This window comes from Pocillopora damicornis, chromosome 12 (assembly GCF_964200805.1).
Source record: "Pocillopora damicornis chromosome 12, jaPocDami1.2, whole genome shotgun sequence".
Classification (NCBI taxonomy): Eukaryota; Metazoa; Cnidaria; class Anthozoa; order Scleractinia; family Pocilloporidae; genus Pocillopora; species Pocillopora damicornis.
The window spans coordinates 506,564-636,614 of NC_142681.1; the positions used below are offsets into that span (position 1 = coordinate 506,564).

Here is a 130,051-nt window from a genome sequence, read left to right on the forward strand (position 1 = left end):
GCAACATTACAAAGAGGAAAGATGTGGTGTGTTACTTAGGAAAAAATTGATAGGGCAGGTGTAAAAAGGGGGGTTTGTGCAATTTGGGTTCCATATTCTCAAAGCTAAGACTATAAGTAGAGAATAGTTACAGACAAGAGAATTCATATTTAGGTCCTGGAAGTGAAAGGTTTAATGAAATGCAGACAATTGTTGGCCATCATTTTTGAGAGAAAACCATCTGCCCACCTTTTTTTCATTGCAAAGTTCTTTGAGATCAACATTTTAATTTGTAGATGCATGTAAGACAATCCCTTTCCTCATAGATGCATCCTTGTCACTTAATCAAGGTATATTTTAATTATGCATTAGCTGAATATTAATTTTTTTTTCAATTTTCCAGTACACTTTTGTAGACCTACTCTCTTTAGTGCAAGCAAGTGAATCTGAACTTCGTGAAGGATTAAGGAATATTGGTGCTATAGAAATCAATGGTGGGTTTTAACTGCTGAAACCATTCTTGACACCATGCAACAACTGCAAGTAACAAACAAATTTTTTTTTTTTTATGGTGGCTTACTTGCAAGAAATGTATTGCTGAGGTATTGAGGTTTGTTACTGAGACCACTGGTGTGGTTAGAATAGGAAAAATAATATCTAATTCTTAACAGTGAAAGGGTCTAACATTTTAGGATTCCCAAGGTAATTGTCAGCTTTACTGACATTATCAATTTGAATTTGACCAATCTAGAGACCTGATTTAATGGGAAGAAGACTTTATTTCTTTATTGAAATTTATTGTCTTAACCAAGTCAGCAATATTATTCTTTGAAGGGCACTGGCGGCTGCTTGATGCAGATTACAGAGAAAAAGTTGTAGTAAGGATTTTGACTTTACTTGAAGAGATGGACTGGAGTTATGAAGCAGTGCCATTGAAGGAATGCTGTGATATACTGGAGGAACTTGAGCCAAGGTTTGATATAAAACAGCAGCAAGGTTATAGTATAGTTCAGGGTTTTCTTTAAGATTTGAATTATGCAGATTTGGTTGGAAAGTAGATGTCACTGGTTATCAAGCTTCACAGTCCGTTCACTTGTATATTATCTTCTCAGTTTATATCTTGAGTTGGGCACTGAATTAAGGAGTCATCAAAATCCCTGTGCATTAGCTTGCAGAGTCTACTGGTTGCTAGTCCTGAAGTACTATTCATAAGTTTGCAGAGTTTTTAGAAACAAACTTAATATAGGTTTGAATTTTGAGGAGCACTTTCACGTGGAAATAGAGAATCAAGTCATTTACATGTTCTGTTTCACAGAACATTCCTATTTTTTTTAACTGAATTAATTCTTTCATAGAAACATTCTTGAGCACTGTCTCAATTGTTATGGTGAGATAACAGGTATGGACACTGACTCAGGTTAGTTCTTTATCATGCTCTTACTTTTTTATTTCTAATAATGATAATTTGTCATCGTTACAAGTCATGTATGACCTTTCCTGTGGCAGTTACTTCTCTGTGTTCTAGTAAATTTACTCTAGAGAATATTTTATCAAGGATGTAACAGCCTATAGTGCTTTTGGAGCTGCGCTTTAGGTCAAGAGGTTTGGAATTGAGTTCCAGCACCTTTCCAGTAGGATTAGGAATACTTCTGGTCATTTTGTTTGTGGACACCAACTCCATGCAGCAATAAGAGCCCCAAGGTTCACAATTCTTAACCTTACCTTCATACTTTGATATGCTGAGCAGGTCAGGTCCCTATGTTTTTTTTTTCAGAGTAAGTAAAGAAGACTAAGAAAGAAAGATTTAAGAAAAATTTGCTTGCAAACTGCTATTTTACTTTTAGGTGACAATGCCATTCACTACAGACTTTCAGAAGACAAAATTTGTAGATTTTATGCAGAATATCTCCTGAGACAAGCTGGAAAGGTAAAAAGATAATGTAATTCTAGCAAGATGCAAAATGATGACCAGTTTGGTGATCCCCATAAAATTTTTGGTGCATGTTTAATTAATAAGTTATCTCTAGCAGATATGGAGATGCATGTGTTCTGATCAGATGTAGATTGTATCCTATCTAGCAGTAACCATTCTGCTGTAATTTTTTGTGTAACCAGCTGTGAAAGATTGATAACCTTTACAGTTTTAAAGAGGCATTGCTCTATTCCAACATCATGACTCTTCTCTTTTCCTTAGTTTAATTACAATGAATTTATGGATTCCTGGTGTCAAAGTGTTCCAGAGGGAATGACCACAAAGTCTGAACACTTATCTGTAAGTATTCAATGTAGGTCCCTGACAATAGCTTTTATGCACCTCACATACCACAACATATCTATGGCTAGAGCAGAGAAACACCAAAAGGGTCAGAAAAGAAGAAACCAAAAAAAACACGAAGATGGGATGGTGAAGCTTTACACAGATTTTAAGCCAAAAGACATGAAAAATTTCAGCTGGGGACATGTGTTGACTGAGTCAGATATCAATAATATCTCAAAAATATATGTGAACAATCCAGTAGTGGTCATCAGATTTATTTTGTTGTCAGGGTATTGCCTTGATGGACTTGAAAAGTCTCCCACCAGTCATATGGCATTTTCCTGCTTCTGAGCTTTCAAATGACCCTGAATTACGGTAAGGTGACGGCTAAATCCTCTTTTCTACTTGCTATATATTTTTTTGTAACTGGTTAATTAAGAGAATGTAATGTTTTATTGAGATGAAACTCTGCAGCTCATAGGTTTGTTCATTCATTGTGTGTCAACTTTTATCAAGTGAGGCAAGGTCAAGAGGCCCAAAAAATGAAGCTAAAAATTTGTTTGTGAATAAAAGAATGACTTGTATTCTTCTTGTTTCTAATGAACTAAGGTACAAGAAGTCAGTGAAATATATCTATACTATTAAAAGTGTTTCTTCATCATGGGTCAGCAACATGTAAGTTAATAATGTTTACTTATAGGTTTGGTGAACTTTTTAAAGTGAGAGCAAAGTGGACATTTGATGAAATACAGCCTTATTTAAGGTTAGTTTTCAATTGAAGGTGTGGGGGTGTGTTGCACAGACGCATGCTTGTAAAAATCTGGCAAATTCCTTGTCATATCAACTAAATGTTTTTACTTTATATTTCTTATTGTTTAGAGACCTGGTGGCACCTGGACTGTCACTCAATGCTCTCCTTATGAAGTACTCTAGGTCCTCAATGGACGCCTCAGGTGTCAAGATCTATAACTCGAAAAAGCCCCTCTGAGCAAATTCAATTGCAGTTTTGTGGTTAGAACTAGAAGCTTTTCTGACATGCAGAAATGATCACAGTTTTAACATTTCTCTCAAGTACTTCAGAAGATACTTCACACAGTGGAAACTAAGACACTAGCAAAGAGAATATCACAGCTTAGACTCTAGTTCATAACTGTGATGTGTTGAAAGCCTTGGTTGTTGTAAAAGATTGGTCAGTTTTGTCATTTTAATTTGACACAACTTTTATTACCTTGGTTCAAGCTAAAAACTCTTGAATACTGAAGATGTGCTTAAGACAAACATTGCAAATTAACTGAAACATTATAGAACTGAACTGTTGTAAGGACAGTCTACTTAGAATTGATGTTATGCCACTCTTGAACAGAAGGGTTAACTCATGCAGCTGGAGATATTTTTGTGGGTGTGTATGAGAAAAGTAAAGTAAACACACTGAAGTTAATCCTTGATCAAGAACTTTTATTACCACTGACAATTTTAACTGCAAAATTTGCCTTGAATCAATGAAATACCAAATTGTACATCTTACAATATCCTGTAACTTTTTCAAATGAAAAGATCCTGATCATAGGCAGAACTCTATTAAAGAGTTAGGATGTAACAATTACCACTAGCACCAAGAGTATTTAATATATAAAAACTCTCATTTATTTGACTCGCAGCAAATTAAACTAGTTCATGCAAAGAAAATCCATTTCAGATGATCAGTTTAATTGCGAGGTCTTTACGGGACCATGGAAGTGAAATTTAAGGTTGCTCTCCATTTATCAGGTCTAACCACACTGAAAGATGTGGTTTTTGCTAGTGTCTAGAAAACAAAACAAAATTCTAATCCTTTTAATTATTAGCTAAGCTGTTTTGTGCTAGAAATAACTTTGAGATAAATGTGCACTACTATTAGCAAAATTCAACACTAGAAACTACCATGAATTTGACAAGTAGTCTATGCAGAAGACTCACAGGACAGGGTCATGTTCAGAACCAGTTAAGCCAGTTCTCAGAACAGATCCACTCCATCTATAAAGTGAACAGTCAACTAAATGGAGAACAGCTTGAGAATAATGCAATAAATCCAAAAAGAACTAGGCAAGCTAACTTCAGAAAAAAGACAAAATTGCTTTTCTTTATATTGCCTTGTATAATAGCACATCTGTTTCACATTCTTTTCTACTTTTTAACCCTTAAATCCCAGAAATGATTAACATGTAACCTCTCCCTGTGATATCCATACAATATGCAGTAAATAGGTAATGAGAATACTCAAACTTATCAGGTTGAAGCTGATTTAACACCAAACTCTCATAACTTATTACCGTGAAATTGTGTAGTAGCAAGAGGGGAGAATCAATTATCAGATCTTGGGATTTAAAGGGTTGAATGAAGATAACTTATATTTACCCAAAAAACTACTTACACCCAGTTCTATTTCATAAGTTGAGAATTATGTCTACCAGATACATATTTTTTACAGAATTTTGTACAGATATATGTTAAATAAATGAATGATTTGGTATCAAGGAAAAATTTAAAAAGAAATAATTTTCCCTTTAGTAAATGGATAGCTATAAAGATAACCTGTATCTCTTTAGAACTGAAGATTTTCACCTTTCACCATGCTTTGGGAAGAATTTTCAATAAAATAACTGAATTATATCCTGCTGGAAATAGTGCAATGTTTAGCACCCTGTTCTTTACTGTTCATGTATCTTGCAAACAAATAAATGATTCAATAATTTTAAGCTTTTTTCTGCCTTTGAGATGTCACAATTCCCCTAGGTAACACATAGCTGTATGAGGATTTAAAGGAAGTTTTCTAAGAAGGTTTACAAGAAAGCAATAAGAAAAAGTGCAAGAAATATGAAACAAGACTTTGCTTCTTGAAAAAAATTCAACAGAACAGTATGTTGATCTACTCTGCTGCTTCTAGTGGCTCCTTGATCTGCATTTAGCCTCACTTTCTCCCCCCCCCCCCCACTTTCAGTTTGTTTTCTGTGATTGTATAACATCAAATTGAGAAAGTAAGGTATTGTAGCAAACTGCAGTAAATTCTACAGTACTAGTACTCCCTTAAAAGTGGTTGCATGAATGTCATGTGACAATTACTTTTGTAGGGGGTTGTATCTTCTAATGTTAACTTGTCTGTGTTTAGGATCCCTACTTAATGAATATTATATATACTGAGACCACCTCACCTGCACATTGTCAAAAGATTATTTCTACAGTACAACAAAGCAGTATTCAGCTCTAATTGAGCTGAGAATAGAAATCCACAAGGATGTCTCAGGGAAGATGCAGGAAATCTTATAAGGTTGTATTTGTAAGGTTCGTAATTCCAATTTATCTCATCTATTTTGTGAGAGAGAAACAGCTGATGTTGAGGTGATTACACAGTTCACGAACCTAAAGTAAAAAGAAAACACTACTAAGTTAAAAATTGAAAGTGGTTACACATTGAGAGAAAGCAGAAATGGAGCAGAAATAGGAAAAGCATGATGAATTTAGATTTTATTTTCAATTTAGAGGTTGCTGACATTGACTAGTAAGGGTAAAGATAAGAGGACACATGGAAAGTCCACTTTTTTGAAAGTGGATGTTTAATTTCACAGTCTTATTGGTGTTTAATTTCTGGTAATCATTTTGAGTCATCTAGAAAGGATATTTTTCCACTTGCAAGTACATCTTTCAGAGGGCAGTGAAACATTCTCAAGGCTTTACTTCTTCCAGTTTTAATAACCAAGCTGTGACAATTTCTACTCACCAAAACAATTCCATAATGCAGGTGACAAATAGCTACAACCCCAGTGTAGAGACTGAGAATTCCCACCTCCATGTCAACTGATTTGGTAAAAGGTACAATGAATGTCAAGGCAAACAGAGGAAGTAACATGGCATTGATAGCTTGGCATCTCTGGCTGGTCATTGTACTCACAATCAGTCGGCACTAAAACAAATTGACAGTGTAAATTAAATCAATAATGTTACTGAGACTGAAAAAGAAGGGGTAAAAGGCTATGATCACAAAATGTTATTTAACCTGTATTGCTACCTTTGAGCCAAAAAACTTCAATTTATGTGTATATTAATATCTCCACTAAAAGTTTGTCTGGCTGACAAGGGTAACAAATGAAAAGGTCAAGAGTTCAGATACAGTGTGGGACTTTCAGCATCACTGGGCAGGGGAGAAGGACATTGGGTTTTAAAAGGGCATGTAGTGTGTGAATACCACCAACATTGACCTCTCAATTGATTCTCCAGTGTGCCAGACATTAGGCAGAACATCTCTCACTTTCGGAAATGAAGTGTAACAGTTTTCAACCACTACATGTGAAGCACCTTACCGTCACATTAGAGAACACAATTCCAGTAGCTGTAAAAAATAGACGTGGTTGGATTTCAAGGATGTTGGCAGGAGAAAGAATGGCCCATGCGTAGAAGAGGAAAATCATCAGAAAGAATGACAACAAAGGGAGAAGTCCTTCAAATAATGAAAAACCTCGGTCTGTCTTAGAAACACGAGCCCTATGGAAAGAAAAACATGGTTAGCTAAGGGATTCACAATCTAGCCCAACTCAGAAGCACAGGAAAGATCAACAAGTGAGACTTAAAAAGATTGACTCAGATGTCACTTTTTTCTAATGAGCAATTATGATGACTTTGGGATTGGTTTTACATCACATGATCAAGAACTGCTCCAACATTAAAAATGTACTTACTGGTACATATTGTACAATGTCATTGCCAGAGTGAGTACAATTGATGATCCTGGAAGACCAATAAATAACTCATATTTAGTTCCTGTCTGTTGCCCAGACTTTCAAAAAAATTTACAACTGGCATAAAGAGGTTTGTTCTAGGGTGCTTTCAACCCTTTCTTTTCCAGGGAAAAGTGATACTCGAAATTAATTAAAAAACAACAACAACAACAAAACAGGTAAACCCCCAGTAAGAAACCAGTAAGAAACCCCCCACAAAAAAAGAATCTCTTTTACAACCCTGTATAATAAATCACTTCAGACTAGTTGAAAAAAATCTTTCAAAGTACCTCCATGCATGATAACAGGAGTCAGTAACAATAACATCACAAGAAATATACGGTCATGCAACTAAAAGGAATTGACTGTTGTTAGCTTCAATGAGGAAGTGGAAGGGAAAATACAGATTCAGCAGTGAACATGCCATAAAAATTTTGCAAACCACTTATTTTGTATACTCTAAACAAGTATTTTATTCAGTTCATGTATCTCATCAGTGCTAAAGGTCTACTTCAAAGGCTCCTTTTAAAACTTGAGGCATGATTCTACCTGCAATGTGCTACAATCAATTATAATGTTAAGGACAAATACATACCATAAACTGTGAAACGGAATACGAAGCATAGAGGAAAACCTTCTATTATTTGAAATTTCCACATGTCTACTCCAAAATAAAATGTTAGGAGGTACACAAATGAAATTGCCTACAAGAAGTCAAAATAAATTTAGTTATTAGTTTTCAGTTATCTTTGAAGTCCAATGTTGTCTGCTGGTCAATGACCATTTTACATAACAACTGTCAACCTGTTAAAAATAAACTTCATTATGGCTTTCATTGAAAAAAAACTTATGAGTGCATTTCCCCCACCCACTTTCTGTCACCAACAACTTGCTATGTGGGGTGTGGCATAGAAATAATTTCCTCATAGCTGACACCCAGTTGACTCTAACTTAAAGCCCACAGCACGGTAAAAAAAAACTCACTATTTGACTGGCATCATAAGTCCATGGCAAGAACAATGTCCCGGTGTTGTATTTTTCCCAATGAGCCAGGTAAAATCCCAGCAAACAGGCCAACATCAGTTGATAAAGTTCCCACAATGTAACACTATGAGGGCCATGACCAAAGAGTGAAAACAAACTTATAGGAATAAGAAATGCTGCTGAACTGTCCAGACCGTGGTCAAACAATTCACCCAGTGGAGAGCTGAAAATGAATAGAAGAAGATTGATGATACAATTATGGATCTATAGCTGCACAATAATCAAATAACTGCCCTGAAATAGACATACCAGAAGAAAATCAAACATTTCTTATGTACAAAAAATTTTAAAAAAAACTTGTAACAGTTGATTTTGGAAAACTCCACAGTGACATTTAGAACATTGTGAAAGGTCTATCAATATTACCTTGAAATCCTCAAAGATTTAAAAATTATCTCCTCAAGAATCTAAACAAAAGTCAATTTTCTTGTTTGGTGTAGGTTCTCTGTTTGTATTTGTTTTATAAATTTTTTTAAATTCACCTGCTGCTTGTTCTTCGAGCCTGTTTGCCATCACAACCATCAAGGGTGTGAGCTGCAAAGTGCAACACAGCAAAGACAAGCCACCATATTGATGGAATTTGTTTACTCTTGTCCTTTTCACCTGCTGCTGTAAAGTGGGGGTCGTAATAACATGTAACAGCATAGATCATGAACAGGGACAACCAGCCACTGAAGGTGAGCACATTGGGTGCAAGCCATCTGGGAAAAAACTGAGACAAAACAGAAAAAACCACAGTCACCCCATTTATGATAACATAGTAACAAATTCTGATTATGTACTGTCTATAGTTTCTGTAATAATTATGAAGGGGAGTCCAGAAAAATGTTTCCTTTTATAGAGATTATAATTGACAAGATAGCAATCCAGTGAGAAATTTAACTGTTCTGTGGGCACATAGCATTGAAACTACATCATTTGACATCAGTCATTCTCATGCATTGCCACTCTTTAATCTTCAACAAGAGACTAACTGACTTTACCTAAACAATCCTTTCACACTCAGTATATCATGCATGTGTTATCATCGAGAGTTTTGCTCAGATTTCAAAATCAGCTTGTTCAAATGTCAGTCTCGCCCACCTTCCTGTCTACCTTGCCCAAGTCTTCTTTCAATATGGCCACTTAAAGATTTCAGATATGATGATCAATGTTTGACACAAGTCTTGCCATTTTTTATATCTAAACTCTAAGAGGTGGGCAAGTTGTCAAGAAAAGCAAATGAGTTGACCAAGGATGTGGGCACATTTACTTAACCTGTGGGTGAGTTGTCTATAGACAAGTTGACAAATGGCAAGAATGATCGTAATTCATGTAAGGAATATTGACACAGTGTAAAATGCTCAAATATCATATGTGAGAAGTTGTCTAGTTATACTTGAAAATTTCAGCATCAACTCAAGGTCTCTATTGGAAATGCCAGTTTCAAAAATTTACTGCAGTTTTATATTTTTGGGAATATGATCTAAAATATTTTATTATGCCTTCAAAATGTCTGCCAATAATAAGTAAACTACAACTGAGCAAAGGAGATCATTTCCCAGATAACTGAAAAAGAAATTATGAAGTTCAAAAAAGATAACCATTTGTTTAACAAACAATCCCAAGATTTAGAAGCAGCTGACAGGTTAGCAAACATCCCTGACCAGCCCCCCTAAGGATTAACTATGCAAACATGCCACTCCCCCCCATGGCAAAGATTAGCATGAATGCCATCATTTGCTTTCAACAATATTGACTTGTCTTTTTTTTTATTTCCACCATCTGAGGTCACTAATTCCTTATGAAAAACCAATACTAACCTTGAGCTCTAAAAACCAATTGATTTGTCATTGTTTATTACCGGCGTGAAATAAGAGAACTGTATTTTCATGCTTGCTCGAACAAAAACCCCACGGAATAACACATTGTCCACAATCCAATGCCTACCTCAACGACGAAATTCCAAAATGGATGAGTTATGTAGTTTGAAAGAGGTGAAGTATCTTCTGATTTGTACTAAATTAAAGAGAGATCAAAAAGTTATGAGATTGCAACAGATTTACGATAACTGTCGATCAACAAGCCTGCATCAAAAGGGAGTTACCTTATATTTGTCAAAGCCCCTAAGTTCTTCTTCTCCAAGATAAATCCCCTTCATTCTGTCTAGATCTGTAGCATGTAATCTATGAACCGAAGGAGACTTGTCCTTTGAAGAGGGCAGATCTTTCGAATCAGGTGGCATTTTCCCTTGCCCATAGGCTGAGCTACTTCAGGATGTGCTGATTGATTGAGTTGGAAACTGGGACCTAACACCACATCACACCGGTCACACCACAATACACGCGTGAACACGCGTGTTTCCCTAGAGTCCAGAAAATTTCCACTTCAGTGGCTTATTTCGCCCTCTAATTTTATTCCTAAACACTTTTCAACGTGTTTGAGGATTCTATATGCGAAACCTTATCGAAAATACCTCTTTTGTCTCACGTTTAATGAACGCCGTGGATTACGATAAAATTTACAAAGAAATCCTAAACTGAGTCCGCATTACATAGATACAGCAGAAATACCAAAACAAAGAAGCTCCCGCGCATCTTTGCCCGCGAGTTTTGTGCCGCACACTTCGAGATCCAAAATTTTATCCACACTAGAGCACAGCTTATCCTCGTGGTCGCGGACCCATTCTTTATTTACTGAATTTCCAAGATACTATGGGTGCCTATCTGGCTAAACCAAAAACAGAGAAGATTTCCGAAGGCAGTGAAAATGGAAATGTTAGTTATGGAGTGTCCTGTATGCAAGGATGGCGTGTAACTATGGAGGTACAGTACAGCTGAACTAGCTGACCTTCGACGGGAAATCATATGCATGAAATAAATAAGCGTGTTTTAAACAAGGAATGTGAAAAGTTGATCATGTAGCCTACTGGTATATTGTTCTAGTCATTTTAGCTTTCTTCAGCTAGAGCCAATGGTATTTATTAAATAAGATTACACTCGGCCACTATGAAAATCAGCCCACGAAACTTAACTTGAAACCAGTTGAAGCCTACGAGACAGAAAATGCGATGGTTTTGTTATTTGAAGAGCAAACTTAAAATTAACTAAATCTAAAGTAAGTCGCATCTCTGCAGCTTCTTTTTTACTTGACTTCGACCGCTGAACTGGTTTGAAATGAAAATGAACCGCTGTCTTTCCATGTAACATTGATTGAGCGAGATTGGTTTTAATTTCAGAGAGAACCAAACATAACAAAATTTATATTTCGTTCGATTAAATCAATTGTATCCTTGATGCAGAGGTTTTTAGTCAATTAATGTATTATTTAAGTAGCTTGGATGGCGATTCTTTGTGTGAAAAAAGGCACGTAGTGTGTAATTTGAACATTGAAACAATGTTGCAGAAATGCACAAATGAACATATGGTTTCACTGAATGTATGCTATATAAATGACAGGAATTCTGAATTCAGCATCAACTGTAGCCATGGATATTAGTGTTGATCAGAAATTCTTTTTGTTGTACAGGATGCCCACACATGTATGCTTGATTTTGATGAAAACTCCACACTGTTTGCTGTTTATGATGGCCATGGAGGTAAAATACATCCTAAAATCTGTGGTGTAAGCCCTCCTGGCTTATACCTATTCCATGTAATGAAGGACTCCAGAAGGTTATCTTTAGGGTGAGGGAGCTGATAACAAGGAAGGGGGGGGGGGGGAGGGGTTGAGGTGAAAGGAATAAAAGAACCTCATGGAACAAAATAATAATTTTGTTAGTTGTATCACTTCAAGAGAAACCTCAAACCTTCTCTTAAATTGTGACTGGAGTATGACAAAGGAATATTGGACTTTGATCTCAGTTTTGCTTTCAACAGTGATGAGGTTTATTGTTATTTTCTCTGGGTTATAAATGGGTTACTTGTTATTAGAGGAGCACCTTTCTCATGGTTGTGTGAAAAGAAACAGGGATATATTTAAGGGTCATTTGTTATTGGGATTTTGCAAGATGATGACAATTTTTTTGTGAAATTGTTTTCTACAGATGGTTTTATTCATAGGTTATACATACTGCTTAACTTTTATTTTGTTTCTTGGTTAGGGTCTGAGGTAGCACAATACGCAGCAAAGCACTTTCCAGAAGTACTGAAAAGAATGGGAACTTACAAGAAAGGAGAAATTAAACAGTCAATGATTGATTCATTTTTGGAAATGGATCAACAAATCATCAGCGAGGAGGTTGGTTAAAAAAAATCAGTTAAGCAGTTAGAACTTCACCTCTTTGATAATATTGAAGAACATGTTAGAATTTTATTGTAATTACTGGAATATTTTACGGTAATATAAGTATTTCATTGAACGTATTGTATGTATTGGAAGTAACTGTATGCTCAGCAAGTAATGGAAGTAGGGTATTGCATTGTTAATAGTTTGAGTAGCCCATAATGCAAGTAATTGTATTTTCTGCAAATGATTTATTCAGTTACTATATTTTATTGCCAGCATAAATAACCGTATCGTAAGTAATGTAAATATTGTTCTGTAAGTAGAATATTGTAATGAGACTTGCATTGTAAGTAGGGTAATTGTGTTTTGTAAATTGAAATCGTTTAAAAAAAAACAACAAAATAAATAAATAAATAAACATAATCTGTTGTTCTCATAAGATCAGTGCTTTTCAAGTTACTTTTCTTTCAGAAATATCATCTTTACAAAAATGCTAGGATTATTTTGAGAGGATGTCAGCCTTAGCTAAAATTCCCCTACCTAGTTAACATACCATGTAAAGGTTTCCTTACCTGACTGGTGTTTGGAGATTGTTTTCATATGAGTTTTGTTCATTTCCAGGGTCTTGCAGAACTGAAAGAACTAGCAGGACTTGATAAGGACCTTGATGAGGAAGAAGATCTTGGAATGTTAGAAAAAGAAGCAACAATGCCATTGCGTGAATTGCTGCTGAAAATGAAAGAGGTTGGTAAAAATAAATACAATATTTAATGGAAAAGTAATGAATGTATATGTTTTTTCTTTTATAAGTGTCTAGTTCTTTTTATTCTTCGTTGGTGTGTCGGTGATAACTCGTCAGCCTCATAACTGTCCTTACTAAAACAAAACCTTAAAGTTTGTAGAGCATTTATATCGTGTGAATGTGGCTTATTTAGTTGAATGTGGTTTATTCATAATGTCATTACATTGTCCTGCACTAATTTTTTTTTTGTTGCCAACACAACAGATTAAGAAAGCAGGAGGTGCTAATGAAGAAGATGAAGATGTTGAATACTGGACAGAAAGTAGCGAAAAAGATGCAGATGAAGAACATGGTAATCAGACTGATGCAAAGAGTGGAAATGGTAAATAGCATTTGAAAATGGTAAATGGTAAATGGAAATGATAAATAGCATTTCTTATTTTTCACGAACAATTGTGGACAAAGTTTTTGACATAGTTAAGTTTTTCAAGGTTTGACAGGTCGCTTCTTTTGACCTGAAATTTTGCAGCGATTGGCCTTAGCTGCTCTCTACTGGGAACTAATCTAAAGAGTCAGGACTTAGCTAAGAGGCCCACACTGCCTGAGATTATCTCAGTTTCTATAGCATGAAGGGACTTGAAGTGTTACCACTCCCAGTCAGTTATTCAGGTGGTCCATCAGTAGATCAGTCAGAATATCAGTCTGTCTCTCCGTTAGTAAGTCAGAATCTGTTAACTTTATCCAGGAAGATTATTAAAATTCTATTTCAAGGTCATTTCTTGTTTTCAAGAGGAAAATTTCAGCTTTCTTGTCTAACTATTTCTTCAGAGGAAGGAGAAGATAAGGTTAAAGAAAATGGCTCACAGAATGGAGAAGAAGGCTCCATGTCTAGCACAAATTCTACTCAAGATGTTGCTAACAATGATAAGGAGAAGGAAAAAAGAGATTTGGATGATGAGAGTAAGAATGAGGAACAACCTGAACAAGAAGAAGCTGAAAACAAGTGTTCAAGTATGTATGGGAATAGTCACAATGAAAAAGAATTTGCTGGTGCATCAGCTGGGACTGAAGATAATAATGATGATGACAGTGATGATGACGATGATGATGATGATGATGATGATGATGATGATGATGAGGAGGATGACGATGAGGAGGATGATTCTAATGATGATGCAGATGATGGCAATGAAGTTCCTCCAGGCTCAGATGAGGTGAATAGAGGTTGTTTTTATCATTTTCCCCAAGGGCTGAAGGTGACTTCCTACCAAGAATCAGGAGGAGTCTCTATCCCTTCATCCCTGCCCCCACTCTCTCGGGGGAAGGCAGGTACAGCTAGACCCTTCAACGGAGAAGGAGAAACTCTTAAGAACTCTTTTTGACACAGCCGCTATGTAACTTAAACCAGCGTTTTTGATGAACCACTGGTTGTTTAGACATATCTGCTTCTTTTTTTATAGGTTGGATATGACAGTGGCACTACAGCAATTGTAGCTTTCTTACAGGAGAATCAATTAACTGTTGCCAACGTTGGTGATTCACGTTGTGTTTTGTGTAGAAATGGTAGGGCTTTAGAAATGTCCATGGACCACAAACCCGAGGATGAACATGAACTTAATAGAATCCACAAAGCAGGCGGAAAAGTAACTTGTGAAGGAAGAGTCAATGGAGGGTTAAATCTGTCCAGAGCATTAGGTTTGTTGAGAGAATACCCTGTTTAATTCTGTAATTGAAGGAGTTGAATTCATTTTACTGAGTTCTGTGGTTGGTCAAGAAAATTTGCACAGTGCTCTGGACCTAGGAGATGTAAAACTAAACCCAATAGCCACTTGATCACTGGCATTCATCTTGCTTGTGGCGACTGGCTTGTGTTTACTTTGAGTTCCCACTGGCTGCTTGTCATGTTTACTTTTGTTCTGATTGATTTTTGTAATTAAGAAGTATTTGGTGTAGAGATATTCTGTCTTCTTCAGCTAATTACGAAGCATTTGGTGTAGAGACACTTGGTCTCCTTCGGCTACAAGGTGACTGTGAAAAAGGGCTCTTAAGGTGTATGCAACCAGACATAAACTATTGGACTAAGTAGAACTTTGAACTGTAGTGTACACAGTTGTTTCAGACTGACAATTGATTAGGTGATATTGAAGTCCAAGTTTTTAAACAACTCACAACCTTGCAGTCTTTAATATTGAATTTAGAAAAAAAAAAAAAAGGTGCAAAACATTTCTTAGTTTTTTTTGTTTTTTTTGAAGTTTTATTATTTTTTTCGTTTGTTTTGTTTCAGGTGATCATAGTTATAAACTACAAACAGAATTATCTGCACACGAACAGCAAATCACTGCAATGCCTGACGTCAAACAAACACAGTTAACTGAGTAAGGGCTTTGCTAAACTATAAAGTATATTATGTGATAAGAATACATGAAAGTCATATATTTGTACTGCGGAAAATACATTTTAAGCAAATGAAGATCATCGCAGTATATACTCAACTTAAGCAGTTGAGAAATAAGGCCTGAAAAAAATTCAGGCCTGAACGGGAATCGAACCCATGACCTCTGCGATACCGGTGCAGAGGTCATGGCTTCGATTCCCGTTCAGGCCTGAATTTTTTTCAGGCCTTATTTCTCAACTGCTTAAGTTGAGTATATACTGCGATGATCTTCATTTGCTTAAAAAGTATATTATGTATAATTCTTTTACCAGCTCAATTTTCTTTAGTTGTTACTGATTTGAGACACTTTTCTTTCAGGGCTGATGAGTTTATGGTAATCGCTTGTGATGGAATATGGTAAGTAATACTATTGTCCATATTACTAGCGCACTAGACTCTAGATTGATAAGTCTGTGTTTAAACCTTGAGCTAAGGGTAGACGAGGTAGCTTAACGCTTAGTGTGCTGGACTCCAAATTGAGAGATTCGGGTTAGACACGTGGCGGGTTATTTTGGGGTGTCCTTATGCAAGACACTGTACTCTCTACAGCTAGGAGTATAAGTGTTAGAGGTGAATTGTCAGGAAGCCTTGTGAAATTTTAAGGAGTAACATTGCTAGGGATCAGTATCCCATTTAGAGAAAGTACAAAAATACTACGTGTCGCTTCATGCTACAGAAACTGAGGTAAGCTCTGCATGGATGGGATACTGCGCTCACTTGCAGACTCAGTTAACATTCACATTGAGCCTCTAGCCCTTTCCGCGTGTTGTGTTCCTGAGCAAAACACTCTTTTTCCCAAAGTGCTTCTCTCCACCCAGAAGTATACATGGACTCTAACGAGTAGTCAGAGAATGGATGCAATAGATTAGCACTCCGTCCAGACAGAGAAGCAACATTTCTAGAACACTTCATTCTGTCGAAACCGTGACAACCTCCACAGACGGGCTTCTAGGCGTGCAAAACGTACCTAACTTGTGTACTCTTTGTAACAAATGTAAGTTTTGAGTTAAGATGATTCCTTCAAGGCCTAATTTTTTTGTCCTCTAGGAATGTGAAAGGAAGTCAAGAAGTGGTAGATTTTGTGTCAGACAGATTACGAGAACAGAGGAAGAACGGTAAACCAAACCTTACACAGATTTGTGAAGAGGTAAACCTACGTGTTTATTCACTAAAGGGTTTGAAGCGAGGGGGGAGGGAACCAGCTAGTCCTGAGAAAGACTGGTGTCGGTAGCAATGACTGACAACCTAAAGTTATTACCTCGTAGTTGAGTGTATTGAGTCAGCTTTACATTTAAAAAAATGATTGGTCAGTTATATGGGCAAGTTAGACTTGAGTGGCATAAATTTGTCATGATTTATTAATGGTGATCCTCTGCATCATTGACAACTATTCAGAACGCTCTGCTCCAAGGCAGCAAACTAGTTTTCTAAGATCAGTCGTGTGGTCCGAGTCTTAATCAGTGCTGTATATGCGTATAGTCAGCCGTGTGATCGTTCTATGGACGTAGCTTTGTAGAGTTGTAGGATCAGCGAGGTGGTTTCGGACGTGCCCTTTATGAAGGGCATAGTCCTTGTATTCTTAGAAGTTTCGTTGGCGTTCGTTTTAGAAATTTCAGTAAATTTCTCGTCTGATGGAGTCGTCTTTGTAGTTCTTGGAAGAGACACAGAAAGGTATCCGGTGAGTTGCCTACTCATTGTCGACTGAAAATATCCTTGGCATCATATGTGTGGCTTGAGAGTGCGTTTTACCTCACAATTACTTTTATTGCTCTTTTTTTTCAGCTACTCGATTCTTGTTTGGCATCAGACACCGCAGGGGACGGGTCAGGGTGTGATAACATGACCACCATTATAGTGCTTTTTAACTCTGCTGGTAAAACAGATCAAAACAGTAAAAAGAGGAAACTGCAGAGCGAAACGACCGACGAGGATTCCGTGGACAAGCGACTCAAGACGGACGACTCATGATTCATACGTAACCGTACACAAAGTTTTCAAACTACACAGGGGTTCTTTTGTCACCTTTCACGTTCACAGACAGTTGGTGGTCGAGTATGTGGAGTGTTATTTCGCCAGATGGGAACATGTGCTTGGAACCGATTGGGATTCACACGGTCTGGGATTAATGGAGCAAGAATTGGATTACAAAATTGCCCGTTTTCCCGAGAAGTTTACTCACTAAAAACCCATTAAAAATATAACACTTTTGGGAGCATAAGGTTTAAATCAAACAGTTAGTTAACCGAAATATCGCTTCTTACATGGGGTAAATGCGCGTACCATTGAATGTACATGGCAATGTAAACTTAGTCCACAAAGTCGTGAGATTTCTCTGAAACTTTTTGCAAGTATATTTTGTTTCCATTTTTAACTGCCAAGAAAACTGGGGAGGAGATTCGAAACCCCCACGAGAAACTCCTCCCTTAGCTTGTCTTGTTCCCAAGAATGTTTTGAAATCTGATTTATTAGTCCCTCCAGGGCTTTCTTAAAAATGACAAGGGCTGGAGAAATTTAGAGCTAATGACCGAAGCTCAAAAATGTGATCGTACAGTAACTGCTCTATTTCAGAGCGGCGTTTTAGCATTTGCATTTTGACTTAACAATTAATCAGTGTTCTTCGTAGCTTTGATATTCGTCTAATATCCGATGGGGATTACTCTTCTCAATCTGTTACTTTTATATTATACTTTAAAACCTTTTCTAATGGTTGTGTTCTCTCAGTTAAACCTTAGTTTGTTCTCCTGAAAAGATGAACCTGAATTGTTTAAGTTCCTTATTTGTCACTAGCAACGAAAGAACTCTCTTTCATGAGAAAGTATTTATGAGTTAACTTTCGCTAGTGCTTTGTACATCATTCATCATTTCCGTTGCATGACGAGTGAAGGAGACCCAGCCTCCATTAATTCCCTCATTCTCTGACTGTTGCACTGGTTTTACTTATAAAAAGCAAACATGTCTTTCGTTTTTGACTTGCTTGAAAATATCAGTATTTTATGTTGTGTAGTTATTTCTTATTGTGCATTAAGGATTGCTCAAAATTTATAGATCACCTGGTAAGTGAAACAGTTATTCTCGCCGATACCCACAAGCTATCTTGCGTTAAAAAATTCCTTGACATTTCCAGAAAGTTACCTCTGGCGCTGAAATCGGACCTACCCCCTTAAAAAATCAAACCATAAAATTCTTGACGAGATGTGTGTTTAATTTAATCAACCATTCAAAGTACAGACCCTAACGTCTTGAAATAAAAACCACTAATTATGAAAAAAACAAGAAATTTATACCAGCGCCTAAATATGGGCATCCTTTATTTATTTATCTTACAATGTTTTATTCGTTGAATTTTTTTTGTCTCGGAGGTGAATTCCAAAGATGATAAAGTAACATCTCTGTATGACTGGTGACATCTGTCAAACCTCCAGTCGTACAAACCTCTTTTTATGAACAATTTCAAATTGTCCTCTCTCCGATAATTTAAGTTGCAATAGCTTGAAAGTCTTCGGAATGTTTACTTGGACTATTTTAAGTGTTGCTCTTTTTGGAGAATGGTTCAGTCCGCAACATGCCGGTTGCAACATGAAATTAACAGCGACTAACAGCCACAATAAACCATAATATTTAGCGTTTGAATTTCAGTCCTTGCTGAGCCTTAAATATATTTCATACACAACAGCAATAATGTGATACTAATTCGTCATGTGTACAATCCCCCTCCCACCCCCCCTTGTCAGTTTTTGTCAGATATCATTGTGTCAAGAAAGTATCGTAAATCTTGGCTCTGTTCTATGATTATAATATATTCTATACACGTTTATAGTCCTGGGACGGAAGCTTCGTAAGCCCATCTGTAATAATACACTATCTAAACTAGGAGATGGATACAAATTCTATTTCTTTTTTCTTCTAAATATACAGTGAATAATATTTATCTGTTGACTCAGGGCTCGCCGTTTTTTACAATGTTTTGATTTCTACTTCCGGTACTGACGCCGTTTCCTTCATGGAATTTAAGCAGTTCTCCTAGGTAAGCTTGAAAGGCATTCATGGCCGCGTTTATCGCCGGTGAACCAAAACCGTGGGTCACTAAGCCAAACTGGTTAAGACTACGTAATATGGAATCTGGTAGGTTACTGTTGGGTAACCTGGTCTTAGGATAGGGGTCCTGTGCAAGAATATCTTGTAGTTCCTTTGTCAATTGTCTACAAAAGAGAGAAAATAACGTCAATCAGACATCTTCCTCATGTCTCTTAAGTCATGATATCATCTAGAGAATGAATGAATTTAAATGTGACTTGCACCTATTTATATAGGAAGCCATTTTAAGGTCGAGTTATTTGAACTTTGGCATTAACTTTGTTCTAATTCCTGTTTGCTTGTTTCGCGCTTTGTCAGTTTCGCACTTCTTTCTGGCCTGCGTGAAATACTTCGTTTTCCGTTCTATGAAAAACACAAAGCGAAACGCGAAACAGAAAGCACGCGCTTCAAGGTGCGTTGACAAATATTTGGCCTAACATACCTAAAAACTTCGTATAAATCACTAAAATCAGTGAGAAAGACCCTCAGTGGTACATGAGACGTTATTCTCTTAGTATGCATATATTAGTTTCATTGGAAAGGCAACATTGAGGTAGAAAACTACATGGTGAACTAGGAACACACTACATGTATTTTATTTGAACTACGTAGTCTCGGTTAACAAAGTGTTACGTACTTTGCTGCAAGAATTGCGTTTTTTCTTGCTTGCTGTTCTGATGGTTCTGAATGTTGTCTGTACTGTCGCTCGGCCAGCTGAGCTGCGGGAAATTCTGATTCACACACGTAATCAAAATCAGCAGCTAAATGAGCTGCTTCACCTGTGACAAGGAAACAGAAATTACATAAAAAATAGGGCGGAAATTAAAAAAAAAATGTGGGCACATAGAAACAGAAAGTTAACGAAGCATATTTTGTTCAATAGTTATTTAAAATGAGATCCAACGTTCAAAAAATGCGTCTTTGCGATAGTTTTTGGTGGAAGTTTTGGTCAATAACCGCTGTGTGCAATGTATAACAAAACTAAACTACAGTAGTCACAACAGCAATCATGAAAATACCCACAGGTGCTTTAGCTAACTCAAAGTACTACGAGAAATCTGTCTGTAGCGTAAGCATACAGAAGGCTGAGTCGCGATTGGTTTTAGTTTTATATCTGATTTTCCGACGAGTCATAGAGTGTAGTTGATCAGTTTTCAATTGATTGTCGAAAAACTAGAACTTAAGAGATCGCAAGGGCCAACTAATGGCCAATCATAACTAGGGATAACATAATAATTAGCCAATGAGAACTCATGGTAAAAACAAGCAAACTACCAAAAGCGCGGGAAAACGCGGGTGATCTATACACGACTGGTATCCGTTTTACGTCTGATTGGTTGAGGATGGCGCTAGTTTTCTGAACCAATCACAGAGCAAGGTAAAGCAAAATGAAAGTAATCCCGGATTGTTTCAACAATTAACAGAAAGTTCTCGCAACTAATTTAAAACTAGGTTATACATATTTAACTAAATTTAGTAAGTTCACTTATTTTCCAAAATTACCTTCTACAAGTGACGTAAGTAGCGTTACTTGAGCTGCTTTTCTTCTTCCAGCCGGAAGTGACAAACCGATCTTTTCTAACTTGTCACGCAAACTTTTACCACCATTCTTAGACTTCGCCCTAATTTAAAAGTAAAACATGTTGGAGTTACTTTTAAGTTCTACTGAAAATATAGGTAGAGATAAAAGTACCTGTCTATCTTAAGTAATCCTAATCGTAACCTCTGTATCTTAAACAATTCGGCCCAACAAAAAAATTTCAAATTTGTCGTTGGTTATCCGAATTTACCTCCTAAGCACGCCACCCAACAGCGAAGCATTCAAACATTCGGGATGAGAAAGTCGCCGACGTATCTCTCCTACAGTGACTTTGTATTTTGAGGTGGAACTTAGAAGGGACAATCGGCCTGGAACACAACAGAACACGTCAGAAGGATGGACAGGACTGTCGGAATCTGCTTCCTCGCGGGAATCACGCTCAATGTGTTTTGCTTTATTGCTGTGACCTAAAGAAAAGATAACGGAAATCATGAGTGGAAGATATTCAAACCACGTTTTCATCATTGAGTTTTCCTTCATATGCTTTCGCCTGTAGTGTAAATGGAAGATTCCTATGAGTTTATGTAAAAATTATGAACAAGTAGATTTGTCAGGAAAAAAAACTAGTACAGAAAGAATATGATGGTTTACAAGACTTGACAAATAATCTTAACAAGGTTAGTTGTGAAGGGCTTAAGACAAATTCTATTCCAGACAAGTGTCCAAGTATCCTTTGCTAAGTGCTTTTACAAGCAAAGCTTGCGGCGGTTTATAGCTCAAATTAAATTTGAACAGGCTCTGAAAATTATTGCCACCTTGCATCGTTGTGTGAGTTTTAACATGGGGGACACCGATTATCACCCAAAAAGTGTATGAGAAAAATCTTATGCTGTTTTAAGATCATGTTGAAAAATAAAAATCACTGATTTACGAGTGAATGTATTTAGGGCTTCAGCTTTAATTACAAGAATCCAGGACCCCCAAATTGCTAATTTTGCTTTAAAACCGTTTGGCAAGCCCATTTCTACATCATGTGAAATTCTAATGATTCCTCCCATTTTTTTCAGCATAAATGTAAGATTTTTCTCTCATTGTTACATCTCAACTCTAATCCCGCTTTCAGTGAAATTCGTTTTTTTGCTTGCGTTCCCATTTCACTCATGTTTTATCGTACCATGGTAAACATCCCATTTCACATGATGTTATCAGTATAACGTTTTCGATTAGTTCTTCCAACTCTTTTTTGTTTTTGTTTGCTTGAATTGAAATTCGCGTTTTTTTGCGCTCCAAGTGTCGTTGTTTTTTTTTTTACATTTGCTCGATGTAAACTTCTGTTTTCACTTATCTTCAATTTTTCATTGCTGTAAAGCAAACTACATGAATACAACTCACGTTCTTGAACACTTTTTATTGTGGCTACTAACTTTTTGCAGGCTTTGTTTTCACTTTCTTTAATACGATTCACGTTTTTTACATCGGAATATTTTGTTTTTGTCCATTTTCCTTCTTAAAGAAACACCTTGAAGGTGCTTCTTTGAAACAATAAACACCTAATTAATCCTAAATTTTAAGTGAGGAAGCTTTTCCATGTGTTTTGAGCTGAGAACGCGGAAAAATTACTGGAACCAAGCGAAAAGTGATCGACTATGAAAAAAACATACGTACCATGTTTTTTAAATAAAGTAAAGTATGGCTGGAGGGAAAGTTAGAAAAATCAGGTGGAATCTGTAACTGTTATTTCTTTAACATCAGGTTTATTTCAATATTTTTAATGATTTAAGATGCTTTAGGAACAAAGGCTGGTTACGCCTCTTCAATGTAATGGTGGCTTTTAAATCTGGAAAATATTGTCCGGCGGTGAGATTAAAGCCCTGTTTTAATATCCATAGGCTTTCACATATTACACTGTGTTTTTAATAAAGTTTTATAAAATAACGATCATTTGTAAGCCTGAGTCTGAGCTTAAAGAATAAAGCCCTCGGAACCGGTATTGATCAAAACAAACGACAAACACTCATCAACAACGAATTATACAGTTGTTGGTTTGACACAAATGGATAAACTCGGATGTATAGCAAAAAATTTATGGATTAGATTTTTTATTAGAGGGGCTATAGTTCGCTAGATTATTGATTTTTTTAATTCGTTTTTCTTAGTTTTTGAAGGAAATGAAAGGTAATGCGCCTGAAAGGAATAAAACAGTTCCGAAATCACAGTTTTATTCTGTAAAATGATTCCCGCATTTTTTCTAAACTGTGGTTCCAAACAACCAATAGTGATTTGTGAAATGTTCCCTCCTACTCCCTCAGGCCGTACTGCCCGATATTAATCTTTCAGAGAACTTGTATGAGAGACATAACTGACTCAAGACTGTCGTGATCGGTATTATATCAATCTCACTTGCACTGATGGAAACTAGTTAAAATGAACACATACTGAATGTGCACCTCAGATAAAAAATTGCAACGTATCTGATAAAAATTGAAATAAAATGGAAAATAATGCTACAGGCATTTTGTGGAAAATTATTTTATCGAGTCATGATTGGAACTTTCTCTAAAATCATTCGTTTGGAAATGTGTCGGGGAATGATGTCAAAACGCAGACTGGCAGAAGACAATGACACATGTAAAACCGGCGAGGTTCACCAAGCTCTCCCCCTACAGCTGAATTTACACATGTTGATCACTGAAGCATCTAATGGGCAGCGTTTTAACCAAACAAGTACCGTATTATAGCTGCAAGGCAAACTGGCTTAAAATAACACACTATAAAATATAAAGAACGTGGCGTTAAAATCTCGTCCAAAGTGGTTTTAATTTGAATCAACTCGTAGTACTTAGCACTTATCATAAATAACCTATAGTGTTGTAAAACATCAACACATTCAGCAAAACTTGTTGCAGAGTTACCAATTAACAACACCTACTGTGCGCGTAAAAGCAAGTAACGGTAATTTAGAACAATGAAGGCGAGAGGTGAAAGTGTCTCCATTTCAGTTTTGACACGTTACTAGGTAACACTTAGGTTTTAAAATATTGAAATGAATAAAGGGAGGCCTGAAAAAACATGGTGTTAATTTGAAAGGCTAAATTGGAGTTTTGTCTGCCGGCTGTGCTACACAACACTTGGCGACCGCACATACGGTAAAAAATGTGACTTTGTAAAATGGTTGCTTTCAAAATCAGACAAAGAAGAACTTCCTTTTTGTTCGACAAATGTGGTCAAACAGCGATGTAAGAAAACGTTCCGCCCCTGTCAGTATACAAACTATTAAGGAACACGAATAAGACATGTTGCAAGCACATAACGACGGCATTACAAATTCACAAAAGATGCCGACAACTTAGAGAGCCTTAATAACACTTGTTGTGGCGTCAGCTTGATTAAGCAGTGTTTTATAAAGGTATTTTTAGCACTTGAGTTGGTTTCACGGTTCAAGCAGTTCGAACATTGTGCACGAAATGCCAAACCGATAGAGACAATTATGTTTAAAGCACTTGATATGCAAACAAATAGTCTTTTATTTTAATTTTGTTGTTTTCGAGTTGTTTGCTTACTTATATGTATAGGTGAATTGTATTAAAAGGAAAAGATGCGGCCATATTTTCTTGAAGAGATTTTCTGTTGTTGTGTTGTTTACCTGGTAAGATTTCTGGAGATACTATCAATTACTCGAAATACTAAATTCCTTAAAATTAAATTGTGTAATAACTAGAGGTCCACTAAGCCAACTTTAACGAAACTGAGCTGTTTTATAACACTGGTTATATGACGCAGGCGAAAAGTGATCTGATTTTGGATGATTCTACTGCGGAAAGGATATGTTTTGTTTTAGTTCTCTTACTTTTTTGAACCCCCGGTGAGAAAAATTTGTGAGTCCCGATGATTTGTTTATGCAATAAACAATGTATCTTCAAGGTCATATAACTTTACCGGTCGGTCAGCAAGTGATGTTGAGGAAAAAAAAAAAGGAAAGTAAGTAAACACGTTTAATAAAGAAAATAAAATTTTAGCGTAGACTGGAAAGAACAAAAGGAAGTCGTGGAACAACAAGTCGAAAATGTGGATCCTCACGTAAATAACGTGATTTTTTTTGTACTCCGGGGCAGTTGGTGGTTTTTTGTCTAGAATTCACGTGTTGGCAATTTTATTTTCTTTAATTCTCCTGTAAAACGTGCTGTCACCCTCATGAACAACCTTGTATTCTCTCTCTGCCAAATATCCGGACAGACTTCAACTTAATCATGAAATATTTATAGCTCTGTCTCCCACCTGTACACTGATTCATTTCGACTTAAAAAGCGGCTTTCAACGGCTTCCGGGCGACTTTTCAGGCAGATGTTGTAATATTCTTTGGAATTACCACTGAAATAATGCTAATTATACCAATAATAATAATAATAATAATAATAATAATAATAATAATAATATAATACAAAAAAAGTCTCGCCTTGGAAAGACGAGAAGTGAAACCGCGGGTGGTAAATTAAAGGTTGTGAGGGTGCAGAATGAAATAATTGTCGAGTCGCGGCATTTGAGTGACAACTCTGTCACCTGAACTCCTTTCGGAAAAAGACACCGAGTTTCAATAAACTATTTAACGGAATAAAGTTTCAGTCAAGAAGCACTGATATAATTGTCGCCGATGGCGTTTACTCCGTATACTGACAGTTTTTGATAAGTTTTCTAAGACTCGTGACAATGTGCCAGCATGACAAAAGTAAATAAATGAAATGTCCAGTTGAGACTTCAGAGATAGATTGGGATATCATCAAAGATTTTGATGCACTGTTAATAAACTTGTGGTTTAACTCACGCTGTTCTTGACAGAATGTTAAGTCCACATCGACTACAGTCTGATTGCTCACTTACTTAATATGTTATTTCGTGGAGGAAAAAAAAAACTCATAACTAGATTGTTTCTCGAAGTTCAAGGTGACTCATGCTTACAAATTTAAACATAGCGTGTATTTCGAAAGCATTTTGTGAGTCTCTTTGATGACACTATTAGATAATACATAGAAGAAAAAATTTGAGTAAAACTTCCACAAACGGTTGCCTTCAAATACAAATATTTTGTCAGAGAACACTCCAAAATTGAAGTCAAATTTAACGCCCAAGAAATAATTATTTGAGAACAGTAAACACAAAATAGGCCAATTAAGATTTCAAGAGACGAAGCAAACTTTTAAATTACTTTTGTACGCCTCAGGAAAATCAGTTTTGCGTAAGTTCAAACCTTAAATTTTATACCGAAATAAATCGTCAGTATTATTTCACTTTTTAATAGCAATGAATGATGACGAAATTTCAAGGGAAGACTTTCCCCTCGAGTTATTAAATAGATAATACTGTTTCATCATAGCGGCTTAAAGTGCCCTGGGAAGTCGCAACTGTAAAGTTCATTTTTCAATTCAGTTGCCTCAGTTGGTGTGGGAATATCCATTCTTTCAATATTTTATGTTGTATTTCTCGTCAACGGAAGATCGATGACCAAAGCTAAATATTGTCTCTACACTAATGATTGAAAAGATAAATAATTTTACCGGATTATTTTATTTAAGAAAAATGGTATTGACGAAATTCGAGGTGTAGTTTTAGAAGCTTGGAATGATGCTATTGAAGAGGAAAGAAGTTCGATTTAAAAGTGACACGAAAACCTCTATGGACTTATAAATATCTTTGACAAGGAGCGAAAGATTGAAAAGATTGATGGTGTTTTTGTTTGGCATAAAATCTTTCTTTAATCACTAATATAAAACGAATGTCCTACGCAAAGTCTGCTGATAAACATTTTCCGTTTCCTCCGAGCTTATCTAATACGAATTCAAAGAGAGCTTTTTAATGATTTGAAATCAAGAAAGATTACTCAAGTTGTACTACAATTTTGAAAAACTTACAAAGGAGTTGAAGCTTTTTTGCCACGAGTAGGAAAACTCCTTGACCTAAATTTCTTATGTCCTTTGTAGTCACAAATACGAACATAAAGATTTAAATATTAATTTCATAGAACAAAGTTATTCATTTTAACTATCTGGTGGAAATTTGATCCCAACGTTGCTAAGTTTAAATGTTACAATATTTTTACCTCGTCGTACAATAACAGAGGCAACTTAGTTGTATCGAAGACTTACACGAGCACTCATGATTTTTCTCTTATATCAATTATTTTCTTAGACATAAACACCACAAATAAAAGCCTCGCTAATGTTAAAACTATAGGGAGTGGCTAAATGAAATTGAGCTTACTTTCTCGAGAATTGTGATGTCCATGTTGAAGTTCACCGTTCTTACTGCTCAGAGCTGAAGATCGATGGTTCTGTTGGATCAAGGAATAAAATTTTAATGAAACTCGTATTTGAGGTTTTGTGCATAACATATCTTAAGTCTTTATCTAATTACAGAGAATACCCTCGCGTAGTTTTAAAATTTCTGTTCTGAGAAATACTTCTGATATTTATAAAAACTTTTCTTGTTTCTATAATACTTCACTTTCCTTTTTGTGCCACTGTTATTCGAAATATCATTCGCCTGTGTCAGTAGTCAAACTTTCTAAATTTGAGTGTCGCGCAAAAGCGCGCCAAGGAGATCAAAAGGAAACGTTTTTGCTTGAAGAAAAAATGTGTTATTGGGCTTGAAAATGGGTTCGCTAATCGCTTCGTTCTTATTTGAAAGCCTCAGATCTATTTAATGCTTTCCGCCCTTTTATTGTAATTTCTCGAGCGCGACTTGGCCGGATGCCTGAGACTTGCAATTTCTGTTTCGTAATTATCACGAAGGAATATTCGCAACGCTCTTCGCAGGCGATCAATAGATGGCTTTGTTCGCGTGCTTGAAAATCACTTTTAAAGCTTTACGCAAACTAAGTAAATGAGATTAGGAAACACAGTGGTATTTCACACTTTTAGAAGTGGCTGTGAAGTACTTTAGGGTCAAGATTTATGTCATTAAACGAAACACGAATGGAACAAACTGCTAAACACAGCCGTACGAGTGTAAACATCAGCTGGCGCATTGATCATTGAGAAGGAATTCTTTAAGCGCTTAAATTTTCCTGCTGACAGAATACGAAGGTGTCAAACAATCGATATGTCGGATATTTTGAGTGGAGTTTTTCACGGGGTGAGCAGTACTGTGGTTGTTTCATTAATTGCTCCCCACTGCGAGCCCAAAGTTAAGTCCGTCTAAACATAACTGAGCCATGAACCACGATACAGAAACTTATTGATTGCGCTACGCGCGCCATGGAAGCAAACTGAGAAGGCTGTTGAGAAAGACAAAAAGATGTGTAAAATGTAGTCAAAAGAATCCCCACCATGCTATATATTTTTATCGTTTTTAACACAAAACATCTTTCTTCATCCAACGTTTGCCATATAATAGTTCTTTGCGGTTATAAACGCCAAAAGAAAATCATTCGCTACGCTGATGTATCCTTCGTGTTCCTTACTGCTTGCTTTTCGCCCGTGTACTACCGGATCTCTTTCGCGTTCTTCTTTAAAAGAATCTTTGATAGGAAAGTGATTTTCACCTCGCTGTGTCGGTGTTTAAATTTTTCCGTTGTAAATTCTCGCTGATAACCGAGTGTTTCGAATTTATTTACGTCTCCTCCCCGCATGGGGTACTTTACGACTTCAAGATGTAAATTTTAGGCTTCGTTTAAATGCTTTTCCTATGAAATACTTTCTTTCATTTTGATCCCACAGTGTTGAGGAAGCCACGCATAAAATCTTTTGTTAGAGGATACTTATATCTTTTTTCTCTCCACGAGTAATATTCACCTGGAAGACCTATCACCTGGAGAACATTAAGTGAAGCAAATCGTTTGTCAGGGGTTGGTGAGCGAGTAGTTAGCATTTTGAAAGCTTTGTTTCCTATGAAAATAGCCCCCAGAAACTTCACTCATTAACATCAACAAAATCGCGGAGAAAACTGTTTGGAGCGAACAAAAGTGAAGAAAGCTATTCGTATTCAAACCACAGGATTTCAGGCTGTTCAATCCGTTTTGTTTCCATGCTTTAGAGAGTTCTTTGAGTAATGTTGTTGTCGTGACTTATGCAGTCCGGCTCTCGTGTTATTGATCACCGCAACTGTTTCACAAAAACACGCACATTGTTCCAAGTTGTGGGGAGCAAATTTCTCAGTCATCAAACTTTTACACGACTCCAGTAAACTCATAAAAACAAACTAACACCGCACGACTTTTCATCGCTTAACATAACGAATAAACTTCGAAGGCAACCCCAAAATGTGATAAGGCAGTCGAAGGGCTGACAAATATAGCCTCAGTTATGTGTAGATAGGAAAATAGAAAGGAAATTTGCGTTGAGTGTCGGCTATAACCGCGTCAGGAATAACGCTACAGGCTTTATAAGATAATATTGACCGGGGGACTCGAAATTGTCACTTGTCCCTGACCTTGAGATTGTCGTATCTCCGATGTAGTTTGCTTACATGTGCTAACTGTGAAACATCATTCACCACCTAACTGACATTTTTGATCGCAGATGTGTACATGTGGGTTTATTACTCGGCGGTATCTCGCAATGCTCTTTATCTCTCGCACAAATGTTACAGTTCTGTGACTGAGGAAAGGCTAAGATTATTATTTTGCGTGAAACGTTCTTTTGCGATTTTTTGCCGTCGCATTTTTGTTCCCGTGTTGCGTCACGAAGTGTGCAAATGGCGGAGAGGAAACAAGGAGCGTGGTTATCGCAAAGTTGATATTCTTGAGGCAAAGAATTAGAGGTAAAATACGTGGTGTGTGGCTAAAAGGGAAAAAGATGACACAGTACTTTACCTGAGATTCTTGAATGTTACCCGGTCCTATCATGTCAAACATATCAGGCCGCCTAACAGCTGAGTAAAGTTCTTCTCTACTCCTTCTCGCGTGTTCCATGGCCGCTCCAGCAAATTGGTTCATGTGTACTTGTTGTAAAGCTTCCACCTCAGAGCGGGCTCGGAGAGGATGCCTTGCTTGATGCTGTGAAGGTTGAGGATGTGTTGGGCCAGCTAAGGGTTGATGTGCTCCTCCTGCTGATACTGGGTGAAATCCTGCTGGACCATTGCCGAATTGTGATGAATGTGCTGCTTGGAAAGGTTCGAGAGGGTGCGTGAAGTCGAACCTTGGCTGCTGTTGTTGTTGATAATGCAAAGGGTTGTATTGCGGGGCATAATATTGGTGCGTTTGTGGCTGCATCGGCGAGGAGAGGACAAAGTCGTGAGGTGGTGTGTGTGAAAGACGAGGGGCGCACGAGGACACTAAACCAGCGCTAGTCACATTGGCTGATGGCGAAGAAACGACTCCTGTTCCACTAACTGTGCTTACACCATGGAGCCCAAGGACTCGATCCTAGGAAGACAGGAAACACATATGGATTTAATAACTCTATTATCTTATGAAAATAGCACGCGATGTATTATTGCTACTGATGTGACCCTCACTAGCTAGGCGCACTTACGACATCGGCTCGCAATTGAGGGAAGCTTTCAAAGCTGTTGGGAAATTTTCTCACCGCCATAGGATGAATCGAAGAGACGTCAGTTAGAGAGTCTGTGAAATGATCGAACACCTCTTTACAGGTTCTACTGAGCGGATCAAGTGTATTTTGACAAGTGCAAACAGCGATCGGCGCACCACTTGACTTAGTTTATAGAATATACAGCTTATATCCTTACCTCGGAATCGATCAGTTCAAAGGCGGATGTAGCGTTCTCTGTTCTCTTTGAATGAGATGAGGAAGGAGATAGAGGAGTCAATGGTGGCGACAGGTCACGAGTTTGCGAGCGTTTTCTCTTACTACCTGCTTGTCTAGGCGCTGCTTGCGTTGTACTGTTCGTACCTATAGGGCCCAACTGGGACGTCATAATTAAGCTTAATTCACGGTCGGTGCTAAATGTTTTATAACCCCGGGCTCTACCAGTCGGTGGCACAAAACGTTAGTCAGTCACGGTAGGTTATGCCTTCCACACACTCACTCCACTCCACAGCGGCCAAAGTGTTCGATTTTGCGCCAATTATCGCCTGAGGGAAATCTACTTCACGAACGCACTTCAAATACGGTTTAAATTTCGTGCAGCGGCGAAGCTTTGTGATCCATCAGGTCGCACCGATCACTTTTCAAAAGATGCTTCTGGGAATTGACAAGGGCTTGAGTGGCAAGCCAGACAGATTTTAATTATTTTCTGTCGTATTAAAGTTTCCAATTATTTGCAAATCAATTGAGGCCCCCCGATGCTTTATAGTACTTGTGTACACTTCACCTTGTTGGCGATTGGCAGATTAAGAAAGCAAATCGTATAATAATGCTATCCAACACCCAATAATCTATGGTATATAAACAGGCAGGCGGAGCCTTGTCACAATTTTCACTGATCCTTTTGTATGTTTGCTGTCTTTGTTTGCCCAAGCAGTGGGCGTGAGAGAGCCGTCAAACGCTTAATCGAAAAGTATTCGCGCACCTCGATCCTACCTAACCATGTCCGGGAAGGTAGACGCTGTCAGGATGCGGCGATTTTCACGTGGAGTAGAACGACAGCGCGGATGATGTACAGCTCGCTCGGCTACGCGTGATTAAATTGGCAAATGAAAAGTGACAAATGCTTCCTGAATCGTGACTTAGAGCAGGGTACGGTTTGTGCTCTGAATTATACCAGATTAGATGTCGGTTCCCTTTGATGTTCACATGCGAACCATAACAAAATGAAGCTTCTGAGACTTTTAACTCTAGGTCAAAGAAAATTGCAAAGGCCCCCCAAAAGAACGCCCACTTGAGGAACAGGCCATATGTTTACATCAGTTAAAATGATCGGCTTTTCTGGAGTGATGAGAAGTTAGTTGGTAGACCGTAACACACTTGTTAATGCTTGAGTTGGGCGACGCTCTGAAAGCTTTCTGTGAGGTCATTTATCTTTTGATAATCTTTATTTTGAAGTGCTTGTAAACATAAAGTAGATTTGAGGCTAAACATGGCTAGTTTTCTGTTGGGTGAGTTTCCAACTTAAAGCGTAAAATTTTGAACAGATTTGATTAATTATTCAATAAATGGCTTCTTTTATTTCATTATGTCAGCGAGATGTCTTAATGACTTTTACACCCGATGCAAGGAAACTCTGAGACCGGTGAAATCCCTCAAGTAAAAGAAAGCGCTTACTCCTTGCAATGTTATCCTCTCTATGGCAGAGGCAAACAAATCTGTTGTAGTTTCGAAACTGACCTTTAGAAATACTGAATTTTCATCTTTCAAGAGCTTCTTTCCACGCGCGTTTAGCCAGCTCTAGCAAGATCTCACAGTAATTGTGTCTTGTTTACAAGTGCTTAGAATTTGGAAAGGCGAGAAAATTGCTCGATATAATTAACCCCATAGGATAAACCGGATATTTTGAACCCAAACAGATCAATATTGAACAGAACATCACCAATATTTGAGATTGAGTTACACGACGGCGAAGCCTCTGTTTGCCAACAAATACTTAAAGTGAATTCTCAGCAAACATTAGGAGCAAACTTTGAATCAACAAGTTCGTGCGCGGTGTAAGAAAGCTAAATAATGTTTTTATAAAGAGCACTCGCAAAGCAGCTCCAATATGATGATACCTTCGACGAAGTTCTTGCGTGTTATTCAAATTATAATTCTCATTGAAAGAACCCCGCAGATGTAAGCTTTTGTCGTGGGACTCCAAGATCATGTTATTTATTTTAGAGCATAAGCCCCATGCTGCTCTAACATGTCTACACTCAATTTGCTATCGAGCTCAAGTTCCCTAACATTTTTCTGCTAAAGTCGCCAGAAATACGAAGTTCTTTGTTTCTTAAAAGCTTAAGAAAATTACATAGCGGCAACTTTCGTTGAAATAATCTATATGCTAATTATTTCTTTTCAGTAAGGCTCTATGGTTTGGGTTGTAGTCACGAAACCTTAGACAACTTCGCGGACATATTTTAGATCATTCTGAATTAAAGATAACAATAAGGCGCTGATGAAGACATTTTCATGAACAAAACTAAAAGAACAAAAAATTTTTTTGTTAAAACTTGCCTTTTCTTCGTTCTTTTTAGAGCTATTTGCATATTTCTCCGACACGTAGACAATGTTTAAAATGTTTTGGCTTCTACGAATGACGCTGGTATAAAGAGAATTCAAAAATGTTTTTTGTTCCAAGATTTTAAGAGGTACCAATTATTGGCACAAAGTTGGCTTCCTTCCGATTTGAAAATACTTATTTTTTTTCTCGCCTCTTCCTTATAAGTTACTTTATTGGAAAAAGGTAGTAAAAATAAAGTGAATCCAATAAACACGATGAAGTTTGCTCTCGCGTCACGGGTCCTTCGTGTACAGGAAAAACTTGAGCTGTACAAGTCTTTATCAATCACCAGGATTCCTTGCCCCGAAAAATGAGTCAGATTTTCTTTAAGCGTGATGATCTATGATAATTCTCTGCTTTATGCTTCAGTGACTGACTCCAAGCGTTATTTTTGCGGTTCGGAATTGTTACCACGTTTTCTCGCAATCATTTAAAATTTTGATACATTGTTTATACGCGTAGAGTGATATGCAAAATATCTTTTTTTACGTGCGAAACATCAGACTGACAAATGGCTTGCTGCACTGATCGATCGGAAGGCCACCGGAAAGGCTTTAAAGTATCGACTTACACACTGGATTTATATGCTAAAGTGTAACCTCTTATGTTTCAATGAGACACTCCTCTGCACCAAAACACTCGCATGAAAAGGTTTGCGACATAGCACGCTATACTTCACGTGCGAATCATACAATGATTGTTCCCGAACGAACGAGCGAGGGTTACAAGGTTGAAGATCGAAGTATCATGTATCAGTCAGTTGAATGCATGTTGCAACAGCCGGACTTTTGATATTGTTTGCTTAACACTTGTTGTCACTTCGTAATAGATTATACAATCAAACAACATGCGCCTAATCGTGAGCAAATTATGACAAAATCGATCGCGTGTGGTGCGAAGTGGTTGTCACAACGCTTCACGAGGATTCCTAGGGTTGGAGAAATTCAATTTTTCGCTGGAACTTTTAACAAAAGAGAGAATTTTTGTGCGTCTTAAAATAGAAGCTGTTGTTGATTGAGAAACGTGGGCAATGCGAATAAAAGTTATTGGTATCCCAGAGGGACAGGTTTATAAGACTAATATTTAACATATATATTTGAATTAGCAGTCAAGACTTCTTGGAAAAACAATGTAATAGGTGTCGAGTTTTAATACTTGACACGTAACATTTTGAAACTTTTGACATCGTTTCGGTGACAAAATTTTTTTTTTATGCAATGGCTAAATGTGCATAAGAAAGGAGAGAATTCTTTTATTGTATTTCGAATGAAAAAAAAAGTGTTAAATGTCTAACTCTGTATAGTTTTTTGTGCGGGCTTTTTATCTTTACCCCTCATAACTGTGGCTTGTCTTTAACCACACAAAGTACGAAACTATTCAAACCACACAGTTTCAAGTTTCATAATTAGCCGAAGTTCTTTCCCTGCCACACTTTTCTACCAAGGACAGACTATTGTTTGAAGGCGACATACGAGTTTTTAAGCCGGAACACAATGCGGAATCTTTGCTTGAACCAGCTGGACATAGAAAACGCCATGACGAGGAAAAAGGGTAGAAAATTGTTGAAGTATGCTATTTCAATCCCTCATGGCCACTGGCCATGGACGGTGAACATACGCAAATTGGGTACGGAAGTCGAAGAGGGATAAGGCTTTTGCGACTAAATCACCTTGGAATCCTGTTAGCACACGCGGTAAGGAATAAATACCGGAATGATTCAAGATTTATGTCTTCAAAACAAGGTACCTCGTAGACATCAACAGAGAATTCGCAACTCGCGACAAGCAAGCACACGTATCTAGCAAGTATTTTCTTTCATTAGTCTTCATCACCTAATGGATGCAATGTAATTCACTTCTGAGATACAATTCAGTTGTTTTAAACTTCGATGAATTTCGTCTCACTTCCCCTAGTTTTCAATGAATGAATGAATGACGTTCCAATAGAAAACCGGAAAAACATAACAACAAGCCGCCACGACTCACTTCAGTTCAATGCTAAGAGCGTGACCAAATTGCTCGAATCTCTGAGCGCCTTGAAGGCATTTTGAATTGAAGGATAACTTTGACACTATCCATAGATCAAGAGGGATTCTTCAAAAAATTGTAATAGCTATCAAAATATAAACAGTTGATTAAGTGGTGTGGCAGTTAAGCTGTCTTTTAACGATCTGTTTTCAGCGTTTTCGTGTCGCAAGATAAAACAACTGGGACGAGAAAAGGCGGTTTGCAAGAGACGTCATTACACAAGCTAACGCAACGGAAACAGCGTGTATTAAGCTATCCCGGACAGTTTCAAATGAGATTAGCGCTTACACTAACAAATTCTTGTAAAAATAAATGTCTGAAATACTGTCGGGGCCAAAAATGTGGTTTTTTAGACCTTTCTTACCTTTCGAGGGATCTTGACCGCTTTCATCGACTTGCAACTGTAATCAGCGGCCTCAACACCGCGGGCTCCAAGAGCACTTGGAAAAATGTTCACATGCATCGCGGAAAAAAAAACTCGAAACGCAGCGGTAGTGGTTTGTGCACCTCTTTTGCTTTGGAAGTGAATTGGTTGTCAAGCCTTTATGGACTTCTCTGAAAAGTACCAGCTCGGCAATACGCCGCAGTCGAAAAAAATTTCCAGAGCTGAATTAGAGAATTGCGTTGTGCTTATAACAGACGGGTTCACTTTGCATATCCATTCAACGTGGGTCAAATGAATCACCTCGTGTCCTAATACTGAATATTTATAAGCAATACATCTTTATACCTGATCAAAAACACCCTCTCCACTAAGAAAACAAATACAGCTTTCAAACACAAATTCGACAACTGAATAAACACCACTAGCAGTGTTAAATTCACCCATTTAACATGCCTTTTCTCCCTGGACCACGCCGAAAAGACCTGAGTGAGAAGAAAAATTTTGTTTTGCATCTAAAAATCTAGAAAGGGGGACGAAAGCTGTCTAGCCATAAATACTATTTCTTTTGATGTAAAATGCAGATTATCGACGGAGAAATACTAGTGGGGAAATTTTCCCCTAAATCTTTATCACCAAGTATTACCATTAAGGAGGAACTTTCGCAACCAATTAATCACGCTCACGTTTGAAATTTAGTAGCACGCAACCAAACCAGGGTCCAAAGTTGTTTGATGCACATGCATGATTCATTCTCTAAAAGTTTACATCGACCACCTTCACATTTTCTAGCGGTGTTAGATTTCAAGCGGTTAAAAGATTTAAAACAGATAATACCTGGTAATTCTTATTGATCAGACTAATTTTTGACGGTGGTGTCGTTTACTTAACCGGATCAACACCGACAGTATTCAACACTTGTCATGGTAAACGATATTTGCACACATCTGTTAGCTGGATTTCTCACTCTTTTTAAAATTTGACTGTTCAGCTGTTATCTCTCTAACGAAGTGGATTTAAAAAAAGTGCAAACAACCCACTTAGTTTGGGAACCATGAAAAAAAAATGGATTTTTTTTTCTGATACTTACCAACAGGTGATCCATAGTCTTGAACTATGCTTTGCTTGAGTGGATATCTTAGCAAAAAACCACCACAGTTCGGTGACAGGTTGATAAGTCGAGAGTACGAGATTTAGATGTTGTGATAAGAAAGAATGAAATATTGTTGGGAACACGTTGGGACGGTGTCTAGGGTACAGAGTTGGCATGGACATTAATTTGTCGCCATAAAAATGAGGACAATACTTATTTCCCAAATGCTAATACAAGTAGAAATCAAACATTCAGTTTTTAAGTAAAGCAACGATTATTTGTCCAAAAAAATAGTTTTTTCTGTAAGTTTTATTAAAAGCGGTTTTGAAAAAATTTCAACGTCAATCTTCTTACAGACTGTACCAAACGTCGATTGGGATATCATTTTTCAACAGCCAGCTTTTTCCTCACCAATTTCTTAGTAGATTTCGCTGATTGTTTATGCCAAGGTTTTAAGTGTCGAATTTCCAATTTGTTTTGACTTTTTCTCTCTTTAATTTTTTTAAACCAAGATTAGTCATTCTATACTGTTTGCTTTTGTTTTGAAATGAATCCACGCTTACTAAATTACTTTTGTTGCGTATTACAACACGCGTGGTTTTTGACGGGTTTCCGCAAGCTAAGATATCTCTGCCCGCATAAAATCTAGAGGTGAATTGAATTGGATGTTGCCTTATTTTTCCCGGAGTAACACCAGCTAACATTGCGTGACTGTCTCAGATATATTATTATCAAACATCGTATTTTAACAGCTTCCCTCAGGTCAACAAGAAGTGATAAGTACTCTGAATATGAACGGATATGGTTGAGAGACATCCACTTTAAAATTTTTAATCGCTTTAAGGTCCGCCTGCGGTAAGTTAGCTGACAATTTGGCAAGCCTAAACTTTACAAGTGGGCTTCCTATTGAAGTGAAATTTAGCTGGTGCAAGAATTCAGTTCAGCTTCCCCTCTGGCCATGCAGACTAGTCTAAAAATATGACCAATTTATTGCTCCCTTCAAGTCTAAGGTTGGTTTTTTTAGCAGGAATGACACGCAAAGGGAAAATGGATAAGCTATTGCGTCTGTTTTCGTTTACACCGCCAAAAACGTTTTTGGTGATATTAAACACTCAAGAGTGGAGGATCCCATCCGGGCGGGATTCCAGAAATGGCTCCAAAAGGATCCCGGGTGGCATTTGTACATGTAGTGATAATAGTAAAATTCCACCAACTCAAACTGGCGAGGGAAATAAACGTTTTGAGATACTGAGTTCTAATTAGTTGATAGTAATTGACTAAATATGCGATTCAAGAGAGGAATTGAGAAAAGTGAGATAAATCCCCAGAGAGCAGGAAGTTCTTACGAGTTGACCGAATTTTAGGTTGCGAGGCTCTGTTGTAAGAATGAATTGCCCCACACTCACAGTTAAATTATCAGAGACCACAAAGACCACTGAGGAACAAATTGGAAAGAATCGTTCCCTTTCGAGATGAGGAGTTTACAGTATCCCTTTGAATTGGAATTAATTACCAATCTCCAACGTATTTTCTTTAAGGTAATGACATAAAGGGCTATGGTCCAAAAATATGTATTTATTTACTTAAATTCCTTTTTCGATTTACTCACACGGAAGTTTTCGTATTTCATTTAATGTCTACTTACCGCTAATTTGTTTGAAATCCGAAATCGTTCTTCTTACCCAACTAATGAGAAAGTTATTAACCAGTCTCACTTGTGAGTTATGTAGACGGCAAAAGACGTAACACCTAAAATACGGTAATCTTCAGTTAATGCTTCCTCGCTTTATGGCCATTGTTACCTGTTTCTTAGTTTCTCCCTTTTAAGAGGAAGTCTCAACAAAATTACCGTCGAGGAAAATAAAACATTTTTTCAGAGAAAAGGTGCACACAGATGACATGACCTGCACGCGATATTGCATGCATGCAACGTTTTGAGACTAGGCGACTACACGGTACATGGTTAATTTTCTATTAACGGAGCGTATGAAAATTTGATTTTAGTTAATGGAATCCATTACAATCCCCTTTATTTTCATCTCTACACATTTCTGTATATTGTACCTTTTTCAAGACAAAAGGTTAATTCTATTTGATTTCAAGCAGCGTTACAAAACATTTCAGATTATTGCTGAATTACATTCCGTGATGTTACTAACTGAATTGAGCATTAGGGGAAATGTGACTCGAATTTACTCTTTCCACTAACTGTTTTGCTCTCATAGCCTTCAATTACTCTTAACAAAGAAGCAAATTTCTATAACTTAAAAGTATTTTTTTTCTTATTGTCATGGAGGACAATTCGATGGCAAACTGAGTTAGTGGGTAATTAGTACCAAGCTTATACCCCATTCACACCAAAGCTTAAACATGTTTTAAAGCTTCCTTGTTACACACAGTTGAAATTTGTTTTCTTCATAGAAGCTGCTTCACTTCAAATTAAGCTCATTGAAAAGGCAAGTCAGTTTTCCAGTTCTCTGCTTCTGTTCTGCATTCAGTGAAACCCGGTTTAACTAAATATGGTTTGCTAGTGTGAGTAAGGCATTAGCAAGACAATATATTTATTTTCTCTCGATATTAGACAGCCAAGATGGTGGAGTAGAAACTGGGTACGATATTATCGGTTAACACTAGATGGTAACTCAAGCTTTATGAGCCCGCTTTCTGTGATGGACAGCATGTTGGTAAGAGGACTTCTTACGGCCACGCTTAGCTTTAGGAGCACCTTTCGTTGCAATACTGTTGAAAAAGAAGAAGTAGTAAAAACATAACTTTGACTAATTTAATTGTGGAACCCCAGAAGAGTCCTTTAAAGCACAACATGAGAACAGACAATGGCCACTGTGTGGATGTTTAGGGAGGGACAGTATGGCATAGCCTGCGCATGCGTACTCTGGCACTGATTGCGGAGAGAACCGACATTCTTAAACTTCGTATTCAGTAACGTGCTCATGACTGAGTGTTTATTAAAGACAAGATAATACAGCGTGGATGAGACAAAGTTACCAAGAACAATATAAAGACAACATTTTTCGTGCGCTCCTCTACACAGTTTCTCAGAAATTTTGCACTGAACTATCCCAAAAATTCATTAAATCAACTTACAGGGGCTATCCCTTTAATTTCCAACAAACCTGCTCTTCTTAAATGAATTTCCTGGTTGATTAAAACCTTGTACGGATACCTGCGGGGTAACAATTCCCTGGAGGAAAAATACAAAGGAAGAAGTTGCCTGAGAAATAGCGAAGGTTAGAGGAAGCATCACACTCAGGTTTAAGTGCTACGTTACATTTAATTTGCTTTCACGAATTACGGAATTGCGTATCACTGACCTCTGTGCTACAGCTTGGATCAAGAAAAACCTAGCCCAAATCACGAATCACGGATCACAAATCACAAATCACAATCGTCATCAATCTGCTTATTTGAAATCCGCTTCACCCTCAACCATGATCTATCACCTTTGTTTTGTTTGTTGCTGTTTTTCTTTGACGTTTTACTTATTCTTCTTTAGCTTTATAGGAAGCAAGGGGTATGGCTGGTCACATGCTGCATTCCTACCTCTATCTGAACTTGACCACCAGGAAAGGTTGAAGGTGCCTCTACTGTGCTTTGAACAGTTACACCGACTGGTACTGGTGCGGGTGCCGCAGCCGGACTGGCCCATAGGTTCTGTACAGGACTAGCGGCTGGAATGACAATAGGAGGAGGTGCCTGGTTCTGGGCAGGCGAAGGAGCTGGTGCAGCAGCTGGAAATTGGACAGGACCATTCACAGGTGCTCCAGCGGGGGGAGCAGAAACTTTCGGTGACTGGTTGGGAGTTGGCTTCACTGGTGGAGTAGTTGGCGTAATTGTAGTTGGTGTTGAGCAAATCTTAGCCCCGCTAGGTATGACTTGTGGTGTGGGGTTAACACAAGGCTGTCCTCCAGTTTTATTCTGATTGTCTTTGACGTACTTTTCGAGCGCAGCCAAGCGTTGGATCAGTAGTTTAAGTTCAGTTGACTCGCACTAAGAGAAGGAAAATGAAATGTGTATGGCTTTGCTAAGTCGTGCAGACCTGTTTAGAATACTATAGAGCAATTTTCGTTGAATCTGTGTCGAGGGTAGTCCCTGACTGCATTGGTTTTGTTTCTGTCACCTTACGCTGGAATGGTCTAGAAAACTGGTACCATTTTCTCGATAAATTTGATGCAAAGCCAAGAACCATCTTGACTTTTTCACTTGCGTTTCCCGCACTTCAGACAGTTTCTGGATTTACTTTGATCACTCATTAGCTTCGGGTGATGTTTTCCCTTTGCTCTGAGCAGTTAATGTTACTCCTTTGGTTTGGTTTTGCGACACTCAATCGAACATGCCTTCCCAGCATGGATCTCAACACCCTTCACTTATCTCTTATCTCATACATTCTTGAACATATTCTTGAAACTGTATGTTTTCTTAAGATAAACCAATTACTTTACTTTGCTTGATTATTCCGTTAAGAGAGTTGATGCTTCTGACACTGGTCTGATTAACGAGAGATCATTGTTAGTCACCTGTTCTTTGGTGCATACTCCTGGTGTTCCCTTCAGACCCTACAACATTAAAATTTATTCTTGGTTATTGAGTTGCTTTGTTGAAGCTGAGAGGCGTTGAAATATCAATGAGAAATCATGCTTTTAAACGAAATACCGAGGCCATCAGCGTAAACTTGTAACACATGATTATCAAACTTACCGGCAATCCCGGCGGCCCACGGGGTCCTTGTGAGCCAACATCACCCTGAAAGTAACGCAAAATTGCTCTTGTCATTTTTGCTGCCATGATATTAAAAACGGGGCATAGCGTCTTTCTCTCTCTGAACGCACGATGGACATAAAAAATGAGCCATGGTGCTTAGAAATACTCATTCAGCGGAGATAGATACAGATATCGTTCTGCAGCGACAAATCATCTCCTGCAAGACTCATCAGTATCCCATACACGGCTTAAGGACCTTGAGTATCAACTTTTTTATTGCTTTATTGTTGCCGTTTAAATTTGGGATCAAGATGACAAACCTGTGTGCCATTTTGTCCATCTGATCCATCGTTACCCTTCAAAAACACCATCATGTTGTCCTTGAATAAAAAAACAGACAAGACACGTAACTCGAAATTTGAAGATCGCCAAAATGGTTTCGAAATAGGGCTGGAAGCGAAAGGATGGTAGGAAAAATGACAAAACACGTCATGTGTTTGGGTTTTGATAACAGGCAGAAGACATATTTTGATTGTTTATCCTCAATTTTCTCTTGCAAAGTTCAAATTCAAACGACTTTCTTATAGCTTGGGCTGTGGCTTTGTGGCGACATAGATTTTTTTTTATCAGGAAACAAACGGCATATGAGGTCCCTCTTGCAATCGTGTATCATGCAATGGAATATTCATGAAAGTACCTCGTCTTTGGAACTGGACACTATGTTAAACTTCTTAACTGGTTGTGCCTCTTTCAGATTTGTGGCATGCACTCTGCATGATATACCGCTGACCAGCGCCAGAAGGATGACTAGTTCCATTGTCCTCTAAAAAGAAGACGATGGAAAGGATCTAACTTGCTGAAGAATTTAGCAGTAGTTGCTTTCTATTCCTTCGGTTAAGACACAATCTAAAATCACTTAGTCGCTACAAAAGCACTTTAGGAGATTTTCTGTGTTAATAACTCTTTAGTGGCACCAGTAATACTTAAAGGCTTTTCCCGCCAGAAAAGAGAGATTATCGACAGGTGTCAACTGGTGGATTTTGAGAGCAAACACAAACTGGCGAAAGATTGTCATGCGAAAATCTCGATCAAGTCTTTTCATCTCAAAATCGCCAATAAAACAAAGCTCTGTCTGACGAGGAGAAGATTTATTCCTGCATTTGGTGAAAACTCAAATTTCGTTAATTCCAATGTCAGTTTTAAATCCTTATTTCGTAAAAAAAAAACAAACAAGATTTATTGCAATCTTTTTTGAGTGAAATGTTACAAGAGTAAAGTGACGCATTAACTTCAAGATGGAATTATCTTTGACTACAGAGTAACCAAGAGATAATCGTATGTAACTCACCGCTTTTATAGGGGATATTGTACCAAAATACCTCGCGTTTCTAAAAAACTGACAGAAAGAAATTTCGACACCAACAAAATTGGATCCTTCAATAATGGCAACAATTTCCTTTCAGCTTGAAACAAACGTTGCACTCCCTTACCTTTCGCTCACAGGGATGCGACAAACGAATGCTAAGGTCCTGGGAATGATCGTATCATAGAGGTCAATATTATTTGTTTGAAGTTGTCAAGATTTCAGAGCTGTGATCGTCACGTGACTGTCCTTTCAAAACAAGTTGAGGCTAGCAGCCTCGTTTTGAGTCTCGAAGTTCTTAATTTTTTTTCCTTCTCAAAAGAATGGAGATCAATAGACTTAATGAAAACACTTCATGATAAGAGGGGTGAAGAACAAAGGCGTAATCTCTCATGGGAGGGTAGGAGGAGACGAACCAATGACCTGCAATATATCACTGCACTATGAAAACAATAGATTTTACTTCAATTCATTGATGTTATATACGTCAGAACAAGATTCTTGGCAAAATGTCTTCGTATAGGCTGTGATGCATTCTTACATGGCGTGTAGGTACATGGAATGTTAAATTTGTCTTCTGTGCCGATTATATTGGCAAAGGTATCAAGTTGTTATCACAGGCCCTTTAATTGAGCATGAACGTGACTCTCAGACGATCAGGGGTTGGTCGCTAAGTTCCTCGCCTACTGTCTCGTCGAGGGAGCTGGATGACCGATCTCGCACCGTCTGAGAACCAAGCCACTGTCGAGCTTTCTATGCGCATGTCTGAAGCATTGAACGAAACTTCGATGGGTAGTCGGCTCAGGCCATGCGCAGTAACGCAAGTCATGTGTCAAACTGTCTGTGAGGTGATGCTTGCGTTCCTGTTACACATAGCTTCTATGGGGAGGTTTTGGCGGCTGTTTTTCTTCAAATTCTATTTCCTTCTTTGACACTTGTTCTTCATCGCTAAGTTCATCAGAGTATCTCAGAATGTCAGCGCAATATTTAGGTTCTATTTTCTTTTTCTCGCAGTCTATGTATTTATCAATATGATTTTGGAGGTATCCAAGTGGAGCAGACCCTTGACTAAGGAGATGATAATGAAAATCCCGCAAATTAAACGACTTCTTCAGTTCCTTCTCAACCTTTGTGCGCATGTCCATAAGCGCCAGTTTCCCTAACATGTAGGCTGTAGCCTGACCGGGAACACTTTGGTATCTAGTTACTTCCTTTACAGCAAAGTCTGTGGTATCCCAAGTAGAGTTTTCAAAGTATTTAAGTGCTTGGGACCTATCATAAAAACAAACTGTTATTGTTTTCCCACAAGCAACAAGAAAAGGGGAGAATATCAATTACCCAGCTAGTTTAGACTGGAGAGTACTAAGTTCAATTGCCTAAAAGCTAATGGAGACATAAACTGGAATATTTTTCACCTCGTCATGCCTCTGTAATGAAGTCCGGTGTCCACCACAAGTCTCACAGCTCGCCAAACCTAACCAGCAAGATGTCATATCAAAATACTGAGAACTCTACTTTTGATTAAATAAGTAGAAGAAAGAGTTGATCTTAGGACGATTGAAAGACAGAAGGGCTGTGACAGCCGAGGGCCCTACTGTGCCCACTATTCAGCCCCAAGCCCCGTCGAATTTTCAAACATACCTGCCATTTGATCATGCCATAAAGCTGTAAGAAATTCTCTTCATACAGTCTAGCATCGGGGGATAGAAGAGGACTCTCAGCATACAGAGCCCACCCCTCCTGAAAAGCTACGTAGGACGTTTGCTTGTCCAGCCATCGTGGAACACCACCACATCTGTCACGGAAATGCTCAACTAAGCCTGTCAGTCAAGACCATGATTGTCAACGATTAGTTCGCGTTGTGACAAGATGGCACGTGCCTTTTTGCTACCAAGATATTACTCTCCACCGCTTGGCAGAGGGAAGCTTTGAGGGTTCAAGAAGAGCGCTTGCACCCTGATGATATTAGGAAAGCGGTAACTTGAAAGACAAAGTGATCATCCGAGCAATAACCGATCAACCGGGAAACAAGTAAGTTATTTACCTTGCATTTGAGTGTGGTGCCCAGGCCTTGACTCGTGGCCAATCACAGACCATTCCTGGAACTTTGGACCATACTCCTTCAGGAAAAACGGTAGGCCGAAATGACATGGCGTTGTACAGTTACTGTCGCTTGGCCGGAAATACATGGCGCCGTTAGAGGGGTTGTAATGCGGCCACATCTGTATTGGGCAGTTAGGCGCCGTGATCTTGGGACCACTAAAGTAAAACATCGATCGAATCTTGGGAGCTATCATACTCATTACTTCATTAATGTATTCGCCCCATTTCACAACGGCCGCCCAGCGCTGAGGACAATTCTTCTTTGCAGAGTCTTGGTCGCGACAAGCTTGGTGCGCACGCTCGTCACTTTCATTCGCCGGAAATGGTGCAGAATTGTGCCACTGTTCGGGACCATTTAGGAGAATTTTAAATTCTTCGATTGCTTTGGATCTCTTATTCCTGCCAGTCAGAAGTTTTGCAATTTTATAGACCTAAAACAATATGGATGAAATATCTGATAAATAACAATTATATCAATCATCACAGTTTTTAATTTAAATCATTATCAATTATCAACTGTCTATTATCAAATATAAACTATCAACTATCAATTGTCACTAATCAATGATCAACGGTCGATGATCCAATGTCCACCATCGATTATCAATGGACACATGTCTTGATTTTACAGAACCTCAAGTCTCGTGAAAAACCAGTCTGCGTCTTCATGTGAGAAAAAAAGGGTTCTTAAACAAACAAATATTTTATTTCTTGCACCAAAAGAGAAGAGACCAACCTGGGGCATGAGGGTTTTGAGTTGTTTTCTTCCCTCCTGGTATATGGTTTCCGCTGAAATGTTAGTCGTTGTGAAGTATGATAAAATCATACTGTACGTTTTAGTGCCATTCAACTCCCGTGCAGTACCTGGAAGAACTTTCTTTGTTTTATTCTTAACATCCGGAACACCATCGGTGTACACGTAATCGACGGGCAAATTAGCAAGTCCGCTGGCCACTTTTATCGGCAGGCAATGACGGCTATGTTCATGTTCAAGATAATGAATTAGGCTGAGAACTGGTTCGCCAAAACCCTTCACCAAGGCCTCTTTAATAGCTTCTTGCACACTCTGACCAGAGTGTTTGGTTTTCCATGGATCATCCACTTTCGAGTTCAACCTCTCCAGGTACTGAGACTTGAGATACTGTGCGACGTACCACTCGTGTAATACGCCTGTAGAGGTATTGCTCTGTGCTATTTTGGGATAGGTTTCTTTGATAGCGTCAAGACCCGCCCTACAATCAATGTCCGATCGAACCATACCTGCTTTGACTCCCATGGCAATGTTATTTCTGTTGATGTCAAGTTGGATACAGGTCACATGACTTGGGGGAAGCGAATATAAGATTATAGCTACGCTGTTCAAAAGGCAGTTGGCATCTTATCGAGGGTTGAGATTTCAGCATGGGTCTTATTTCTCTTGAAGAAACGTATTGCATGACGAGAGTTGTTTCACGCAAAACTGAAGGGAACATAAATCAATCAGTGAAACTGTCTTCAAAGCTTCTGAAATTGATTTTGAGCTCCACGAAATTTTTCAGTGCAACAGTGAGGTTTACAAGCAGGCTCTTCGATCTTGAAGATTTTTTTTAACTACCAGAAAGAAAAGTGTCGAAAACCAGATCTCAGCTAGTGCGAGTAGTTTAGACTGTCGAGCGCGAGCAAGAAAAACGCGCGCGACGGCGCGGTAATCCCGCGTGTCTGCTCTCTCACGAGCGTGACACTCGCCTCCTCGCCGAGCGTTTGTTACACAGGCAACAAAACCATTTCCTTCACCCACCTGTACTGATCAAACGTATTCTTGTGCATCATGATGATGTCAATCACAAGTTGTACATCGTTGTAGGAACGTGGCTTGACGTACCAAGCAAAAGAATTCAAGTCATACGGCACGCTGCAGATTGGCTGCCAGCAGAAGTAGTTTGGTCCCATTAGCCAATCACCTGCATAATAGTTGACATCAAACGGCGAACCAAACACGTGCTGAAGGAAATGCTTTGCCTGTTGACATGACAGCACCAACAAAAGCGAGTCAGATAACCCATAGCAAGCCCTTTATGGGTGGAGAGGATTCTGTCACAGAAATTTAAGAGAAGAACTTGAAAATTCATAGCATCGAAAAGCTGAGAGAAACAGCTTTCGAAAATATCTCAACCTATCAAACTGGTTAACAGCCATTTGCCTCTTATCACTATACCGTCTCCCTTTTAGTCTCTTCAATGATCATTAGCGGGCCTCGCAGAACTTGTGCTCAGAAATTGAGAAAGTCTTTACCCATATTGTATGAGATAGTGCTCCTTCATACTGACCTTAGAACAAAAGAGGATGGTCCAATTAAGATTTCTATTCATACCTGCCACAAAGCTTTAGCCTCCCGAGCTTTCAGCTTCCTTTCGTCCACCTTGGTTTTTTTCAGCTTTTCCAAGAGAGCAAGAGCAGCGTCAGTCTTTCGCTTAAGAACCTCAGGGGATGGGTCGTAGGGGCGGTACCTATGAAGTAAAAGAGTTTTTTTTTGATCGAGATGTTGTTCTGGTGTGTCTGAGGACTTCAGTCTGGGAAATAAGATATCGATCATTTAATTTTGGTCTCAAAGATATGCTAAAACACTAACAATCATGTCAATCATGCCTCAGTATGCGTCCACCCTCGTGAGTGACCACAACTCTGTGCCTTCGTCTAAGTCCACTTGCCCGAAACAAAACCAAATTAATCTCGTCCAATCAATACCCGACTGACCCGCGCCCCTTGTACACCTAACAGGGAAATAATTACTAACCAGGAGGCTGTTAATGTGCCAGCATTATCACCATAATCCAATCAGTTTGTATCAACTTCATCGACCTCGGGACTTTTGCCAGACTATACTTCGCGTTTGTAAGTCCAACTAAGATTACGAAGCCTAATCGACGCGAATCCTCTTAAGCTGCCATTTACTTAGCGCATAAATGGACCGATTCTGTGCAGACGGATTTGTAAGGGTAAATACCAAAGATTATTTTCTCGGCAAAAAATCGATGCGATTAGTTAGTTGTCAATAAATCGCAGCGTTATCTCAAAAATATCTCATAGAATTTACAAACATGCATGCCAGCTGACGCATCGTACTCTCCTGAAAGAAGGAAAAAAATCCCACAAGGTTCACTAAAAAACCAATAAGGGACGATGATAGCCACAGAGCAGTGAGAGAGGGAGGCGATTAAAACGAAGTTACTAAATTTAGGCAAAATTTCCCAAATTGCTCAGTTAAACACCTATTTAACTTGTAAAAACAGGAAGAAGGTCTTAGGCCTAAAAACCTCAAGGGTCTGGAACTCCTACCTGCCCTGCAGACGATCTGCAAATGATAACAACAAGACAGTTCGTAGGACATTACCTACTTTACCCAAGAATTTCTATCCTTCTATTTATCTCGTTAACGTTGCCGACAGTTTCTCACCGCTAACCTTCATCCCTTTATCAGTTTTTAGAGAGCCAATCCAAGCTTCCTTTCGATAAATACGATCAAAAAACCTAGCGGTTGAAATAACATTACCCTGCTGTACTTCATCCGTTTTCTTTATTTTCCGGAAAGAGCCTTAAAATTACCTTTCCAAGGGAATCAAAGGGGCAAGCAATGAATGTTCTGCCAAAAACATTCTCCAGCTGCGGTACCGTGTCATCGTCATTACTGATAACATTAAGCACTTGAGAAATATGTCTAGTCGTGTCTGTGGTTGTTTTTCTTTTAGTTTGGGGGAGCTTAAAATTTGGCACTCAAACGAAATGTTTGACTTTCAATTTACGTTAGCGTTGGTAAACTTTTAAATGGCATTAACGCAGTAGCTTACGTCAGCTTACGTGACATCTGGAGAGGATAATACGGGGGCAGACCAGTAAGACATTATTATTGCAGGGTATATGTAGACCACTTTCCAACTATTAGACTTCTTATCATTTATCCTCTAGTATAAAGTAGATTTTGTGACTTTCACTGGATAATTAACAAATATTCAGCACTCGTTCACTTGAAAGAAACCAGGTTCCTATTCGATTTTAGCGTCACAGCAAAAATAGCACTAACTTTGACATAGTAGTTTACTAATATAAAGCTGACAAACTTCGGCATGGCAAGAAAGAATGAACCTGATAGGAGCGAGTATGGTTCAGATTAAGGGACATTGACAAGGACTCCAATAACTTACGATTAAGGGTAAGATTTTCGACCCGCACAAGCCCTAGCGTCGATCTTTACATACAATTTGACGTATTTGGATGATAGAAGACGTAGAAATGACCTTAAATGCTCCCCGAAGGGCGCAAATTACTCATAAAAGTATGGTTAATTTCCTTACCTTGTTTTCATATATTGCTCCTTTTCGGATTCTTTTGTCATGTCCGGATTCCAAGCGGCTTTATTCGGATTGTGTAAAAAATACGCAGTTTTTACTTCTTCTAACAAACGAGGCAAACCGACGCCAACAGCTTCGGATGAGAAGTCGCAAGAAGGCGACTGAGGCGATGCGATGCTCTCCGCAGTGGAAGGCGCTTGAGTTGAGCAGTCTTCATCTGCAGAGTGAATCTTCGCCGCGCCTACAAACACCATCACAATACCGACTATCAAAGACAGCAAACCAAAAACAAAAAGCACTGCGTTATTACAGATTATAATGCCTTCTTTACGCTTAGGTTCCATTGTTGAATGTTACGCGACACAGTGATGACTATTGCTTTGTAAGTTGTCTGTAGCTGTGAAAATTGACACCTTGATTGACAAGGTTATGTCAACTAACCAGCTGTCTGTCTGTGTGTACTTTATAAATCAAGTATTATCGATGACAACAGCTTACCTGCTATTTCCCTCGCACTGGACTTACGACCACAAAATCATATACATCAATATCAAATATCTCACTATTGAGCTATCAGTAAACGCAGTGAGCTGTATGGTTATATTTTGAAGGCAGAAATACCCTTAGCTAATTCTTCCCTCAATGTTACACCCCGTGGTTGGAAGGAAATGGGAGTCAAATGATGTCCCAAATTACTGACACATTGCCTAACTTCAATCGGTTCACATCGGTTTAATTTGCTGGGAAATTTTTGTACGCAAAAAAAATTTCGACACTGTTCGTATGATGCCTGCCTGTGTTCGCAAAATGCGTTGAGAATTGTCAATTTGAAATGTTTCTGGTTTGCAATTGAAGCTCACTGACTCTCTAGATCAAGAGTCGTTTCCTCACTCTGCGGGGGATGTAATATCTCAAGCTCAGCAAGGGGGACAGGCGGTTTTCCGGTTTCTCATATCGATGTTACGCTGTTTGGACTCAAATTCTGCTGTGTTTTCGAGTTTGGTAGTCATTGCGCTTTGCGGTTTTTCCCTCTTTTTTGAAGCTTTTTTTACCTTCTATTTTCAGTTTTACGGTGTCCCACAGGTGTCACATTGTAACAACTGAATTACTCGCGTCAAAAGCAAATTGCTCACATCGAATACAGATTGCTCACATCAAAAACAAGTTGCTCCCAAGTTTTATGACGTCTATGTTTTTTAGTATGGTGCGTTCAAATTTGACCACTTGAAAACTAACGCAATTCTTAGAATCGCTTGACATTTCTAAACAAACATCTAGTATACATAATAGGTTTTATGAAGTTTTCAGTGGCATTTTGGAGAAAAATTTCTTACTGCCGGGCATTGAGTCTATTCGAGATCGCGCCTGGCAGTCTGATCAGAAACGTAGAATTTCCAAGGGTCCACAACCGAGCAGTATTATGGAATGCAGAAGCTCGCATAATTTGTCCACTAAAAAAACAAATTGATTTTCGGAGTTGCTTGACATTTCTAAACAAGCATCTGTCATTCTTGGGAAGTTTGAAAGAACCTTTCGGCTGAAATTGTGCGAAATTTTCTGACTACCGGGCATTTTGCCACAACGTCGAAAACAAATTGCTCACATCAAAAACAAATTGCTCACATCAAAAACAAATTGTTCACATAAAAAACAAATTGGTTTTATAAAAAACAAATCACCATGCTAAAAGACAAATTTCTCAGATTAACATCAAAAGCAAAATCGATTTATAGCCGCTAGTCAACGGCTAGGTTAATGAAACTGTCCCCAGTTTTTACTAGGTCTAAAACGCATTGCCCGATTTGTTGTGCCAACTGCCAGTGCCTTCTTTCTGGAGGAACTGCAGATTATTTTTGTAGAGCTCAGCCTCTTCCCAAAACGAGTGAGCAAATTCATGTTTACCGGTACTACTTACATTTCGCGTTATTCCCAGCCCCTGTTTTTGCGTCGCTGAACAGGCATCTGAAGAAAAATTAGTACTTATGTGACTCTAATACAAAAGTTCAGCTTGTGAGGCGAACAAGTGAAAAAAGGTGAAGAGTATAAAAAAGGGCAGCGCCTTTGAGCAAGACTGCAATCTAAAAAACTGATATTAAAAATATGCCAACGGATGTGATAATTGTTTGGAACACCTGTTCTTGGGTGCTTAGCCGTGTTTCTGTTCAAAGCAACACTTTTAGTCTTTAAATTTGAGTGTTCAAGTGGTAACCAAAATTTCACACTAACGCTCTACTCAATGTAGGCCGAAGATTAATCATGTTGTCATCGTAAACTGATGTAGTCTCTTGGGGCGCTAGGTGTATCACGACATTACAAGTGGCAAATTGTGACGAAAATCATCTTAGAATTGAGGGAAACCACAAACTATTTACTTGGTTCTCAAAACAAAACTATAATATCAACCAAAAAGCAACGAGGACTGACAAGGATACAGAAGACCAGCACAAACTCTAAATGACCCATTGGCACAATTTCTCAAGATTTGCAAATCATGATGTAACGGTTTTAGTGTCGTTTGTTAATTAGTGAAATATACATACTATCTAAAATTAGATTTAAGACTTATAAGTCCCATTAAAACTTCAGAATCATCAGCGACAGGTTTAGTAAGAAAATGCAATACTTACATTTGAAAAGTAAACGCAAACACGGATAAATAAGATATCTGCGCCATACTTCACTTTATTTTAAACTAACTCGACTGTGAACAGAAACCGGTAAAAAGCATACTCGGATACTTGCAATGTTTATAGATAACCATTTGTTTAAATTCAAAGCGAACGGGTTCCTTTGTCACCCTATGTAACGCATTACCGTGCGAGAGACTCGTATCTTACCGCTAAAATTTGTTTGTTATGAGTCTATAGCTAATTTGATGTTTAACGTTCGAAACAGAACAGCTCCATCCAATATTCAAGATCTATTTCAAGATGTATCTAAAGTTCATTATTACAATACACGTTCTTCTGCCTCTAATAACTTCTATACCAAATCTTCTAGGCTGTCCGTTCAAGCGAATTCCTTCTCTCGAATAGGAGTAAAAGTGTGGGATGCAATACCTCAAGAATTAAGAAATCTTTCTAAAAAATGCGTTTAAAAGAAAACTCAAACAAATTTTATTCAACATATTAGGTTCACAAGACTCATACAGATTTATCTGAGATTATACAAAATGTAAAATCCTGGTAATACTTCTCCTGATCTGTCCTGATCTGTCCTGACTATTGTTATAAACAGTAGCTGTACCGTTAATATTTTAAATTAGGTCAATGTTACGGTTTTTCTTGCTGTTATTCAATACTGTCTCTTTCCCTTCTACTTTATTAGTTAATTTCTGTTTTTAATATATTTTTGTAATTCGACTATTAAGGCATGGCCCGCTTAGATTAGCCTTTGCTAATTGCGAACATGCCCTTTTCTGTAAAAATTTAATTGGAAATAAATAAAGTGTGTGTGTGTGTGTGTGAGAGAGACAATGCCGTAACAAAGAACAACTCTCTGGAATCTGGAATCGGATACACTTTACGCTCTGCAATTTAATCTTCTGCAGGCCTTCAACACGTTTTTTATTATTTCAGTTACTTAAAACCAGTCATAAGTCACGTTCTCACCCACTAGCCAGTCCGTAACCGCTATTCCGACCAAAGGTCAAACCGGTTTTGGAAAATTCCAAAACTTGTCAAAGTGATCTTGAGAAAGACGAGAAACCCATCCTTAAAAAACTTGTTTTCTAGTGAGTCTTCCTGGTTACACAACCATTCCCATGGTATATCCGGTTTACCCCATAAAATTAAGCAAATGTACTATTTTCAGTTTCTTGTGGAACAACTTCACGTCCCAACTTTTGTCTTTATGCAATGGTTTCCAAGTTTTTTTTCCCTACTAAGGTAAAAAAGGTAAAAAAACTTGGAATATACAACTAGTAGTTGGCTGTTACAACACATATCATGTAATAATTTGTTGAAAAAAAAATCAGGAAGGTTTATCTTTCAAAAGTTGTTTAATTTTAATTGGATAAATGCCCCCTCTCCCACACAAAAAGCTTCTATAGATGACATAAACCAATACAGGCAAGGCAGTGATTTGTTTTAAAATTGGTAATTTTAATTGCAATCAAAAAAATCAAGACAACAAATTTCCATACAATTAAAGAGCTGAAGTCCTGGAAGAGGCTGAAGTGGTTGAATACTACAATACCAAGAGAAAAACTATAAAACATCAGCATACAACACAAAATGCATTCTCTCCTTGTTAGAATTTAGTTACAATTTGACTGAAAAGAAAACCTTGACAGAAGTGCTAATGGTGACCAGGACCATGGTCCATCTCAATTTTAATAGGATTGCCTCGTCTAAGGACAAAAAAGTGACCACATTCACATCGAGTTACTTCATTTAAGTGCAGTTTGTTCCACACAATTGAAGTTGCCTCTGGTTCACCTTTAGATAAGAGTAAAAAAAAAAATTAACTTTCAAATTAAAAAAGTAATGTATTGATGACCTTCACAATCTCACAACTTTGCATGAATCACTGGTCTGTGTTCATTATGTGTGGATGTTTCAAGTAAACCAAGTGTGCTACACAAAGTCCAAGCTCAATTTTAAATTTCCAAATCTCATTGGTTTGACAACTATGAAATATTCCTGAAGGGAATTTTACTGCTCTTTCCATTCATCTTTTACAACAAGCTTACCCATAAGCCAAAACTAGCTCCACTTGACCCAGTTTTGTGGGAAGGCTTACATTCATACTGAATATGGGCTTTTTCCAGAATCTAAAACTTTGTTTCCCTGCACACCTGGCATTCCACTATTTCAGATATGTTTTTAAACAATGAATAGTACATTTATCCTCATAGGTCAATAGCTATATCCTGATATGTAATCATAATTGTGACATTTTAGATTCTGGCTCATTTTTGATAAATTTTTCTCGGAGAATTGTCTTGTGAATAAGGCTGACAAGCATTAAAAAATATCAACAATGACCTGGAGTTTTATCCTAAGGTATGTCACCTACAAGAATGAATTTGATGACAGCCTTAACTCCATAAAACTCTCATTAAAAAGTTAGGCACTCACAGATGCATCCAATAATTCGCTCATCAAACATGGACAACACTTCAAGGGGTTTGTCTTTTGTTCCAGGTGGTCCTTCATAAGGCTTCATGTTAAATGGATCCTGTTGGTTTAAACGATGACCACACATACATTATTACTGTAAAATAATTCCACAAGTACTATTGTGAGTGCATGCGTCTAGAGTTCTCCAGTTTGTTATCATGGTGAGGAAAAAATTTAGTACTTGCACCTAAAAGTCAAAAGAAAACCTATGTTTTGCAAAAAAGTGGCTAGCCATTACTCTGTCTTAGGATCATGCGAGATAAAAATCCAAATAAAATCAGAAATATCCTGTTTCCTTTCATGTGCCAAGTTGTTGTGTGATCTTCTTAATGATCAGGAAGGCTGAGCAGCAGCTTTTCTCATTCCACCCACAACAGTTTGGTCATGGGTATATATAAGTGCACAAAATGCCCCCACTCTTTAATTTAGCCATCCACAATTTGCTCCTAAGGACTGTTTTCTACCTTAAGATAGCCAAATAGTGGCTTGTCGTAAGTCATGGATACCATTTATACATCTTCAATATTGCGAGTTGTGTTGTTAAGCTTGTGATCCTGTGACATACAACTATAAATTTTAATTAAACTTACATCAATGCCAGCAGCCAAAGCATCATATTCTTTCTTCTCTAAACCAGTGGCTTGTTCTGCATCAGTTGGTATTCCGCCATTACTCAGCCTTGTGCCTGGTAAATAATGCATACAACAGATAACTAAATTTGCCTACCATCAAATATCAATAAAAGATGACTTTTGATGAATATGGTTATTTGAAGAATTAGCTATTGCAGAATAAACTCATTTACCAGAAGGAGCTGTTGGTACCTTCCAACATGGATGGTTTGGTGAAAATAAATAGCTCACTAGGTCAACCAATGATAAATAAGCAATATGTAAAGTGGGTTTGATGCCACACTCCTCAAAGTAATTTGAAATCTAGAAGCTCTGGAATTCCATTTATGGCAATGGCCATTACATAAAAGATAATTGCAAAATTGTAACTACTTAAGTTGTATTCTCCAATGATGATTTTTCTTTCCAGCTGGGTATCCCTGTGAGGCAAGGGGGGGTGGGGGTGGGGGGTGGGGAGAGGAGGAGGTTAATGGGTTCATGTTTTTTTCAGTTGATCATTGTATCAGTACTCTGAAATGAAACACTTAGTAAAATTACTAACCTTGTGTAGTTAAAATAATGCAATAAGCAGGAAAAAGTGTGCGATGAAATCCATGTATTTAACCGATAAATAGTGATAATTAGTAGCAATGATACATGACACTTTCCACGTCTCATCAAACTTTTCCAACCTATCTTTCTCACGTATTTCATGAGGACCACAAAGCTTGAACATTTAAATTTGACACACGAAAGGTCAATTAACATTGAAGTTAACAGATATATTTATCGTGATTCTCTGGCGAATATGAGACCCGGCAAATAGGCAAGATGGAAGGTGAATCCTTGATAAATATTGTCTTCTATTTCATACCAGGCATACTATGAAGAGATTTCTACCACACTCACTTGTTACAGAGAGTCCCCTAGAGAGAAGTACAGGGCATGTTCTAGTTATAATTGCCTTCAAAGCCGGCTGCATCGTAGACAACTTCCCTTTCGCCAATATACGGAGTGAAGCCGCCATGTTTCTCTAACTTGCATTCCCGGATGAAGCTTGAGAAGTCGATATCCCGTATATCTCAGCCTCAATCGTGACATATGCAATACATTGTGTCTCATACATGACCTACTACATGAAACACACAGCCATCACAATAATTGAGGATGTTGAGGAGAAACGAGCACAATCTCCGAATTAATCTTCTCTTGTTTCTGTTGACCTTTCATAGTTATGTAGAAACTCTTGCTGACTCAGGTTTGCAAAGAGATAGCAAGACCGTCGTTGGAAAACCAAAACTTGGTAAGAAAAAACTGTTATTTCCGGGGCTTTCAAGAATGCATTCTAGTATTTTGGCTTAGGAAAAAAACTCGTTACTGATTTTTGAGAGGGAGCCTTTATGCCCAGAATGAAATTATAATATTATCAATGGCAGGGAAGAAACACGGGGCCAATTGGGTACAAAGGGGTCCGAGGATGCTTGATAAATCTCGTGCTATTGGAGGGGAGGGGTGTCCCCTTGCCCATAAAATCCTATGAGTGACTAACATGTAACCTCTCCCCACAATATGAATACGTTATGCACCAAGCAGGTGATGAGAATAGACTAAGTTATCAGCCAGAAGCCCGACCTTGACATAACATGCCTTTCGATTGGTTCTTATTTGTGGACAGATGTTCAGCTGACATCACCTTTAACAACTTTTTGCTTTTTTCTCACACAAATAAAATAAATTCAATGTTGCTGTGGGTCTGTACAGTAATGGATCACAGAAACTGTCAAAATGCAGTAAGAACATCAGTTGGCTGCACCTTGTGTGCCTCTTTTATGCTCTTACTACATTTTGATGTGATCTGTGATCTATTATTACTGAACAGACACACAGCAACGTGAAATTCATCTGTTAATCAGAATTGTGGCTCATGATGATGAGTAATGGGTTTGACTTCTTGGTAAAGTTATGTGTTATTCTTGGGCAATAATGTTTCAAAGTGCCTCTCTCCACCTATGAGTATCAAAGTTTACCAACAGACTGTACAAGTGAAACTGACTGAAAAAAAATGGGAGGTGGTTACCTGAAATGGACTAGTCTGCAGTCAGTCCCCCAGTCGCTTAGTGGTATGGGAAGTGGGAAACCCTCCAAGAAACAGTTGGCATCTAGTCTTGGGAGACTCAATCTTTACCTATGTCACATGGCTCATTTTTGAATAAATTATTAAATTTCAGATTTGACAGTAGGGATCAGTGTTGGAGTTTTTGTGTTGTTTGTTGGAATGGCAGTTTACATTTACAAACCAAGAAAGAGATCTCCAAGAGGACATTATATATCTTTTGAGCAGGCAATGCCTGTTTGAACCATGTATAAAGATGCTGGTTGAACCTGACTTGAGCTTAAATGTCTGCATTACCTTCCCCTGTGCTACTGACAGTGACTTAAAAGATGTAAGCTGACATGAATGTTGATGTTTTACAGAAGCATTCATAGATTTTAAGTTCAAATGTGTGATAACGTGTATTGAAAGATATTCTCTGCAAATGGTTAGATGATTTTCCACCATGATCTCTGGCACAATGAGAGCTCATTTGGTTGTCCAACACTTTCAGGTTTAGACTTTGGATCTACTTTGCTCTACTGATAATTGTATGTTGATAATGTATCACTTCAATCTCAAGAAGAATATTTTACCACCCAAAGGTAGTTTTGCACAGTACTGAAAAAATAAAAACCTTCCAACACCTGTAGAAAGAAACAAGTCAAGGGAGGAGTTTTGTGAATATCATATAGGGCTGTGAGTTAGGTGAACCCTATAGCTGACTCCTGGGGTCGATGGATACATAAATTATCAGAGTAGATTTAAATGAGAAAATAAAGATATCAAGTAGGTGATATTGACTTGATTTGACAGCATATTTCTGGTGCTGGCTAGTATGTTAACAATGGGGTGTGATAGTCTTTGTTGGGTATTTTGAAAAAAAGAAAAAAAACTGTTGTAGATGGGTGTTAAAGACAAATCTACAATTTCAATTGAAGCGTAAGAAATGCAATGTATTGGTTTGGAGAATGAACTCCAAAGGACAGTCCCTCTTTTGTTGTTATTCAGCTGTTTCACTTGCAGAATTGTTTTTAATCTATCAACAGTAAATGTAGTTTGTAAAGAATACTCTCCTTGTAAAATTCACGAGAAAAAAAACAACAAGAATTAAAGGTTCTTTTATTTACAGCCTGATACAAAAATAAACTAAATGGAAATATTTCCAATATTGGTAACCCACTATTCAAGTTTGATATATGTTGTGCTTATATAATCTCTTATTATAAAAAGCTTCAGCTGCTGCATAAGTAAATAAATTGTGCTCAATTGCAAATACGGCAAAAACGAAACATAGAAAAACACAACAAAACTTTTGTTTTATTCTCCTAAATTATTTAATTATATTTATCTCATCTTATAAATTTCTTTGCAAACATCTAAGAATTGAGTTGTAACAAATAAAAAACTGAGCAAATAAAAAACGATATAATTACAAATAAGATCCCTTCCCATACATCTCTGATACTAAAAAAAAATTGTGCCAGGTCAGGTTTGACTGGTGATAGTTGAAGAGGGCAGGTACAAACTTCTAGGGGTGCCAACTGTAATTTACTCTTTCTCTTACTTAAGAATGTGAGACTTGGTTGGCTTCAGTATCAAAACATGACCAAAAACACATAAATGCAAAAATTTAGAGACAATTTTTCCCATCTTTGCATCAACTTAACTAATTTTAATATGTGTATTATGCTGGATAATGTGAGGAAATTAAATGCAAGGCAAAATGTAATTTTTGAAATTTGTAGTATGAGAAGTAAACTGAATTTCATCTGACTTTGCACATACATAGACAGCAGTCAAGTTGCTTATTTCCTCCAACATTGTGAACAAAGTAGCATATTTACTCCTCTTGTAATCTTAGTGGGTCAGCTTTTAACCTATACCTCTACCCACTATGAGATTCTAAAGGCCAGTTTGGTTAATATCAAATTTATATATTTAGCTCGTGTAACTAACAATGTTAACCCTTAAGAAGACTCTATAATTTTTAACATTTGTCTTTCAAGTGTAATTTAGAAAAAAAAAGCAAAAAGAAGAGGAAAGAAAACTTTGGACTAACAAACAACCATAAAAGCACTTCCCTGTAAATGCCCTTTCTAATCAATTCAATTTGTTATGGTAATCACTGCCCAAGTTACTTATGACATGACAATGTTTCAATGAAATAAAACATGCAATTACTAAATTGAAACTTGAATATGACCAGACCTACAATCAGGTACAATTCTGATAACTCACTGATCATGAAATACTACAATTATCAATAATATTTCTCCACTAAGTTAACAAATTGAAGCCTAATTAAGAGTTGCAATGGCAATTTACAAAGTAACCAGTCTTATAAGGTTAAGCCATTTTGTAATATTTAGATGAAAACCTTGTAATTTTTGTTGCCCTCTATATCAAAGCTCCAAACCGTTTGGCTATCTTGCTCACAATAATTTGGAATAGGTTGTTGCCATTATAGGTGTATCTATAATACACCAAGTTACCTTCTCATTATGGTAAGTGCAATCTATACCAGTAATTGAGTAAATTTCTTATCAGCTATTTGATTGAAAGCTTTTTATGTCATGCTATATACTTTCTGTAGTTTCCCTTAACCTACATATACTGGTAATAAAAAGTTTATCTCTTCACAGCCAAGACTTCATACTCTAAAGCTGCTAAACTAAAAAATGTTTTTTTGCTTAATTGATATCAACCTGCTGGTAACTTATTTTAATTTAAAAATTTCTAAAATAGAAAGAGGGTTACTTAAAGTTTTTCCATATATCAAGAACTCACTCAAGAAACCTAAGTGCACCATAACTTCAGATTCTATCCTTGGTTACTTAAAAAGTTTTACCACCTTTTAGTTGGAAACATATCTTCAGGGCTAGTTTGGTTAAAAAAAGGGCAACTGTTGTAAGGTATTATATTCCTGAATTTTTTAATTCCCTTAGTTATCCTTTGTTTTTCTAGGTGCAAGTAAAACTTCCAATCTGACCAAGTAATGTATAAAACTATTAGGTTGTTTACAGCAAATTGACAATAACGTAAAAAAATTAAAATAATGATAATGATTAAATGGAAACTGATCACTTTCCAATACATTTCACATTGATTCTCGAAACAAATCTCAACAGTCAAGATTTTGTGTAGTATTTTGTATGAGGGACTGGACAACATTACTATTGCAAACCCTTATTTTGCCAACTCCTTGTACTGCTTTCCATCTGTCTGGTAGAAATCTTCCAGCTGCCACTGTAACGTTTCAAATGTGGGTCGTTCTACAGATTCCTTTCTCCAGCAGGCCATCATGATATCATAGAGCTTGTCTGGGCAAAGATTTGGTTTGGGCATTCTGTAACCACGGTCTACTTCTTCAACAACCTACAACAACAAAGACATATTGAGAACTTTGTGCTTTAACATAGCTAAGCTAAATGGTTAACAGTTTAAAGGGGAAGTAAATTTTTGTACAGGCAGTGTACTGGGCTCTGAATTAAAAGGACTAGTAACTTGCCTGGGGTTGCAAGTGATGTACTGGCATTCTGAAAAGGGGAGAAACAATACTCCACAATGCTACATTCAATCTAAATTGGAACCTGCTCTAACAAAGCCAATAAAACTTCTTTACTACACTATATGTAACTATGTTTAAGGTGCTACCTGTCTGTTATTCATCCCTGCATAAGGTACTCTTCCATAAGTTACCAGCTCTGTCAGTAGAATACCAAATGACCACACATCTGACTTGATGGAAAACTGGTTCTTAAGGCATGCCTCTGGTGCAGTCCATTTGATGGGGAATTTTGCTCCTTCATGGGCTTCATAGATATCTTCATCAATGGCTCGTGACAGACCAAAATCTGCCACCTTAACAGTATTATTGTTACCAACCAGAATATTCCTGGCGGCCAAATCTCTATGGACATAATTATGCTTCTCTAGATAGGCCATGCCAGCGGCAATTTGGGAAGCCATGTCAATCAGCTCTTCCATCTTCTTCTTTCGTCCCTCTTCACTGCGCAGATAATCAAGTAGACTTCCTTTGGGCATCAGCTCAGTCACAATGTAAATTGGTTCCTCTTTAGAGCACACTGCATAAAGCTGAACCAGTTTGTCATGGATCAGTCTCTTCATGAGTTCAGCTTCTTCAAGGAATGCCTTGGGATTCATTGTGCCAGGCTTCAATGTCTTGATTGCCACAGGGGTGGTGTCATTCCATAGCCCTTGCCACACCTCACCAAAGTTGCCAGATCCAAGACGTGTGGTAAGTCTGAGTGTGTCGCGCGATATTTCCCACATGTCTACAGTGTCATGTGACAAACCAACAGTCTGTGGTTTTTCGACCTAAAAATATATGTAAATAAATAAATATCAAATAAACAAATTAATAAAACATAAAATTGTAACTAATAATCAGAAATGATAAGTAACAATAAGTAAAGTGCCAGTAATATTTCATGATTGGTACAAGAAGCCTTGAAAATAATATACTTATATAACCTGTAAACTAATGTCAGAACCAACTGGGTTAATTATTTCTCCTGGCTGATCATTATTAATTTGCATATACAAATAAAACAGATAATTTTGTACATTTAAACCAAAGGATCTTTTTCCCAAAAGGCCACTCGAAAGGTATCACTTTTCAAGACATGTTATCTCTTTCATAAACATATTCTACGCATACATACTAGAGACAAAACAAAAACATGAATATTCCATCTATTGTGAGAATCAAGACCCAGGACTCTAGGGAATGTATTTAACATTTAACCCCTAAATCAACTTGTAAGTAATTTCATCTTATACCACCAATGCTGAATCATATATTGTGGTCATAAGAATAAAGGCAGTGATTCTCAGCTTAAAAGATTCTTGATTGGTAAACATGTCCTCCTTCTCAAGACCATAGGAGATGTACAGGAAACAGTATGGGGAATGTTCATTCTGATGTTGGAGTTTAAAGAGGTAACTTCTTAGCAGGATTGTCTGCTACTGGTGATGTATCATTTTGCAGGGAAATAAGATGGCAAAACTATTTAACAAAGAGAGTTTCATAGCACTCACTACTACAAACTTGTTGTTGTTGTTTTTTTGAAAGTAAAATCAACAATGTTGCTTATCAAACCTAATTGCAAAATGTTGACTTGAGTTGATATCTTACCTTGACACATGGCTTTTTAAGGACATCACATAGTCCATCGGCATTTTGGGTATAATGCTGAACCAGATCTGACAGGGTGCTGAATGGATTATTGTGGGCAATAAAGAAACTACCAGATTCTGTTTTGCGGATCTTGTAATGCTTGACCATGTCGCCATCTTTGACGGACAAAGCATAACCACCTTTATCACTTTCTCGGATCAAAAATGCTCCATGCTCATTGACAGGTGTCTTTAATAACTTGTCTGCCTCTGGTCGCTTTATTTCACCAAAATACCAACTGTGTAAAGAAAGGAAAATGCAATTGATTGAAGATAAAACAATTATACTCTTATAAGGTATAAATTTGCATTCATGTTACCATAAACCCAGGTCTGATAAACTTGCTATTCTCCCTTCAAACTGTAACATATTTCTTTTACAGTATAAAACTAGCTGAGAGGATTGTGTGGTCATTAGCCATTTAAGAATTATATTGTGATATCACTCCCTAGCTGGAAAGGATGTCTATTACCCCAACTTGTTTAAAAGATAATGTATCAATATTGTAAGGAGAACTAAATGCTTATCAATTTGGAGTAATAGGGGTTAATAATAATTTTTGAAAAATTAAAATGTCTTCTTAAAGACAGGATACTTGACTAATAATTACATCTTATATTTGAGAACTTTTTGAGTCAGTGAGAATTGTTCCATCCCTCAGGAGAGTTCATATCCCTCTCCTTGTGCAAGATACACTATATATAATTGTTGTGAGTAAAGAAAATGTTCAGACTAGGAATTAGATAACATGTAATCAATTATGTGATAATCACTACAACACTGTCTGGAAAAAAGTTTGACATGGGGGCATGAGAAATAGATCTGTCTTTTTGTTATGCAGTCTGAAAAATGATATTTACTCTTTTATGATTCTTATGTAAATCTCTCACGACCTCAGATGATTTGCATCACAAGGAAGCGAGGGTGCCTGAGGCAATGTGTTAATTATGTATTAAAAATCATTGCTATTTTCATCTTCCTTGGGATTTCTTTTCCACATTGAATATGAGAAACTCAGTCCACATCTGATAAAAGCATGCTTTGCTATCGATCTACATATATAATACACTGACTATTTGCTTAACTAAGTGCTGAAAATATTAGGCAATCTCACATAACATGGCACGTTTCAATCACGCATAGTTAAATTTAAATTTTGGATTGACAATTATGTGGTGCATCAGTACTATACAATCCAACTTGAATTTGGTAAATAGAATTAGTTGTAAACGAAAGGCTGTGTCGATGTAAAAATTGGTCAGCCAACCAACTTTGCGGCAGTTTCCGGGTGCTCGTTCAGGCAATAACTTCATTTCACTAGTTCACGAAACACTCTGACATTACATTTTAACATTGAATCATATTTTGGGTTGAAATTTGCAAGGGCAGATCTAACCCTTAAAGCAGTGCTAAAGCAAACAATTCAATGCCGCGACAAAATGAAACTGCTGATTCAAGCTGCTACACGAATTCTTTCAAGCATTAATTAGAGGAATTTATGTGACCTCTTGGCCAATCTGGCCCACACGATTCACATAACATTCCAGAGCAAATCTAAATTTCATTTTTGCATTGATTGCTTCTCGCACAATTTATAAATGATGCTTGATCATACATTCTGGTACAATTGCCATTACACTTCACTTACTCTTCGGCTTCCAAAGTTTCATGAGCAGCTACATAGTTGCTTGGAATGAAACCCGATTTGCCAGAATCACGAGATTTAGCCCTCCACCAATCGTTCTTCAAATCGTCGGGGTCTACCTCAAGAATCTCGCCCTTTGCAAAGCTCAAGTCGTCCTCTGTTCGAGCATCGTAATCATAAAGAGCAATATAGAGGGGTTTCACAGCAGTTGGACTGGGTTCAGGAGGCGGTGAGCTCGGTGGCGGCTCCGGCACATATCGATCACTATGTTGTTGTACAGATCCGCAATTCACATCGATTTCCTTTAAACTTGCCGCAGATTTGTCCACATTTTGCCCGTTGTTTATATCCCTTTTTTGGTCCTCAGAGGACTTCTTGCCCATGCAGCACCCCATGGGTGAGAAGGAGCCAAGATCTACACCAAAATGCTGTGTATTTGACTCTGAGTACGGATCGTTTTCGCGAAGGATCAAACTTCAGAAAGGTGTTGTACACAGTTCCGGGATTGCGCACTCCCATTCATATCTCTGCCCAGTCCTTTGGACTTTAATTTGCACGAGAGTCACTGGTAGCTAGTTCCCCTCCCAGACTTGCGCTCAACTAAGAAATTTCTTCGGTACGATCATCTTCGGTTTCCTCCCTCGCGATCAATAGATACCTTGGAAGTTATTTCATCAATCCAACCTTCTTCTGTCTCTATCATTCTTAAATATTCCATTTTCCGCAACGGACTAGAATCAGCTTGCGTGTTGTACTTTCTCAGCAACCATGGGTTGCTGTTGCGGGAAATCAAACTCGAGGAAAAAGTATGAAGCGAAGGGTGAGTCTGGCCGAGACATGGCACCAACGAATGGACAAACGAATGATCACATTGACAAACAGCAACGAAATGCTTCCCCTGCGGACAATATGAGCTTCCATACGCCTTCGTCCATTATGTCAAGCCACTCAGTGATGCAACCAACTAAAGGAATAACGGTGTTTATTGCTCTGTATGATTACGATGCACGAACCAACGAAGACTTGAGCTTCAAGAAGGGCGAACGGCTTCAAGTTGTCGACAACACGGATAGCGACTGGTGGTTGGCCAAATCTCTAGCAACTCACAAGGACGGTTATATTCCGAGCAATTATGTAGCGCCTGAGCTAAGCGTGAATGCCCAAGAGTAAGTAAAAGAGCTGAAGTTTTAAGCTCAAATTATTACTTTTTAATACAGAAAGCGCTAGATCATCTGTCACTTTGCCAGATCACCGGACGTAGAGTTTAGTGAATCTTTATGGCGTTCTCAGCATTAGCTAGTCTTCCAGTGAGACGAATTAGTTGATATTTCGGGAAAGTGATGGTCTGTTTATTGTTTTGAAAATCTCTCTGAAAGAGGTGGTTTGTTTGTAATATATCGTCGCTTTGTGAGGTTAGTTGTTGTAAACCCTTTCAATGAATAATGAATTTCTTACGGTTCCTTCCTGCGCGGATTCTCGTGTGTGCGAAAATTGTTTCGTTTTCTGCACGCACATTTTTGAATTTGGCAGCTTTCCAGATGTTTGTCTGAATATATCATCAATTTTTGGAATTTTCGGTCTTGTTTTAGCGTTTCTACAACACAATCCCACTTCCGGGATGTAAACTGTCGCCAGTTCGTTTTTCCCTATTTTCTTGCTTGTTTTGTTATGATAATGAAACTGGTTTGTTTTTAAAGTCTATGGACTTAATCAGACTTTCAGCTCATGGGGAAGTTAAAATAAATGAGGGGCTTACAATGTGTATAGTTGAATGTTTGTGAGGTAGTGCAAGTTTAATTCAAAGCCATAGCAATAATTAGCAACAGATAAACCTGACCTAATTCAGCTTTCTTATCTGCATCTTCTTCATTACATTTGCATGTTTTAAAAATTATCTACTCACCAAGAATTGAACTATTAAGTTTGGCTCTATGAATGATAAGTGTAAGTAGTGTTCCAGTTGGTGAGTTAATTTTAGATGCTTAAAAGGAAATGAAGACACTGAAGTAGAACATTTGGCACATGATTAGCAGGTGACTTCTAGATATATGTGCAAACATAAAACAAATTATTTTGACTAATTATATTGCCATAACCTTTTCAACTCAATAATTATATGCTGACTGTTGTTGTGAAGAATTCTTAACAAACATATGTTTTATTCTTTGGTGAGTTTTGACTCTCAGAGATGCAGAAGTATAGTGACTTTTGGATGAATTCTGGATTGTGGAAGGTCTTGGGACTTTGAGCCTTAATTAGGTCACTGTGCTTTGTTCTTATGGAAAAACTCTGCTCTCACAGTGCCTCTCTTCACTCAGTAGTTCTACTGGATATGAGCACACTCTCAAGGAAATTTGATAATTTGCAAGGGGATAATCTGTACTGAACTTGCATCTCATTCATGAAGTGGATAGGATGCTTTTCATTTCATGCCACATTAACATGTAATGGGCTGTAAAGTTTATAAAGCTTAATCTTCTATTTTCTTAGTGAGAGTGTATGTTTGTTGTTGTTATGTTTCCTCTATTTTTTTCAACATTCTTGTTTTTCTGTAGCTGGTTCTTTGGTAAGATCAAGCGTGCTGATGCAGAGAAGAAGCTACTTTCTCCAGGAAGTCCTTCTGGTTCATTTCTTATCCGTGACTCAGAAACCATGCCTGGTAACTATTCCTTATCTATTCGAGATGGAGAGAGCGTCAGACACTATCGTATACGTAAGCTTGACAATGGGGGCTACTATATTACCACAAGAGCACCTTTCACAACTCTCGGTGAGCTAGTTGAGCACTACAGTGAGGATGCAGATGGTCTGTGTTGCAAGCTGACTCTTGCATGCAAAGCAGAGAAGCCCACCACTTCTGGCCTTTCGTATAACACCAAAGATGCTTGGGAGATTTCCCGTGAATCCTTGAGATTGAACAGAAGGTTGGGAGCAGGACAGTTTGGTGAAGTGTGGGCAGGAGTTTGGAATGGAACAACCCCAGTTGCTGTGAAAACACTCAAGACTGGTACAATGTCACCACAAGCATTCTTAACAGAAGCAGCAATAATGAAGAAATTAAGGCATGCAAATCTTATACAGGTATGTTAATATAGAAAAGGAATCTGTGATGGTATAGAAATGTAATTTTACAGTACTTCTTTTTTTCAGGACTGTATTTCCCCATTGTACTGGGTTTTTTTTACATTTTATTTACAATGCTATGAGTAATTTACTGTGAAGTAACTCTCATTTAGCATTTTACCCAGTAGGCATTATCTCCTCACTATACTTAAACATGCTCTTACAGAGTCTTACAGTATACTTAATATATTTCTGTTATTTATGTTCACAGCTTTATGCAGTTTGCACAAATGAGGAGCCGATCTACATTGTAACAGAATTAATGAAACATGGCAGCTTGTTAGAATATTTGAAGGGAGATGGTCAGTATTTGAAATTGGAAGATTTGATTGACATGGGTGCACAAGTTGCTGCTGGAATGGCTTACTTGGAAAGAATGAACTACATTCACCGAGATTTAGCTGCGAGAAACATCTTAGTTGGTGAAGGAAATGTCTGTAAAGTTGCAGATTTTGGTCTTGCTAGATTGATTGAAGATGACGAGTATAATCCTCATCAAGGGGCAAAGTTTCCAATAAAGTGGACAGCACCTGAAGCAGCACTGTACAACAAATTTACCATCAAGTCAGATGTATGGTCATTTGGAATTTTGCTGACCGAGTTGGTGACAAAAGGACGTGTACCATACCCAGGCATGACAAATGCTGAAGTGCTGGCCCAAGTAGAGCGTGGATATCGCATGCCTCAACCCAGGGATACTCCTGATGCTCTCTATGGAATTATGCTGGAATGTTGGAAGGCAAATGAATATGACAGACCAACATTTGAATATCTTCAATCACTGTTAGAGGACTACTTTGTTTCAACAGAGCCTAATTATAAAAAACTGGACCCTTAATCTCCTGGTAAGTATTAAAACTACTGTATAATTTAACCAACCTACCAACACATCTCTCCACTCTAGAATGTTAAAACATGGGTGAAAGAAACCTGTCAGGGAAATGTGAAAAATGCTGTGAGGTGGATTACAATTTTTGAAGGGTTAGCATATCATCCAGGCAAATAAGTAATTCTCATTGAAACTTCAAGCTATCAGATGGGTCACTGGATTGAACTTGATCCATCATCAAATGATACCTGTTTAATTTCTTTTTCATTCTTGCAGAAGTAAACAAGACCAGTCGTTTGTATAGAATGAAAGCAAATAAAGAAGTACCAACAGAACACTATTTTTACATATTGGTAGTTATTATCCTTTTTAGCAAAGTATATGCATTTTTTTAATACCAAGGTTCTCATTGCAGTCACAGGATGGGATGAAAAACTATTTTAGAATAGAAAAATTAAATTTTGCAATTACTATTTGCAGCCTCAGTGACTTCAAACTAACCATTTATTAACTTAATAGGGTTTATTTTTTAGAACTGTAGCAACTTGTGATTCAATTATGATACATGGCACACATATTTTCTATTTATTTCATAAACGGAGGGACTTGCATATCTTATCTGTACACATGTGTAGAGGTTTTGTTAGCATTGCATACTGGTATTGTTTGGATGCAGCAAAAGAAAACAGAAAAATTGTTTCATGTAGTGCGTTTTTTAATAATTACTCAGTGCTCACAATTTAGTATCTTCAAGAAAGCAATGAATAATCAGGGATAGAAGAACAAAACTTCATTTGTGAGGACTGAAAAAAACATACCATATGCATATTTCGCCCAAGGAAATTTGTTTTCATTGTGTAATAGATTGGGGAATGGGAGCTTCAACTATACCACACCTCCCTTGCCTCAATCTGGCCATGCTATCTTTTAGAATCACATTTTCTCTTGGTAGGAAAGACTTAGTTCAGGTCTAAATATCAACTCAACCTTCTCCTTTGGTATTTCTGAAACCAATTTTGCCAAATCTGTCAATGAGCTGGCAGAAAAGAAACTGCAACAGGAGAGTGGTGGTATTTTATCATATCATGTTAAACAGGGTTAGTTTTTATCATTTTAATTTGTCATCATTGTTCAAGCTTTTAAACTTGTGACCTGGCATGTGTGAACTGCTTAGTTACCTTGGTTTTTAACTTTATGAGTCTAGAGTTTCAAACAAGTTTTCTTTCTTTCACTTGCTAATTTTTTATTGTCATTTTAAGATTATGCATTGAACAGTTGTTTTCTCTATAGAACACTGATATAAAATGGATAACATATTTTCCTCCACAATGCAGTATGAATCACTGTAATTTCATTTTGCTATGTGAAAATTTTGTATTAAAATTAATATTTCTTTAACACATTTTCAAAGCAGGTTCTTAAGATGAAAATTTTAAAACTAATAATTCTCTCGAAGGCTTACTTGTCAATGAGTCATTTTCGTGTGTGGATCAGTTTTTATGCTTGCATTAATTAGCTTAAGTGGTTTTCTAGACGTTAAGTTATTTATCAGAAGTTATCCCTTTACAACAAATTTTCTGTCTACATTATCTGTTGAATATTGCTGTGCAAGGTTTGTTTTATTCAAAGTTTTTCCATTTTGTGTCTATCAACAGCTTATGTTGAATGTAATCAGTTACAATTTGTATTGCACAGGAGTGATTCTGTTTATCAGAACTTGCAACCATATTTTGTATAAGTCATCCAAAACTCTTCTAGTAATCAAACCTGATTACATTTTGAATTTCCAGTGGAGTCATATGGGTGAGACTTTTTGGGGAGGATTCAGATGCCTGAAGATTTTGAAACACGTTATGAAAAATTTGAAAGCTTTCTCATAAGATTTTTATACAAACGTTTCTTTATTAGTGTCCCTTCTAGAATTGGAGTGTCGGGGAAAAGGAGAATATTTAGAAAAGCCTTGTCTTTTCTCCAATTGTTTCAACTTATTTCTCTTTGATTGTTTAGCCAATTGTGTCGGTCATAGTGGGGAGAGTGCAGTATGTGTGAGTCGAAGGTCTGTAGGTGTGAACCAGGGTGAGACCAATGATTGGCAACCTCTGGTGTGAGTATCATGCTGAAGGAATGAGAGCTGGCAGGCAAATATTCATTGAAAAACTGAATTGTATATCTGCTGAGGGGTATGGTAAATAAATCCTGAAACAAAATGTTGAAAGGTGCTATGTCACAATGTTTTGCTTCCTTTTTTTCTGTCATCAAAATGGAGAAACCTTAGATTAAAACATAAGAAGATAGAAAAAATGAAGGAATAGTAAGGAAGGAATAGTAATAAATCAAGTGGGAATGACTTTGAATTGCAATGTGGAATATTGCAGAGGATTGTGACAGGAACAAAAATTTTGAAAGATGAAGGATATATGCTGTGAAATGTAAAGCGACCTAGTCCCTTGAACAGAAATGTTGAGGTTCTAGTTTGATTTCTTTTTTTTATTTTTAACATTCAGTGAATTTAAAGGTTTTTTTAATATTCACTTGTATACAGTGTAAATAATATGATAAGATTTACTTTGAATTTTTGGTACAAAAATTAAACTGTGTCATCTGGACCTTTTTTGGTTTTCTTTAGGTTTCTTTAGGGAAAATAATGTCTTTGCTTTGATGTTTCTGAATTAGTGTCTTATGATATTTTGTGAAAGGACTAACTTTGATGTTTGAGAAGCTGGATCAATGAAGTATTGAATTTTTAAATAACATCAAAAGAAGTATGAGATTTATATACTGTACTTATCACAGCAATGGACTGGAAAGTCAATTGCATATTTTGTCATGTAAGTCTGGATTATTTTGCACATAACTTAGGAATTTTTAAAATGTGAGCAGCTATGGTGTAAAAAGTGTAAACAACTAACATAGTTTTTTGTCATGATAGATGGCTATTGCCCTTAAGAGTTTTCCAGCATTTCTTAAGTTATCTCTACAACATTATACTGTTTAAGTGAAGGAGGTTGATGTTAAAGTCACATGTAGGTCATATTCCAGATGTGTAAAAACTAAACTTTGTTGTATGATACAGATCTATTTCGAACTGATAATAATTCTTTATGAACCTTAAAGAGTTTGAACATGATAAGATCTCAAAACATCTCGGTAACATGTTAGTGGGCCATTGTGATTACTGAAAGGTTTCTTTTTATGTCACTATAAAAGTCAGAAAGTGATCATTAACATCCACAAAACCATTTCTTAAAATGCAAGTAGTATTTCTAAGCACTGGGTCTATTGTGTGGTGCCAAACTTAACTTTTTTGAAATATAAAACTTTGGGATTAAATGCTGTTGTGGAGAGGTTTCCTGTTTAACAAGAGCAGAGATTAAAAGATAACTGACAGTTTTTAGCAGAAGGTGCCCACTTTGTGTCTGTTTTAAAGAGGTATTAATCTTATGAGGCATGAAAATATTGAGATAAAATAAATATTGATTCAGACAATGTTACTGTGTTACCTATTTGTTAAAAGAGGTTTTTGATATTTTTGTAAATTAATTACTTTTATAGTGTGACAAGAACCTAGAGTTTTATTGTATCATTACTATATTCAAAGAAATACATCTTACAGTGAAAATCCCTTCTCTTGTAATTATTATAAGACACCTTTTTAGTGAATAAAATTTTGTAAAATGTAAGTGTGCCTGATCAGTCTTATGACATTTCTACCTGAAGGGTTGTGATATAACATAGTTGGTAATGTAGGGTCAACCCTCTCATGTAGCCTCAGCAATCAGAATACAAGTTGATTAAATTATGAATGATAGTTAAGAGTGACATCTTGTTTTCCCTCAGCCATCAAAGGTTAATAATGCGCAATGGGAACATTGCAAAGAGAGACAACTTACATTTCATTTTGTATGGTCATGGTGTTGTGATGATTTTCTCAAAGCCTGAATGGATTATCATTCAATGTTATTACTTCAACATCAAACAACACAAAAAATTTATACCAGTGCTTAAATTAACACCATTTATTAAATCAGTTTTACAAGCTTTTGATTGGCCATGTGTTGTTTCTGTCTAGGAAATGAACCTTCAAATTTGAAAAACCGTGATAGATATTGGAATGTTTTTGGTTTATTGGGCAACCAATTATGTGAAACAACTCACGGTTCACTTGTTAGGGTTTTCCCTGGGAACATACCAGGTGTATGAAGCGACGCTCTAAGTGTATTTTGGGATATACATTAATAAACAAAGGAAATGGCCGCCGCGGTAGACGGAGAAAGCTTGATGGAAGTCCTCAATTACAAGGACTCATTCCACGCTTGCCATGTTCTGGAGATGCTAAAGAAATTGTATATAAAAAGGGAACTCTGTGACGTAGTTTTGATCGTCGATGAACAAGAAATCAGAGCTCACCGTGTGATTTTAGCCGCGAATAGTGCGTACTTTTATTCAATGTTTACCACGGACATGTGTGAGAGCGTTCAAGAGAGGATTTCCCTCAAAGGAATAGACTACGAAGCACTAGATCTTATTGTCAACTTTTGCTACACATCGACCATAACAATCACGGAGAAAAACGTGCAAAATCTTCTATCGGTGTCGAATTTACTGCAGTTCAGTACAATCATCGAATCGTGTTGTGGATTTTTGAAGAATCAATTACATCCCACTAATTGTCTTGGGATCGGAGATTTTGCGGACCATCACGGCTTTTATAAACTCAAAAATGCCGCTCAGTCCTACGCAGAAAAACATTTCCTCGAGGTCATCAAGTCTGAGGAATTTCTCAACGCCACCAGCGAGCAGATATCAACCATGTCGAAGAGTGATTTCCTTGATGTAGCAAGTGAAAAAGAAGTATTCGATGCTGTTATACAATGGATTCGTTACGATGAACCCAGACGGAAGCAACACCTACCACAATTTCTTAAAGACATTAGACTCCCGTTACTACCACCGAAAATATTAGGTAAGAATATCATACAAAGATATATCAACTAAATTACGAGATAATTTAATATACACATTTAACCCAAAATGCAAATAATATTTCCGTATGAAATATTTTCTTTTTTATATTGAAAAATTGTTAATATTTTATTATTTTCGTTTTTATTATATTTTTACTTCAGTCAGGATGTTCCAGATTTATTTCAAGTCATGTTGTTTATTTGCTTAAGGAAAGAAAAATTCTCGTGATATTCTCGTGTTAGAAATTCTCGTTTTCGAATGTCCTGCTGATATGGAAGTTCTATTTCACAAGTCACGCAAGTAGGTTATCGTTTCACTTTCATCGAAAAAAGAACTGTTTAATTTCTGTAGCTGTTCTAAATTCCTTTTGAGACTTTTAAACGTGTCCACCTTAAAAATCTATTTCCGTGATTTTTTATAATGAGAGTCAATTTTGATATCAAGGAAATGAAATTAAAACTGAACAGAACGAAACGAGGAAATTACTGAAATGAAACTTTTCAGTTTTATATCACCAAAATTGCTTTTAGCGGATAGAATCGACATTTTTTAATATTTTGACTAGTTTGAGTCTGCAGTATGGCTTAAACGAAAAATGTTATTATTCTTTGTGATAGATTTTATTACTGATTCTGCTTAAATTTTTCATTGAAAATGTTTACTGCATTTCCTTTTTATTCCTTTTGTAAATTTGAAATCATGTTTATTCTTCTTCTGTAGTCTTATGTTACTAAATAAACCAAAGCTAAATGTTATTATCATAATTATGATTATAATAATGGTAATTAATTTTTATGCAATCAAGTATTAATATTATTATTATGATTACACGTGATGCAACACTATCCTCTTCCTTCCATTAAAGGCAATTTTTTATTTTCAGTTGACTGTATTGAAAGTGAGAAACTGGTGGAATGCAATGACTCCTGTATGAGGTTAATCAGTGAGGCAAAAAACTATCACCTGCTTCCTGAGAGGCGTGACCAGATTTCATTTGTGACAGAGGCAAGGCGCAAGGCTGGGAGCACAATGATATACATTGTTGGGGGAGAAATACACAATAGAGTATTCAACAGTGTTAGACGGTTTAACTTTGAGACTAACACATGGGATGAGGTTGCACCCATGAACAAGCATAGGGATGGAGTAGGTGTCGCTGTATACAGTGGACATATTTATGCTGCAGGAGGTTAGCAAGTTAGCTTTTTGTAGACATGAAAGTTCTAGTTTCAGCTGTAGTTGCAGTACACATGCAAACAAACTACCCAGTTGGCATCTTATCAGACATGTGGATGACCATGAACTCTAAGGATTTAACATGACCCCATTGTTATAGATTTGCACTACAATCTTTATTTCAACACCACAATCTTTATTTTTAGACCCACTATTTTCAAACTTTATAAAGTTAAAGCAACTTTTAGAAATAAATAATGTACAATATTAACAAGTAGAAAGTTGTAGTAGTACTATGTTAACTTAATTCAAAACTCCTTGATAATCTTACATTTGGCTGTTAAACTTATTAATTTGATAGTTATTATAAATAAGATGTCTTGAATAATTTCATTTCCTGTTTAGGATGTGATGGTGATGTTGCTCTCAGCTCTGTGGAATGTTACCATCCTGCAACAGATAAATGGACATATGTTCAGCCTATGGCATGTGGAAGACACGCCTTTGGTTTGGTAGAATTAGATGGTTGGTTGTATGCATCTGGAGGAAGTGACTTTTCCCGTTCTGAATACAACAGTTTGGAGCGATATGACCCAGTCAGGTTGATGTTAATTTGATTGTTTTTGAAAAGAAATTATTAGTCACCAATTAGATTACTATGATATATCCATTGCACAGTGTTAAATACAGTTTTTATACAGATATCTTAACCTGGAAAAAGAGGAAAAATAAATAAATGAGCACTATCCCTAATAAAATGTGTGGTTAAGCAGCAAGGTTTTGAAGCCTAACTTCTTGGACACCCTTTGTGAATTTTTCATAGATTCATCAGTATCAACCCAATATTTTCAATAATTAGCAGAGACTAAATTTGATGAGCTTACCCCCCCCCCCCCACCACCTTTAAACTTCCTACAAGTGAAAATCTGTCTTGTTTCTTTCTCCAGAGATGTTTGGACTCACATGAAGCCCATGAGCACAATGAGAGAGGGTGTTGCCATGGTAACTCTAGATGGCACTATCTATGCAATTGGAGGTGATAATGGTGTGTCAATCTTAAACACAGTTGAGAGGTATGATCCACGCCTGGATCGCTGGAGTGCTTGTGTTGCTATGAGCTATCGACGGAGGTATTTTGGTGCTGCAGTATTAAAGAACAAAATATTTGTGGTTGGTGGTAGTGATTATGATGAGGATCACAATTCTGTTGAATGTTTTGATCCACGGATGAACAGATGGTTATCTTTACCCCCCATGCTGACGCGACGAGAGAGTCCAGGAGTGGTGGCAGTTGATGACAGACTATATGCCATAGGTGGTGCTTGCTTAAATGTTGAAACAGAAAAGATTGATTGCTATGATCCCTTGAGTAACAAGTGGGAGGAATTTTCCTCATTACCTCTTGCCATAGAAGGGATGGGTGTGGCTGTTATATAAAGCAATCAGAGCATCAAGCATCAATATGTCTGAAGTGAACCTTTGTCATTTTATTTAGCAGCAAGTACTGGTAGTTTTACCTTTTGACCCTCATGAGCTAGGTAGTAATTCTCCTCTCTGGCTGCACTCAATAGAAATTCCAGGAAAAGATCATATGGCTGGTGAGTCAGGCCATTAGATATGTCAGTTCCATGTAAATTAATAAGAGACATGTAGGGAAGTCTGTTTTTTGGGAATTTTGCATGAAGAATAAACTTGTGTTGATTCTCTGATATTTTTAAGTTTAAAATTGTTTAGGTAATCTTGTTTGGCAATCACTGTATTAAAGTTGTAGGAGAAAGTTATATGCTTATCATTTCTGGGGGTTCAAGATTTAATGAAAAAAAAAAAAGATACTTGTGGTATAAAAATTATGCAAAATTTACCCAGGATATGGGTTTCTCCTTTGCTAGATTGAGTCTTAATAGTATTTAAACAGAAATATTAAACAGCTTTGCCTAGAATTATGCATGTAAAATGAAGAAAGAAAACTTGCCACATCTTAATAACTTTATCACATGAATTTGGTCCATTAACCTGGTTATGCACAGATAGTATAAGGTTTTAATGGCCTTATTAACAGTAATTAATTCACTGTGTAAATATTGTTACAAGAGAAAATCAATTTAAAAACTAGCACAAAATCAACATTTTTTATGTGAAAATTAGGTGTTTCATTTGTTATTTACATAACATTTTGTCAGTTACTAAATTATAAGAGTGTGAAAAAAAAAAGATTAAGAAATATGATTATATATATATATATATGTACATACGATAATTATTTAACTCTAGTCATTCAGAAAAGAAGAGGAACATCATCAAACCGTAAAAGAAACAGAGCAGAATACTACTTCACATTTCAATAAAATTTTTTATCATAGTTAGAGCAATAACAAAAATGTTTTAGATGCCAAGAATTTATAAGTTATTTGTATAGTTTGACTAGTATAAAATAGCATGTTAATGTGTATGTCCCAAATATATTTTAATAACTTATTATAGTGGCGAAGGGCAATAATAAAGTATGGTGTTTTGTCTTAAAAGAAAGTTCCTTGAAACGTGACCTGTGACATGAAGATTAAAATGTTTTGGCCATTTACTCTCAGTTTTCATCTAACTATAAGGTTTACTGGTTATACATCACCTATCACAGCTTAATGCTGCACTTTTGTTGGTTTGTTTCCAACAGATTCAGCTGGGGCATTTAGATTCTTTGGTTTTGAAGGGTTGTTCCATGATGTTCACTGATGGATGGAACATCATCTGACAAGAAACCCAACAAAAACTCACCAAAATGGAGGAAAGAAATGCAATAAGCACACACACACAAGACAAACAAACAAACATGCAAAACAACACAAAAAAGCAAACCAAAACAACAGGGATTGTCACACTTTTTAATGTGATATCCTCAAAGATGCTACCACACTACTACCTAAAATGTGAAAAGTGGAAAGAAAGAAAAATGTCATTTAACACTGGAACTCTCAGTATAAATATTGTTTTATTAAGAACATCAGTATAAATTTTTGGCATACATTCAAGTAAAAAGGGAAAACAATTTTGGAGTATTCAGGCTTATAAATGTAATAACTTAAAATGTTCCAACTACCACTATAATTGACTGTTGATGCAGATTAGCTCAGTATAATTTAGTTTTACATGAAGAGCGTGGTGAAACTGCTGGTGGAAATTTTCACAATTCCCTGTGCTCTTAACATGAAAGTCTAATATTCCTAATTTTTTAAATCAATTTTCTGTTTGTCTCCTCATATATCAAAGTCTGTGTTACTTTGTATTCTTTCTCCTCTTTTTGTGATGCCTTCCAGCTGCGGCATTACTTTCACCTTGAACACACAATAGCATACATTAGTTATGCCTGTTTTGCTATACACTTCTTAATTTTTTTCCAGCATAGAGAATTAAGAACTACATCAGTACTGTTACCTGACTTAAAATATCAATTTGCAAGCAAGTCCTCTGATATTTAAAAGGTCTCTCCATTTCTTTGTTGCAAAATGTTCAAATTTTATCAGGAGATTTTTCTAGCCTTCCCAAACACACCTCTGTCTATAAAGCATATGCCAAAATCAAGAAAAATTTCAAAATTGAATTCTAACAATCTCTTTAACTAGTGTTATATCAAGATAACACCATTGATGATGATGATACAGTGAGAAGTTTGTTGTGACTCACAGGCACGAAATGAAAATTTTCATCATCAAAGCACAATCCTTGCTCTGATACTTGTAAACAATTTCTTAATGACAGAAATAGGTAACTGCTTTTACAACCAGAAAATAACAATCTTTAAAATAGTTTTACATGATTTAACTAACCATTCACTTGAGAAGGAGATGACGTTGACAACTGAGGAACTCTATGTGTCCACATAGCACCACACTGTTTGTTTGGACACGTCTTCTGAGCTCTGTTGGGTTTAATCAAACAACACAAGGATTTTTTACCAGCAGATTAAGGGTTCCTCAAAAGACCTAAATCTACTAAGCTAGATCAGCATCTGAGATCCTACCTTACAATTCTTTATTTCTCTGTCAAAATTGTTATCTCCTTAAACACAAAGTTCAGCTGGCTCTTCATCCTGACAATAATTCTTCCCATGTGAACATTCCAATCTTTTTTTTTGAAGGATGCAACTATACCCTTTCGTTTCCAAGATTCAAAATTGACTATTCTTACTCTGCTTTACATTTTGTACAATTAGTTGCCAGAATTTAGAGTTTAATCAAGTTATGTTCCCAAGTTCATGTTTTTCCTCATTTTCATTGCCTATACTGTACTGATATTTTAGAGCAGAATTACTTCTTCATCATGTGTGAGAGTGAAATGGTTAAAATGTTTATTTCATGATGTGTCACTTTTAAACTTCAAGGGTTACATAAATGTCTAATCAAAGTACTCAAATACATCAGTCTGAACACACTACCTAAGCTGGCTCTATTCAAAGTGATCACTAAATCTCACTACATTTGATCCAAAGTGCACCACACCTCACATTTGTAATCTGTATTTTTTTTAAAATGTACATTAATTACCTTCCATTAAAGAAGCGAGCTGCACAATGATTATGAAGCTTGCCATCACACTGAGTGCAACACTGTCCCTGACATAAAATTAAACAGTTGCACTTCAAAAGTGGTTTGTCAACAGATAAAAGAGATAAACCCTTGCAAAATCTAACAACTATCCACCAAAAACCATATGAGTAGAGGCACTAACCCTTACAGCTATGTCATGACAAATCATACAGTCCACTATTTCATCTTCATAAACTCGCTTTAGATATGGACGTAGTTCCAACATTGCTCTTGGTCCTAGAGAGTATGACCCTGAAAACTGAAATGAAAAAAACCAGTTCCATGGATTGAATACTGTTCATATATATTCTGTTGTGATGTCAGAGTTAGTTCCTGTCACTAGCAACTGTTTCTTTTTTTTCAACAACTACATCTACCTTTGACTGAAGAATCATATGGCTTGGTCAAATGTGAAAGCCATCAAGTAACCTTTGAATCCAGTACCAAGATCTACTGACAATTCTACAAACTAATGATCATCAATTCCTCTCTACAGCATCCCTTAGAATATTTATAGTCCTTGATTTATAATTTTATTTATTATCATCACCTATCTGCCACTCTTAAAATTCTTAGGAGAAACTATTTCCTTATAACTTTGGAAAATCAGAGAGTTGATTAAATTTAAGTCTCAACATTGTTAATAAGTATGGACTGACCTCTGACATCCATTTATCTTTAATAAGTCTTTCAACCAGGTTCTCAGCATGAGTCATACTCATCTTTATTTTGATGGTTTTCTCCAACTCATGTGCAGCATTGAGTATTTCCACAGATGATGCCAACCCACCTGGAGAGGCAACTATCAGGTCCATCTGCACAGACATACAAACACAAGCTTTGAACCCAAGTGTTTTTCCATAATTCAAGCATTACTTATTCATGAAGCAGCTTTGAAGGGAAAACATTCATATCATTGAAGTCATCTCATATTCATCTGTTTGGTTCTTGAAGGTTATGACAATTTTCATATCTGAACCAAATTCAATTTGTTCATCTGCATAGAATTAGGAAAAGTTAATTTCAATATGCTCTTATATTGTGGTAAATGAATTCTACATGTATTCTTACAGCTTTCTTGAAGAATGCAATATCACTTGGAGAAAAATCTGTGGCCAGTTTTGAAGCCTCGTCCTCTGTAGTATTGACCTTGGGAGGAAGGAACAGATAGTTCCAACAATTATTTCCCTGAAAGCATGCAGTTTTTCCTTCTTACATACCTTGTTTAAACACAACACCGTCATATTAGAACTTTCATTAAAAAACTTATTTCCTATATTCAGAATTGGTGTAGCAAAATAAAATAAAAATATCGCATTCCTTTATTGATTACTGCAAGATACAAAACAAAACAAAACAAATAGCATGCCACAATCCCATTGACCTGAAGCATTTTAGTCTCCATTTAAATTGGCTGTTAGTTTGCAGCTCCAGTCTGATTGGTGCAAGATACACAAAAAAGAAAATAAACAAAAACAACAAAAACAAAAACAAAAACAATGTGATTGGTCCCTGCAATTTAAAATTTGTGATCTGTGTATTGCAAGACACTAAAAATTATTTTTAGCAAAAAAAAAAAAAAAAAAAAAACCAAATCAGGGTGCTTTAGTGGGTAAAAAAAAGTTGCAGAGGCCTGTCGTGTTGAATCAAAGATCATAAATAAAAAAGTTTCCAACACAACAACAATCACCAACACATTACCAAACCGAAATGGACGGCTCCATCTTCTTCCGAAACTCCTCGTCTGATCTCCATAAAGAAAGGTTTCAAATTTTTGTTAACAGTTGCTAAGAATGCTTCAAAATCTTCCGGAAGGCTTTCATCTGAAATCGTTTTAAAACGCTTGATGAGGTTATTTCTAACGTATGATAAATTTCGACCAGTATTCGTGCAGATTTTCTAAAACTAAAATAAGGTAGGAAAAGCAACTGAGACCTTTTTCTTACCTCCAAAGGCGCTGTAAGATTTCTGGTAAAGAGTCTTAGTCTCCTTCTCAGAAAGAAACTGTTTAGACATCAGGCTTTTCAAGAAAAGTCGATGGGAATCCCTCATCGTGATTCGATTGAACGAACTGCGCAAGAGAGCAAGAGGTTGTTAATTTCACTAAGACGGAAGTCAGATAAAGGCGGGAAATTCAAACAGGTGGATCCTGGGAAGTATATATCCGGGATATGTAGTACATTTATTGAGTACCAGTCTCTCGGAAAAACCGAGCGAGCCAAAATGGCGGCCACCAAAACCTCTGTCCCTGCGAACAATCCACCTTTCGACGTTCCCGGCTGGTAAGGTTTTAGAGATCACCTGGTTTGTTATTTGGTGATTATATGAACACACAAATGATATCTCTCTCAGGGCAGGAAAACCACCACAGGGACTTCATCTAGATGTTATGAAACAGACGAATTTAGTGGAGGTAAACCTCTTAGATCAAAACAAATACCAAAGATCATGCTATAGACACAAACACGTGTTAAGTTTTATAGCTCAATTATTGAGAAGTAAGCTACTCTTTTTTCAGAATTCAACAACGCAACACAATACGGTAGTTTTGTTGTCGATTATACAGTGCTTTAGTTAATTTAAAGTTCATATTGAAGGATTTATATACATTAAAATATTAAAGCTGAATTATACATGCATTTTGATTGATTGCTAGTTATATACATTGATGGACAGACGCATATATCGTGTCACCACGAACGAAGTTTTGCTCCCTTCCATAAAACAATTAGACTCCATGGTTATGTGCTTCTGTTCTGCAATAATCGTGAAGATGTCATTGTGTAAGAAGATTTTAGATATATGAAAAATTCACATATTTGCACTGCGGTGGAAAGATGAAATTAGAAGATCCTCGCAGCTAAGAACACTACTGAAACTAGTAGTTGTAAGTAAGACCTGAAAAAAATTTTTTTTGGCCCGTATGGGATTTGAACCCATGACCTCTGCGATACCGGTGCAGCGCTCTACCAATTGAGCCAACAAGCCAACTGGGAGCTGGTCAATGAATTGGGTACAAATAAACATCCGAGTGAAAGAAGATTTTAGATATATGAAAAATTCACATATTTGCACTGCGGTGGAAAGATGAAATTAGAAGATCCTTGCAGCTAAGAACACTACTGAAACTAGTAGTTGTAAGTAAGACCTGAAAAAAATTTTTTTGGCCCGTACGGGATTTGAACCCATGACCTCTGCGATACCGGTGCAGCGCTCTACCAATTGAGCCAACAAGCCAACTGGGAGCTGGTCAATGAATTGGGTACAAATAAACATCCGAGTGAAAGAAGATTTTAGATATATGAAAAAATTCACATATTTGCACTGCGGTGGAAAGATGAAATTAGAAGATCCTCGCAGCTAAGAACACTACTGAAACTAGTAGTTGTAAGTAAGACCTGAAAAAAATTTTTGGCCCGTACGGGATTTGAACCCATGACCTCTGCGATACCGGTGCAGCGCTCTACCAATTGAGCCAACAAGCCAACTGGGAGCTGGTCAATGAATTGGGTACAAATAAACATCCGAGTGAAAGAAGATTTTTCAGGTCTTACTTACAACTACTAGTTTCAGTAGTGTTCTTAGCTGCGAGGATCTTCTAATTTCATGTCATTGTGTGTTAGAACAGCAGTAGTATGTGCACTCTTGTGCTACTTTTTTGTTCTTCAATCAATTACTGAAAAGATGCACTGTAACGTGGAATTTCTCTGTCATTTACTATGGAGAGTCTAGGGAAAAATAAAGTTAAAATGTCCATGAATGAATTTGATACATTGCACTAGAACAGACTGTGCTTCCATATCAGCTGGTTTGCATGGTTTAAATGTGCTAGATCAGCAGTGGGCGAGCTTTAGGCATCTCATCTTGAGTATAGATGGGTGTTATTACTCCTCAGACAGACTTACAGAGTAATCTTTAAGCTTTGTTTATGACACTGGGAGAGATACTAACCCATATGGTTGGTCATGAACAAGAGCCAAATATTTTCTTGTTATTTCATGCCAAGGAACTGAAATGACTGCCAAGATTAGTGGGTCACTTGGCACAATAAAATAAACCTTTTGAAATATTTTTGGTGACAACATGATTCATTTCTATGATTACTAATTATGCTCTTTTAGTTTTGTCATGAAAATATTTATGCAATTTTGAATATATCTTGATATAGAAACTAATTATTGATCAGAAGCCATACTACTTATTTGGAAGAAACAAAGAGGCTTGTGATTTTAATTTGGAACATACATCATGTTCCCGAGTCCATGCAGCTCTGGTCTTCCACAAACACCTGAATAGATCATTTTTGATTGATCTTAAAAGCAGTGAGTAGCTTTCAGTGTATAAGGTATAAATCTAAGAGAAGTTCTGCAAGCTTAATCAAATGTCCCCAACTAGTCAAATGTAACCTGTCTTATTCTTTCTCATTACTTACTTGTTAGCTAGTGTTGAGAAGACAGCATCCCTGTAGTTGTTATTTCTTATTTCTCATTTCCTTCTCTGTTGAAGCCTTAATTTTGAAATGTTAAGGAGAAGTAAGGTGCTGATCATTCACTAATAGGAGTTTTTGAGTTCATAATACTGAGGCAAGGTCAGAAACAGTGTACTAAGGCAGTCCAATTGATGAGGCTGATATCAGGAGGCCCTTAAACTCTTCTGACTGTTATGAAAGGGCAATTTGTACAACTTGTTAAAAATTTCACAGGCTGGGACTATTTTACAATAATTCTTCACAAAGATATGTTTTTGGTTTCTGTTTTCATATTTGCCAGCACATGGTACTTTTATTGGCACAATACGTTTGGAGCCTCAAAAACCAACACAAGTTCAGGTAGATAGTGTGATAAGGTTTGGTGCATCTTCAAGAAGCTATGTTCTACGAGAAAAGCCAGCAATTCCAAATACTGGACTTAAACAAGCAGATGATTCAGGAAAAATGGAGGATGATAATGAAGAAAGTTCAAAAGGAGGATTACTGGGACTTCCTGAATCAGACACAGAATTAGATGTGAGAATTAACATTTTGATTTTCTTTCAAACAACTATTTCAAAACCTGTAGTGAGAAAACCTTAAATTAACCCTCCCCAAGCTAACATTGGTATGCACATTCTCCACTCTGTTCTTCATTGATTTCCTAGAATACTGATCAGGAGAATTTGTGTAACAATCAAGGGATTATTCAGCTGTTGATCATTTCATTTATTCTTTTGACATTGATTCAGGGGTGATATTGTAAGAAGAAATAAAATGCTGGTCACTCGTAAGGGTCAGTGAGTTGAACAAACACCCTGTTTTTAGTAAACTTAAGTCTGAGTCATGGATGTTTCCTTTATTATTTATAAAAAAGAGAACCTATACTCAGCTCACCCTTCTATAAAGTGAATGCAGAACCATATTAATTGATAATTAATATATATTTTTAAAAGTCTGTCAACACAAGCAGCTAGTTTGCAAAGTTCAGACCAGCCTTTTATGTATTGAGAGGTCAAAAAGGTGAAATTTGGTAGTTAAGCACTCAGTGAACCAAGAGCATATTCAAGATAAGTAAGCTGGTAAATAAACCACAAGGGTAGTGTAACTGATTGTCAATGACCAAGTACACTATGCAAAAATACATTGATTACCACCATATTTATAAAATTCAAAGACCAACACTGTGTCCTTTTATTTGCTTGAAATTGTACCAGTAACTGTGATAAAAAAATTGTTTCGGGAAAATATTTGCCTATGAGATGCACCCAAACTTTGGCAGTAATTTTTAGTAGAAATTAGTAATATCTTGAAAAAAACAGTATGCCTTATAACCTAATAATTACAGTATTTTTACTTATGTCTGGTAACATCTCACTGATTTGGACATTTTGTGAAATGACTTAAGTAACAGAAGATAATGTGTATATTAATGTAAATAGCAATTGTAGATATAATTTTGTTCTTAGCTATGCTATATTTTTTGGATGGAAACAGGACTTAACAGAGTTTAACACAGCACATAACAAAAGGATTTCATCTCTTGGCATAGAGGAAGGAAGTACAAAGTTAACAGGTGTCACGTCCTTAAAACGGAAACGGAGGTCCTCAGTATCTGTCCAGTTTAGAGAAGGAGAAGAAATTATTAATCCAGGTAAAGATCTTGGTTGAATTGATTAATTTTGACATTGAATACCTTCTGATATAAAAAATCAGGTTGGTGTATGAATTGCTTATGAGGATTCAAACTTTTACTAGTTCCAAGTGGGTGGGTTTATTTTCTACCAGCTATGGTGCAGAGTTCACTGCCAGGATACATTACACATTCAGATACTTTAACATTCAGTGTCCTAACAACTGTAAGGGTAGCAATGCTAAAAGCAACTTATGTAGAGACAGAGTTCAAAATAACTGGAACTTGGCTATCAAATTAATGTACACAATGAAGATATTGAAAAAATTTAATGGTATTTATCACAAGCGTAAGACGAAGAAAACCTCAGCCTATAAAATCAGATGCTCCACTAACTTAGATTTACATGTATGCTGAGTTCACAGGTTTACTTATAGCCTGGTCTTCTAAATATGATCAGATTACTGATTCAGCATCTTACTTTCATATTACTTTCATATTCAGACATTCCTAAGAAGTATCTTTGTTCATAATCTGTAAAAGTTGAGTTCGCTCAGAAACATTGAAAACAATAACTCCACTTGATTTTTTTTCTTATTTCAGAGGATATTGATCCCACAGTGGGAAAGTTCAGAAATATGGTTCAAACATCTATTGTTATTCCAAACAAGGTACTGTACATTTTAAATGTTAATTTTTATCTGGTCATATATCATCGTCATTGGTAAATTATCTTATCTTTTACTGGAGCTGTTGTAGGGAGAGCTAGATGCAACCTCTGCCTAAAAGAAAAATTCCTGATAATTTACTGACCTGACCTCTCATCACTAAATAAGCGTAACAGACTCGTATCTTCACGCCGACACAGAAACAAAGCGTTGCTACGCAACAGCTGAACTTTAAAGTTTTTAAGTTTACCGCGTATTATGTAAATTTTCCTGATATATACACGATAGTCACATGAATATTCTTTCATTAAATCCCTGAAGAGTGAAGCGATTCACAAAACAGGCTTGTCGGGAAAATGTAGTTGCGTCCTTTTTTCCTCTGAAAAGATTTATTCTGCTCTGCTTCAATGTATTGAGCACTGTTCCACGTGAAAATCGACTTGCAGACTCCCTATATATTTATATATATATATATATATATATATCTCTAAGTGTAAAGGAAGTATTAAGGCCAATGTTTGATGGGGTTATATCTTAGTGTAAGGAAAAACTGAATAAAACAAAAGATAAAAATCAATCTAACTGCAAAGCTTTAAAGCTGAATCTAAAATGTATACTAATTCTTGGTTAGCTTGATCATCTTTTGAACAGTGCAGTCAGGGCTCTTTCTCAGTATTTCAGTTAGACTGTTGTTTTACAGAAAATGCGAGGACCAGTTTCACCAGTTGGAAGCCTTACAGAGAATATTACACGCCGCCTCCAAAGCTTTCCTTACTCTCAGGGTCTCTACTCCAATCTCCCTGGCACAGGAGGTGTACCAGAACCCACCAGCCCTACCTCACCCACTGCACAACATAAACCTCGAATGTCTATCACATCAGCCCCTGATGTATCCTCACCAGAGCTGGCTGAGGTCCCTGTCCATCATGCTCCAGAGCCCATCCCTACTGGGCCTGTTGTGCAAAATGCAACAATGATAATTGCAGAAGCCCCTAAAAAGAAGAAGTATGCTAAGGAAGCTTGGCCTGGAAAGAAACCAACGCCTTCTTTGCTCATTTAGCAACTATTTATAAGAAGACTTTTTAGCTTATTTCAAGATTCAAAATGGTTGAGTCTAGAGTTCATGTTTCATGCCAAGAAATCTTTAGTTTTAAACTTAGTGGAACATAGCTGTACTGTATCATGGGCCATGTCATGGCTTATGTCAAGCAAGATACAGAGACTAAAAGCACAGATTAAAGAGACTCCTGGATGCATTTTACATTCTCTCTTTGGCAACATGAGATAGGAACTACAAACACAAAATACTAGTGAGAGCTACAGAGTGTTTGGCATAAACACTTCAGCAGTAGAACAGTTACTGTTCATGGTGTGACATTTGGTTTGTGCATAAGGAAAGTCTGGTTTACCAAAAATTTCCTGGTTGGCCCCCAGAAGGAGTTGGTATTCATCATTGTCACAATTATTTCCCCATCTGGAACTGTGTACAAGAACTAAAAAAAATTAGGGATGTACAAAAATATTATAACATTTTGTTTTTAGCAGATTATTAACTGAAGACTTAGAAATGGTTTTTGCTGTAGGAACTTTTTGAATTTTACGTGCAAATAAATTGGCCTGAGACGTTTACAAAGTGAGCAACTCGCAGTGTTATACACTCTATGGAGCTTTGTTTGGCGGAGGTTTGTTTTGTTCCCCTTCCCCTCCTGGCCCTGAAGTTCAAAGCTGAGAAGTTGAGGTGAGAATCCAATTTGGATTGGACATGGATGGACTAAACAACAAGGCTTCTTCATAACTCTTTTTATTTCATTAACAATTAGTTGAAATAAAGTAATCCTTCAGTTTCCAATCTAATGAATTAAGTTTTACTTCATCCTGTATGTATAAACTTTAACTTTTCATATATTGAACGTATGGCAAGCACAATTTCAGCCAAAGTCCTCATCATGACCCAAAGGTCACACCCATAAAATATTCCTTGAAAAACACATGACTGTTGCATGCTTTTTTTTCCAATAATGTTTACATATTCCAGGTGATACTCTTTCCAAGTCTTTCAAAGCCTTATGCCAATTTCATGAAACATTGATTCAGACAGTTTCTGGAACTAGGGGGGAAACCATAACTGGTTTGATTCTTCATCTCTAAGTAATTTGCTGTCAAAATTATGCTTGTTAATTTGTTTGCCAAATAATTATGCCAATAACTCCACCAACGATTGCAATAATAACAAGTAAAATGCACATCTTCTTACGGGCTGATTTCTGTGAAAGGAAAAAAAATTCTGAAGTTCAGTATTTGCACATGTTACTGAAACAATTGCCTCAATACTTTCAAATCCTGTTTGACAGTCTCCCCTTACTTATCAGGAACATTGATAAGTTCAATTCCAGTTAAAACCCTTGAGACAGAGAAAACCAGTTAGCTCTCAAATATAAAGAGATTCTTCCATGGAAATTGCACACCAACCATTTTTAGTATTGAGTTGCCATGCATGAAAAAACAAATGATTGAGCACCGTGAACAAATGAGTTTGATGCATTGCAACAATTACATAAGAATTGTTCAAGCACTTTCCATGGTAAGATGTTTCTTTTCATACATACTAAGATTTTTTCACATTTCATTTCAAAGATTGGAGTGAATGACTGAAAATACACCATTTGTCCAAGCCATGACACAAATAATAGTACTTCACACTGCAAATCTCAGATTTACGAAATAAAAGAGGTAACCTCCAAAGGAATGATATCCTGTTCTGGAAATTAGCAATGCTTACAGTCAATTTATACTCAAGAAACCTGTTTTGGTTCTGAAAGCTACATGAGTCAGTCTTGTACCAGCAGACTATCACAAGGATATGCTTGCCCTAAACAACGATATCAAAAACAAACTTTTTAAATTTTTTTTATCCTTAACCGCTGCCTTACCTGGTATACACTGGCCTTACTGAGTTGGACATTAGCTCCCTCCACATAATTTTGTGCTTGTTCAACATTTGCTTCTATTGAATCTAAAATTAGAGCATACAAAAACATTTCAATCTTTCATCATTCATTTTAGACATGGGCCTTTGGCTCAGATGTAAGGGTAACCTCATTGCATGATGTGAAATTAACAAGTTGCTTCATTAATTGATTGAATTCAATGTGAAAATCTCTAATTATATAGTATTTTAACTGGCTAGTTGATTCCGAAACTGCAAAAGGCTGTGTCATTTCTCCATCTGTTATATAAACAAATCAGAAAATTACTAAAAACTACATTCAAAACTTGACAAGATTATCTTTTTACCAACAAGATCTCCTTGTTCATAAACCATAGTTGCTAAGTCTCGGAATATTTCATTGATGTCTAGAATATCTCCCTACAAAATGCAGAAAGTAAAATACTTCAGCATAACTTGCATGGCCTGTATACAGCCAACCCTCCACTTAAAAGATTGCACTCAGGTAACAGTTCCAGAGTTTTACACAAATGTCAATAAATACATATCAAGTTATGAATAGAAACAAGAAGTTGGATTTTGTATTCTTTTGCACAATTTAATTGAATTGTTGCCAAACTTCACCTTTTAGTTGCTTATTTTATAGATTAAAATAACAATATAACCCAGACTTACTTCTATCTGTCGGATTCTGTCCTCTCTGTCTCTTATCAGTGATTGATCAATGTCAATCTGCATGTCCAACTGCTCTTGCTCTTGCCTGGTGTCAATGGTATTAGAATTGGATAAATTAAATAAGCAGAGATAAGGATGGTTGAAAATGTAGCAATGGACTGCCCAGAGGAAATCTTCCAAATTTGAAGCACTTTTTTCCACTAAAAATGAGGAAGCAAGGGCCATTTACAGGGAGAAACTATTTTGTGTCATTCTAGAACAACCCATGTACAACAAGTTAGAAAATATATCAAATGGGAAGGTTTAGTATCCAAACTTATGCAATGTTTACATTTTTTCTAATTGCCATAAGTTATGGACAGAATGGTTGCCAGAAACATGAAGGAAAAATTATCTTTTGCCTGCACTAGGAAATTAAAAATAGTTCAAGTAATTTTTTTTATCATTATCATAATTTCTATCAGAAATGTGTAAATTCTCTATATTTACCTCCTATGATCATCCTCCATTAAGCCACTTTTCTCATTTCCAAACTCATCATCTCCATATCTTCTACTATCTTGCCTCTGTGGTTAACACATAAATTACCACAATCAGTAAAGGGTTTCTAAAAGTTTCAGTCCAGCTAACTGTAATTTAAATAAGGTTAAAACCAAGTCAGTGCTGTCAGCTGTGACTTGATTGCCATGGTGACCTCCTTACTACAGAGAAGTTGCTTCTCTGCACCCCCCCCCCCTAAAACTGATCAAAAAAAGGTAGTTGTTGCTAAAAACTGGATGATGCAAGGTATAATATAAAAAATTCATCTATTTAAAAGAATTTATGTTGGTTGATGATAGAAAAAACTGAATTGAGAGTTGTTACTTGAGCAATATTCACATGTTAGACTGTCTCATAATAAAACCAAAAAGTTAAAAAACAATTTTCTGATCACCTGTGAAAGTCCTGTTGAGCCCACCAGAAGCTTCTCCTTTTCAACCACTTTCTACAAGGGATAACAGCAGACAAGATTATAATAAAAAACTGGTCAAAAAATTCTTTGTTTCTTGTAACAACTTTAATAATTATTGGAGTATATGATTGTATATAATTATATAATCATCATGTCAAGCAATTGAAGAAAGCAAAATGGTGGCAATTATCCACTACTTACATTTTGAACAGAGTAGTAACGTGAAACTGAATCTCTGAAATCTCCCTTTAATCTTTCATGTTGTAATCGCTGTTGCCTCTAAGTGTAAAATAAAAAAGAAAAAATACAATAGTCTACAAGCAAGCAAATGCTGTAAATAGTATCAGCTCGGTTAATAGTATGTCAAAACATGACATTAGTTCTTAATTTAGCTTGTTTCTTTTTTCAAAATAAGGGTAAGTACCAAACTTTTAAAAAAAGATGAATTTTTTTAATTGTGCAAACGAAACTTGTTTTTATACGAAATATTTAGTGACTAGTCTCGTTTCCAAAAGTAAGAGTTTTTGGAACTTGAAAACGACTCAATTAAGACACTACAGTCAATTTGGAACATTGAAAGGTCAAATCTTTACACCTTATTGGAGCAAAAATACCTCAATAAAGGAAGTTTCTATCTATTTTAACCAAAAAAGCTGACATTAACATGAATGAACTGTTATTTGCTCAAATTGCCACCTACCACTGTAGGACTATTTCCAACGCAATAAGAACTCATCTGTTTCAACATGGCAGTTGTTTTACCAGCAAGGTCATTTGTAGCTTTCTGTACTCTATGACTGTAAAGAGAAGAGAATTGTCAGGCTAATGGAGGATACTAAGAGTACAACTCTCATTGACTTCTTTTGAAACACTACCTCTCCTCTCAAGGTTGAGTTCCTTTTCCAAGGGTTGGCCAGGTCCATAAGGGTTCAACAGGACAACAGGCCACAGATTTCACCATCAGGTTTCTTAGCTTTCCTTATGTCTCATCATCAAACTTGTAACAATTAAATTTATTATATTTTTTTCTTTTGCTGATGATAAAGCTATATGTGGTATATGAAACATTTTATCAACAAAGACAGAAATCAACCTACAGTTTTTCCTCTTGACCATCTTTTCCTGCTGTTAACTGTTTAAGGGTGCGCTCCAATACAGCAGCTTAAGTGGAAATCAAAATAAATTCAAAATTATCATACATTACAATTATTTGTGGCAGATTAATGTCACATGTAGTGTGAGACATTAAAAGACAATAGCGCAACTAAGGCACTTAAAAGTATTGATTAAATAACCAGTTATTGGATACTCACTGTTGTTGTTAATTTGGAAGATGTTGCTACTAACATTGTCACTGAGAATCTGAAAATTTTCACCTAAATCACCTGAAATAAACAGAACAAAGAAATAATAAAGGAATGACTGTGCCTAGTGTATACTGAGTATGCTTGTCAATGTTACATCATTTTCCAACTTTACCTTCTGAGTATCTGGATGATGGCCTGTCAAAATTCACTCTAACACCTGAAGAAAGGGAACCATATGAGGGACTACCAAATTCACCACGAGACATGGTTGCAGAATAAACTATAAATTCAGAAATGAACAAAAAGATTTACTCTATATGTTACTGACATAAACCACACCACAGTATTAGTTTATACTGCTATTGTATTGTTAAAATGTTCCTTTTGGACCCGTTAACTAGGCACCTTTTAACAATTGAAAATGTACAGGTTTTAATTGGTTTCCGAGGTCATTACCACAACCAGGAAGTAAAATAAGGCTTTTACTCAAACAGAAACTTACGTTTTACCAATGCCATCTTTATTTCAAAATAATTTTTTGGTCTTATACCTTCTTTCATATTCCACTTGATATTCTTTGGGCAAGGAGAAGTTGTTCAAGTTCTGTGACTCAAAACTCCCACATTGCAAATATATCAAAACTTGCATTGCTCGTAAAAACAAACCCTTGGCAATAAAAAGGCTACAAAATGTAATGAGATAAAATTGATTTTCAGTTTCATAGCGTAACTGCTTGCTGAGTCCTGCTAATCGACAACATCACGTGATAATATGCAGGCGGATCATTCTCCTGGAGTCAGCAAAAACAGAAAAAACACCTGATTTTTCACAGTACACTTTAACCCCTCACTTACCACAACAAAGCAAAAGCAAAGACAAATAAATTATGTTCGGACAAGCTTGCAACGGGCAACAAACATCCTGAAAATACAAGCATGTTTTTGCGGATGAAAACGAAAGGGCTACAAACCTTAACCGGAATCGTGTCTAGGTACGAATTTCCCGATCTCTTCAAGAATCTAGAAGCAGTGATGTATAACCTCAACCAGCAGTCCTCTAAATTTAAAGGTGATTTATTGAACTTGATCTTCGGAAGAATACAAGTTATCTAATCAACAACCGTGCAAGACCTGCGCCATTTCGTAACGAAAGACCTTCACTTAACCAGTACATTATGTAAGCTTCACGAGACATCCTAATCATTTCTTATTTTTTTTAGCCCCGAGCCTCCCTGAGCCTGCGTTTCTTTCGACCAAACAGTCAACTAGAACTCAGTCTTCATATTCATTCGCTCGTCAATACTATCTGCAGTCGGCCATTATTCGAGAAGGTAAAATAATAATAGCGAAATGGCGAACAATTTAACACTTGGAATCAATGACGTTCGGAACGAGCATTCTGGAGATGAAAGTGATGAAGATGATGATGATGTAGTCGAGCAAAGTCCATGTGGAAGATGGGAGAAGAGAAGGCAAGAGGTACGTATTGATATTAACGCCAGCAGCCTGTCCAGCTGAAAGCGTGTTTTCAGTACTCCCTGTACAATCATTAATCCAGTTCGATTGACCATACAACGAAAATAAAATTGGTTTTTTTTCTTTGTCCGTGTTTATTCAAGAATTCACAATACATGGGCTTCCAAAAGTAGTATGCCTCCAATAGTTGCCAAAGTGGTGTTGTACCCAACTTTCAAAAATGATTGATGCTACACTCGTAAGAGAAGAAAATATTGTATAACTGGAAACAATTTCAAGGATACTTGTCCATAACATATACGCTGGGGCTAAAAGCCCGGCAGCGGGATGGACGAGCTCAGATAATTTATGTTCACTTAAACAAAAAATTGATTTTTGGAATTGCTTGACATGACATCTATAAACAAACATCTGATATTCTCAAGAAGTTTGAAATAGCCTTTCAGTTGAAATGCTGTGGAAATTTCTGACTGCCGGGCATTTAGTCTATTTTAGACTGTGCCCGGCTGCAGGGCATTTAGTCACAGTGTGAAATATATCAATGGCGAGATAATGATAAATGTACAAATGTACAAATATTATTTGGGAAAATGTATCTTTGTTTAAATGAAAGCAATACTATCTCAGATTTCTGTCAATACTCCATTGAAAAGTAAGTAAGACTTATTTTGATTTTCACTGCATCTTCTCAAGGTGATGCAGAGAGATGTCCCAGGTATTGACCATTCATTCTTAGCCATGGATACAGAGGAAGGCGTTGAAGTAGTTTGGAATGAAGTGCAGTTTTCTGAGAGAAAATCCTTCAAAAGTAAAGAGGTATATTTAAATGTTTACAAAGACTTAAACTGACATGTATATCCAAGTTATCGCAGTTAAATGTATGAACTTAATGATTGTGTGATTATTACATTCTCAATGTACACTTTATTAAGAAACGTGTCAATATTCTTTGAAGATATTGTTGTAATTTTCAAGACTCAAGGGTACTTTGACCATTCCTTGTAAAATATAGTCTGAATTATTAATTTAATATGCTCTCTTTTCTATGTGTAGGAGAATGTCACAGCTGTCTTTGAAAATCTGATCCAGTTGGATGTAAGTCATTGAAGAAAAAGCTAATAACAATAACAATGATATTTATGATAATAGAAACAATGATAATTATAATTATAATTATAGTTGTTATTATTTTTATGATTTTTCTCTGTCTGATCAAAAAGTGCTTTACTCTTTTTTCAGTTTTTTATGTTCTTTAATTGATTTTCTGGAAATCCCTGCTCTATGTGTGAAAGCTTTTTTAACAAACAATCTAAACCTTTTTTTGTTATTTTCAACAGCATGCAAACATTGTTAAATTTCACAAGTTTTGGACAGATACCAGTCCTGAAAAACCTCGGGTCATCTTCATCACTGAGTACATGACTTCTGGATCATTGAAACAGTTCCTGAAGAAGACACGAAAGAGCTTAAAGACCTTGAATGAGAAGGTATTGCTTGTTAAAGATGAAATATTGCACTAATATTTTACAGAATATGCTTTCTAAATGGTGAGCAGCAGCCACAAAGAAGTTACAAGAAATTTTCAAGTCAAAGCTTCTCGAATTTTTGAAAAAACCAATTCAAGTTGAAAATATATATCTTTAAACTGTTTCATTTCAGGTATGGAAAAGATGGTTACGGCAGATTTTGTCAGCCTTGAGGTAGAAAATTCACAGATTTTTGTCTTTATAACTTTGAAATATGTGCAATTAAAGTTGGGAATAATTCATCCAACTTAAGAAGAAAGATAAAAACAATGTTCCCTTTTTCTCCTGCTATTCCCTTATCATTTTTATTTAATGTGAGTTTATTTTCCTTTTACAGCTATCTCCATGGATGTGAAACACCCATTGTGCATGGTAACTTGTCTTGTGACACAATATTTATCCAGCACAATGGATTGATCAAAATTGGTTCAGGTAAGCAAGGCTTTGGAGCTAATCAGGGGCTTTCATCAGAGCTATTTGTTTTTTGTCTTGCTTCAATGTAATTATCTTGTGTTTCATTTCCAGTTGCTCCTGATACCATTCACAATCATGTGAAAACATACAGAGATGAGAGGCGGAACATGCACTTTATTGCCCCAGAATATGGTACTATTTAATTTGAATTTGTTTGCTCATTTATTTGATTGTTCTTTATTGGTAGAGAAGACATTATATCAGAAAATTGTGTCCTGGATAGAACTTAACTTGAAACAAGAAAATTTGCTGGAATTAAGACCCACTATCAACAAAACTGTTTTGAATGCTTTCACTTGCAGGAAAACCTGGACATATTATTGACTGTGCAGTTGATATTTATGCTTTTGGAATTTGTGCTCTTGAGGTAATACTTATGGGTATAATATAGATTGTCAGATTAAGATTGCTGTAACATTATAGTTGGAGAGTACACTGCCACCACTTTATTGCTGTAATCTATGGCTTTTTTCCTTCAAACACTGCACCCCTCACCCTTTCAGTCCATTTATGGCCCATGTCATTGGAGTGTTGGTGTTTGTCCCATTTCATATGGTCGTATAGGTTTTTTATTTTGGACATTTCTTCCCACTTTAAGACAGCTTTCTAATGATTTTGATCACCATTGTCTGATTTTGTATTGTTTTACCTGTGAAAAAGTCAAAGGAAATTTAGTTTTGATCAACTCTTGCTAGATGGCAGCCCTGGAACTTCATGACACAGAGGGTCGAGTTTCACGAGATGCTGTCTTCAAAGCCATTGCCGGATTAAACTCCACTATACCACGCCAGCGGGTATAAAAGTGTTGTATTAACCACTGAATAAATTAACTATTTGATCATAAATTTAACTGTTGGAACAATTATTATTTGTCAGGTTGCATTCCTGTGATAAACAATGTAAGCGCTAGCCCCATAATTCTGGAGCTTATTGTAGTCTCTCTAGCAGAAAGTGAAAAGAAGTGCTTCTAATCCCTTTGATGGGATGTCTTTTTATCAAGGTGTACCGTACCCCACCCTCCCTAGCATTTTGCGAGGTTCCTTGGACAATTTTCTGAGCCATTTATATCTGAAGGGATGCAGTGTGACAGTATAGTGTCTTACCCAGAAACACAATACATTGGCCTAACAAGGCTGAAACTTGGAGCTTCAGAGTTCATTGCACTAATGATGAGGCCACAGATTACAATTTGTAAGAATATTTTTAGATTTTTGTATTCTGAAGTGAAGAGTGTCTGTTCATGCCATTTATTTAACACTTCTTTCCATGGGGTGTTTATCAACAGGACTTCATTCAGAGATGCTTAGCTGAAAATCCTGCAGAGAGACCTACTGCTAGAGACTTGCTGCTGCATCCAAGTCTGTTTGTGGTAAGTGTGACTGCAGCAAACTCTCTTTAAAATGGCATTTTTTATATCCACAGGGTTTTATGTCATGCTTTTCACAAGATTTTCTGTATTTTTTGTAGAGGTTTACAGAAAATAGAAAGAATTGTAGAATATATTAACATCATTATATCAAGCTGCGAACAATTCTGTGCTAACTATGCACTCTGTGATTGTTTAATTAATCAGAAACTTTTCCCCCTTTGTAGGTTCATCCTCTCAAGTTGCTTGCAGCACACTGCATGGTGGATAATGATGGTAAATTTTCTTATTTTTGCATCAATAGCATCAGCTTATTTCCATATACTGGTATAGTAGATTAAATTTTTTACTCGGCTGGATCTTTCTAGTGTCTCCTCCTGACAATCGTGAAGACACTGATCCTGAAAGAGTGCTAGCAACCATTGGAAAGGAACTGAATTGGAAGTATGACTTTTATTGTATATATTAGTTGAGAAACCAAAGCTGTGTGTTAAATATCATCATAAATTTTTAGTAAGCTTGTAAAAAATAACCTGCATCTGAACACAATCAAGAGAAAGTCAGGATAAAATGACAAAAGAAATGTTTTGATTTTTTCCTTGACATATTCTAGAAGAGATTGGAAAAAAGACCAATCACCAATACACATCGAAAGTTTCTTTTACTGATTATCACCTTGTTTTGAAAGGCGAGGAAAGTCTCCTGCACTGGAACTGGAAAAGTATTTGGAGGAAGTAAGGTCAGTCAACATATACAGTTGTTGAAAATGCAATCATACCAAGCCAGGGTTGTTATTAATGATTTTTGTTTGTTTTACAGCTTTCTAAATGGCTGTACCTTCTGTTTCGTTTTCTTGTCATTTTGACTGTTTAATCTTTGCAACAAAAATTAAATGCCTGACTGTAATCCTAAAACATTGCTAAATGTGGTAATGAATTAAAAGATGATATGGTACTTACATTGGTCATAATGTGTGAATGTACTAGAGAAGGATATGGCATGGAATGTTGGTTAAGCCCAGCATGAATGGGTCATTTGGCTGGTAAGACTTGACTCCCTCTGCAGACAATGGTATCTTTGAAGTGTAACTGGAATTTTTCTTTTCTTTTCCTAGAAATGGCTTGTTTCCCCTTACTGGAATGCAACAAAAGAAGGAGTTGAGACCAAGACAAAGGTTAGTATGAACATTAGGGTGTCTATTTGTTGTCTTCTCTGAAAACAGTTATGCTGAGAATAGTATTTTATATTGATTTTCTACATGTTGTCTTTGCTTTGTTGTAGACCCAAATCCCCTGAAGGAGAGGAATCTGTCCTCAGTGAAAATCAACATCAATATGATGAAGAAACTAGAAGGGTAAATTCCTTTTTTTTTTAAACAAAAAAACACTCAACAAGAGTGTTGGACAAAAAGGAATCTATGTTCTCATTAAGATTCCAGCCTCAGTTTTGCGGCTCCTCTGACCATAGGAAAACTTGTTGGTGAGCTGGGCTGCATAATGGTTCAAATGTGGGATGTCTCCAAGGGAAAAAAAAAAAGAAATAATAACAGCACTGAATTGTGAAAATGTTTCAAGCTCTCTTTTAACTTAGTATCAAGTCTTGATGATAAAGCTATTCTACTGCTTCCATATAAATGTTTATAGAATATTTGTTTCTCATTGTTGATTTTTTATGTTGTTTTTGCAGGCTACTCTTACCAAATGTCAGATCAAACTCAGTCAGGACAGTGCAGACAGTAAACAGCAAACTCAGGTCACTGTTGGAAAATATTACAATGTCAAATATTAGAGTGCAGTATTACTGGTTGTTGTAGAACCAAACCCAAACAAATGACCAGCTTAAAATGCAGTAAAATGCAAGTGACCAAGACTCAGTTGGTTTTAGTTTTCAAACTGATTGGTTGAGAAAGTGGTGCAATTTTTTTTGACCCATCACAGAGCAAAGTAAAGAAAAGCCAAAGCAATCTGGACTACTCTTGACACTCAGTTTAAAACTGTAGGAGTTAGTAGCTCACACCTGGTCCAATTGGTTGAAATTTTAAAGTTCATCATTTTCCTTCTGTTTTAATCTTTGTCATCCATAATCATCCTGATTCATTTTTAGTTTCTTAGAACTTTTTTCGGTGTCTCCCTGCCTTGTAAAACTTATGTTTACACATTTTATTCTTATGAAAGGCATGACTTTTAAATAACTAAGTCATAAAGGAAAGCTAAATATTATCCACTTTACTGAGCTGCCTTAAGAGTTAGTCTCATATAAGACTTGTAGTACAACAAACTTAATTTTTGATTAATGATACGTTTTACATATACAGTATAGAAATGTTTGTTCTCTTTAATCCACAGCTGGAATTACTTCTTAAATTGGATGATAAGATGAATAGACATCTTGTGAGTGATCTTTGTCCAGGTATAGTCCATAATATTTTACTACTTCCTCAGTTATAAATAGAAACTGTTAACAAGTTCCAGTCGTCTTTCCTTGACTGATATCATTTGCATTGACTTGAACTTTTCATTAGGTTCTATTCGGACCATCTACTTTCCTGCTATAAGAATTTTATATTGATATGAGTTTTTTTTTAACTTGAGTCACCATTTTTGGGGATTGTTGTGTAATTTAAAATGATTTTTTTTGCAGGGGATAAAGGAGTGGACCTGGCTGACGATCTAATCAGACATGGACTATTAAACAAGGTAAATTGACGAGCCAATTACCATATTTTTTTATTGAAGCAGCTCAAAATGTAGTATAATTTTTTAAAACCATTCCGATGGATCGATTCTATCACACTCTTTGAGTGTTCCCTTGATTCCTTGAATGTGGTGTCAAAAGTATGTCCAATTATTCCTCAATGTGTACCAGTAACAATGCCACAGCCTCTTTTAAAAAACTTCTTTAATCTTAGCTTTATGTGCCTGTAAATTAAAAAAGACTCTCGGTTATCATCAATGATAAGACAGCATATCGACATCAATCTTGCTGCCAAGTTTTATAACTAATCTGTACATCATGTTTAGAGCCATCTAGATTGATAAAAACATTTTAAGCAGTTCCGGTCTCTCTGTGCAAGTGCGATCCTTTGTAGGAGCTGACGTTTATTTCCTGATGTTAATTGTATTTCCAGGCGGACCGAGAAGAATTAGCCAAATCTATACAAACACAGTTAGATTCCTACCCTACCATTACAGCTTGTAAGTACTCATTTGGTGTGCAGAAGTCTACATTGTTTGAAGCACCATTTTTTAAACAAGGACATGAGTACTTTAAGGGAAAAGCTACGGCTTGTTTGTGTTGAAGTAGTTAAAGCTGCTTCATTTCAATGCGACACTTTGCAATGTTTGCGATGAACATCGTTCTTCCCCTTTATTGTGTCCGTCGTGCAGTTGGTGATTTACTTGGTTAAGAAAATTACAGTCAATTACCGGTTGCATTTTTAAATTACACTCAACAGTGATTGATAAGGATAAGAGGAAAATAGATAAAACGCGCGACCTTGATCCGTGATCGCTAAGTTTTCGTTCCGTTTCTTTCAGAATTTTGGCCGTTTGTTCCTGTCCGGATCAATTATAACAAAGAATGTGAACCGGCCATTAGAACCAAAGCGTCGAAGGGATTGGTTTCCTTGAACATCTTTGTACATACACGGGAAATTATCATCGACGCTCATTCGGTTACCAGTACCTCTCGTTTTCGATGGCAACCATTTCGCGGAATGCAACGCATCCCGTCATTCCTCCCCTAATACATATCATAAATTGGTGAGCTGGAATTGCCTGGAAAAATATTCGATAAATTTTCATCGTTCTGTTTGGTATTTGAAGTCTACATTTTTCTCTTGTATGCTATGACTTCATGTTGTTACTACTTGCTGCAGGTGTCGCGGAGCAACTTGTTTTGTTATTGTCCTTTTGTGGACGAGTTAGAATTCCTATGTTGGTCTCCCAAGAAGGCTATAATGCACGGGTTGAACGTTCCTTTTTGGTCCCTAGGAGTGATTGCCCTCTCTTAAAATTTTGATTGATGGCAAGTTGACATTTGTTTTGCAATAATGTTATGATGTTTCTTTATATTTTTAAGAGGTGGGGGGGGGGGGGGGGCACCGAAAGTTGTATCAACAACCGGTCGTGCATTTGTATCCAGATAGGATTTATTAGTCCATATTACTGGGCGAGAAGTGAAAGAATTGGCAGCAAATTTAGTGCAGTTGGTTCCACGGAATGACATTCAGAATGTAGAATATTTAATAGACTTATTCTGAAAGATAAGTTTAAAACAGGAGCCCATTGAACCAAAAAGCTAAATTCTCCTGAACTATTCTTCTCAAACTGTCTCAAAACAATGAGGAGAACTTTGATCTGATCTTGAAAAAAAAAATCAAGACAGATAGCCTCTGTATTAGAGATGAGAGTCCTATGTGAGAAAAAGTGACGAAACCTCTTCTAATAGGAAGAAATATCAATATGATAAATTATCATAAATTAATTATTAACCAAGAAATCAACTATAATTTATCAAATAAATTGTCCTTTAGCCCGAATTCGGTCAGTCTTTTCGCCACAGCTTGTTTTAGTTTTGATCTTAGCAGAAACGAGATATTTCGGTAAATCAACGTGAAATCGGATCTCTCCCGGATCAACAGGTCACGTGGTGCGTTGCACGTCCTTCAGTAACCTGGCCTCCAATGTCTTGACTGATCGTGGCACTTATTCATCCGATGGTGCACGAAAGTTTTTGTGTTACCTCTTTTTTCACCGCAGTGAGTGCTAAGATAGCTAGTTCTAAGAAGGATTGAGTGGATAATCATCCTATTTTTCCTTCCAAGATACGTTTTTTGTTGCCACCTTGGCATTCGAGCTTTTCGTGTTAGGATCCAATTTTCTCGTATCCCTTTTCTCCTGATCCACAAATGGCGGTTCTTCTCGTTCTTGGTCCAAGCTGTTTGTTTTTCCGAAATCTTTCGCAGAGAACCATCCCATGACACACCCAGCGTATACTATGGGACTTTTGTACCCAGTCGCCGCAGCCTGGCGCGCGGCCTCTATCCTACGCATGGCTGACAGATATTGGCCGCTTGCCTGTGATCGCTGGCCTGTCTTGCAGTACAACGCAAAGTCCTCACAATTATTTCCAACAATATTGAACTGACCAAATCCTTCTCGAATTGCCTTGCGCGCGCGATCAATGACGGTGGTGACATCGTCGCTATGTGTTGTTGTGCATGTACCACGGGGGTATCTGCTAAATTCCTCCGCGGTCACTCCGTATTGGTATAAATACCAATCGAAGCCGTCAGATCCCAGGAACTCGTCGAATTCGCTTTCTGCAATCGCTGAACTGTCCATCCGACCAGTTTCAAGAGGTGTTTGGAAATGCACCACTTTGCTTTCTCCCACATAAATACCTGCCGGAAAATAAGATATCCATAACTGAAAAGTACACAGCTAGGAGATAGTTATTATTGAAAGACGATTGAAGGGAGGGTGCATCACACATATCACTGCCTTTCACATTGATAGGAGAGGTACATAACAATAGAGTACATCGACACAAGGTCAATATAGAGAAGCATTCCATGCTCCTTTGTTAAAAATGTAGCTTATTTTACATCAAATTTTGCATTGTATATCCTTACTGTACATGATTTAAGGCGTTCTCAGTTCGCGCACAGTAGATAATGTCAAACTCTTCGCTCAATGGCGGAAATTTGCATGCTTCTCTCTTTTATGAATGGAGCAATAAATTTCCTTTTGCGTATTGAAAGTAGATAAATTCCTAGTGAGCAATGTTTTGTAAGTCTATAATCATAGTAATGATGATGGTCAGGAGGGTTTATTGTAAAAATACCAGGATGCTGCTTTTCCTAAACCAAGCTTTCGACCATCCCCTTCCTCCTTTTTTTCCCTATTATTTAATTTATTTTAAGGTAAATAGCCAGTGGATAAAGTTTGTAAGAAATCTTGAAGTACCGACCTAAGATGCGTTACGACGTAATGTATGTGAAAGTCCTTCATCATGGCTAGATTCAGGTACTACCGCGAGAAAATCCATTGTCTCATAATTGGGAAGATTTGCATTTTCGTTTTTCTTTCTTAGTCTTAATCAGAGGGGTGAATGTTATTACTGATATTTCGAGACGTGAAAGCGAAGTAATTTTTAAGTTTTCTCCCAATTTATAGCCTGGATTAGGGTTGCAAAACAATATTCAATTATGATCAATAACAAGGAAAGGCCAAAAAGAACACAGAAAAAAAGTGATTGAAGCAACCTACCGTGATGCGCGTAGCTCAAGGAACGAAGAACATAAATATGGTCCCCAGTGTTGGGAATAGATGATACTTTTTCAGCCTGTTTCATGGCTAAATGGTTTAAATTGTAAGACACTATATTCGTTTCATTACAAATGTAACAACCACCTGCAACATGGACGTCGCCGTCTGGCACTGCGCCAGCCGAAGGTTACCCACAATACACCCGCAAGTATTACCGTGCCACAGAAAATCAAGTGAACTTACCTTTATTTTTTTAAGTTATTCCCCTCTCTGAAAGGTTTGCAAATTGATTCATTGTAACAGTCAGTGATCAACTATCAGTACTATATCGTACCTTTACGCTTTACACCAGTGTATTCAGAGTTAACTACTATTTCCGTTTGTACCTGTTGCGGGTAGCTCAATGATAATAAGCTCATTGAGTCTCGAAATTGAGTTGGTTAGGCTTTACTACGCTTTATGATTAACGTAGATAAACATCGCACAATCCTCTCAACCAATTTGATGGTCCCCAAAAATCAATTGTGTCTTCGGCACTCGCTTTTTCCCGCGTTTGAGGTCGTTGCTTGTATTTACTCAGGATTAATGTGAGCCAAAAACGAAATTCATCTTTGTTATGATCGTCAGTTGTGGTTTCTTTGGTAAAGGTTTAATAAAGAAACGCTTTATGTATGAATCAACAAATATTAGACATGTTGCGTTTTGTTTCCAAGGACCTAAATTTTTCAATTCTCTAAATATAGAAATCCAAAATCATGGTACGTCATTGTCTCTGTTTGAGTCTAAATTGCGAGCATTACCCCTGAGCTGACCCCCCTCTTGCTTTTTTTTTCTTACTTTTCTCAAACTTCTACTATATGTTTGTTCGAGTGCCTGCTGTACATGTTGTTTTGTGTGCGTGTGTTCTTTTCTTTTAAACCCAAAATATTTTGTATTTAAATGACGCCATATACTAATACCTCACTTTTGTAAAATATGAGGAGTCGTTGCTCGCATTAGCTACTTAGTTTCTCTACGGGTTCTTTCGCCACGGGTTAAATTTTCAATAATATTACATTGTATCAGTAATGTATATGTAATTCCTTTTATTTCCAATGACGTATTGTAATTTAAAAATGGTTCACCAAACTTCAGCTACTCCCTGTGTTTGAGATGGAGAAAATACAGTCCATCTGAAGCCTTGAAAGTTAGTTATTCCTAAAGCCCAGTGTGCCCTATAAGTATCAGTGTAATATACACCTGTTCGCTACAATTGCTAACATGAGTACGCTTCAGACAAGTGGGTTGACAATCTTGAAGGAATTCTAGAGCCAACGTTTCGAATCATCGTAGACGGTTTCACAGATGCACAGAGAGTTACATGGGACAAAAGTCGTTAATTTCAAATTTTATTTATTTCCGAGACTTACAAAGCTTTGTTGTCAAATTGAATGCACACTTACCTATTAAACCTATTAGAACAATACAATTTTAGCCGGAGGTTGCCTCGTTTCATTTTGTTTCTTTCTTTTCATAAATCAGACCAACCAGTGAAAGTTCATTGGAGTAAAAGTTTTACAAACGTTTTGAATCCACCGAAAGAAACTTCAGTCAGTGGGCACAACTCAAATATTGCTATATAAATTCAATTGATATTTATAAAGGAATCGGAGAAGAAACTCTTATTGCCGTTCCATACATAATGAAATAGGATGGCTAAGGTTTTCTGTCATCTGACAATCTCAATACGCCTACAGTCCGGAAGAAAAGAATGTTTTTTTTTTGGTCAAATTCTAATATCAAGCGGTCGATTTGTTTTGTAACCTACCTGTTTTGCTTTCTTTTTGTGATAAATGCAAGCATAACAACGCATAGTTTCAAATGGCAGGCTATATAGTTAAATGAAGCCTTTTCAAGTCTCTGAAATTCCTTCAGAAATAATTGGGTTAAAATTTGATAGATGTAACAGTAGATATATAATTTCTAAACGTCATTAGATATCCCACCAAATTTTTCTACCACATTTTTTGTATTTGAACATAAGGAATACTCCGCCCTTTTGTGAGGCTTTTGTGCTCAAAGTTGCAGTATTTATCCAGAGAAATTGGGATTTCTTTCGCTCCTTTAGCGGATCAGTGCCTTAGCTTTCCTTCCAATTCAATACTCTGTCTAAAAGACAGCAAACGAGAATGAAGGAAACGTTCAACTGTTTAAATATTGTACCAAATTGTCAGCATTTGCCAACAAAGGGATGTAGCCATCATTTGGAAAAAATCGTTTATCAGATTTTGAAGTCAAGGAAAATCAAATGTTCGAGAGTACTTTTGCTCTGTAGTTCACAATTTCTCTGTGAAATTGTCGATCCATCCCATTTTTCATGCATATACGTAGTAATCTTCTCAGATTTCTTGAATGTGACGCCATTGTCACTTCATACCAATGCAGAATGTTGGCAATCAGCTACACGTGCTCAGTTTTATACGCTGCGCTTCTAAATCGACACTGGACTATCAGCGGTAGGTTTTTTCAAAGGAGGCTTGTATACGAAAAACGCTGGTTGATTGTACGTCCGGGATTGCTGCTCAGTTGAGTCCGACCCAGGCTCTTGAATTTGTCCCTCTTCATTTTTACTGGGTTTAAATGAGCCCGAATAGCGATGATTCCAGCGGTAAAGTAAAAACACCACGATGAAGACGATACCCATTGCTCCGAGTACTATTACAATGATAACCCAAGCGGACACGCCTCTGGGTCTCGGTGTTGGGTTTCGAAATTTTGCAACCACCGTTGCATGGGTCTTTGGTCCACCGGGAGGGTCACGTGATGGTACCGAAGTCTCAGGCTCTGTGGTTATCAGTTTGGCTAAACGTGAAACAAAACAACAGATGTAATCACAACTGCGGCTGGATTGAAAAACTTACTTTTAAGTCTTTTTCCCCGTGAAAATGATCGAAATGTTACCTGAAGATTGCGAGAAACCTCAAAATACCACAGTTAAACAACTCTTGCATAATGACTCACCGTTATTTACCTTTACATTCAAGACTAACATACCCTCAAAGTTTCAGTGCATTATCCAGCAAAAAGGTGATGTGAATAGACAAACTTATAAGATTGAGAGTGTTCATTTTACGCAATGCCAAATTCTATAAAATTATTTACGATGGAAGTTTAAGCAGCTCGAAAGGAGGATTACTGATCAGATCGTGGCCAAGATACGAGAACTAAACCTCAGACTGAAACTTCATTTATTTGAGTAGAACTCTTGCTCTTATTTCTGCTGTATTCAAGGTGGCATCGATGCTTGAGGAAGAAGCATCTGGGAACCATGTGATTTATATCTTCCCTATTAACAATTTTATGTGAAATGCCATGGCTTTAACCGTGTTTGGACTTCAAAGATGGTAACCAACTATCGCAAGTTGTGTTCAAATTTTCTAAAAATGCAACTTCGCACGCTTGCTAAGTAGCCGGGCCATCGACCAGTGACATAAGAAAGTTGTTCTCTTTTCATCTCTCGGCGATATGTTTTAAAAAATTAGAACTTTCAGAGAGGGCAATCTTGACTTAAATATTTTTTAATTTCTTTTTTCTCTTCTTTTTTGTTAGCGATAACCAGAAAAGCAGCCTTTTGTAATTTTTTCTGCGAGGGCATTTGAGTGAGTTGAACAGATTAGTTTCGAAAAGAAATATTCGTTAAATAGTCCTTACCGGTGGGTGTCGGTGTTGACGTCGCACAAATTTCTGAGTCGTCGTCATCACTGGAGCAGTCGCCTGAAACATCATCAGGCTGCTTACAGTTCATTTGCGCCTCTATCAGATTTGCGTTACTCGACGATATACGATTTACTTCAGTGCCAGAAAAACCCTTTGTGTTTGACAATGCATTTTCAAGAACATCCATTCCTTCAAATCGAAACTTCTGCAGATAGCCGTTAAATGAGAGTGTTTTTGATTTTGATTTTTCTCGTATCTTCTTCGCTGGTCCACCACCGAAGTATATGACATTAGAGTGATTGTTTAGATTCAGTTCTTTGAACTTTTTAGTCGAAGAATTGCCACTCGTTCTGACTTTGTCAACAATTAGTGTCAATCGTGACCTTCTTCGTTTGACCTCCACGACATGCCAACAGCTGTCGTTCAAGGAACTTGTACCACTTTGTACTTCAATAGTATCTACATTTTAAAGTAAAATTGAAGAAAAGTAAATTGTCAACGAAGCAAATCGCTCGCATTCACAGCCATCCCTCGCCCCAAGGATAGAGCGACTTGCCTACTCGCGTTTCTTTGGGTTTGTGACCCTCTGCGTTTACTCTGAGTTCCTTTCAGCTTTCTGTGATATTTATCTTTCTTCTGATTAGCTGTTGTAATTTTTACTATTTAATTAGAATACACTTGTATTTAGGGACGAATTATGTATGACCATTGATACAGCGATGATGAAAGAGGGAAAACTCACTCGATCAAGGCGTTGTGACTTCCTCACTATCTTACAAGTGCTGCTTTCAACTAAGTTTTGCGAAAGTCACGTAATACGAACGGAACCTCACCTCCTCCAACGTTTGCTTGAGCCCGCACTCTCCCATTGACAAGCTCTACAAGCAAGTGATCCTTATTCCCTCCCATGTAAAAGAAAACACCGTCGGTTACTTTATTTGTTAGAAATAGAAAGTCTAATGTGTTCCTTTCTGTTGAACGTAAGGGACTGTCGATACCCAAGCTGTACGATATGTGTCCTTTTTCCTTGATATACACAGTTGTGGAACCTGGTTGGATAACAAATAAAATCATCATCACTCATGCTGCCAATTTATTTGAGTGATATTTGATATATGTGTTGTAAGCCTGATTGTTTCAGTTTCTTTTGTTGTTAGCAACAGTTCTGCTCCTTTAATATCTTAATGAGTTTCATATACTGCACATTTATAAATGATTTTATAAGGCCTTTTGAGCCACTAGCACGTTTCTTGGATTTCAATACGCAGTTCTTACAAGGACAATCAACCTCCCCTTTTTTTTCCCCATTCATTGCGACCTACCCAGACCGAACTTCAATATTCTCCTGTCGTGAATCTTTTTGTTACCAGAAGAGGCAGAGAACTATTAAGGAAAAGAATGGGTGTAGTATGATTTAAGTGTCTTACGTTTTTCGCAGCTCCCTCCTTGGTACCCAATCCCTGTGCAGTCACACTCGGAGTATTTGATATAATCGACGCATCGACCTCCATTGGCACATCTTTGAGGCCGTTCTGCGCATGCTCCAGTGCAGTTGTTCTCCGCCTCACTTGGACTAGTTAGAAGTTTCGCTTGCTCTAAGCGACCATTTGGAATTCGGTTGAATCTGATATTGCCAATACATCCTTGGAAGCTTAAGGGATTCCCTCTGTGTTAAGACATGAATCCAGTCGTTAAAAAAGTTTTACAAACCATAGTTGAAGATAGAATGAAAAGTATGGTGAACTTTTCGCTGGGTCGTCCAATAAAGAAAGATATCAACCTTCGTCTCAGTGTTAAACAAGGACAAAACTTTATTTCCCCAACAAAAAGGAACCTAAGATCCTACTATGCCCTCCCAAATGAGATGCAGAGATCTCGTAGGTGAACTGTGTCATGAAAGGTTCAAATGGGACAAGTACCCTGTATATTAGAAGGATCAACAATGTGGAAAGCGTCCCGTATGTAGATAGACGGAGAAAGAACTCAGGAGTATTTTGTTCTCGTTCGTCGATTAGTAGAAGATATTTTGTGTCCAATTGTCAATTCTATAGATCTGAGACTCAAATTTTCTCGGAGATGGTTTTTTATTTCGTGACAATCATTTGACATCTTTCTATGATTTAAAAGCTATGATTGGAAATGATCTCTCGCTGAGTTGACTGGGAGAGTCGTGTACACGGATTAATAATTCATATGAGCGTGAATTAAAAAATAGCAAAGCGCGGACGCCATAATCATTCATTTATGAAGGTTAAACAAATGAAAGTTTTATAACGTTTAAACGATTTACGACTGAAACATGACAGTGAAATAGTAAATAAACTATGCAACTGAAAAATACATGACACAGTCTCCCTTCCACTCAGAAAAGAAGCTTACGAAAGGAAAGTAGTGGGTGAATAAATGAAGTATTACAATGATTCTCTGAGAAGCAACTGTGTTGTAAGCTGATATTTTCACTGAGTGTTTGAGGGCACGTCATTTCGTCAACCCTCGACCCTGACCTTGTTCTAGTTGTAACCGTCAGCAAACTCGAGTGCGTATATAGAAGCCATTAGTTGACGCATTTCTACGATGACAAAGTCATATCTCAACAATAATTAGTAGATACATTACCCGTAGACTTCGTCGAAAATACTTTGATAGGAAATTTTAGCCTTTTTAAATCCCTTTCTAATAGCAAAACCAGCGACTTGGAGAGACTCGATGTTTTGGCTGCTAGTGGTAGACGGATTATACTCTGTGTATGGAATTGGATCTGCGCTGTATACGTTTCCGTCAGTTGAATTAACAAAAAAACGTATTTTGCTCCCAGACAACTCAATTTTAACTTCATGCCACCCCGAGTCGGCGAAGTCCACTTTATCCTCAATAAACCGCTTTTGGATAGAAGACATGTTTTGTCCCATCCTAACGCGGAGTCGAAGTTTCCCCTTTATCAAGAATAAATCCATGTGCTGGCCGTGTGTTTTCTCCTCTTGATAAAACATCATCATTTTAGATTTGCTCCAAGTTTTGAAATAGAATTGCAGAGTGGTATTGGCACGCCAATTCCATGGTTCATATTCAGCATGCGACTTTAGTTTGCCGAGGAAATAATATCCTCCGCTTTCTCCTGCTACCTGGCTTATTGAGAGAGACATTGAACTCAACACATAGGTAAGGCTGAAGAAAATACCTCGCACTAACATGGCTGCAACCTAACCTGCAACGTCAAAATGGCTGTCTTTCTTTATGTCCAGAGGGTTGAAGCTAGCTTCTCTTTACATTATGAAGCTTTAAAACAGCGGGCAAACGTGCGCTGTGTTTTAATCGCACGCACAAGTAAAATGATTCGCTAGTTTCCATCAGCCGCCGACCACATAGTCACTATCGGAAGATGAGACGATCTCATTGGCAAACACGAATTCTAAGCTTATCGCGTGAAACTCAAGAAGAAGAAGAAAATAATAACAGCTCTCCAACAAGGCGAACGTCATCAGATTGAGTTAACTGTTGGAAAATATGACCAGCCTTTAAAAGCCATATCGCTCCGAACTCTTGTAGCAAGCGTAATGTATGTGCGCTATTGCCAATTCACCTGTTTTCCACATTGAAGTCTCATTATCTTAGGCTATTTGATAAAGTTTAAAGACATAAGATGCGTTCTATTTATATGTAATTTTCTCTTTGGCCATTCACAGGCAAGATTGGGTTTTTCATATTTCTTGAAATGCAACTCATTAGCACCGTGTATAAAGATTTCGTATTAAAGCTCGTTATTTTCGTCCTCTATTATTTTAAAACAATATTCACAGCGATCAAAATTAACCCCATTCGCTTGGCTGAGATTTTAGCCTGGCCTCTAATTGTTTACAAATATGGAGTAATTTTCTGTGCATTTTTTGAGTCACTCCATTAAAAATTTACAACTTGATATTATTTGACGCCGAAATGCGAGCTTCTCGTTTAGTTTTGTTTGCACTCCACGGCAAAACCGTTTTTACTGCGATCACGTTGGGTGCTCACATTTTAATAAAAAGCAACATAAAACGGCATTATTGTGAAAGGAAATGCGGGAAAGACCGCCCATTAAATAATTATTCACAGTTTGCTTTCTGTTTTTCTCTAAAAGGTGCTCTTGTAAAATAAACATGAGTGTTCTCACGCGACAATCATTCTTAATGCTTTAGCGGTGAAGAGTTTTTTTTCACATTTCAGAGAGTGGTTTCGATTGATGTTGGTCATTTCAAGTTCTCTTTAGAGTTTCTTTTCGGCGAATTGACGCGCACGCAAATCATGACTTGTACCAAAATACCACACAAAACCAAACGAACGTAAATTATTTTCAATATGTTGAAAATAATATATATATATATATATATATATATATATATATATATATATATATATATATATATATAACTAACTGCAGACAGTACTGTTTCGGCCTTCTGGGCCTCATATATATATATATATATATATATGAGATGCTACCATAGTCACTTAAAACAAGCTGATGTTATCAATCTTAGCTCTACTTTTCATGTGTGATCTCCTCGATTTTCTATTTTCCGCGTATGTTATCACTTTGTGAACCATTTATTATAATATTTTATTGTTATATCGCTTATAACACATGTGTTTCTTTATGTGAGCAAAAACTTTGATCGTACACAGTTTATCTCTGTTTTGAGGAATCTTCAATTGATATATCTGAGTTTTTTACTAAAAGGTAAACCAATACAATAGCTTGCGATTTTAGAATGATTTTAAAGCTATAAGCTCTGATGACCTTGAATACTTATAATAACGATAATGATTGTAATTATGATATGGCAAAAGTATATCCTTTTCGAGCCGGCTTTGATATCCGGTTAAAGAGACCATCTTAAGATTCTCAACTAATAAGAAATGTATCATTCGATTCGTAGTATCAGTTCTTAAATGTGTACATTGAGACTTGCCATTCAAATTAACGGAAATGATTCTCCTTTAAAACGTTGAAATATTTGATGTTTGTGACTACTTGTGAAGTCTGTTTTGAAGTTTTTTTATCTCCATTCATTGGGACAGTGTTCTCTGGATAGCTTGAATGTTTTTTACTGCACATCGAGGCATGGATTTGACGCAGTTTTTTCTGCAGTTTCCTTTTTCTTTGCTCACAACGATTAATAATTGACATATCTTTTAGACTTGTGCTTGACGTTATGATTCCCATCAATTTTATCCACTGTCAAGGAGAAGAGGAAGTATCTGAATTCCACTACCGAATATTAAAAGGTATCACTTGGTTGTTAACGAGAATGAGAGTAACTTCCAGAGGAACCACTATGGCACCTGGTGAAACAAATTAAGTAGAAGATTGCCCCATTACGATAAATTTTTCATCTTAGTTTCTTTGAAGAGTCTTAGTTTAAATAATAAATAATCCTTAAAGTTCCACATCACTACATTCACATTGCTCCTTTTTCCCCATACGTTTAATTCCTTGACAACAAAGGTTGCAGTTATCATGTTACACGAAGATAGTTGTATAGCCTTGTTTTCGTTGTTTCTTTTTCACCTCTAAGGGCAAACGTCGTAAAATTTTATTTACAAAAACGTGCGCCTCGAATTTTGAAAGTGTTAAATTGTGGTCTTCTTGTCTCAACGCCAATCACCTAACGAAGGTTTCTGAAAATAAAAATTTAAAAGCATATTAACAAGAGATGAAAATGTCTAGTTCTTATGTTCTATACCCAACTGCCTGAGAACAAAACTACAAAAAAAAATTATCAAAAGAAATTAGGGCTTTGTTTAATTTGACCATTTTTAGGTTTTAAGGGGGGCATTCGATCATTTGTGTCCGCTGAGTATGAAACCATCATTAAAACTTTTGTCTCTAATTGGCTACCTATGAGAAAGTTAACTTCATTTATTTACCCCGTGTAAGCTTCTTTTTGTCGAAATAGGTGTTCGTGACTAACCTGACATTGTCGATGTGTCACTAAACCCAATGATACCAGACTGAATGGTACGACCAACTGTTTAACGTTATGAATGAAAAAAACTTACTACTCCTTACCTCGCCGGCGGTCCAGACTCTGTTTTTGTGGCGTTTGAATGTTATCTTTATATTTATATTCATATATATCGAGTTCCAAAACTCATCTAATCAGTTTGAAGGGCGTTTCTTGATCATCGTTGACAACTGAACACGCAACAACTTGCGAGAGACTGGTAATAAGAGCGAAGCGTGAGGGACCGTGGGAAGACAAAGAATATGTGAACCCTTCCACCTTTGCGCGCCCATGGTTTTATAAGTAGAGAGAGGACTTTGTACATCGCAGGTGTTGTGGCATTTTTTGAAAAAGAGATGACTGCTGAAAAACAAGACGAACCTCCATTTTATGTGAAAGAGGAATGCCTTATTAGTAATACTATTGGTATTATTATTATCATTGGTAAAAGAGTTGAACTGCGAGGTTACGGAGCAGTAAAAACACATTGAGTCCAGAGATGGAAGTTTTCAATTTTTATTTAAGTAAATTTGTATTTCACTCGCACTAAGTAATGGGCTCCTGACTTTCGCTACATGTTAAATTTCACTCAAAATTATTGAGTGACATGCTACATACAGCAGCAGTACTACTGATGTTGTCTCGGCCTTCTTGTCAACGATTTATATGTATTTAAAACAAACTACGATCAAGTGCCGAGAGAAATTTTAAAAGCTTGCGCCATCTTTTCGACCAATCAGAGGTAAAACTTCAACTAAACGCGTCTTGGTCACTTACGCTTTCCCGCGCTTCAGGTAGTTACCGCTTTTTTCACTTTAAGTTCTCATTAAATTGTTATATTTTTCTTTGATCTGACGAGCTGTGGTAATACACCACTCTTTTGCTACACTAAAAACTCACTGAAAACGTTCTTTAAGACAGGAAGTACATTTTTTAAACATTTTATAGTTACATTCTTCTTCTTTTACGTGATTATTATTGCATAAAAAATGCGGCGTGTAAATACATACTTATTATTACTCAATCACCACAGTTTCACGTTTCCTGCGTCAATCCATTGGTTAGTTTAAATACAGATGAAAGAAATACTACTAATAACGTGAGTCATTTACTACTTAAATTCAATCAAACTTTTCTGCAGAGAACGAATGAAAAATGACAACATAACACAGATTGTGTACTTAATAAACCGTTGGACAAAAATCAGTTATGAAATTTTTTGGTGTTGATATCTTAAAGTACCTACATAGTTTGTTAGTTGCAGAGAATAACAGGAACTGGTAAGAATTTCTGAAGCGGTTACAACGCTGAAAGATTCCCATTACCTAAACCTCTAAAAGATAGATAATATGAAGTATTGATACGGTTGTTCTGTCATTTAACAGCCTGTTGATCTACTCTCGAACCCAGTCCTTCATAAAGCGCAATTTTATCTACACTGTTGAGGCTTAAGATTCTTCCGAGACTCCAGCTTTCAGAGGAGTAGACCAAGTCACTATCAGGCTACATCAATGCCGATGAGTAAAGCTGTCATGTAAAGAAAAAGGCAAAGCGGCAGCGAATCGACCAGAGGTGAAACTCCATTATGGGCCTTCTTGCTTTCGCTCACTGCTACACCTTTGGTGCTTTTACCTGGATCATTTACATCGTCGCCATCCCCATTGCCTGCATTTACATCTCCACCGCTACTGACGTTATTGTCGTCGTCTCTGGTGTTGTTTTTCTGCGCGGTGACATCTGTTCCATTGGAAACTGTTCTGTTCACATGTGAAGATTCCGTTGAGTTGATATGCTTCTTTACTGCTGCGGTGGAAATTTTTAATACTCATTAACTTTTGATGCGCTGTTAATATGATGATTGTATTATTAAAAAAGTTGATTTTGAAGATCATAGTGGGGTGGTGTAAAGCAAAATTGGTTTATTCAAATATAAGCGATTATCTTTTAGCTGCCTAGAATAAGGCAATTAGCTAAATCATGATGTATTTTCAACATTTATCGGAGATGAATTTGTCTCAGCAACCTCTACATTAGGCACACCCTTCTCTCAATGATGACGATGAAAGTGAAAGTTAAATTTACTCAAAATCAAACAAAATGTAAGATAATAAAGTCAAGAAAAAGTCCAATTTTTCCTCCTCAAGGGGTCTTTGATAGCGGGCCACTTTCTTTGAGGTAGGAAGCACATTTTTTGAATAAAATAAACATGTTTACGATGGTATTTGAATTCATCCTTGGCCAAACATAAACGACTCCACAAGATCACTTTCTCCAGGTATCGAAAACATTTCCATTCGTCCAGTGTTCTCAAAATTACCCTCGAAACAGCCAAACAATTTTCCTCCACGGCCAAAAATGACACAAAACCCACTTTGCAGCACACTTGCAACTGCTCAACCTACTAGCATCGAAAGACCCCCTTCAAGAGTAACGCACAACGATGTTTACAATGAAATGACTGCAACTAAACCACCAAAGAGAAAACTCGGCCACCTTTCGTAGAAAAATCATTGTTCAATAAAAACACCGCTTAACATTGCATATCAATTAAACACAAAGTCACACGAGGCGACAAAGCTTCTGAGAACCACACAAAATCAACTATAGTTAATTTCAATCAGACACTCATCTAGAGATAGCACCGAGCAAACCAATCCAGAAAAATATAATCGGCCCACTCAACAAATCATCAATCTTGCAACACAGCTTGTCGTTAAAGAATTGCTCAAATCAACATGTTTGGTGCAGCTCATCAACACCTCAAGCAACATTTGATTCAAAATTTTTCCAATCACTCTCGTCGTGAAGGAACAATAACAAGGATTGTGCTACGGTGCACAGAACTCCACTTCCTCTCGAACAACTCTCAACCATTTTCACAGCACGAGTAACATGTTTACTATAGGTTATCTGATGTCGTTCATCTGCCTAATAGTATCGCATTTCTCTCAAAGCGTGGTAAAATACGCGTTAAAAACACAGAAAAGCCAACATTTCACATTCTAAATGATGATTCTAGTCTACGAACCCGGGTTAATTCATTGAAATTTGAACACCTCTCAAACCAAAGAACCAAAAAACCGACGCTCTGATTGATGCGAGATACATACCCTAAACGATCTGATTAATGCTAGCAACATACCACTCTATACGCTAACAAAGAGTTATTTATTTATTTTTTTAAGTAACTTAAGAAGGGCAAACCGGCGGCGAAACGACTGGAGGTGAAACTCCATTATGGGCCTTCTTGCTTTTGCTTCCTGCTACTCATTTGGTGCTTTTACCTGGATCATTTACAATGTCGTCGCTCCCATTGCCTGCTCCTACATCTCCACCGCTACTGACGTTATTGTCGTCGTCTCTGGTGTTGTTTTTCTGTGCGGTGACATCTGTTCCATTGGAAACTGTTCTGTTCACATGTGGAGATACCGTTGAGTTGATATACTTCTTTACTGCTGCGGTGGAAAATTTTTTATACCCATTAACTTTTGATGCGCTGTTAATATGGTGATTGTGTTATAAAAAAAGTTGATTTTGAAGATCATAGTGGGGTAGTGAAAAGCAAAATTGGTTTATTTCATACAAGCGATTATCTTTTAGCTGCTTAGGACAAGGCAATTAGCTAAATGTATTTTCAACATTTATCAGAGATGAATACGTCCCAGCAACCTGTACATTAACCACACCCTTCTCTCAGTGACGATAGTAAAGATAAGTGACATAGCAAAGTTGTTCTCTTTTTATCTCTCGGCGATAGGTTTGAAAAATTAGAATTTTCACAGAAGGCAATCTTGACGTTAGCGAAAACCAGAAAAGCAGCCTTTTATAATTTGTCTGCGAGGGCATGTGAGTGAGTTGAACAGATTAGTGTCAAAAAGAAGTCTTTGTTAAATAGTTCTTACCGGTAGATGTTGGTGTTGGCGACGAACAGATTTCAGAGTCGTCGTCAGAATTTCAATATTCTGTAGCCATGACTCTTTCTGTTACCATAAAAGGTAGAGAACTATAAAGAAAAAGAATGGGTGTAGTATGATTTAAGTGTCTTACGTATTTCGCAGCTCCCTCCTTCGTACCCAATCCCTGTGCAGTCACACTCGGAGTATTTGATATGATCAACGCATCGACCTCCATTGGAACATCTTTGAGTCCGTTCTGCGCATGCTCCAGTGCAGTTGTCCACCGCCCCTCTTGGAGGAGTTCGAAGTCTCGCTTGCTCTAAGCGACCATTTGGAATTCGGTTGAATCTGATGTTGCCAATACATCCTTGGAAGCTTAAGGGATTCCCTCTGTTATGACATGAATCCAGTCGTTAAAAAAAGTTTTACAAATCATAGTTGAAGATGGAGTGTGAAGTATGGTGAACTTTTCGCTGGGTTGTCCAATAAAGAAAGATATCAACCTTTGTCTCGAGTGTTAAACAAGGAGAAAACTTTCTTCCCCGAACAAAAAGGAACCTAAGATCCTACTATGCCCTCCCAAATGAGATACAGAGATCTCGTAGGTGAACTGTGTCATGAAAGGTTCAAATGGGACAAGTACCCTGTTGTTGTAACCGTCAGCAAACTCGAGTGCGTATATAGAAGCCATTAGTTGACGCATTTCTACGATGACAAAGTCATATCTCAACAATAACTAGTAGATACATTACCCGTAGACTTCCTTGAGAATACTTGGATAGGACATTTCAGACCATTTAAATCCCTCTCCAATCACAAGACCAGCGACTTGGAGAGACTCGATGTTTTGGCGGCTAACGAAGGACGGAATATACTCTGTGTATGGAATTGGATCTGCGCTGTATACGTTTCCGTCAGTTGAATTAACAAAAAAACGTATTTCGCTTCCAAACAACTCAATTTTAACTTCATGCCACCCTGAGTCGGCGAAATCCACTTTATCCTCAATAAACCGCTTTTGGATAGAAACCATGTTTTGTCCCATCTTAACGCGGAGTCGAAGTTTCCCCTTTATCAGGAATAAATCCATGTGCTGGCCGTGTGTTTTCTCCTCTTGATAAAACATCATCATTTTAGATTTGCTCCAAGTTTTGAAATAGAATTGCAGAGTGGCATTGGCAAGCCAATTCCACGGTTCATATTCGGCATGCGACATTACTTCGCCGAAGAAATAATATCCTTCACTTTCTCCTGCTGCCCGACTTACTGAGGGAGACATTGAACTCAACACATAGGTAAGGCTGAAGAAAATACCTAGCACTAACATTGCTGCAACCTAAGCTTACCACAAAATACCACAGTTAAACAACTCTTGCAGAATGACTTACCGTTATTTACCTTTACATTCAAGACTAACATACCCTCAAAGTTTCAGTGCATTATCCAGCAAAAAGGTGATGTGAATAGACAAACTTATAAGATTGAGAGTGTTCATTTTACGCAATGCTAAATTCTATAAAATTATTTACGATGGAAGTTTAAGCAGCTCGAAAGGAGGATTACTGATCAGATCGTGGCCAAGATACGAGAACTAAACCTCAGACTGAAACTTCATTTATTTGAGTAGAACTCTTGCTCTTATTTCTGCTGTATTCAAGGTGGCATCGATGCTTGAGGAAGAAGCATCTGGGAACCATGTGATTTATATCTTCCCTATTAACAATTTTATGTGAAATGCCATGGCTTTAACCGTGTTTTGACTTCAAAGATGGTAACCGACTATCGCAAGTTGTGTTCAAATTTTCTAAAAATGCAACTTCGCACGCTTGCTAAGTAGCCGGGCCATCGACCAGTGACATAAGAAAGTTGTTCTCTTTTCATCTCTCGGCGATATGTTTTAAAAAATTAGAACTTTCAGAGAGGGCAATCTTGACTTAAATATTTTTTAATTTCTTTTTTCTCTTCTTTTTTGTTAGCGATAACCAGAAAAGCAGCCTTTTGTAATTTTTTCTGCGAGGGCATTTGAGTGAGTTGAACAGATTAGTTTCGAAAAGAAATATTCGTTAAATAGTCCTTACCGGTGGGTGTCGGTGTTGACGTCGCACAAATTTCTGAGTCGTCGTCATCACTGGAGCAGTCGCCTGAAACATCATCAGGCGAGGGCATTTGAGTGAGTTGAACAGATTAGTTTCGAAAAGAAATATTCGTTAAATAGTCCTTACCGGTGGGTGTCGGTGTTGACGTCGCACAAATTTCTGAGTCGTCGTCATCACTGGAGCAGTCGCCTGAAACATCATCAGGCTGCTTACAGTTCATTTGCGCGTCTATCAGATTTGTGTTACTCGACGATATACGATTTACCTCAGTGCCAGAAAAACCCTTCGTGTTTGACAATGCATTTTCAAGAACATCCATTCCTTCAAATCGAAACTTCTGTAGATAGCCGTTGAATGAGAGTGTTTTTGATTTTGATTTTTCTCGTATCTTCTTCGCTGGTCCACCACCGAAGTATATGACATTAGAGTGATTGTTTAGATTCAGTTCTTTGGACTTTTTAGTCGAAGAATTGCCACTCGTTCTGACTTTGTCAACAATTAGTGTCAATCGTGACCCTCTTCGTTTGACCTCCACGAAATGCCAACAGCTGTCGTTCAAGGAACCTTTATCACTTTGTACTTCAATAGTATCTACATTTTAAAGTAAAATTGAAGAAAAGTAAATTGTCAACGAAGCAAATCGCTCGCATTCACAGCCATCCCTCGCCCCAAGGATAGAGCGACTTGCCTACTCGCGTTTCTTTGGGCTTGTGACCCTCTGCGTTTACTCTGAGTTCCTTCCAGCTTTCTGTGATATTTATCTTTCTTCTGATTAGCTGTTGTAATTTTTACTATTTAATTAGAATACACTTGTATTTAGGGACGAATTATGTATGACCATTGATACAGCAATGATGAAAGAGGGAAAACTCACTCGATCAAAGCGTTGTGACTTCCTCACTATCTTACAAGTGCTGCTTTCAACTAAGTTTTGCGAAAGTCACGTAATACGAACGGAACCTCACCTCCTCCAACGTTTGCTTGAGCTCGCACTCTCCCATTGACAAGCTCTACAAGCAAGTGATCCTTATTCCCTCTCATGTAAAAGAAAACACCGTCGGTTGCTTTATTTGTTAGAAATAGAAAGTCTAATGTGTTCCTTTCTGTTGAACGTAAGGGACTGTCGATACCCAAGCTGTACGATATGTGTCCTTTTTCCTTGATATACACAGTTGTGGAACCTGGTTGGATAACAAATCAAATCATCATCACTCATGCTGCCAATTTATTTGAGTGATATTTGATATACGTGTTGTAAGCCTGATTGTTTCAGTTTCTTTTGTTGTTAGCAACAGTTCTGCTCCTTTAATATCTTAACGAGTTTCATATACTGCACATTTGTAAATGATTCTATAAGGCCTTTTGAGCCACTAGCACGTTTCTTGGATTTCAATACGCAGTTCTTACAAGGACAATCAACCTCCCCTTTTTTTTCCCCATTCATTGCGACCTACCCAGACCGAATTTCAATATTCTGCTGTCGTGAATCTTTTTGTTACCAGAAGAAGCAGAGAACTATTAAGAAAAAGAATGGGTGTAGTATGATTTAAGTGTCTTACGTTTTTCGCAGCTCCCTCCTTGGTACCCAATCCCTGTGCAATCACACTCGGAGTATTTGATATAATCGACGCATCGACCTCCATTGGCACATCTTTGAGGCCGTTCTGCGCATGCTCCAGTGCAGTTGTTCTCCGCCTCACTTGGACTAGTTAGAAGTTTCGCTTGCTCTAAGCGACCATTTGGAATTCGGTTGAATCTGATATTGCCAATACATCCTTGGAAGCTTATGGGCTTCACTCTGTGTTAAGACATGAATCCAGTTGTTAAAAAAAGTTTTACTAAGCATAGTTGAAGATGGAATGAAAAGTATGGTGAAGTTTTCGCTGGGTCGTCCAATAAAGAAAGATATCAACCTTAGTCTCATTATTAAACAAGGACAAAACTATATTTCCCCAACAAAAAGGAACCTAAGATCCTACTATGCCCTCCCAAATGAGATACAGAGATCTCGTAGGTGAACTGTGTCATGAAAGGTTCAAATGGGACAAGTACCCTGTATATTAGAAGGATCAACAATGTGGAAAGCGTCCCGTTTGTAGATAGACGGAGAAAGAACTCAGGAGTATTTTGTTCTCGTTCGTCGATTAGTAGAAGATATTTTGTGTCCAATTGTCAATTCTATAGATCTGAGACTCAAATTTTCTCGGAGATGGTTTTTTCTTTCGTTACAATCATTTGACATCTTTCTATGATTTAAAAGCTATGATTGGAAATGATCTCTCGCTGAGTTAACTGGGAGAGTCGTGTGCACGGATTAATAATTCATATGAACGTGAATTGAAAAAAAACAAAGCGCGGACGCCATAATCATTCATTTATGAAGGTTAAACAAATGAAAGTTTTATAACGTTTAAACGATTTACGACTGAAACATGACAGTGAAATAGTAAATAAACTATGCAACTGAAAAATACATGACACAGTCTCCCTTCCTTCCACTCAGAAAAGAAGCTTACGAAAGGAAAGTAGTGGGTGAATAAATGAAGTATTGCAACGATTCTTTGAGAAGCAACTGTGTTTTAAGCTGATATTTTCACTGAGCGTTTGAGGGCACGTCATTTTGTCAACCCTCGACCCTGACCTTGTTCTAGTTGTAACCGTCAGCAAACTCGAGTGCGTATATAGAAGCCATTAGTTGACCCATTTCTACGATGACAAAGTCATATCTCAACAATAACTAGTAGATACATTACCCGTAGACTTCCTTGAAAATACTTGGATAGGACAATTCAGTCCATTTAAATCCCTTTCTTAAAGGAAGACCAGCGATTAGGAGAGACTCGATGTTTTGGTGGCTAGTGGTAGACGGATTATACTCTGTGTATGGAATTGGATCTGCGCTGTATACGTTTCCGTCAGTTGAATTAACAAAAAAACGTATTTCGCTCTCGGACAACTCAATTTTAACTTCATGCCACCCTGAGTCGGCGAAATCCACTTTATCCTCAATAAACCGCTCTTGGATAGAAACCATGTCTTGTCCCATCTTAACGCGGAGTCGAAGTTTCCCCTTTATCAGGAATAAATCCATGTGCTGGCCGTCTGTTTTCTCCTCTTGATAAAACATCATCATTTTAGATTTGCTCCAAGTTTTGAAATAGAATTGCAGAGTGGTATTGGCACGCCAATTCCATGGTTCATATTTAGCATGCGACATTAGTTTGCCGAGGAAATAATATCCTCCACTTTCTCCTGCTACCTGGCTTATTGAGGGAGACATTGAACTCAACACATAGGTAAGGCTGAAGAAAATACCTCGCACTAACATGGCTGCAACCTAACCTGCAACGTCAAAATGGCTGTCTTTCTTTATGTCCAGAGGCTTGAAGCTAGCTTCTCTTTACATTATGGGGCTTTAACCCTTTTCCTCCCAACGTGACATATGTGTGACGATAAATGCGGCTGACCGATGCTGAGCCCGCTAGGGGTGAAATACTTGTTTGCAATAGCCCCCCTCTGCCTCATTTGACGCCTGGCGATTTTTGTCGGTTTCTTCGGTGTTTTTCATGTGAATTTGCCTGCTTTTGACCGAAAAAATTGCGATTCTTTTCTGTTCGAGTTTTCGTACGAAGTTCAGGAACAGCTGATCAGTAATGGCTTCAACTTCTGGAAGTGAATTTGTAGTAAATTCGGCTGCAGAGACTTCTCAAAACGTGGATTTAGTGTTCGTAGACGAAGATGAAATGCCATTGACTTCTGTAGCTATAGGCACGGCATATTTAGAGCGAGAGTCTGATGAAATGCCATTGACTTCTGTAGCTATAGGCACGGCATATTTAGAGCGAGAGTCTGACGAGGAAATTGACTCAGACTTTTATCAGACTGACTCTGACGAGGAAATTGACTCAGACTTTTATCAGACTGACTCTGACGAGGAAATTGACTCAGACTTTTATCAGACTGACTCTGAGGCTGAAGAAAGTGACGAAAATGAAGAATTACAACAAGCAGGTCCTCCCAGGAAGCGGAGACGTACAGCACAGGGCGAAAACGATGTTGTGGGCGATCCTGTTTGGGTAGAAGACATCAGGACGCATTCAGACCTGCCTTTCACCCAACCCACGGGGCCTAAAGTTCGAATGGGAGCGGATCAAAAAGACCCAGTGAGTTATTTTTGTCTGTTTTTTACTGATGCCTTGCTTGATCTAGTTGTGACACAAACAAATTTGTATGCTGCCCAAGAGAGAGCCAAAACCCCGGATAAACACCGCATGCCTTGGCACGCAGTGGATAAAGATGGAATAAGAACATTTATTGTTTTTTTAGAGGGCACGGTAACGAATCTTGCAATCTGATTGGTTCTTAACCCGGTCAGTATTTTCCTATCTCTGCCCACGGGCCACGGTAACGCTTTCGTGAGTCGCCGAGTACATCCCAACTTTCGTTGTCATTTTTCATAAATATACCTCGTTTTCCGGCTGGGCAGTATTTTAAAGCAAACACGTCGGTCACTACCTCAAGCCGATAAATAACTTATGAATCCTCTCTTTTCTCTCTATCAAATCACTTTGGTTGACAGAAAAATATTGGTTTCAGAATGAATTTGTGTAAGCAATAGTGTCATTACGTTGGTTGACAAGCGGCCTAAAAACCGTCTGCAATTAATTTTAATCGTTCACAAAAAGTACCCAGAAAGTTGAAACGTGAGGTATTTGGTTACAGTTAAACTGAACGATGGAACTTTCATTCATTTAATATCTGAATTTTCTCGAGCAATTTGTTCATAGTGAAAGAGCGAGCGAAGTTTTAATTTAAGTTCTACAACAAATATACGCTCCTGGTGAGTCTTTCCAATTCCGTTCAATTTGAACATTTGTACCTTAAATTGCACAACAGAAATTGAAGGAGTTTTTGAGAAAAGGCCGCATTACATTCCCTTGTGTCTCGTTGGAGTGTGCCGTTCGAATTAGTTTTTGTGAAGGAAAGATCAGAGTTAAACACGCCATTACAGCAAACAAACGAGCAAACTCTCACAACTTCAAAATAAAAAAAATGAATTTACTCACAATTACTTTCCTCGCCGTTTACTTAATGAACAGAGGTAAATCTTCGTACATGAATGAATGGTCGATGAGAGTGAATAATGCTTTCCGTTAGATCGTTAACTGATTTTGAAGAAAACATTGTCGTGACAGTCCTTGCAAAACTAGTTCTGTTGGTTTTCAAATGTTCCTACGCTTTTTTTTTTCTTGCGCGCTCTCTAATTGACAGGTGTCAGATTGTGACAGATACTTGTAAAAATAATGTTTCAAAGTTTGTTTGGAAGCCTTTTAAATCACCTTTATCGTTACGGAAATGAAATTGTTTCACTGAGGCATCTCTCTTAAATTTGCATCACCTCTATTTTAACTACCATTTACTCACTCAAAAATTGTTCAGTTTATGGAAGATCTTGCCGTATTTACGGCCATAAATCATTCCGGTTCTTTCGGAAAGAATTTCGTCAAGTTTAAAAACAATAAATATGTTATTTACCGGCTAAGGGTCGGTCCGTATGGTGAAAAACTGTGACCTCGGTCTTGAAAATACTGCCCTCGGCCTACGGCCTCGGGCAGTATTTTCAAGACCTCGGTCACAGTTTTTCACCATACGGACCTCCCAGCCGGCAAATAACATATATTTATTGCCTTGATTTTAGCAATGGGGCTGGTAAACAAACCTACCATACATAGTTACTGGTCCACTGATGAGATACTTCAAACACCATTCTTCACAAATTGCATGTCAAGGAATCGGTTTACACAAATTTTGAGGTATATACATTTTGTGAACAATACACAATTAATTCCTTGAGGTCAAGATGGATATGACAAACTGGGGAAAATTAGGCCCTTCTTAGAACTAATTAAAAACCGGTTCCAAAGAGTTTATGGAAGGCTGTGCTCTAAGGAAAATTTCAGGGAGCCCTTCGGGCTCCCAAGCGTTTTAGCTTGGGTGCCCAGGCCTAAAAGATGGTCGCCCAAATCAAAATTTCGGGGAGCCCGTAGGGCTCCCAAACATTTTGGCTGAGGTGCCCGGGCCTCCTAGTTGGTCGCCCAAATTAATAAATCAGTCAGTTAATTATTAAAAATTAAACAAGCTGCCATGAATTTCCGCAACGAAACCCGCGGCCGCCCCAAAACTATTATCTTTTTTGAATAAGTCATCTTGTTGGAAAGTCATCGTTTAAGAGCAGAACAGAAGTATTTTCTTTCCTATGTTATCGGTGAAATGTTCAAGACAAATGAGCTTTTTGTGGATTCGGTCGATTTTATTTTTAGTGCGTGATACGTAATAACTTGTCACGACACCAAGGACAATGCGGGACTTATAGAGTTTATACCCGTTTCTAAAACAATCACAAAAAAAAAACGTATCTTTTCTTTTTTATACATCGTGTTTTACTGGAAAAACAATCTTAAGTTATGTTTTTGCCTCGCAGACACGGCAGTAAAAAGCCGGCTAAAATATTAAATTAGCATAGAAGAGCGACTCCCGTGTTTATTCAGCGATTTATTAATCGCCGACCGTACTTTACGCCTATCAGAGCAGAAGTAACAACTTCTTTTGAAAAACTAGCTGATGAGCCATCCCAATTTAAAGGAAAAATTTTAATGCTATTGGAAAAGCCGTTAAAATCGAAAACTGTGCAGCTAGTCAAGTTCAAAGTCAAGGATTATGCTACATGTGAATTCACGTGGAACGACCTTTGAACATCAACGCGCGCCCGATGGAACAACATTTTCTTTTAAAAGAACGACTCCCGTGTTCATTTAGCGATTTATTAATCGTCGACCGTACTTTACGCCTGTCAGAGCAGAAGTAACAATTGCTTTTCAAAAACTAACTAACGAGCCATCCTAATTTAAAGGAAAAATTATAATACTATTTGGAAAAGCGGTTAAAATCGAAAACTGTGCAGCTTGTCACGATCAAAGTCGATGATTATGTTACACGTAAATTCACGTGGAACGACCTTTGAATATCAACGCGCGCCCGATTGAACAACATTTTCTTTTTTTTTTTTGACTGTAAATCAAGAAACCAACACCAGCCAGTCGCCCGGCCGGGCGACCAAGAAAATATTTTCAGTCGCCCGAGGCCAAATGTTAGTCGCCTCAGGCGACCGGGCGCCGTTAGAGCACAGCCTTGGTTTATGCCCCAAGCAGGAACCTGTCAGTGGATGAAACCCTTGTGAAGTTTAAAGGACGCCTTTCATGGAGGCAGTTTATGAGGGACAAACCAGCAAGATTTGGCCTCAAGGAATTTACTTTGGCTGACTCTGAAAATGGCTATGTGTTAGACATAAATGTTTATACAGGCAAGGAATGTGGACAAGAGTCTAAAGGTTTAGCTCAAAGAGTTGTTTTGAAACTTGTGGAACCATTTTATGGACTAGGATACAATATATTTATGGATAATTACTACACCTCAGTTCAACTTTTTGAGAAGCTTTATGATCAGGGTCTTCAAGCCTGTGGAACATGTCGGGGGAATCGGATCGGTCTTCCTCGAGATGTGACAACATCGACCTCTGCTACTGTAAAGAGGATGAAACATGGTGAAGCAATTTTTCGGCAAAAACATCACCTCACTTGTGTGACATGGAAAGACAGAAAACCTGTGACAATTCTGACAACTTTACCAGCTAATGAAGAAATGGGAGTTGCTGAAAGGTCAGTGCGAGAAGCAAACGTCTGGCATAGGAGAGACTTTGCCTGTCCCATACCAGTGCAACAATACAATTTACACATGGGTGGTGTTGATGTTGCAGACCAGAGGACAACTGCCTATGCAAGGCTCATGAAAGGCTGGACATGGTATCTAAAACTCTTCTATCATTTCTTGGAGGTGTCAGTTTTGAATGCATATCTTGTTTACTGCAAGGGAAAAGATGATGATCAACCAGATCTGAGCATGATGGATTTCCGGATTCTGGTAATCAGAGGTTTACATGGTGGAAGGAGCTACAAGATTACCCCCACAGCTGCTGCACCTCAAATATCAAGATTGAATCTGTCTTTGGGACACTTCCCAGTCAAAGTTGACAAACGGTGTGCTTTTAAAGTTCACCTGCAGCGAGTGTTGACTTCATACAAGTGTGGACTGTGTGGAGTCCACATGTGCCCCAGCCCTTGTTTTGAGAAGTACCACACCCTCCAAGACTATTTGTATGATGACCCTGAATATGGAGCAGCAACCCCACGTCTGAAACCTCAGAATCCTGGCAGGCCTTTTGCAAGAGGAAGACCTAGGCAGATGAGGCAGTGAACTCTCCTATAAGTAGCGGAACATTGACCGTTGGTTGTCAAAAACTGTTCACTTATTGCTGTTGTTGTGACACACCATTGCCAACAGCATACTAACATTGTAGCACTGGTATGTCCAACTCCATGCTTATAAGAGATATTATTTGGTGTTTCCTTGTTCAAAAAATTATGTTTTCTGATTGTTTATTCTACAAATGTATGTACCCATAATTCATGGGATTATGGACATGACTGTTTCTTTTGATTGGTTAATCATTAACCTGCAGATATTTGAAAAACTTGGGGAAGGCAGTTATGCTCAGAAAGGTTGTTTGGATCAGTCTGGTAAAAAATAATACCTTATGAGATTTAAGTTGCTATTAAATCCTCAGTTGATTAATTTTTGAAATGATTTATAGAATTAAAATTTACGATGAAAATTGCCTTACTGTTTGAGGGCTGTAAGAAGCTTTTTTTAGATCAATATAACAAATATTTGTGATTTATCTTAAAGGTCATTTCTTTAGCTTAACAAAAATGACTATTGTTATTATTTGACAGTTTTTTTTGGTTTCAGAGCTGAATTCTTGTGAACGAAGGATTTTTTTACTGTATTTTTACTGTCATATGTCAACTTTGAGGATAAAGTGAGAAACTTACATAACAAGGGACAGGCATACTTTGTTGGTTCACTGTGTAGAAAATTCTCTAGCTTCAAAATGAGCTATGATATATGAAAATTGACTAAATGTAGCTCAACTTACAACCATTTATTTACGTTTTAACCCTTTTCCCCCATGGGAGGAAAAGGGTTAAAACAGCGGGCAAACGTGCGCTGTGTTTTAATCACACGCACAAGTAAAATGATTCGCTGGTTTCCATCAGCCTCCGACCACATAGTCACTATCGGAAGATGAGACGATCTCATTGGCAAACACGAATTCTAAGCTTATCGCGTGAAACTCAAGAAGAAGAACAAAATAATAACAGCTCTCCAACAAGGCGAACGCCATCAGATTGAGTTAACTGTTGGAAAATATGACCAGCCTTTAAAAGCCATATCGCTCCGAACTCTTGTAGCAAGCGTAATGTATGTGCGCCATTGCCAATTCACCTGTTTTCCACATTGAAGTCTCATTATCTTAGGCTATTTGACAAAGTTTAAAGACATAAGATGCGTTCTATTTATATGTAATTTTCTCTTTGGCCATTCACAGGCAAGATTGGGTTTTTCATATTTCTTGAAGTGCAACTCATTAGCACCGTGTATAAAGATTTCGTATTAAAGCTCGTTATTTTCGTCCTCTATTGTTTTAAAACAATGTTCACAGCGATCAAAATTAACCCCATTCGCTTGGCTGAGATTTTAGCCTGGCCTCTAATTGTTTACAAATATGGAGTAATTTTCTGTGCATTTTTTGAGTCACTCCATTAAAAATTTACAACTTGATATTGTTTGACGCCAAAATGCGAGCTTCTCGTTTGGTTTTGTTTGCACCCCACGGCAAAACCGTTTTTACTGCGATCACGTTGGGTGCTCACATTTTAATAAAAAGCAACATAAAACGGCATTATTGTGAAAGGAAATGCGGGAAAGACCGCCCATTAAATAATTATTTACAGTTTGCCTTCTGTTTTTCTCTAAAAGGTGCTCTTGTAAAATAAACATGAGTGTTCTCACGCGACAATCATTCTTAACGCTTTAGCGGTGAAGAGTTTTTTTTTTTCACATTTCACAGAGTGGTTTCGATTGATGTTGGTCATTTCAAGTTCTCTTTAGAGTTCCTTTTCGGCGAATTGACGCGCACGCAAATCATGACTTGTGCCAAAATACCACACAAAACCAAACAAACGTAAATTATTTTCAATATGTTGAAAATAATATATATATATATATATATATATATATATATGAGATGCTACCATAGTAACTTAAAACAAGCTGATGTTATCAATCTTAGCTCTACTTTTCATGTGTGATCTCGATTCTCTATTTTCCGCGTTTGTTATCACTTTGTGAACCATTTGTTATAATATTTTATTGTTATATCGCTTATAACACATGTGTTTCTTTATGTGAGCAAAAACTTTGATCGTACACAGTTTATCTCTGTTTTGAGGAATCAATTGATATATTTGAGTTTTTTACTAAAAGATAAACCAATACAATAGCTTGTGATTTTAGAATGATTTTAAAGCCATAAGCTCTGATGACCTTGAATACTTATAATAACGATAATGATTGTAATTATGATATGGCAAAAGTATATCCTTTTCGAGCCGGCTTTGATATCCGGTTAAAGAGACCATCTTAAGATGCTCATCTAATAAGAAATATATCATTCGATTCCTAGCATCAGTTCTTAAATGTGTACATTGAGACTTGCCATTCAAATTAACGGAAATAATTCTCCTTTAAAACGTTGAAATATTTGATGTTTGTGACTACCTGTGAAGTCTGTTTTGAAGTTTTTTTTATCTCCATTCATTGGCACAGTGTTCTCTGGATAGCTTGAATGTTTTTTACTGCACATCGAGGCATGGATTTGACGCAGTTTTTTCTGCAGTTTCCTTTTTCTTTGCTCACAACGATTAATAATTGACATGTCTTTTAGACTTGTGCTTGACGTTATGATTCCCATCAATTTTATCCACTGTCAAGGAGAAGAGGAAGTATCTGAATTCCACTACCAAATATTAAAAGGTATCACTTGGTTGTTAACGAGAATGAGAGTAACTTCCAGAGGAACCACTATGGCACCTGGTGAAACAAATTAAGTATAAGATTGCCCCATTACGATAAATTTTTCATCTTAGTTTCTTTGAAGAGTCTTAGTTTAAATAATAAATAATCCTTAAAGTTCCACATCACTACATTCACATTGCTCCTTTTTCCCCATACGTTTAATTCCTTGACAACAAATTAAGTATAAGATTGCCCCATTACGATAAATTTTTCATCTTAGTTTCTTTGAAGAGTCTTAGTTTAAATAATAAATAATCCTTAAAGTTCCACATCACTACATTCACATTGCTCCTTTTTCCCCATACGTTTAATTCCTTGACAACAAAGGTTGCAGTTATCATGTTACACGAAGATAGTTGTATGGCCTTGTTTTCGTTGTTTCTTTTTCACCTCTAAGGGCAAACGTCGTAAAATTTTATTTACAAAAAATGTGCGCCTCGAATTTTGAAAGTGTTAAATTGTGGTCTTCTTGTCTCAACGCCAATCACCTAACGAAGGTTTCTGAAAATAAAAATTTAAAAGCATATTAACAAGAGATGAAAATGTCAAGTTCTTATGTTCTATACCCAACTGCCTGAGAACAAAACTACAAAAAAAAAATTATCAAAAGAAATTAGGGCTTTGTTTAATTTGACCATTTTTAGGTTTTAAGGGGGGCATTCGATCATTTGTGTCCGCTGAGTATGAAACCATCATTAAAACTTTTGTCTCTAATTGGCTACCTATGAGAAAGTTAACTGCATTTTTTTTACCCCCTGTAAGCTTCTTTTTGTCGAAATAGGTGTTCGTGACTAACCTGACATTGTCGATGTGTCACTAAACCCAATGATACCAGACTGAATGGTACGACCAACTGTTTCACGTTATGAATGAAAAAAACTTACTACTCCTTACCTCGCCGGCGGTCCAGACTCTGTTTTTGTGGCGTTTGAATGTTATCTTTATATTTATACTCATATATATCGAGTTCCAAAACTCATCTAATCAGTTTGAAGGGCGTTTCTTGATCATCGTTGACAACTGAACACGCAACAACTTGCGAGAGACTGGTAATAAGAGCGAAGCGTGAGGGACCGTGGGAAGACAAAGAATATGTGAACCCTTCCCCTTTTGCGCAC

General features: G+C 37.2%; 17 protein-coding genes and 1 long non-coding RNA gene across 30 annotated transcripts in view; 7 read left to right on the top strand and 11 right to left on the bottom strand.

Annotated features, from left to right (window-relative positions):
* The window catches only part of LOC149035983 (sister chromatid cohesion protein DCC1-like), a 6,898-nt gene extending 1,927 nt beyond the window's left edge, over positions 1–4,971 (top strand). Inside the window, exons 5-13 of the mRNA XM_089190245.1 lie at positions 1–26; positions 383–473; positions 814–952; positions 1,335–1,396; positions 1,824–1,906; positions 2,174–2,251; positions 2,526–2,611; positions 2,937–2,999; positions 3,116–4,971. The exon at positions 1–26 is cut by the window's left edge and continues 133 nt beyond it. Of these exons, the coding sequence (XP_089046371.1) occupies positions 1–26; positions 383–473; positions 814–952; positions 1,335–1,396; positions 1,824–1,906; positions 2,174–2,251; positions 2,526–2,611; positions 2,937–2,999; positions 3,116–3,224 (737 nt within the window). The 3' untranslated portion in view covers positions 3,225–4,971. The remainder of the gene's footprint in view (positions 27–382; positions 474–813; positions 953–1,334; positions 1,397–1,823; positions 1,907–2,173; positions 2,252–2,525; positions 2,612–2,936; positions 3,000–3,115) is intronic.
* LOC149035984 (ethanolaminephosphotransferase 1-like) lies at positions 3,671–10,554 on the bottom strand. The gene is made up of 9 exons (XM_089190244.1): positions 10,115–10,554; positions 9,958–10,026; positions 8,511–8,740; positions 7,969–8,191; positions 7,580–7,688; positions 6,946–6,994; positions 6,571–6,751; positions 5,991–6,173; positions 3,671–5,632 (listed from the first exon to the last, which is right to left on the bottom strand). The coding sequence occupies exons 1-9, from the start codon at positions 10,250–10,252 to the stop codon at positions 5,579–5,581; spliced, it is 1,236 nt and encodes a 411-aa protein (XP_089046370.1). The 5' UTR covers positions 10,253–10,554; the 3' UTR covers positions 3,671–5,578.
* A 20-nt stretch (positions 10,555–10,574) lies between these two features.
* Positions 10,575–18,410, top strand: LOC149035985 (protein phosphatase 1G-like). 2 transcript variants are annotated; one of them, XM_089190255.1, is made up of 12 exons: positions 10,587–10,832; positions 11,536–11,605; positions 12,110–12,246; positions 12,856–12,978; positions 13,241–13,358; positions 13,805–14,007; positions 14,053–14,190; positions 14,437–14,671; positions 15,261–15,351; positions 15,729–15,767; positions 16,458–16,557; positions 17,193–18,410. In XM_089190255.1, exons 1-12 carry the CDS (start codon positions 10,722–10,724, stop codon positions 17,376–17,378), a joined length of 1,551 nt encoding a protein of 516 aa, XP_089046381.1. In that variant the 5' UTR covers positions 10,587–10,721; the 3' UTR covers positions 17,379–18,410. The 2 variants fall into 2 exon arrangements, with proteins under 2 accessions (XP_089046380.1, XP_089046381.1); XM_089190254.1 differs by having other exon boundaries at positions 10,575–10,832; positions 13,805–14,190.
* A 181-nt stretch (positions 18,411–18,591) lies between these two features.
* LOC149035986 (uncharacterized) lies at positions 18,592–36,771 on the bottom strand. 4 transcript variants are annotated; one of them, XM_089190258.1, is made up of 7 exons: positions 36,611–36,771; positions 29,828–30,379; positions 27,277–27,346; positions 21,275–21,491; positions 20,988–21,106; positions 20,122–20,263; positions 18,592–19,609 (listed from the first exon to the last, which is right to left on the bottom strand). In XM_089190258.1, exons 1-7 carry the CDS (start codon positions 36,623–36,625, stop codon positions 19,348–19,350), a joined length of 1,377 nt encoding a protein of 458 aa, XP_089046384.1. In that variant the 5' UTR covers positions 36,626–36,771; the 3' UTR covers positions 18,592–19,347. The 4 variants fall into 4 exon arrangements, with proteins under 4 accessions (XP_089046384.1, XP_089046383.1, XP_089046382.1 ...); XM_089190257.1 differs by lacking the exon at positions 36,611–36,771 and adding an exon at positions 35,503–35,795; XM_089190256.1 differs by lacking the exon at positions 36,611–36,771 and adding an exon at positions 30,706–31,730.
* Positions 36,772–38,171: 1,400 nt separating this feature from the next.
* On the bottom strand, positions 38,172–42,918 carry LOC149035987 (uncharacterized). The gene is made up of 8 exons (XM_089190260.1): positions 42,681–42,918; positions 42,030–42,155; positions 41,653–41,712; positions 41,330–41,374; positions 41,149–41,187; positions 40,175–40,621; positions 39,748–39,815; positions 38,172–39,352 (listed from the first exon to the last, which is right to left on the bottom strand). Exons 2-8 carry the CDS (start codon positions 42,147–42,149, stop codon positions 39,256–39,258), a joined length of 876 nt encoding a protein of 291 aa, XP_089046386.1. The 5' UTR covers positions 42,150–42,155; positions 42,681–42,918; the 3' UTR covers positions 38,172–39,255.
* Positions 42,919–43,132: 214 nt separating this feature from the next.
* LOC149035988 (uncharacterized) lies at positions 43,133–49,519 on the bottom strand. Of its 2 annotated transcripts, XM_089190252.1 has the most exons (8): positions 49,127–49,519; positions 47,149–47,284; positions 46,576–46,796; positions 45,535–46,087; positions 44,740–45,229; positions 44,337–44,515; positions 44,111–44,169; positions 43,133–43,967 (listed from the first exon to the last, which is right to left on the bottom strand). In XM_089190252.1, exons 1-8 carry the CDS (start codon positions 49,465–49,467, stop codon positions 43,562–43,564), a joined length of 2,385 nt encoding a protein of 794 aa, XP_089046378.1. In that variant the 5' UTR covers positions 49,468–49,519; the 3' UTR covers positions 43,133–43,561. The 2 variants fall into 2 exon arrangements, with proteins under 2 accessions (XP_089046378.1, XP_089046379.1); XM_089190253.1 differs by lacking the exon at positions 44,111–44,169.
* Positions 49,520–53,205: 3,686 nt separating this feature from the next.
* Positions 53,206–55,905, bottom strand: LOC149035989 (cytochrome c oxidase subunit 5B, mitochondrial-like). The gene is made up of 4 exons (XM_089190277.1): positions 55,767–55,905; positions 54,837–54,931; positions 54,205–54,304; positions 53,206–53,562 (listed from the first exon to the last, which is right to left on the bottom strand). The coding sequence occupies exons 1-4, from the start codon at positions 55,882–55,884 to the stop codon at positions 53,423–53,425; spliced, it is 453 nt and encodes a 150-aa protein (XP_089046403.1). The 5' UTR covers positions 55,885–55,905; the 3' UTR covers positions 53,206–53,422.
* A 70-nt stretch (positions 55,906–55,975) lies between these two features.
* Positions 55,976–58,984, top strand: LOC149035990 (uncharacterized). The gene is made up of 2 exons (XR_016181891.1): positions 55,976–56,160; positions 57,086–58,984. It is a non-coding gene; the product is annotated as an uncharacterized LOC149035990 (long non-coding RNA).
* LOC149035991 (tyrosine-protein kinase Src42A-like) lies at positions 58,055–64,290 on the bottom strand. Its single transcript, XM_089190267.1, has 4 exons — positions 63,801–64,290; positions 62,111–62,390; positions 60,607–61,290; positions 58,055–60,327 (listed from the first exon to the last, which is right to left on the bottom strand). The coding sequence occupies exons 1-4, from the start codon at positions 64,190–64,192 to the stop codon at positions 60,139–60,141; spliced, it is 1,545 nt and encodes a 514-aa protein (XP_089046393.1). The 5' UTR covers positions 64,193–64,290; the 3' UTR covers positions 58,055–60,138.
* An 85-nt stretch (positions 64,291–64,375) lies between these two features.
* LOC149035992 (tyrosine-protein kinase STK-like) lies at positions 64,376–71,429 on the top strand. The gene is made up of 4 exons (XM_089190266.1): positions 64,376–64,963; positions 66,353–66,878; positions 67,132–67,765; positions 68,026–71,429. Exons 1-3 carry the CDS (start codon positions 64,566–64,568, stop codon positions 67,756–67,758), a joined length of 1,551 nt encoding a protein of 516 aa, XP_089046392.1. The 5' UTR covers positions 64,376–64,565; the 3' UTR covers positions 67,759–67,765; positions 68,026–71,429.
* A 464-nt stretch (positions 71,430–71,893) lies between these two features.
* On the top strand, positions 71,894–76,416 carry LOC149035993 (kelch-like protein diablo). The gene is made up of 4 exons (XM_089190265.1): positions 71,894–72,712; positions 73,598–73,903; positions 74,296–74,491; positions 74,838–76,416. Exons 1-4 carry the CDS (start codon positions 71,998–72,000, stop codon positions 75,325–75,327), a joined length of 1,707 nt encoding a protein of 568 aa, XP_089046391.1. The 5' UTR covers positions 71,894–71,997; the 3' UTR covers positions 75,328–76,416.
* On the bottom strand, positions 74,048–80,611 carry LOC149035994 (non-structural maintenance of chromosomes element 1 homolog). 3 transcript variants are annotated; one of them, XR_016181890.1, is made up of 11 exons: positions 80,414–80,611; positions 80,169–80,290; positions 79,539–79,616; positions 79,127–79,282; positions 78,610–78,726; positions 78,426–78,493; positions 77,709–77,800; positions 77,162–77,216; positions 76,764–76,804; positions 74,854–76,632; positions 74,048–74,340 (listed from the first exon to the last, which is right to left on the bottom strand). XR_016181890.1 is itself a non-coding variant. In XM_089190275.1 (9 exons), exons 1-9 carry the CDS (start codon positions 80,517–80,519, stop codon positions 76,801–76,803), a joined length of 798 nt encoding a protein of 265 aa, XP_089046401.1. In that variant the 5' UTR covers positions 80,520–80,611; the 3' UTR covers positions 76,751–76,800. The 3 variants fall into 3 exon arrangements, 2 of the variants coding, with proteins under 2 accessions (XP_089046401.1, XP_089046400.1); XM_089190275.1 differs by lacking the exons at positions 74,048–74,340; positions 74,854–76,632 and having other exon boundaries at positions 76,751–76,804; XM_089190274.1 differs by lacking the exons at positions 74,048–74,340; positions 74,854–76,632; positions 76,764–76,804 and having other exon boundaries at positions 76,855–77,216.
* Positions 80,612–80,651: 40 nt separating this feature from the next.
* On the top strand, positions 80,652–86,873 carry LOC149035995 (nuclear inhibitor of protein phosphatase 1-like). The gene is made up of 7 exons (XM_089190270.1): positions 80,652–80,749; positions 80,820–80,880; positions 82,636–82,789; positions 83,237–83,472; positions 84,433–84,589; positions 85,172–85,239; positions 85,937–86,873. The coding sequence occupies exons 1-7, from the start codon at positions 80,691–80,693 to the stop codon at positions 86,294–86,296; spliced, it is 1,095 nt and encodes a 364-aa protein (XP_089046396.1). The 5' UTR covers positions 80,652–80,690; the 3' UTR covers positions 86,297–86,873.
* Positions 86,874–87,021: 148 nt separating this feature from the next.
* Positions 87,022–92,333, bottom strand: LOC149035996 (syntaxin-7-like). Of its 2 annotated transcripts, none has more exons than XM_089190273.1 (12): positions 92,088–92,333; positions 91,290–91,397; positions 91,124–91,195; positions 90,908–90,971; positions 90,511–90,607; positions 90,012–90,089; positions 89,793–89,843; positions 89,348–89,424; positions 88,859–88,943; positions 88,531–88,603; positions 88,167–88,249; positions 87,022–87,500 (listed from the first exon to the last, which is right to left on the bottom strand). In XM_089190273.1, exons 2-12 carry the CDS (start codon positions 91,381–91,383, stop codon positions 87,411–87,413), a joined length of 864 nt encoding a protein of 287 aa, XP_089046399.1. In that variant the 5' UTR covers positions 91,384–91,397; positions 92,088–92,333; the 3' UTR covers positions 87,022–87,410. The 2 variants fall into 2 exon arrangements, with proteins under 2 accessions (XP_089046399.1, XP_089046398.1); XM_089190272.1 differs by lacking the exon at positions 92,088–92,333 and adding an exon at positions 91,668–91,805.
* A 34-nt stretch (positions 92,334–92,367) lies between these two features.
* Positions 92,368–99,775, top strand: LOC149035997 (nuclear receptor-binding protein-like). 2 transcript variants are annotated; one of them, XM_089190268.1, is made up of 20 exons: positions 92,368–92,595; positions 93,286–93,408; positions 93,646–93,687; positions 93,930–94,079; positions 94,252–94,292; positions 94,456–94,550; positions 94,644–94,724; positions 94,895–94,959; positions 95,288–95,386; positions 95,878–95,961; positions 96,186–96,234; positions 96,327–96,402; positions 96,647–96,697; positions 97,073–97,132; positions 97,240–97,312; positions 97,645–97,710; positions 98,304–98,367; positions 98,599–98,654; positions 99,086–99,152; positions 99,495–99,775. In XM_089190268.1, coding segments are annotated over exons 1-20 (1,473 nt in total). In that variant the 5' UTR covers positions 92,368–92,466; the 3' UTR covers positions 99,497–99,775. The 2 variants fall into 2 exon arrangements, with proteins under 2 accessions (XP_089046394.1, XP_089046395.1); XM_089190269.1 differs by lacking the exon at positions 95,288–95,386.
* Positions 99,776–100,179: 404 nt separating this feature from the next.
* LOC149035998 (uncharacterized) lies at positions 100,180–102,362 on the bottom strand. Its single transcript, XM_089190276.1, has 2 exons — positions 102,231–102,362; positions 100,180–101,362 (listed from the first exon to the last, which is right to left on the bottom strand). The coding sequence occupies exons 1-2, from the start codon at positions 102,313–102,315 to the stop codon at positions 100,767–100,769; spliced, it is 681 nt and encodes a 226-aa protein (XP_089046402.1). The 5' UTR covers positions 102,316–102,362; the 3' UTR covers positions 100,180–100,766.
* A 1,239-nt stretch (positions 102,363–103,601) lies between these two features.
* LOC149035999 (neurexin-1b-like) lies at positions 103,602–109,263 on the bottom strand. Its single transcript, XM_089190278.1, has 5 exons — positions 108,543–109,263; positions 107,354–107,592; positions 106,760–106,975; positions 105,921–106,385; positions 103,602–105,071 (listed from the first exon to the last, which is right to left on the bottom strand). Exons 1-5 carry the CDS (start codon positions 109,115–109,117, stop codon positions 104,701–104,703), a joined length of 1,866 nt encoding a protein of 621 aa, XP_089046404.1. The 5' UTR covers positions 109,118–109,263; the 3' UTR covers positions 103,602–104,700.
* A 3,144-nt stretch (positions 109,264–112,407) lies between these two features.
* LOC149036000 (neurexin-3-like) lies at positions 112,408–121,353 on the bottom strand. 4 transcript variants are annotated; one of them, XM_089190264.1, is made up of 9 exons: positions 120,653–121,353; positions 119,459–119,697; positions 118,865–119,080; positions 118,026–118,490; positions 117,882–117,944; positions 116,556–117,069; positions 115,955–116,193; positions 115,192–115,359; positions 112,408–113,707 (listed from the first exon to the last, which is right to left on the bottom strand). In XM_089190264.1, exons 1-9 carry the CDS (start codon positions 121,225–121,227, stop codon positions 113,406–113,408), a joined length of 2,781 nt encoding a protein of 926 aa, XP_089046390.1. In that variant the 5' UTR covers positions 121,228–121,353; the 3' UTR covers positions 112,408–113,405. The 4 variants fall into 4 exon arrangements, with proteins under 4 accessions (XP_089046390.1, XP_089046389.1, XP_089046388.1 ...); XM_089190263.1 differs by having other exon boundaries at positions 112,408–113,710; XM_089190262.1 differs by having other exon boundaries at positions 115,192–115,362.
* Between the last annotated feature and the right edge of the window lie 8,698 nt (positions 121,354–130,051).

Coding starts and splice junctions, on each gene's coding strand:
- LOC149035984 (XM_089190244.1), bottom strand. CDS start 10,252: ATGCCACCTGATTCGAAAGATCTGCCCTCTTCAAAGGACAAGTCTCCT. Junction 7,689..7,968: donor CTTATGATGCCAGTCAAATA/GTGAGTTTTTTT, acceptor GACTTCTTGTAG/GCAATTTCATTTGTGTACCT. Junction 6,174..6,570: donor TTGTGTTCTCTAATGTGACG/GTAAGGTGCTTC, acceptor AATTTGTTTTAG/TGCCGACTGATTGTGAGTAC.
- LOC149035985 (XM_089190254.1), top strand. CDS start 10,722: ATGGGTGCCTATCTGGCTAAACCAAAAACAGAGAAGATTTCCGAAGGC. Junction 13,359..13,804: donor TGATGCAAAGAGTGGAAATG/GTAAATAGCATT, acceptor CTATTTCTTCAG/AGGAAGGAGAAGATAAGGTT. Junction 14,672..15,260: donor AAATCTGTCCAGAGCATTAG/GTTTGTTGAGAG, acceptor GTTTTGTTTCAG/GTGATCATAGTTATAAACTA.
- LOC149035986 (XM_089190256.1), bottom strand. CDS start 30,894: ATGACGTCCCAGTTGGGCCCTATAGGTACGAACAGTACAACGCAAGCA. Junction 27,347..29,827: donor GTAACATTCAAGAATCTCAG/GTAAAGTACTGT, acceptor TTGATCCAACAG/AACCATCGATCTTCAGCTCT. Junction 19,610..20,121: donor AACGCAATTCTTGCAGCAAA/GTACGTAACACT, acceptor TCTCTTTTGTAG/ACAATTGACAAAGGAACTAC.
- LOC149035987 (XM_089190260.1), bottom strand. CDS start 42,149: ATGGAACTAGTCATCCTTCTGGCGCTGGTCAGCGGTATATCATGCAGA. Junction 41,713..42,029: donor TGTCCAGTTCCAAAGACGAG/GTACTTTCATGA, acceptor TTTTTATTCAAG/GACAACATGATGGTGTTTTT. Junction 39,816..40,174: donor GTGGTCAAGTTCAGATAGAG/GTAGGAATGCAG, acceptor TTTTTCCTCCAG/GGAATTGTTACCCCGCAGGT.
- LOC149035988 (XM_089190252.1), bottom strand. CDS start 49,467: ATGGAACCTAAGCGTAAAGAAGGCATTATAATCTGTAATAACGCAGTG. Junction 44,170..44,336: donor ATGGCATGATCAAATGGCAG/GTATGTTTGAAA, acceptor CTTGCTGGTTAG/GTTTGGCGAGCTGTGAGACT. Junction 43,968..44,110: donor CATTACAGAGGCATGACGAG/GTGAAAAATATT, acceptor TTTTTATGATAG/GTCCCAAGCACTTAAATACT.
- LOC149035989 (XM_089190277.1), bottom strand. CDS start 55,884: ATGGCGGCTTCACTCCGTATATTGGCGAAAGGGAAGTTGTCTACGATG. Junction 54,305..54,836: donor CTTTGGCTGCTGGCATTGAT/GTAAGTTTAATT, acceptor TTAAACCAACAG/GATCCATTTAACATGAAGCC. Junction 53,563..54,204: donor GCGAATTATTGGATGCATCT/GTGAGTGCCTAA, acceptor TCTTATCTAAAG/GTGAACCAGAGGCAACTTCA.
- LOC149035991 (XM_089190267.1), bottom strand. CDS start 64,192: ATGGGGTGCTGCATGGGCAAGAAGTCCTCTGAGGACCAAAAAAGGGAT. Junction 62,391..63,800: donor GAAACTTTGGAAGCCGAAGA/GTAAGTGAAGTG, acceptor TTCTTTACACAG/TTGGTATTTTGGTGAAATAA. Junction 60,328..60,606: donor CAGGGATGAATAACAGACAG/GTAGCACCTTAA, acceptor TTGTTGTTGTAG/GTTGTTGAAGAAGTAGACCG.
- LOC149035992 (XM_089190266.1), top strand. CDS start 64,566: ATGGGTTGCTGTTGCGGGAAATCAAACTCGAGGAAAAAGTATGAAGCG. Junction 64,964..66,352: donor CTAAGCGTGAATGCCCAAGA/GTAAGTAAAAGA, acceptor GTTTTTCTGTAG/CTGGTTCTTTGGTAAGATCA. Junction 66,879..67,131: donor GGCATGCAAATCTTATACAG/GTATGTTAATAT, acceptor TTATGTTCACAG/CTTTATGCAGTTTGCACAAA.
- LOC149035993 (XM_089190265.1), top strand. CDS start 71,998: ATGGCCGCCGCGGTAGACGGAGAAAGCTTGATGGAAGTCCTCAATTAC. Junction 72,713..73,597: donor ACTACCACCGAAAATATTAG/GTAAGAATATCA, acceptor TTTTATTTTCAG/TTGACTGTATTGAAAGTGAG. Junction 74,492..74,837: donor GAGCGATATGACCCAGTCAG/GTTGATGTTAAT, acceptor TTCTTTCTCCAG/AGATGTTTGGACTCACATGA.
- LOC149035994 (XM_089190275.1), bottom strand. CDS start 80,519: ATGAGGGATTCCCATCGACTTTTCTTGAAAAGCCTGATGTCTAAACAG. Junction 80,291..80,413: donor ATCTTACAGCGCCTTTGGAG/GTAAGAAAAAGG, acceptor AAACGATTTCAG/ATGAAAGCCTTCCGGAAGAT. Junction 78,494..78,609: donor GTCATGACATAGCTGTAAGG/GTTAGTGCCTCT, acceptor ATTTTATGTCAG/GGACAGTGTTGCACTCAGTG.
- LOC149035995 (XM_089190270.1), top strand. CDS start 80,691: ATGGCGGCCACCAAAACCTCTGTCCCTGCGAACAATCCACCTTTCGAC. Junction 80,750..80,819: donor CCTTTCGACGTTCCCGGCTG/GTAAGGTTTTAG, acceptor TATCTCTCTCAG/GGCAGGAAAACCACCACAGG. Junction 82,790..83,236: donor TTTGATTGATCTTAAAAGCA/GTGAGTAGCTTT, acceptor CATATTTGCCAG/CACATGGTACTTTTATTGGC.
- LOC149035996 (XM_089190272.1), bottom strand. Junction 90,090..90,510: donor TTGGAAATAGTCCTACAGTG/GTAGGTGGCAAT, acceptor TTTTACACTTAG/AGGCAACAGCGATTACAACA. Junction 88,250..88,530: donor TGAACAAGGAGATCTTGTTG/GTAAAAAGATAA, acceptor CTCTAATTTTAG/ATTCAATAGAAGCAAATGTT.
- LOC149035997 (XM_089190268.1), top strand. CDS start 92,467: ATGGCGAACAATTTAACACTTGGAATCAATGACGTTCGGAACGAGCAT. Junction 94,080..94,251: donor TAAAGACCTTGAATGAGAAG/GTATTGCTTGTT, acceptor GTTTCATTTCAG/GTATGGAAAAGATGGTTACG. Junction 96,403..96,646: donor GGAAAGGAACTGAATTGGAA/GTATGACTTTTA, acceptor TTGTTTTGAAAG/GCGAGGAAAGTCTCCTGCAC.
- LOC149035998 (XM_089190276.1), bottom strand. CDS start 102,315: ATGAAACAGGCTGAAAAAGTATCATCTATTCCCAACACTGGGGACCAT. Junction 101,363..102,230: donor CTTGAGCTACGCGCATCACG/GTAGGTTGCTTC, acceptor ATTTTCCGGCAG/GTATTTATGTGGGAGAAAGC.
- LOC149035999 (XM_089190278.1), bottom strand. CDS start 109,117: ATGTTAGTGCGAGGTATTTTCTTCAGCCTTACCTATGTGTTGAGTTCA. Junction 107,593..108,542: donor ATTTTCGACGAAGTCTACGG/GTAATGTATCTA, acceptor GTCTTAACACAG/AGGGAATCCCTTAAGCTTCC. Junction 105,072..105,920: donor GTCAACACCGACACCCACCG/GTAAGGACTATT, acceptor TTTCACGTTTAG/CCAAACTGATAACCACAGAG.
- LOC149036000 (XM_089190261.1), bottom strand. CDS start 121,227: ATGTTAGTGCGAGGTATTTTCTTCAGCCTTACCTATGTGTTGAGTTCA. Junction 117,945..118,025: donor GTCAACACCGACACCCACCG/GTAAGGACTATT, acceptor ATGATGTTTCAG/GCGACTGCTCCAGTGATGAC. Junction 115,363..115,954: donor AGGAGGGAGCTGCGAAATAC/GTAAGACACTTA, acceptor TTTCCACCGCAG/CAGTAAAGAAGTATATCAAC.